Source organism: Henckelia pumila, chromosome 2, assembly GCF_033568475.1.
Source record: "Henckelia pumila isolate YLH828 chromosome 2, ASM3356847v2, whole genome shotgun sequence".
NCBI classification, from domain to species: domain Eukaryota; kingdom Viridiplantae; phylum Streptophyta; class Magnoliopsida; order Lamiales; family Gesneriaceae; genus Henckelia; species Henckelia pumila.
In genome coordinates, this window is record NC_133121.1 from 101,555,411 (window position 1) to 101,699,589 (window position 144,179).

General features: G+C 37.3%; 7 protein-coding genes across 12 annotated transcripts; 3 read left to right on the forward strand and 4 right to left on the reverse strand.

The window, feature by feature from the left end:
* Window positions 1–13,421: 13,421 nt before the first annotated feature.
* On the reverse strand, window positions 13,422–15,544 carry LOC140878033 (uncharacterized; the record flags this gene model as incomplete). Its single annotated transcript, XM_073281634.1, has 5 exons — window positions 13,422–13,859; window positions 14,465–14,588; window positions 15,168–15,216; window positions 15,332–15,404; window positions 15,482–15,544. Coding segments are annotated over 5 exons (402 nt in total), but the record flags the coding sequence as incomplete, so codon positions are not given.
* Window positions 15,545–23,424: 7,880 nt separating this feature from the next.
* Window positions 23,425–31,605, forward strand: LOC140881137 (uncharacterized). 2 transcript variants are annotated; one of them, XM_073286200.1, is made up of 10 exons: window positions 23,425–23,869; window positions 24,700–24,734; window positions 25,657–25,772; window positions 26,526–26,721; window positions 26,885–26,990; window positions 27,094–27,191; window positions 27,275–27,370; window positions 27,463–28,071; window positions 28,352–28,773; window positions 29,666–31,605. In XM_073286200.1, exons 1-10 carry the CDS (start codon window positions 23,581–23,583, stop codon window positions 31,212–31,214), a joined length of 3,516 nt encoding a protein of 1,171 aa, XP_073142301.1. In that variant the 5' UTR covers window positions 23,425–23,580; the 3' UTR covers window positions 31,215–31,605. The 2 variants fall into 2 exon arrangements, with proteins under 2 accessions (XP_073142301.1, XP_073142300.1); XM_073286199.1 differs by having other exon boundaries at window positions 24,700–24,746; window positions 29,666–31,604.
* A 450-nt stretch (window positions 31,606–32,055) lies between these two features.
* LOC140882152 (probable sodium/metabolite cotransporter BASS4, chloroplastic) lies at window positions 32,056–39,983 on the reverse strand. 2 transcript variants are annotated; one of them, XM_073287950.1, is made up of 14 exons: window positions 39,777–39,983; window positions 39,599–39,695; window positions 38,901–39,008; window positions 38,746–38,813; window positions 38,330–38,408; window positions 37,211–37,269; window positions 37,041–37,109; window positions 36,828–36,941; window positions 35,722–35,743; window positions 34,255–34,322; window positions 33,006–33,091; window positions 32,669–32,795; window positions 32,385–32,486; window positions 32,056–32,303 (listed from the first exon to the last, which is right to left on the reverse strand). In XM_073287950.1, the coding sequence occupies exons 1-14, from the start codon at window positions 39,969–39,971 to the stop codon at window positions 32,229–32,231; spliced, it is 1,269 nt and encodes a 422-aa protein (XP_073144051.1). In that variant the 5' UTR covers window positions 39,972–39,983; the 3' UTR covers window positions 32,056–32,228. The 2 variants fall into 2 exon arrangements, with proteins under 2 accessions (XP_073144051.1, XP_073144050.1); XM_073287949.1 differs by having other exon boundaries at window positions 39,599–39,983.
* A 616-nt stretch (window positions 39,984–40,599) lies between these two features.
* Window positions 40,600–42,328, forward strand: LOC140883744 (nifU-like protein 4, mitochondrial). 2 transcript variants are annotated; one of them, XM_073290326.1, is made up of 3 exons: window positions 40,600–40,902; window positions 41,230–41,391; window positions 41,560–42,325. In XM_073290326.1, the coding sequence occupies exons 1-3, from the start codon at window positions 40,698–40,700 to the stop codon at window positions 42,021–42,023; spliced, it is 831 nt and encodes a 276-aa protein (XP_073146427.1). In that variant the 5' UTR covers window positions 40,600–40,697; the 3' UTR covers window positions 42,024–42,325. The 2 variants fall into 2 exon arrangements, with proteins under 2 accessions (XP_073146427.1, XP_073146428.1); XM_073290327.1 differs by having other exon boundaries at window positions 40,609–40,902; window positions 41,235–41,391; window positions 41,560–42,328.
* A 3,361-nt stretch (window positions 42,329–45,689) lies between these two features.
* LOC140881852 (uncharacterized) lies at window positions 45,690–52,099 on the forward strand. 2 transcript variants are annotated; one of them, XM_073287480.1, is made up of 14 exons: window positions 45,690–45,917; window positions 46,974–47,085; window positions 47,314–47,426; window positions 47,505–47,627; window positions 47,710–47,882; window positions 48,076–48,151; window positions 48,525–48,611; window positions 49,300–49,380; window positions 49,475–49,507; window positions 50,146–50,199; window positions 50,325–50,366; window positions 51,296–51,374; window positions 51,449–51,519; window positions 51,610–52,099. In XM_073287480.1, the coding sequence occupies exons 1-14, from the start codon at window positions 45,729–45,731 to the stop codon at window positions 51,709–51,711; spliced, it is 1,335 nt and encodes a 444-aa protein (XP_073143581.1). In that variant the 5' UTR covers window positions 45,690–45,728; the 3' UTR covers window positions 51,712–52,099. The 2 variants fall into 2 exon arrangements, with proteins under 2 accessions (XP_073143581.1, XP_073143582.1); XM_073287481.1 differs by lacking the exon at window positions 45,690–45,917 and adding an exon at window positions 46,720–46,871.
* Window positions 52,100–52,754: 655 nt separating this feature from the next.
* LOC140882689 (uncharacterized) lies at window positions 52,755–58,250 on the reverse strand. 2 transcript variants are annotated; one of them, XM_073288838.1, is made up of 5 exons: window positions 58,127–58,250; window positions 57,077–57,197; window positions 56,336–56,763; window positions 55,648–55,768; window positions 52,755–54,011 (listed from the first exon to the last, which is right to left on the reverse strand). In XM_073288838.1, exons 1-5 carry the CDS (start codon window positions 58,159–58,161, stop codon window positions 52,980–52,982), a joined length of 1,737 nt encoding a protein of 578 aa, XP_073144939.1. In that variant the 5' UTR covers window positions 58,162–58,250; the 3' UTR covers window positions 52,755–52,979. The 2 variants fall into 2 exon arrangements, with proteins under 2 accessions (XP_073144939.1, XP_073144938.1); XM_073288837.1 differs by having other exon boundaries at window positions 55,648–55,903.
* Window positions 58,251–89,855: 31,605 nt separating this feature from the next.
* Window positions 89,856–90,602, reverse strand: LOC140878034 (secreted RxLR effector protein 161-like). Its single transcript, XM_073281635.1, has one exon. The coding sequence runs from the start codon at window positions 90,600–90,602 to the stop codon at window positions 89,856–89,858; it is 747 nt and encodes a 248-aa protein (XP_073137736.1).
* Window positions 90,603–144,179: the final 53,577 nt, after the last annotated feature.

Here is a 144,179-nt window from a genome sequence, read left to right on the forward strand (position 1 = left end):
AGTGGATTCTTAAAAGGAAATACAAAGAACATGGATCTATAGATAAATATAAAGCTCAACTAGTGGTTCAAGGTTTTTGACAAAAGGAGGGATATGATTTCTTCGATACTTACTCTCCGGTTTCTAGAATAACATCCATTCGTGTTCTCATAGCTATTGCAGCATTGCATGATCTTGAGATACACCAAATGGATGTTAAAACATCGTTTTTAAATGGAGAGTTGGAAGAAGAAATATATATAAAACAACCAGAAGGGTTTGTTGTACCCGGAAAAGAACAAAAGGTGTGTAAACTTGTCAAGTCATTGTATGGACTTAAACAAGCACCTAAACAGTGGCATCAATAGTTTGACACTGCAATGTTGTCAAATGGTTTCACAATAAATGAATGTGATAAATGTGTCTACATTAAAGGTACTACAAATGCATATGTAATTGTTTGTCTTTATGTAGATGACATGTTAATCATGGGAAGCAATCATGAATTGATTGTGAAAACCAAGAAAATGTTGAGACAACATTTTGACATGAAGAATTTGGGATTGTGTGATATTATTCTAGGGATTAAAATCTCTAGACTTCCTGCTGGAATTATGTTATCCCAAAATCATTATGTAGAAAAGGTTCTTGAACGAGTTAATGTCACAAATCATCCTCCGGCTAGAACACCTATGGAATTGGGTACACATTTAGCCAAAAATAGAGGAGAACCTATTTTACAAGTGGAATATGCAAGGGTGATAGGAAGTTTAATGTACTTAACTAACTGTATCCGTCATGATCTTGCATATACTGTAAAAAAACTTAGTCGGTTCACAAGTAATCCCAGGGAGGATCATTGGAAAGCACTAATGAGAGTGCTTGGATATTTGAAATACACTTCTAGTTATGGAATAGTGTATACAAAATATCATGCGGTCCTAGAAGGATATTGTGATGCAAATTGGATTTTTGACACGAAAGACTCCAAGTCTACGAGTGGATATGTGTTCACAATCGGTGGAGGAGCGGTGTCATGGAGATCCTCTAAACAAACGTGCATAGCTTGGTCGACTATGGAGTTTGAGTTCATTGCTTTAGATAAAGCTGGAGAAGAAGCCGAATGACTTCGAAACTTTCTCGAAGATATTCCATGTTGGAATAAACCGATGTCTTCCATTACGATTCATTGTGATAGTCAGTCAGCAATAGGAAGAGCACAAAGTAGTATGTACAATGGTAAATCTCGACATATTCGTCGGAGACACAATACCATAAGACAATTGATCTCGAATGTGGTTATTTCGGTTGACTATGTGAAGTCAAAGGAAAACCTTGCGGATCCGCTTACAAAAAGTATAAATAGAGATCAAATGTACAAACTACTAGGAGGAATGAGTTTAAAATCCACAAATTAAAATATTTATAGCGGTAACCCAACCTTGAGAATTGGAGATCCCAAAACCTTGGTTCAATGGGACAACTAAGTTATAAATATTAGTTTGAGTGCTTGAAATTATTACTTGCTCATTCCTGAAATATCCAAGTATAAATGACCTGTAAAATATGGTGAGGTTAATTTTTTTTTTAATGATTCATATACCTATGAGGTGGAGTAACGCATGATACTCTTGATAGGAGATCACCTATATAAGTGCAAAGTATTGGCCGCTTTGATTGCAACACTTATGAATCTAAGATACGGTCCAGGGCCGAAATAGGCACAACGTGATAACAAAATATGTTAGAGTATTGTTATGTAAATACTATTGACTTGGTTTACACAAACGGTTGACTAGTTCAAGACATCGCGTCACTATGCAACTAGTAAATCTAATAGTATTTTACTAAGGTAACCGTTCAAAGCCACAAGCTACCTATCCTAATGTGACAATAACTCAAAAAGACTTTCTAGTGAGAATGCTAATGTACGTGAAATTCATTCATGTGGGGGATTGTTGAAAAAGTTATTGAATGAATTATAATTGAAATGTGATTGAAAGGCTTATTTGAATTGTGTTGAAACAAATTTGAAATTTGGTGAATAAATTGGAGGGAAAACTTGTTTTGGTTTGTCCCACATTGAAACATGTTCAATGTATTGTTCACACCTTATATAATCCAACTTTGGATTATGGGATTGGGCCCTTAGGACACCAGATATTTTGTAAAGGGGCAAAACGCTAATCGATACAACAAACACGCGCGCGCGCAGCCGGCTGGCTCGGTGTGGCGTGGCGAGGTCTTATGATCAATTATCAGCCCTCGTCTACGAAACAGTAGGTTGGCCAAAAGTTGGGCGCTCGATCGGTGGAAATTTACCGACTGAGCGCAGCATTGTTTGAGCGAAACAGAAAGTTGGTAAAATATGGGACGCTCGATCGGTTAAAAATTACCGACCGAGCGCGCCCTCTGCAGTCCGGAAAATTGCATCTGTTTCTCGGCTTTTTGTAACACCCGGTATTTTTAAATACGTAAATCCGCATGCATAATTAGGATATTTAATTATTTAAATTTTAGATTTATGGGTTAAATAATTATGTGAATTATTTGTGCATGATTTAATTTATTTTTAAGCATTTAACCCATAATTAGTAATTTTTTTTATGATTTTTAGTATTTTAATTATTTGATCGCGTAGACGGGACCGTGGACGGACGAGATGACAACTTTCCACCCAAATTATTTTATGAGTCTTTTTAGAGCCCTAAAATATTATTTTGAGTTTTATTATCTCAAAATTTTAAGTATTTAATTTTATATAATTTTAGGAGTCCATTTTATTCAAAATTAGCCAAAATATTGACTTTTTAGTATTTTTAAAATTCCCTTAAATTGTAATTTCGAGATTTTAAATTTAGTTATCAGATTTTAACTTTTAATTAGGAGTTTAAGTTGTATATTTTATATTTAAAACCTTTTATCTATATTTAATTAACCTATATTTTTTTAATTGACACAAAAATCAAAACCTAATCTATCCCAAACCCTTAACCGATCCCTCACCCTCTTAGCCGCCTCCCTCCCTTCCATTCATCTTCTTCATCGAGCAACCCTAAGGAAGAACACCATAGCCACGTTTTTGAAGGTCCAAGGCAAGTCGTCGTCGTCCCGTCGTCCCGGAGTCGTCTCACGCCCGTTTTTCTCTCCATTTTCGGTGAAAGACATGATTTTCTTTCAATATTTTTGTACCTATCAGATATTATATTGTGTGGATTGTGTATGCATCAAATCCTTCGATTTTTTTCAGAAAATGTTTTGAGTGTTCGGACTTTTCACAAGTTCACTCGTTTTTCATGATTCATGTTCAAATTTTTAGGCCATGGGTGCGTGCTATCGGCTGGCTAGGGTCCCTAGGGTGTCCTAGGTATGACTGGACTCGAGTGGCTCGAATGGCTCGAGCCAAACGAGCCCAGGGAAGCATCTACAGCAGGTCGGCCGAAGGGGGTTGCAGGTTAGGGTTTTGGGGGAAAGGCCTTCGGGTTCAGTGCTTGGGGCTGCATGGGGCCGGGGCTAGGGTCAGGATCGGACCGCCCAAACGTGGGCTACGTCTGGGCGGCGGCGCTCCGGCCAGGGGCGGCCGGAGCTGGCCGGCAGCAGGCCAAGAAGGCCTGCTGCTCACGGCCGCAGCCGAGAGGAGGCAAGGGGGATCGGGTTAGGGTTTTAGGCGGGGTTCGGGTCGGGTCAGTGGTCCGGGTCGGGTCAGTAGGGTAGTGGGTCGGGTTAAGTGGGTTTGGGTCCGGGTTTGGTGGGCCGGGCTCGAGTCTTTTTATTTTTAAAACATTTTATTAATTAATGGGTTTTTGGGCCAATTAAATTGAAATAAAATTATTTGGACTCCCAAATAATTTTATTTGGATTTTTAAAATTTTAATTAAGTTAGTCCATTAATTTTATGGGCTTTTGAGCCCATAAAAGTTATTGGGTCAGTCTTGGGTTTTTGGACCCATTGGGCCAGTCTAAGTTGTTATGGGGCCTAGAATGCTTTATGGGCTTTAAATTATTTTATTGGGCTTAGAATAATTTTATTGGGCTTAAGTATGTTAATGGGCCAGATTTAAGTAATTGGGCTTGAGTGTTAGGGCCAGCAGTCCAGTACAACCCATGAAAAATTGCATGTGTCCTGAATATATATTTAATTATTTTTGTGCATGGAAGTTATTTTTATATTTAAATGATAGTATGAAATTAAATTAAATATATATGAAGGACACACATTTTATTTAAGTACATGCATTCATGAAATAATTTTATGCATAATTAAATGTTTAAGGTTGAGCAATAATAAAATATTTTTATGTTGGAAGTTGAAGTAGTGTGACAATTTAAGGGGGATTCGTCCCCATATGTGACCTATTGAAGGGCAGTTTACTGCCAATTTAAGAGGTGATTCGTCACCGCCACGTACGTTGGTTTTCACGCTGATCAGTATTTAATGTATGATTTAAGGTTACACTACGGATACAACCATGCGATGTTAGAAAATTAATTGCTCAACAATGTTATGTATTATGTTATATAAGTTTATTTAATTTAAGTTATGTTATGTTTATGATATTTTAAGCATGCTCATTCATGTATATGTATGTATTAGTATTTAATTGTTTTAAATTATTTTAAACCCTTGTTATGTTAGCATGTTGGGCCTCTAGGCTCACTACACTGGTATGGTGCAGGTGAGTACGTTGAGGATGAGATTGTACCCACCGGAGGCGAGGATGTATGAGCGGACATGCAGTGACCCCGTGACCGTGATAGATGTCTGAGTCACATGCATGTTTTGATTATGTCAGCACGTTACACATTTTATATTATTTTTCAGTAGTTGTGAGTTTTTGAATATTTTATTGAATATTGTCAGTGCATGCAAATTTTAATCATTTTATTCATGCAGTATTTTTAATTAAATGTTTGACTCAGATGTTTATTTTATTTTAAAGAATGCATTTTTATTTAAGTGTTTAATTGTTTATTTATTCATTTATCTATTTTAAATCTTTTTCTTTTGTGCATATATGTATGGGCATATATGTACATATTTTATTTAGTATGTATAAAAAAAAAAAAAATTCCGCATATTTATTTATTAATTATAGAGTTAGGGTCGTTTCAGTTGGTATCAGAGCACGGTCCTCGGAGGGGTCATTACTGCTATGCGAGCTCAGAAGTCCACGCTACCGGTCTGTAAGTTTTAAGTGTTTATAGTATGATTTAATTCTTTGAATTTAAGTTGGCATTAATTTTAAACAACTTAGTTATGCATGACGATTTACGTAAAGAAATATGTCGTGGTGCAGAATGCCTCCTAGACCAGTTAACAGACGTGGGGGACCTCCACCTCCACCTCCACCTCCACCTCCACCTCCACCTCCGCAGAACCCTATTGCAGCATTGGAGCAGGCCAATGCAAATATGATGGCAGGGATTAGTGCTTTGTTAGAGCAGCAGGCTACTCGTCCCAGGTTGTCCCATGAGAAGGACGTTGCTGAGAGGTTCCAGAAGAAGGGACCCAAGGAGTTTGTAGGTACCACCGATCCTTTGGTGGCGGAGGGATGGATTCGCTCTCTAGAGTCCATCTTTGCTTATATGGGGATCACGGACACCGACAGGGTGAACTGTGCTACGTACATGCTGAGGGGTGATGCAGCGCTCTGGTGGGAGGGTGCAGCCAGGGGAGTCGACCTTCCTACACTGACATGGGCAGAGTTTAGGCGTATCTTCTACGCCAAGTACTTCACTGAGGATATGCGCAGTCGCATGATCCGTGAGTTTATGAGTCTCCATCAGGGGGACAAGACAATGGTTGAGTATGTGAGGCAGTTCGAGAGGGGCTGTCACTTTGTGCCCTTGATTGCGGATAGTCCGCAGGAGAAGTTGAGACAGTTTGTGGAGGGCCTGAAGGCTGATATCAGGCATGATGTTCGTATGGCAGACGTCCTTACTTATGAGTCTACAGTCAGTAGAGCTTTGCGTTCCGAGGAGGGTCGGAGAGAGATCCAGAGGGAGCAGCAGGGGAAGAGGCAGTTTCAGGCTGGGTACCAGCGACCATCTTCGCAGCCTCCTGCGAAGAAGCAGTATACAGGGCCGGCTAAGGGCCCGAATCAGCAGCAGAGGCCACAGCAGCAGAGGCCGCAGCAGCAGAGGGGCGGGGCCCCTAATGCCATAGCTTATCCTACTTGCCCGAAGTGCCAGAAGATGCATTCGGGACCTTGTCTATTGGGAGCAGGAGTTTGCTACCACTGTAGGGAGCCAGGGCATCAGATAGCTAACTGCCCCAGGAAGAAGAACACCGCTGGTAGGGTGTTTGTGATGCAGGCTGAGGAGGTAGATCCAGACACCTCCTTGATCACCGGTATACCTTATCCCTAGCATTTTAATAATTTTCCTTTGGTTAAAAATTTAGTCTTTAATTTGGAATTATTGTTATTTGGGTTATTTAACTGCATGTTAGAATAGGAAGCATGTTTTACTTGTGATTAGAATTAAAAATTTGTAGTGACTCGTTGGGGAAAATTTAGTAGTGGTATGAAACTGTTGGGAATTTTCTGCGTGCAGGGAGAATTCTAGTTGGAGGCAACTCCACGTTTGCGTTGCTAGATTCAGGGGCTACGCATTCGTTTATCTCCCTGGAGTTTATCAGGAGGGTAGGCATCACACCTGAGAGTAGTGACAGTGGGTATGATGTTACTATGCCGTCAGGGCAGATTATTTCTACCTCGAAGGTTATTCGAGGACTGGAGTTGGAGCTGCAGGGACACTCCATTCGAGCAGATGTAGTAGTTTTGCCTTTGAGTGGATTCGATTTGATTTTGGGCATGGACTGGTTGACAATAAATGGAGCTTCGATTGATTTTCGTCGGAGATCAGTGTCAGTGAGACCTACAGTGGGAGACCCGTTCACTTTTCATGCAACTCAGAGCAGTGATATTCCTCAGGTGATATCTCTTATTCAGGCGAGGAAGTTGTTGAGACGTGGTTGCCAGGGGTTTCTAGCAAGTATTGTCACGACTTCAGAGCCATCTAGCAGATCATTATCAGAGATAGAGGTGGTTCGTCACTTTCCGGATGTCTTTTCGGAGGATGTTGCAGGAATTCCACCAGTGAGAGATGTGGAGTTCAGCATCGACTTAGTGCCAGACACCGTGCCTATCTCTAAGGCACCGTACAGACTTGCTCCTACCGAGATGAAAGAGTTGAAGGAGAAGATTCAGGAGTTGTTAGAGAAAGGCTTTGTTCGTCCTAGCTTTTCTCCGTAGGGGGCTCCGGTGTTATTTGTGAAGAAGAAGGATGACAGTATGAGACTGTGCATCGATTACCGAGAGCTCAACAGGGTCACAGTGAAGAACAAGTATCCACTGCCGAGGATAGAGGATTTATTTGACCAGTTGCAGGGAGCTTCAGTGTTCTCCAAGATCGATCTGCGATCTGGTTATCATCAGTTGCGTGTGAGAGATGCAGATGTGTCCAAGACTGCTTTCAGGACACGATATGGGCATTACGAGTTCTTAGTGATGCCATTTGGGATGACCAATGCTCCAGCGGTTTTCATGGATCTCATGAACCGAGTCTTTCAGCCGTATTTAGATCAGTTCATCATAGTCTTTATTGATGATATTTTGATCTATTCTAGGAGCATCGAGGAGCATAGACAGCATCTTCAGACGGCCTTGCAGACTTTGAGGGAGCATCGGTTGTATGCCAAGTTTAGCAAGTGCGAGTTTTGGCTTGAGCAGGTGGCATTTCTTGGCCAAATTATTTCGAGGGATGGGATTGCAGTTGATCAGTCTAAGGTTGAGGCAGTGCAGAATTGGGGTATTCCGAAGAATGCTTCAGAGATTCGCAGTTTCTTGGGTTTGGCAGGATATTATAGGAAGTTTATCAAGGGTTTTTCCTCTATTGCAGTACCCTTGACTTCCTTGACCAAGAAAAATGCGAAGTTTATCTGGAGTTCAGCCTGTCAGAGGAGCTTCGATCAGCTGAAGGAAGCACTCACTACTGCACCAGTATTAGCGATGACAGTACCACACGAGGAGTTAGTGGTGTACACCGATGCGTCTAAACTGGGTTTAGGCGTAGTGCTTATGCAGTGTGGTAAGGTTATTGCGTATGCGTCGAGGCAGCTGAAGATTCATGAGCAGAACTACCCGACGCATGACTTGGAGTTGGCAGCAGTGGTCTTCGCTTTGAAAATCTGGAGGCACTATCTGTATGGCGAGAAGTGCAAGATTTTCACAGACCACAAGAGTCTCAAGTACTTCTTCACACAGAAGGAGTTGAACATGAGACAGCGCAGATGGTTGGAGTTGGTGAAGGACTATGACTGTGACATTAGCTACCATCCGGGTAAAGCTAATATAGTGGCCGATGCTTTGAGTCGGAAGTCGTCAGTGGTATCATGTTTGACCGTACAGTTACCACTACGGAGCGAGATTCAGAGATTTGGCTTGGAGTGTTATCCGAGTGGTCGTGCACCGAGCTTGTCAGTGTTGACGGTGCAGCCAGTTCTGCGAGTTCGGATTAGAGAGGGACAGTCTACTGATGAGGAGTTGCAGCGATGGAGACAGAGAGATGAGGCTAGAGGTAATCTCTTGTATACAGTGGAGGATGGTATCGTTCAGTACCGTGGTAGGATGTGGGTACCGAACGTCGATCAGTTGAGAGCTGAGATTTTAGCAGAGGCTCACACATCTCCGTACTCCATTCACCCCGGAAGTACGAAGATGTACAAAGATTTGCAGCTATTGTATTGGTGGCCCGGGATAAAGAGTGACATCGGGAGAGTGGTGTCAGAGTGCTTGACTTGTCAGCAAGTCAAGGCAGAGCATCAGCGTCCAGCAGGACTTCTTAGACCTCTTCCTAATCCGGAATGGAATTGGGAGAATATTACGATGGACTTTGTGGTTGGCTTACCGAGGAGTGCCAGAGGTTGCACAACGATTTGGGTGATTGTGGATAGACTCACCAAGTCAGCTCATTTCTTGCCGGTGAGGACTACTTATACTTTGACACAGTATGCAGAGCTTTACATCAGAGAGATTGTTAGACTGCATGGCATACCAGTGTCTATTGTGTCAGACAGAGATCCGAGATTCACATCTGCGTTTTGGAAGAGACTGCACACAGCTTTGGGGACGAGGCTTTTGTTCAGTACCGCATTTCATCCCCAGACAGATGGTCAGTCTGAGAGGGTGATCCAGGTTCTCGAGGATCTTCTGAGAGCTTGTGTCATTGATTTTCGGGGTTATTGGGAGACTAGACTGCCATTAGTGGAGTTTACCTATAACAACAGCTTTCAGTCGTCTATAGGTATGGCTCCTTATGCAGCATTGTATGGGAGGAGATGCAGATCTCCTGTGCATTGGGATGAGGTTGGTGAGCGGATTTTACTGGGTCCTGAGATTGTGCAGCAGACAGCTGACATTGTGAATCAGATTCGAGATCGGATGAGGACTGCTCAGAGTTGGCAGAAGAGTTATGCAGATGCCAGATGACGAGATTTGGAGTTCGCTGTAGGTGATCACGTATTCCTGAAGGTGTCACCTATGAAGGGAGTAGTGCGTTTTGGCCGGAGAGGCAAGCTTAATCCGAGGTATATAGGGTCATTCGAGATTTTGGAGAGAGTTGGCACGTTGGCCTACCGGTTAGCTCTACCTCCAGGGCTAGCAGCAGTGCACAACGTTTTCCATGTATCCATGCTTCGGAGATATGTCTCCAACCCATCGCATGTGTTGGATTTCGAGCCCTTGCAGTTGCCACCAGATCTAGTGTATGAGGAGAGGCCAGTGCGGATCTTGGCTAGGGAGGAGCGGAGGCTTAGGACACGGGTCATACCGATGGTCAGAGTCCAGTGGCTGAATCACTCAGAGGAGGAAGCTACTTGGGAAACCGAGGCAGACATGAGGACTCGCTACCCGGAGTTGTTCGGGTAAGTACTTTAATTTCGAGGATGAAATTCAATTTAAGGGGGGGAGAATTGTAACACCCGGTATTTTTAAATACGTAAATTCGCATGCATAATTAGGATATTTAATTATTTAAATTTTAGATTTATGGGTTAAATAATTATGTGAATTATTTGTGCATGATTTAATTTATTTTTAAGCATTTAACCCATAATTAGTAATTTTTTTATGATTTTTAGTATTTTAATTATTTGATCGCGTAGACGGGACCGTGGACGGACGAGATGACAACTTTCCACCCAAATTATTTTATGAGTCTTTTTAGAGCCCTAAAATATTATTTTGAGTTTTATTATCTCAAAATTTTAAGTATTTAATTTTATATAATTTTAGGAGTCCATTTTATTCAAAATTAGCCAAAATATTGACTTTTTAGTATTTTTAAAATTCCCTTAAATTGTAATTTCGAGATTTTAAATTTAGTTATCAGATTTTAATTTTTAATTAGGAGTTTAAGTTGTATATTTTATATTTAAAACCTTTTATCTATATTTAATTAACCTATATTTTTTTAATTGACACAAAAATCAAAACCTAATCTATCCCAAACCCTTAACCGATCCCTCACCCTCTTAGCCGCCTCCCTCCCTTCCATTCATCTTCTTCATCGAGCAACCCTAAGGAAGAACACCATAGCCACGTTTTTGAAGGTCCAAGGCAAGTCGTCGTCGTCCCGTCGTCCCGGAGTCGTCTCACGCCCGTTTTTCTCTCCATTTTCGGTGAAAGGCATGATTTTCTTCCAATCTTTTTGTACCTATCAGATATTATATTGTGTGGATTGTGTATGCATCAAATCCTTCGATTTTTTTCAGAAAATGTTTTGAGTGTTCGGACTTTTCACAAGTTCACTCGTTTTTCATGATTCATGTTCAAATTTTTAGGCCATGGGTGCGTGCTATCGGCTGGCTAGGGTCCCTAGGGTGTCCTAGGTATGACTGGACTCGAGTGGCTCGAATGGCTCGAGCCAAACGAGCCCAGGGAAGCATCTACAGCAGGTCGGCCGAAGGGGGTTGCAGGTTAGGGTTTTGGGGGAAAGGCCTTCGGGTTCAGTGCTTGGGGCTGCATGGGGCCGGGGCTAGGGTCAGGATCGGACCGCCCAGACGTGGGCTACGTCTGGGCGGCGGCGCTCCGGCCAAGGGCGGCCGGAGCTGGCCGGCAGCAGGCCAAGAAGGCCTGCTGCTCACGGCCGCAGCCGAGAGGAGGCAAGGGGGATCGGGTTAGGGTTTTAGGCGGGGTCCGGGTCGGGTCAGTGGTCCGGGTCGGGTCAGTAGTGTAGTGGGTCGGGTTAAGTGGGTTCGGGTCTGGGTTTGGTGGGCCGGGCTCGAGTCTTTTTATTTTTAAAACATTTTATGAATTAATGGGTTTTTGGGCCAATTAAATTGAAATAAAATTATTTGGACTCCCAAATAATTTTATTTGGATTTTTAAAATTTTAATTAAGTTAGTCCATTAATTTTATGGGTTTTTGAGCCCATAAAAGTTATTGGGCCAGTCTTGGGTTTTTGGACCCATTGGGCCAGTCTAAGTTGTTATGAGGCCTAGAATGTTTATGGGCTTTAAATTATTTTATTGGGCTTAGAATAATTTTATTGGGCTTAAGTATGTTAATGGGCCAGATTTAAGTAATTGGGCTTGAGTGTTAGGGCCAGCAGTCCAGTACAACCCATGAAAAATTGCATGTGTCCTGAATATATATTTAATTATTTTTGTGCATGGAAGTTATTTTTATATTTAAATGATAGTATGAAATTAAATTAAATATATATGAAGGATACACATTTTATTTAAGTACATGCATTCATGAAATAATTTTATGCATAATTAAATGTTTAAGGTTGAGCAATAATAAAATATTTTTATGTTGGAAGTTGAAGTAGTGTGACAATTTAAGGGGGATTCGTCCCCATATGTGACCTATTGAAGGGCAGTTTACTGCCAATTTAAGAGGTGATTCGTCACCGCCACGTACGTTGGTTTCCACGCTGATCAGTATTTAATGTATGATTTAAGGTTACACTACGGATACAACCATGCGATGTTAGAAAATTAATTGCTCAACAATGTTATGTATTATGTTATATAAGTTTATTTAATTTAAGTTATGTTATGTTTATGATATTTTAAGCATGCTCATTCATGTATATGTATGTATTAGTATTTAATTGTTTTAAATTATTTTAAACCCTTGTTATGTTAGCATGTTGGGCTTCTAGGCTCACTACACTGGTATGGTGCAGGTGAGTACGTTGAGGATGAGATTGTACCCATTGGAGGCGAGGATGTATGAGCGGACATGCAGTGACCCCGTGACCGTGATAGATGTCTGAGTCACATGCATGTTTTGATTATGTCAGCACGTTACACATTTTATATTATTTTTCAGTAGTTGTGAGTTTTTGAATATTTTATTGAATATTGTCAGTGCATGCAAATTTTAATCATTTTATTCATGCAGTATTTTTAATTAAATGTTTGACTCAGATGTTTATTTTATTTTAAAGAATGCATTTTTATTTAAGTGTTTAATTGTTTATTTATTCATTTATCTATTTTAAATCTTTTTCTTTTGTGCATATATGTATGGGCATATATGTACATATTTTATTTAGTATGTATAAATAAAAAAAAAATTTCCGCATATTTATTTATTAATTATAGAGTTAGGGTCGTTTCACTTTTTCTGTCATGGGTTGCATCCTTAGGCCATGAGACATATTGTTTGAAGTCTTAGGCTATATATATGATCAATTATAACGTCTAACGAGATAAAATACATCTGAAACGCAGACAAAACATCTGAGAAAGGAAAACATCAGAGTTTTTGCTTTCGCTGCGATTTCCTCCCTCTCTCTCAAAATAAAGTTGTTTGCATATTTTAGTTCGCTGAAGTTCGAAAAATTTTATGTGCTGATATATCTCGTTCGCAAAGTCGTTGTATCTTAGAGACGATTGCCACCAACGTTGAGCACATTTAACGGACAATTTCGTCTTGCGGATAGAGAGACTCTCTCGCCTCGACTTATTCTTTGTTGTTGTTGTTGATTGTTAAGTTCTTCAAAATTCGGAATACTATCCTCACAACACTAACACATATTGGGCTTAAGAAACACACAAAGGTGATTTTTTAAAACCAAAATCTAACAATCACTTTTTTTTAGTGATTACAAACACTCCCTTAGAATTAACCCTCGGTCGTGTAATAAAAAAACTAGGGAAGGAAAAAAAAAAAAACCACATAAATTTGAAAAAAATTGATTAAACTTCGTCTATGACAAATTTCAATCATAAATCAAAGAACACAAATTATGTTTTCAACAATTTTCAGGAGCTGGTTCCTAAAACTCCCACCCCGATTATGGTTAATTCAATTTTGGCAACGAACCAAATATTCTATTACTAGGGTCGTTGGATCCGACGGATGGATAAGCCAGCCACGAATCGCCCCGGAGACATAATTTTCATAGTATGCATCTCATAAACTAGTACAAATATGAAATATTCATATATATGTAATGTAATCAAACTGTTATCTCCCAGCATAAAATCAGCATCGTGACAAACAAAGATCAATAATTAATTAGGACACAATTCACAAAAAAAAAATGCAACAACACGTAAAACAAACTATGTAAAGGACAATTTAATACTTTTGCATCCCATGACAACATATCAGAAGCTTTAAAATAGGGCAAATAGAGTTTTAAAAGCCATAACCGTGAAGTCTTGAACTAAACTTTCAGATGATATCACCCCATTAAATACTGGCACGTCTTGCCAAATCTTCCAATGGAATAATGCATCGAGAGTGCGTGAAATTAGTTTGTCTTAGCTGTCCTTCACAGTTAATTCAAAAGGAACTTCAGCCTCAGCAGCCTCATTGGAGGACGCATGCGTGTGTGTGTGTTTGAATCCCTCAAACTGCAACAAAAATACATGAGAATAAGCAGAGAAAGGCAACTAGCTTTTTATTGAGGAGCTGGACCCAAAGAGCCTTTTTCATTGACACGGCAACACAAAAATGTCATAGAGGAAATCTACTAGGCAAGAAAATGGGAGGTACTAGATAAAAAAAAAAACTTTATACGGGAAATTAGGTAAGTGCCCGCAGTTTGCTCCTCAACCATATCCTTGAATAATGAACGACTGCTAAGACAAAATAAACAAACCGAGGCCTCTGATCCAATTTTCAAATCTTGAGCGAAAATTAGAAAGTTCAGATTCCCCCTGTACAAAATAACAAAATCTCACAGACACCTAAGATCTATGAAAATGAAAGATGAGTGCGTATTTCATTTAAGAATATGCAATTCTTCAAGAAAATTGCAGCAAACAGAAGTTAATCTCGTTAATTTAGTAACATTTGTGTCTAAACTCTAAACTCTCCAGGACCATGGAGGATTTCGATTTTGTTACTGCGGAAAAGGTATTGACCTAAAAGCAAGGCAATTTAACTTATTTCAGGTAAAGACTATGCATACAAGCTAAAACATCGACAAAAGAACATTAATCGAGTAATGTCACACCTCTTGACAAACTTCTTGGTGAGTAGCAAAAAGCTCATCGTATCGTCTTTGTAAATCTGAAATTTCAGCCAGCAGCTTTTCATGTTCAGCCACCGTCGGACCACCTAACTTTTGTTGGATAAACCTGTTCAGTCACTCAGTCAGTTTATGCAGCCAAAGTAATTTAGGGCAGAAAGAAGAAAATAAGTACAGATTTATTTAATGCCCCTGTTGTATCAAAGAGTCAATGCCTTTACGCGATCCTAGTAAAGGAAATGGGTAAATTAGATTGACACCCAGGGGGTATGGCGTCAACATAGATGAATAATCCTCGGTTCGAATAACTACAACCATCCCCTAAAATTATGTAAATGTCAGCCTAACTTTAAGCGTAAATGATGTGTAAATGAAATCTTAAGTGGGTCATCACGGGTTTAACTGTATTACGGAGGCCTTGTTGAAGTTATTCAAGCTTTTGACTTTTGAGGGTGTCTCTTTGATTAAGGCAAACTCAAGGAGCGTTGATATGATATATACCAACAACATCGATAATAGTGATTTTGGGAATCTGAAGGCTTCAGACAGTCAACTCAAAGGCTCAGAATACATGTCAAGAAAGTTAATCTATTCTAATGCAAGGACTTCATACTTGAATTTTTTTTTGCCATAGAGCAACTAACATTTGAAGTTATGAACAGAACAATCTTAAGGTCCTTGTACTTACTCAACAGCCGAGGAAGGTTTGTCGTTTTGCTCGTATAGTGCGACAAGAACTATAAAAATGAAAAAGTTAACAAGGAGAAGGGCAGAAGGCATAAAAAAAACAGAAGTTTATAGAAAACCATCAATAAATTAGACGTAGGTTACAGACTTGAGATAGATCTTAACCTTTTGTTAGGGCATCAAGAACTCCACTGGACTCCAGGTACTTTCTAAAAGCTTCCTTCTTAGCTTCCTTTTCCTGTAGACAAGGTTAAATAATGAAAGGAACGTGAAAACAAGAAAATGCTTCATCAGATTAGAAGCACATATCGTTACCCCCGAAATGGATGTGGCATTCCAGGTCAGCTTGTTTTTTACATTTGTTATTCTAATTGACTTTCAGAATTTAGGCTGCATGATCAAAAGTAACCGACAACTGGATAGGAAGTTTTCTTAAGAAGTGATAGCACAGATAATATTTGGTCCGCAGATATTTCTAGCTTTCTGAATAAGGTTTAGATTTTGGCCATATTCTTTGGTGAGTGGTCTATTTTTCTTCTGACCAATTAAACCCTATTTCTAGGTATCACATCAAATGAGGGGGGATATTAATGTAAAATAGAGCAAATCCGCACTGGCAGCACTCCTCTTACTTCATCAATTCTACTATCTGACGCAAATTCTATCAGATTGCCATATACTGATCCAGAAACCGTGTAAAACAGAAACACAACCAAATATATATATATCAAACAGTTAGCAATCTCAATTCCAACTACTGTTTCGACGGCCTGTTCCATCTACTTCAATCAGTTAAAGTACTTAAATGGTTCCTTTAAATATAAGATTCTTCCAAGAACATGTAAACAAGATTAGGCAACACTAGGTTTACAGATCCGGGATCTTCAATTCTCAAGGATAAACGAACAAACGCAGCTGAATATAATATTTCCATTCTTCCATTCGCACAAGGCTGGAAATCCAGCAGTAAAACGAGTGAAACTGAATCAGCGGTGCTGAAAATTTACCATTTTCTTCGAAATGCATCAACCACAGAAGAAAATCTCAGCAATTCTTCAACGCGAATGAAACGATACTCGTCTAGCGTCGATTTCTCTGCAATGCCTCTGTGTGCAGGTAAAATGTGAAGGTCGGTGGAGGCGGTTGGCTGTACGATATAATGAATGTGGCGCTTTTGATTGCAGCGGAGGCCACCATGATCGAAGCTCGAGCTTCACATGAGGTTGAATTTTATTTTATTTTATTTTATTTAAAGGTTTTTTTTTTTTTTTTTTAACTACAGACGGTAAAGCAACCAAAATATCAAGTAAATTTATATAATTTTACTTAATTATGTACTGTATTATTGCACATAATACAAAGTAACGCATACGCATTGTGTTTGTAATATAATATATAAATATTATTTGTTGTGTGTATAACATTTATTTTTAAAGTGTTTGATTTTAATATGATATGATTTTTTTTTGTAATTTGACACTTTTATAAGGTTTTTTTTTCAATTTGAGGTTGTAGATACCAAGATATCAACTAAAGTGCTCTTACTTGATATATAGTATAGATAAACGTGTATTCGACTCGATTTTAAAAAAAAATATTGCATTTATTATGTCATCAAATTACAAACACATAATCATACAGACATAGACATAAAATATAAATCAAGACAATCATAAAAGACGTGTATGGTTTCAAGAATAACACACAAATTAACCATTAAAAATACTAATATTCTGAATCAGTGTACTCCTCCAACAAATGGTTACTAAGAGCATTCCGAAGTGCATAGTAAGCCGACATATCTTTTAAAGACTACAGTTAGGTAATAAAAGTTTTTAAAAAAATATGAATGGACCAAAAAATATAAAAAAATAATAAATAAAAAAAATCAAACGGACCATTGTGCAATTTTCGAGCATGACATTTTCATAATTTATGACATCTTCTAATTTGGTACTCTGTAGCTACATTTATCCTCCATGTTTGGAGGCCTTTGAGAACTTTTCAAAATGGAGAGTGCAAACGTAAATTGGTTGGAGCATGTTCCATGATCTATTCTAGAGAAATTATCCACTATAGATGATGATTGGAGATGTCATGAGAGTTGAAATCGGAACCTGAAAATAAAGAGTAGTTGTGATACATGTTTCTAACATTTAATTTCACGATTTCATTCGGTGATGAATCAAAAAAATTCATACGTTCATGTATTTCACGTGACTTAAAACTTTAGGAAAATTTTATATTATTTTTGCATCTCTATGGAATAGGGTCTCGTAAAAATATCTTTCACATTTTAAATGAACATCCTAAAATGTCTCTGTTTTTATTGATTAAATTTTTTAAGAAAACCAATACAAGAAGGGTAAAACAAATTAATGTTCCATTTCCACTCTTTTTTTTTCAACCTCCATCCCATATTTATCTCTACGATTATAACATTTGGTTTTACTTTTTCACCCACAAATTATTTATTTATCAGCTTCAAATTATTTTTTTTATCTCATAAAAAACATAAAACAACACATGTTATTTTATCTTTTTTCATTCAAAAATTTCCTTCAATGGTTGTATTTTAGGTGGTTTCCACACCTAGCGTGTTTTGTGTGTGTTTTTTGCTGGTAAGCAGTAATATATAAAATAATCAAAAATAATAATAACAAAGTTCAATTGCTGAACTTTTTCAATCACTATCTTCAAAAAGTGCACACACAGTTGAGTCGAGGTGTTATGAACTTATGATGATGATGAACTCTGTTTGGTCATAAAGTGTCCGACCTATCCTACTTAGTTTTAAACAGCAAGTGTACTCATTGGCTATGAAATATGCCGAAAATGTGCAAAATTGTTATAATTTTTTGGGTAAACTTGAATGATATCTTGATAGTTTGTATAAAACGTAGATGCTCGGTCCAGCTCGGATGATGTAAGTACTGTATTTATTTTACTTAAATTTGGATTTCTCTAACGAATGTTGTTCTCGTAGCTTCAAATAGTATTCGTGTTTGACACATGCATGCCCTCACCAAATCTTTGAGAACGGTTTTGTTCTACATTTCGGTAGAAGAACTTTTTGTGACACTTTTTGGGTGATGCGTCAGGTGTCGTTGCTAACCAAACACTTCGAACCAATGTTTTCGGAATTGGAGCGATGATCAACCGATATATCTTAAAAACGGTACAATCAATCGGACCAGAAAATCGATTATATAATATAATGTAATGAATAATATATTTTAATTTTAAAAAAACCTCAAAGATGTATATAAATAAACAAAAATGTATATTTACCAAAGTTTAAAAACCGAATAACTATACAAATATATTTAAAATATCAATTAGGTATCGTTTGGTAGGTATGATGAGATAAATAATACATAGATAAGTAATATAATGCATTAAAAAATAAATAAGAAATTATAGTTAAAATAGTATTGGATTTGATTAATTGATTATAGTATATTTGATTTGATTGATTAAATTTAATATTAAAATGATAAATTACTATTTTGTCCTTTTAACAATAAATAAAATATAAAATAATATTATTTATAAGGGGTAATATGATAATTTAAATTCAATGATTTGATTGATGTAAGATAAATTATTAATGATTTGATTGATGTAAAATTAATATTTAATAGATGGATAAATAATATGACGATAAAAACGCGTGATTGGATCAGATAAGTTATGCATAAATTAATAATAATGTCTACCAAACGGTGCCTTATAGTTATACATTTTTAAAAAATTTAAAAATTAATCAAATAAACTATAGTATTGTTGCAATAATATTTTAAACTAAATATATATTCCAAATAATCATATATATATATAATACATATTAAATTTAAGGTTTCAAAAAGTAAAAATTATTTGTTCAAAAAACAAAAAATAAAAACCGACTGAATCAGTTATCTGATTCTTGACCAGTTCTACCGCTAACTTGGTTTTTGAGCATGTGCTAGATTGGACCTGTGTTCAATTTTTGGTTGAACCGACTGATCCAGTTTTAAAACACAAGTTCAAACAATAACTTATTCACAAAACTCTGTGTAAAAACTAGTACTTTACATTTATCATTTCATGGAAAACTCTTTTTGTCCGCTTAGCTTCACCCCTTTTCTTACAAGTAAACAATTGAATAGAAACTGATGTAACAAAAAAATTGATATTACCCAATTACAGAAAATTTGGGTAACTTGTAGAGATCTGGATAGCCGGATTAATACTCGAACTGCTTCAAAGATCGAATTTCGTGGGTTGTTACCTGCATCACAAAGCAAAGTAAGTGGCACCGAGGGTTGTCCGGCAAAAACACTCCGACGCTCAAGTCAATATTTGCCCAATAAAAGTTCCAGGGAACTAGATCATGTGACTATAGAGAGCGTACCTTAAGAATGAGAGAATTTGAGCTATTTATAGAGAGTGAGAGAGTTTCATGAGTTTGAGCCTTTTATTGGCTTTTAAAAATTTATGAGTCTTGATAAAGTGTCCAAAAAAATAACTAAATAATATGGGACCCAAATGGATTGAGTCACTGGGTTTGAGTCTGAGAGAAAGCCAAATTGAGTAATAACCCGTCAGAAACTTTTGAATATTTACCGATTAATTACATTTATGAGAAACTCTACGCTATACCGGATGCTCTTTACTCAGTGGATCATGGTAATTGGTTCGATGTATGATGACTTATATATATATATATATATATATATATATATATATATATAGTTTTGTTATGTTGCCCACTTCCATGCCCACCTATGAGGTGACACTCATCCATTGGATGAACCATTTGTATATGATTCATCTCATCCATTGGATGATTGAAACCTCATAGGTGGGCATGAAGGTGGGCACCGGAGGTGGTCAGCATAGCAAAACTATATGTATATATATATATATATATATAAATATATATATATATATATATATATATATATATATATTGAGTGTCACCTCATGGTGGGCACATTAAGTGTATATATACAATTTTGCTATCCTGCCCACTCACCGTGCCCACTTAATGTGCCCACCATGAGGTGACACTCAATATATATATATATATATATATATATATATATATGCAGGAAAACTTGGGCGCCTGCTTATTGGCGCCCAACTGTGTATATTTTTTTTTAAATGTCACGTGGGCTGGCATTTTTTTATCTCCTAAAAGGCTTCTTCTCAGATCCCCAAACATCGCGATTCCATTTTCTCCTCGAGCTTCTTCAACAAATGGAATCCCCGATGACGCTCATCTCCGTCGTGGAACGACCACATCTCCGCTGTCGCTAAGGTTCTTCTTCCTCTAAGATAGGCGATTATATCGCAAGCCCTTTTTTTCTCTTCTCGCGTTTACAAAGTTTGCGATTTTCAGAACCCTCCAAGCTCCAACGCCCAACATTTCTCCCTTATGCCGCTCAATCACGCCGTGGAACAAGCGCAGATCAGCCGCCGCGCATCTCACATCTGAAAATCGGGTATTTGGTTTTAAGATTAGTTCATATTTCTGTTGTGTGGGGCTCTTTTGAGGGTTTCTTCTACTCATTCGATTGCGGTAGATGGTAAGGGGAAAATGTGCGTTCTGACTTGTTTGTAATGTCATTTCAATTGTGTATAGCTAATGGCGTACATTTCTTGTATTGAGTACTTCATTTTTTCTTTTTCTTTTTTTTTTTTGAAAAAACATTGCTCATCTTCGTTCTGCATTAGTGTTGTTTAAAAATTTCTAGGTGTGTTTGATTTGTTTGAATGCGATTCTGGAACATCCCTTTTGATGTTGTTTCCTCTTGAAATCAAGAGATTTTATTTCGAATTGTTTTCATTATGCGTTCCCTTCTGAGTAACATAAGCAATTTAATTCAGTTTCCTTATTTTCTTTGTTGTTGGGTATGGTAGAAGTGAATTTGGAAGCACTAAGAATTAGCAAAGATAATTATAAATATTATTCTAAGTTGTTTCCTAGTTTGAATTTTACTATATAACTTGTTATGTTGGCAAAATTGATGCATTTCCGAAAATTTTATGGCATTGTATGATTGAATTGTTCCCCTGTTCTACTATCTATTAATTAATCTGAGAGATGGTCTATCAGAAGGGAACGAAGAATGAAAACAATTCGAAATAAAATCTCTTGATTTCAAGAGGAAACAACATCAAAAGGGATGTTCCAGAATCGCATTCAAACAAATCAAACACACGCAGAAATTTTTAAACAACACTAATGCAGAACGAAGATGAGCAATGTTTTAAAAAAAAAAGAAAAAGGAAAAATGAAGTTCTCAGTGCAAGAAATGTAAAGCCGTTAGCTATACACAATTGAAATGACATTACAAACAAGTCAGAATGGACATTTCCCCCTTACCATCTACCGCAATTGAATGAGTAGAAGAAACCCTCAAAGGAGCCCCACACAACAGAAATATGAACTAATCTTAAAACCAAATACCCGATTTTCAGATGTGAGATGCGCGGCGGCTGATCTGCGCTTGTTCCACGGCGCGATTGGGCGGCATAAGGGATAAATGTTGGGCGTTGGAGGGTTCTGAAAATCGCAAAATTTGTAAACGTGAGAAGAGAAAAAAAGGCTTGCGATATAATCGCCTATCTTAGAGGAAGAAGAACCTTAGCGACGGCGGAGATGTGGCCGTTCCACGGCGGAGATGAGCGCCATCGGGGATTCCATTTGTTGAAGAAGCTCGAGGAGAAAATGGAATCGCGATGTTTGGGGATCTGAGAAGAAGCCTTTTAGGAGATAAAAAAAGGTCAGCCCACTTGACATTTTAAAAAAAAAATAATACACAATTGGGCGCCACATGGGAAGGCTCCCAAGTTTCCCTGCACAAGGGGTGCAGTGGAACGTAACTATATATATATATATATATATATATATATATATATATATACACACACACACACACACATAAATATGCGAGTTATCACACACCAAATAAATGATTAAAGTAATACTCATATGATATGTTGAACTATATCTCACTAGATATAACACATCCGGTGGATCATAAAATTTCACTACATTCACGTGCGTGTGTGTGTTTTTTTTTTTAAAAAAAAATAAAAATTTTGGAACAGACACTTGTTAGGGGTGGGCATCGGTCGGCTTGGTTCGGTTTTACTCTATTACGGTTCGGTTTTTTTGGTTTGCTTTTCAAAATCTTTGGTCCGAAACCGAACCATTTTGTTACGGTTCGGTTCGTTTTTTTTGTGATACGGTCCCATTTTTTGGTTGGTTTTATACGATTTATGTAATGAATTAAATTTATTTTGCACGACTGCAAATATTAGTTTAGGGACAAAGAAAATTATGCATTGTTTAAAATAATTTTGGATTTAAAAATAAAATAAAAGCCAAAATATAAAAAGGTTAATACTAAAAATCTTTTAAGAACTAAAATGATATCTCACTTGATGCATGTAATACATAATAGAGAACTAATAACAATAAAACATAAATTATTCCATTAGAATTAACAATATGAACTTCAATTAAAACAATAAAACCACTATTAAGTTCCATAAAAATCATATTTAATTAAAATAGGCTTACATCTTGTAAGAAAAAAAACATAGAAGTGATAAAAAAAGGCTCATTTGTAAGGCCCAATGGTCAATATCCATAATTTTTTCAAAATCAAAATTCGGCCGGTTCGATTCTTTCGAGGCATAAAACCGAAAACTAAACCGAAAAATTGATTTTCATATATTTTAAAACCGAAACCGACCGAAAAATCGAACCAAATAAACCGAATTTTTTGGTTCGGCTGGTTTTTTCGTTTTTAATCAAATTATACCCACCCCTAACACTTGTGGTGTTTTACAGTTCCCAAATTAGAAACCCAAACTTCACAAGTGACCCATGGATTTAACTTTGAAATTCCTATGCACGTTGTTTTTAATCAATGTAGGATTCTATCGGGACCAACATGATTTTCACACATGATTTTTGTCATTTTATATTATAAAAACATATTTAATCCTCTTAAGTTGGAGATGACAGTCTGTTTTTTTTATTCAAACATGACATGATGTGTTTATACAGTTGTTACAATTGAATAATCATCTATAAACGATAAAATTTTAATTTTCAAATCAAAATATTACCATATATTTTAATTAAAATAAAATACATACATATTTTTTTTTAAATTTAATAATATTAATTAATAATAATTTAATTACTTTGAATGCATTCCACTCCCAAAAGTTAGTTATTTGGAAAGAATCCCACTTTCAAAAATCAAAATTAGGGAGCGACCACCAGACCACCGCTCTTTCCCCAAATTTAAAACCCTAAAATCGGCCTTCAATTTCCCTCTCCCTCTTTCCTTTCCTTGCAACACTCTTTTCCTCTCTATTTCCTGCACTCCGCGTGCTTCAATAATCAAATGGCAACATCAGGCGAAGGCGAAGCCACAGCCGCCGCCACTTCCGGTGCCGGGGGTAAGTTTCGTAAAATTACTTTTCGTAGAGGGCACCGCCCAACTACGCCTTACGATCGGCCCCCCGCCCCTGTGCGAGGAATTGATAGTCATAACAAAGGTAGAAACGATAGTGGTAGCCTGTTCGCGAAGCTTGTGGTGGACCCTGCATCCAAGCTTATAAACTACGGTGCCCACCGCTTCTTAGCCTCAGTTTTTCGCAAGCGCCTCCCTCCGACGCCTCCGCAGCCTACAGGTTCTATGTCGATTGTGTGTTTGTTTAGCCGATGTTTATGTTTTCCTTTGTTTAGCTTGTTTCACTAGCCGAGGTTTGGTTTGTTGGGAATTGTTTGGTTTGGGGGGCTTTTGTTGTGTGTTTTCATCAGCGTCTTATGCAATTACCAAGTGTATTTGACTTATGAATGCCTGTATAGTTTTTTTTGTTAAAGAACATGCCATTGGAACGCACACACACACACACACACACATACACACACACACTCTCTCTCTCTCTCTCTCTCTCTCTCTCTCTCTCTCTCTCTCTCTCTCTCTCTCTCTCTTTATTCTTCTCATTGCCAGTTTAACACACGCATTTTCCATGGAGGTTGCCTTTGATCGGTGTATAATGGCATATTTTTTTTAGGTATCCTAAAGATTTATTCTTGTTGATTAATATAGTTTTTTAGTTCCTTCTTTTTTTTTTTTGTGTAATATTTGAAAGAGGAATCCAGTCTTAGTTTAAGTTGCCATATTACTCTGTTTCAGAGGAAAAAGAATTTGTATACCTTTTTCTGTGTTGTTTGTGGTCATTTAATGGTAGTATGGCAATTTCCATGAGGTTTGGGTCTTTACTCCAATCTCTTTAATGTGTTACATGATATACAGCCACTGTTAATATTTTATATTAATAGACACATAAATTGTATGACATTAAGGTATAAAAATCATAAATATAAAGTTGGCCTTCAAATCAAAAGTTTTTGAACTTCAAAAATAGATCACCGATTTGGTAATTTGCTATTGCCATCTGTTCAACATGATGCAGGATGCACTTGACTGATTTAATTTATTTTGTTATGTAAACAGAGGTAAATGGTGACTTGATCGCTGAGCCTCATGAGGTAGTTTCTAATGTAAGTTTTAAGTATTTTTATTTTAAGCTTTATTTTTTATGGCATCTTGTTTGTATTTTTCTGATTTGCATATTTGATGTGTACTTTAAACAATTAAACCATCTCTTTTAATTATATATTGGAGATTTTTGTCATATCGCTATCTTTTCCTTCACGTGAACGAATTTTCTAGGTTACTACTAATATATATTTATATGACGAGATGATAAATTTTGTAAAGACAGAGAATATGAATATAAAGAACAGTGTGTCTCTCAGGCCTCAGCTCCCCATCACTGTTTTTTTTAAGGGCCACCACTGATAGTTTTAAATATACCTTTTTGCTATTATAGGTTTATAGGATAAGTTCTGCTAGACAGGATGAGTATTAGGAAATTTTTGTTATTTATTTCTTTCGATGGAGTTTCTGCGCATTGCTGTGCTGACTAGATGACAATTATGGAAAATGTGAAGGGATTCTATGTCAGGGTCAGGAATTTATTGTAGAATAGTAAGACAGTTAATTATCCAGTTATACAAAATTCACGTGTCCAAAGCATCTAAGTTTACATTTCACGGAAATTGGCATTGAAATATCTGAAGCATCTAGTGCTTGGTGGCTTCTGACTTCCAATGATCCAGGTCTTCGACATATATTGTTCAGGGTATCTAGACCTACAAAGCTACATTTAAACATATGCATTTGATTCCATGCTAAAATGCAGCATAATTTAGTAGGAGAAGTAGTTCCTATTGCGCTCAACTATTATTAATACGTTCAAATGCACATGTATAATTGAATGTCAGTTGTCACCAGCAACTAACTATTTTCCAAGTACTTATTTAGTCCAATCTATTCTACATATGATGATTGTTTTCTTGGTATTTAAATCTGATGTTGGCTATAATAAATTTTGTCCGATTATTGAAGGATCAAAGTGGTGCACAAAAGCCTGAAGGCGGTGAATTCACCCAGCCTTTAAATAGTTCAAGTGGCAGTGGGATCTCTGAACTCGAGCAACTGCTGAACCAGAAGACCTTCAGCAGGTAAAGTTTTAATTTCTTCTCATTTATGAACATATATTTCTGTTCCATACGATTAAGGAATATTTACTTGCTAGTTCAAACTATTTGAAGCTGCATTCTAGGCTGTGAAAGTTGTTCATGGTGAAATGTGTACTGATTGCCGCAAGATTGCATTTGCATATGTTACTTTTTTCTCGCACCAGTTATTTATGTAAACACTTCTGTTTCTAGCAGTTTTCTTTATCTTATGCATTCCTTCATTTCTCCATTTTTTTTTTCTAAAAAATCCCAAACTTCTTCTATCGGTTGCAGATGCCGTGTCTGCTATACTGGCTAGTTTTGCTAGTTGTTTATTATTTTTGCAACATGACATTTTTTTTTGCGTATGTGGGATGGGGTTGTAATTTCTCAAATTTCCTAGTTTAGCTGAATTTTGCCTTGAAATTCAACAGTTATCGTATTACCGTGATCCCCTAACTTGGAAACTGTTGGTATATTAAAGTGAAATGGCAATCGTTGATGTTGCTTGTCATAATATATATGTCTGCAGTGTAGCTTAAATGTTCAATTTTCATAGTGGAGGAATCAGTCGATAGAATCGTCTTTGTTTGTGAATTGAATATTTAAATTTATATTATTTCAGGTGGGATCACCCTATGATTCAATTTTCTTCTGATATAGTATACTATAAAAGTGTTTAAGTCATCCTCCCTATTTAGTTTGAACTGTTTGAAGTTTTGCAAAATATCTTGGTGTATGACTTTGTTTTCGCAGGTCTGAGGTTGACCATTTGATAGAACTATTGCAATCAAGGGCTGTAGAATCTTCTATCAGATCCGAAGGTCAAAGAACCGAGAAGGTGGTATTAGATTCTGGAAGGCATCCGATTGCCAGTCGTCCATTGGAAGAAAACATAAATAAGGGAGATAGATCTCAAGGAGTTATGTCAACTCCGATTATTAATTCTAGAGTAAGATTAAGATGGACACTTCACTATTCATATTCTTATTTGGGCAAAGACGCACAGTGCACGATATCTTATATCTATGTTTTTTATCGATGAAGTTTGTAGCTTCTATCAATTATCTTCATGTTTTCAAGGTAGAAAAGTTTTATGATATGAATCCCTCTAGGTCATTGATGATGATCTGCCTTCTCCTGCTGAACTAGCCAAAGCTTACATGGGAAGTAGACCTTCCAAATTATCACCGTCAATGTTAGGAACGCGAAGTTTATCAGGTGGGTACTATACATGATTGGTTTGTAATGTTCAATTTTTTTTTTACCAAATCACTGAACATCTGATTGATGATGTTATCTCCTACTTGTTTTGGTGTTTCAGAGAATGGTTTTGTAACGCCGGAGTCTCGAGGAAGACTGGCTATTTACAGCATGGCCCGCACCCCATATTCTAGAAATCATCCACATTCTATCCAAAAGGTTCATATATTTTACTATTGTTATCTGCAAAAGTAGTATTTTGTTTTCTGGAGTTCATTTTCCCCGTGTTATGGTCATTTCAGGGAATTCGATTAACTAATATTGGTAATGCTGGGTCATCAGTGTCATCATATAATTCGCTAGTGGAGCAGAATGAAAAATTTGAGTCTAAACCCTTGGTATGCATGGACGTGTAATTATGTGAATTCGGGAGTTAAGACTGTTTGAGTTTAGTATTTATATTTATAAAGTTATCAATATTGTATATCAGGCCTTAAAGCGGAAGAATTCAGTATTAGATGATGATCTTGGATCTGTTGGTCTAATTCGGAGAATCAGACAGAAACCTAACCTATTAGCTTCTAAAACTTCTGTTACTGCCAGTGGAATGGAAAGCGGTTCTGGTTCTGTGCTTGTTTCTTCAAAACAGAAGCTACCTTTAATTGTTAAACGTAGTGTCTCACACACTGTTGGGGAGAATCAGGATGACAGCAACCCAAGTGCAAGTTATACTCATATTCCTTCCAGATCCAGTGAGGTGGCTGCTAGAATTTTGCAGCATCTTGAAAAGATGACTCCAAAGGAAAAGTCACCTGATTCCAAGTTAATTAAGTTGCGGGATAAATCTCCTCTTAGATTGACATCCAGTATGCTTGGCGGACAAGCTGTAAAGATCAAGGAGGATGTTGTGTCTCCGCAGTTGCTTCTGAATATTCAAGATGGACAAAAAATGGAGGATGCGTCCACTGCAGTGAAGAATGATGTTGTGGACTCCTTGAAAGCTCCTGGGCCTGATAGCGAAACTGCTCATTCTATTGTTAAAAAAGGGATTCCTCAACCTCCTCTTGAGGAGAGAGCTTTTAGGATGAATGCACAAGAGGTAGGTGTTTCTTTGACTTATGCATTAATTATTCTACTTCGTTTGGTTCATTCGATTTTGTATCATTTGAAGCAATCAGAGATGTTTATTTCACAGTTCAAATTAAGTGTACAATTTCTTTCTGATGCATATCCTGCCGTTCAGCATATTCATCCGCCTTAGTTAAAATCTGTCATGTTCCCCCTTCCGACAGCTTAAATCATAATTAAGTTTCATTCTCTTTTACATTCATTAAATCGAAATTATGATTCTTTATTTTATGGTTTTTTTAATGATTCAGGATGATCGTGCCAATTTTTATGAGATTGCATCTGGACGATTGGCTGAAGGAAAAATACCAAATGACATTCCTTTTGTTGACAATGATGCCTTAGTTACCAAAGAACCCATGCTTCTGAAAGCAAATAATCAGCCAAAAGCTGTAATTCCTTCAGGTCATAATTCAAACAAAACAACCAAAAGTGGCACTTTTGGTGGGCACATGATTGGACTAGGAAATGGTGGCACCATTTTTCCTCCTCTAAGTGCAGCAATCCAATCTGAAGTTAATCCTCATTCAGGTGATTTGTTTGGAAAACTAAAGGGAACCAAGGATTTGCCTCCCTCGTCTCAATTCAGCTCTAGGACTATTGATAAATTTTCCCCTTTGCCTTCTGGATCAAGCAACGGAATTACAGTCCTGAAATCAGAAAACTCCAGCAGGTTAGTCGGTGAAAGCAATATATTATCTTTTCTTCCTGTGCCCATGTCAGGCACTTTTTATAACTTGGAATTTGGATGTGCCCTGCTTATATATGTCTATTTTTATTTGCTTTTTTCCTTGACTTTTGAAATTACAATTATCGGGCTGAGAGTGGCTCAAATGATCTATAAGCATTCGTCGAGTTTTCCAACTTCAGTTTGAGATCTTTATCTCGTTTGTGTCCATTTTTGGGCATGACACTGGATGCGCTGTAGGAGAAGTAAGCCAACCTTGCTTGAAGCTTTGAATTAGCATCGCCTGGCTCTTATTTACTGGTAACCGTATTGAGGTATCATTCTATTGAATGATGATGCCATTCTCAACTTGGCACATAAACTGCAATACCCGTTTTGGTAAAGTGGTTAACTTTTAGGGCTATGGGGACTGATGCCGCGTTATAGACAACCTGGTTGGTACAGTATGGTTCTTTTAATTAGAAACTAGCGATCGAGGCACATGCGATGCATGTGTAACATAATAAATAAAAACTACGTAAATAGAAAAACTGACGAAAATAAGGAATAAAAAATATATGGAGTGGAAAGAAGTTGATAAATGTTTCATATAACTTTTAAATTGGAGATGAATATATGACAGTGGAGAGAATGTAATTTTGAATTCGACCCATTTGTCCTGTAACATTATAAATGAATGATGTTTCTATAGGCTGGATGTGTACTTTTGACGGTGGTGTCACATTGCTGGACAAAATCAGATAGTATAGGTGCCTCAAGTTTTATATATACTTTAGATATTTGAGCTAAAACTAGGATAAAGCGGCCTTTATTGTCCAGTTTAGCATTAGTACATGTCATATTATCATTGTTTTAATCTTGGTGACTGCATGTGCAGCTTGGTTAATGTTCTTCCTTCTGCAACTGGCTCGCAGTTGGTAATTCCGAAGTCGGATCAAAGTGGTCTTCTGCATCCACTGAAGGCTGGAGATGCAAATGGAAAATCTTCCACTGCATTGAATGGACCACTTGTTTTAAGTTCCCCTGCAATATCATTGGCTGCAATTTCGTCTTGTGATACCAATCAAATATCCACAGCTAGCTATGGTGTATTTAACCCTTCAACCAGCATTGCAAGCTTTGGCTCTAATGGGAATGGCACTAGTACTTCAGCCGCTATCAGTGGCAGTCTTTTTGGGTCAAATGTGTCACCTTCAGTTTTTGGTGAACCTGTGGCCACATTTGGTGCGTTTGTAGATCCAACCACTACAGTTTCAGCAGCATTAACTGACAATGATTCAGCATTAGTTGATTTGAAAACCAAAGCTGAGAAAGAACCAAATTTCGTCTCCTCAAGTGGAAAGCATTCTGCTTATGCCTCATTCACTGCTGCCAACTCTGGAAGTGGCGCTTCGGGACTTGATACTTCTGCCAGTTATTCAAGTGCGAATGATCTTCACCGTTCTCCTTTTGCTGGTGCCAATAAATTTTTGGTGTCTGGTGTTGAAACTGTCTCACAAAGCACATCAACACAATCTGTTTCATCTGTATTTCTACCATCCTCAAATATGAATTGCAGCATTTCTTTTGGCACTTCCTCATCCAATTCTCAGTTTGCTCAGCACCAAACTCTTGGCTTTAATTCTTCACCCTTTTCATCAGATTCCATTGCTGTTGCTTCCATTAGTGAGCCAGCAAAGAGTTTATTCGGATCAGCTGGGAGTTCTGTTATGACTTCAGTCCCTAACACTGCTAGCTCTTTCAGCAGTGGCGCTTCTGGGATATTTAAGTTTGATGCCAGCTCTTTGGTTCCCTCTTCATTCCCCAACACTGCTAGCTCTTTCAGCAGTGGTGCTTCTGATATATTTAAGCATGGTGCTAGTAACTTCTTAAGCTCCAATACCACCCCTTCTAATGTATTTGGTTCTACTTCTCCATTTATGGGATTTTCATTTGGGGCATCTTCAGCTACCTTCGCTCCTACAAGTGCTAATCCCGCAGTTTTTAATTCAACCACCAGTTCATCCAGTCCCTTTTTTCAATTTGGCGCTGCTTCTCCAGCCATGATTTCACCCACACCGTCTCCAAATATCACACAACCAATGTTTGGGAACGGACCTTGTAGTTCTGCAGTTTCTCCTGGAAATGGTGACCAAATGAATACAGACGATAGCATGGCTGAGGATCCGGTGCAGTATTCTGCCCCTTCTATTCCTGTATTTGGTCAACCAGCTGTCTCTCCATCTCCCTCAGGCTTCGTGTTTGGATCAACAGTTGCACCGCCAGCAAATCCCTTCGCGTTTGGCGGACAACAAAATCAAGTTACTCCACAGAACCCATCTCCATTTCAGGGATCTGGTGGCAGTTTCTCATTGGGCAGTGGTGGTGGTGACAAGTCAACACGAAAGTTTATAAAAGCAAATAGAAATAAGAACAGGAAGAAGTGAACACATCCATGGTATTTTTCAGAAAGGTTGCTACTTGCCACTAACAAATGAATATCCAAGCGAAGATATTAGCTGCTGGAGCTCAATGTGATCTTCTAGATCTTAATCTTGTTCTTGGAACAAAGGTACCATCCTTGTCGCAGTTTATTTTTTTTGCAAGTAGTGAAGTTTTGGAGGGACAAAGGTGTTGATGAAGAGCGAAGGTATCAGTCAGAGGGGAAGGCTTCAAATGTGAAGCCGGCGGCGTTGTGTGCTCGACGATGCTTTTATGTATTAATAATTAATTGCTACCGTGTGTAACATAAAAGGACACTTGCTAAGTGTTGATAAATAACACTTCTTGATTTTAGAGTAGCATTCTCTATTTTTGGTCATCTTTTGTTGGTTGTTGAGGTTTCACCGACTGCGTTGTTGCTATGCTTGTACGAAGTAAAATGCGGATCGGGAAGAAATAAACAACCAAGTTATTTAATCGAATCAGAAATTCTTGTGAAATAAATTATAGTTGACAGCGTGGTCAAATAGCTTTAAAAAAACAAAAATGCCGAATAACCTTCAATATTCATTGTTTTCGAATATAAATGGCAAATCAAAAGATACGTAAAATACCCCTGCACTTTCATATTAGTCATATAATTTTTAAGTAATTAAAAGTCATACGTAGTTATTACCAGCAAAAAAAAAAACTATATTCACAGAAAGTCACATAAAATGTAGTGAGTAACGTGATGATGATCGACAAACTAACTATACATTTAATAAGAAGAGGCATAGTTATAACCGCAGCGAGGTGTTCATAAGGAGTTGGGCAAGTACGATGGCCCCTCATGCTCGCCAAAAATGAAAAATAACATAAAATAAAATAAACAACCAAACAAGCCATCCCATTAAATTAAAGTCGCAAGCTCTCATATCCCTACCACTCTTCCACACGTCAATGAATGCAATGTTTGTTTCTAAAATAAGTACAAATTCGATTTGTATCAAACTTACACGAGGTTTAAGAAACAAATCTTATGCAACCTTGCTATTGCCAAGTGCATCCTCTTTTTCTTTCCAGAGACCCACTAAAAATGAATCAATGATAATCTACAAAACAATAACGGATTTATGCTTATGAAGCATCCATGAATGAGAGAAACATATTCAACGCGTAAGTAAATGGCTTACCTGGTTTAAATGAGCTGCAACACATGGAAGAACCAGCAAGCCAGATTCACCAAGAGAACCACCTAGCTGCTCAACAACCGCTACCATGACAGGCAATGTTTTCTACAATACACAGCACATAACGATGCATAGCCGTTCTAGTTAACATAATTACACAAAAGTCTATTATGAATCGACAAATCGTAAAGTTGAATGTAAATACTCTGCTTTGGCCATAGATTGTTAAAATGCCAAGGACGAAATATCTTTCGCATCAAAATATTAAGCACGAGGTAGTACGTCACCTGACTCGCAACTAGGAGAAGAGCACTGGCATTTTCTTTCTTCGCAAAACTTGATTTACCGTTAGAAACAAGTGAAAATGCTTGTATCACCAACGCGTTAAAAACAAATAGAATTCCATGTAGAAGCCTGCATGCATTAGGAAATTCTATTAGCTGATGCAGCTAGTTCAAAGCTGGCTGACGCAAGATAAGCCAATAAAACAAATTCTAAGGTCACAAAATGTGAAGTGCTCTAACACGACCTGGGAGAGGTCCAAATTGTAGAAAAATTATACCAAATTACTAGTATGTTAATAGGATTCAAAGAAAAATAAAAACAGCTGAAGAAGAAACATACACTCCAAGCACAACAGCAACAAGAAAAATTTCTGGTTTCACCACTAAAAGTAACGATCTTGACTTGCTGACTTGCATCCAAGGAACCTACACAAGAAAAAAATCAAACATGGGACCATTTTCCAAGCAGAAGTATATAAATTTTTTTTTTTTGATCAGAAACAAAAGTCATGTTATTAATAGGTAAAAAAGTTAAAAGTTACATACAAATGTGGACCAGAGGTCCACGAGTTAGTCTAGGGGTCTAAAATGAAGATTATGCTAATTCAAAACCAAACTCCAATCCCTATACAAATCTGAAATCGCAAAAGCTTGGAAATCATTTAAACTATGTAACCACACTGCTACTCTCAGTTTGATCTTATCCCAAATCTCTTCAATCGAGTCTTCTACGTCTTCGAAGATTCTTCGATTTCTTTCTAGCCATACGTTCCAACAAACACAATGTATTGTAATTTCCCATAGAGTTTTCCCTCTTTTGCCCAATGAACATCAAATCTGCTGCGTACAAATCCTTCGTTGTCTTTGGAGTCACCCACAACAAAACTATTGATCCTCCTTGAGGACTGATTAGCATTGTATATAGTTGATTAGGTTGGAACATAACATCTTTTCCACAACTCTTCTAAAGCCTGTTCATGAAAGAGTATAGTCTGGGTAAATATTTATTAATATTCTTGCCTCTTGGGGAGTTGATTTCTTTCTGTACAACCAATAACACAAGGTTGGTGCTCAAGGAGTAAGAACTGACGATTCCATATATGACTAAAGTCATTAACTCCATGAAGCGATTAACATTCAAATTCTTATATATTTCTCGTCTAATTTGAAGCATACAATACTCTAAGCATAAGTTTGAGGGATGCCGGAAAATATATTATTTTAATTAAGTTATAAGAAATAGTATTCTTTTTCTATTAAGATTTTCTGATTTAATGACAGAAAAAGGCATGTGAATTGTGAACATGATCATAAACTTCAAGTTAATGCCAATATCCCATGCATCCTAAAAGTTTAATGATTTTTAGGTCAGCCAGAGGAGGGTAGGAAAAAGGGGCGACAATCCTGCTCCTCCCTCTTAGGACTTTTTCAGACGTGGGCTCCCCTTGACAGGGCCAACACCTCAACCTCCCCAACTCCTAGCCTCTTTATCACAAAGCAGCCAACAAACAAACCTCTTGATAATTCTTTTACTAACAAATGATCAGACAAAAACAATAGATACTGATTAATCAGATGTTGACTCTTACCAAGCCCAAGAGGGTTGCACTAATCATTGCCAAAATCTGGCGATTTCTATCAGCAAAATCTGCCACTCCTGCAACAAATTTGTAATCCAATAACAAGTACATTAAGATGTTGTAACAACTGTCCAAAGCAACGGACTTTTATTCAACTTGCACCTCTTGATTGCATTGAAAGTTATAAGAGCAAGTTATCAGGTAGATCCAAATAATAAATTGGAAGAAATGGTTACGAGACTAGACTCGATGAACATTTAGTTCACGGTTCAGGTTTTAAGGAGTACTAACAGGGTCAGATAGCAACATTTTTCAGATTGCACATTCATCATTGCATAAAAGGCTACATTCTGTGTCCGAAAAAAAAAGGAAGGCTACATTCAAAACTTTTTCTATTTGATAGGTTAACTGCACAGAAACTCAAAGCCGTTCTTCAGAAAAGCAAAATAACACAGGAGGAATACCAGTCAATTAATCAGATTTGGGTTAATAAGTTCATGGAAGCTGAACACATCTGAGTTTATAATAAGGTAATATATATGAATAGCTTACCACATTTGTTAGTATGAAATTGAGAGTGGAAAGGAGATGGCTGAAGAATATCCAAACATATTTTTAGGTCAAGACAGAAGACCCATCAACCAAGTATACACAAGAACGCCCAAGGTTCATAAAAGAGAAGAGGAGAGTTAGTTACGAGAGTCACATGGGAAGGGGGCGTGAGGAATAAAAACATGTGGTGGGGGTGGGGGAGAGGGCATCCAGAAAGTAGATTCATTTTTTAGCAAGTTTGTATTGGGGAGTTTTCTCTCAGTGACAGAGTTAAGGGCAGGGGACAGAGTTCACTTCGTTCTTGTATATAGTTTTTCTGATCTTTAAGTTGTAATTTCGGGTCATATCCATCAATAAAAATTTAATTCAGTCATTTCTCTTTCTGTTTGTTGTTTTACTTTGACAAATATATTGTGGTCGCATCAGAAATCATGTCGTTGTAATTTATTACAGTCAATAACAAAATTTTATAGCTGTTAATATAGAGTATTTATCATTATTGTTAAGAAAGGTACTGCTTGGGGGGTCTGTCTATGCTAGCACATGGGCACTGCCCATGTGCTGCATCCAACGGCCCAATTTTTTTTTGCATTTGAGATGTTCGCGTGAACATCTCAAATGCAAAAAAAATTTGGGCCGTTGGATCCCCATTCGGGTACTACCCGAATGGGGTAGCATAGACAAGACCCCCAAGCACCCGAATGGGGTAGCATAGACAAGACCCTGCTTGGGATGAAGCTGAAAAAATCTGCACTCACTAACTTAATACATCAAATCGAGCAAACATTCCTTATATAAAAACACCAGAGTATTGACATAAATATGTGTTTTAAAGGAACCAACATAGATAAAATATAATGAGAAATTAAGGGAATGGGGCCATTCGATCATAACATTAATTGAAGACAGGTACTGGTATCTTACCTTTGGAGAAATCTCGAGTAATCTGTTGATTAAGAGAGAGATAAATAAGCGGATTCCAAAACAAATTTCTAAAGCCACATCATATTCGTATAATAATCCTTACGAGCAAAAAAAAGATGCAATGTAATTGAGCTGACTAAAAAGGCACAAAAATGGCAATTCTGTACATGTGTCCTTCACTAAGAAAGTCAACGTTGGATGTGCTTAAGTGAAACCTCAATTCAATTGGTTCATGGCATTTAACATACAAGAAATACTGAAATAAAAATAAAGAAAGAAAAAAGAACGAAAATGTTAAGGAACCTAGGGTAAATATCTACCAACACTCTTATTCACTAGCCACTTTTAACTACTCCTTGGACACTATCCACTCTCTAGAAGCAGTGGGAAAGAAATTTCTAGAAGCAGCACAGATTTTCTTCCATTTCCTCTTCCTCTCACTGTTCTTTGTATGTGGCGGTCACCAAATTGCTACCACTGTCCTACAGCTGTGACTCTCAGTTATAAATCAGTTATATACCATTCTTTCCTTTCAGAATATTGATGTGAAACTTGATCAATGAATAAAGACACATATTTGAGTCATATGACCAGTAGAGATAATGCATGCCTATGTCATAATCCTCAACACACTAAGCCAAAAACAAAAACACGGTCCCAATCCCTTCAGTGAACATGAAGCGAGCACATGCATTGACGCGGTAATAGAAACTAGCATAAGAACAACGAAGTTACCACAGCATAAAATATTAGGTTGTTTATTGATTGTATTTGATCAACTGGAATTTCTGAGAATCTTGGAAAACCAAAATGAACAAAAAATGAGCAACAACAGCAAGTAAAGACTCCTGATTGCATGACTCCAGAGCAACGTAAGTTTCTGTCTTCTCAGTTATCTGAGGCTCCACGTGATTTTATAAAGAAATATCTTTCTAACCTTTGCTATGCCAGAGACATATTGTGTCCTACATTCAGCGTTTCACCTACTATTAAATTAAATAATCTATTAAATAGGAAAACAATAATAATGTAAAATATTGATATAATTTCAACAAATAAGAGACATTAACAAATTCCTAGCACGCGTAAAGAAAATAAAGTTTGACCTTTCCCAATATGACAGGAAGGAGAAGTGTAAGAAGCAGGCCTCTCAACAATTGCCCGGAGGATATTGATACTCCAACTCCAGAAGCTATGAATTTCGTGATGGAAAAAGGAATCTGACAAACAACAATAAATATCATTTCTCATAGTATACAAGTAATTATGACTGCATGCGTTAAAAAACAACTAATTTTAATTATTTAGAGATGACTAACAATTAAAATTCCTAATAAATTGGATATCAGAGTCATTGCAAGGGCAAGAGCAGAGTTCCCTCCAGCTAGCTGTGTTTCACCAAATCAAACCAGCAGTAAATCCAACAGCAACTTTCTTCAGGTCTGAGAAATTGTGGAGATTATTTTGGAAATTGATGGAATCATTTTACCCGAGTCAGTGCCACTCCACTAGATAATGTTGTGGGCATACAGGTAAATATGGCAATTCCTGCAGAAGCCATAAGCCCCCATAGGTCATTAAAGAGGGGGAACTCAACTTCTCTTTTTAAGAATATTAACGAAAAAACATCATTAAACTCAAAAAAGAAAAGCAAGGTCAGAATTATCTTTTCATTTCCATTTAATTGCTTCTTTATGTTCATTTTATAATCTTTTTAGTTGATATCACTGGAGATAATTTTGTATTTCTCGTTCATTCGTGCCCTTCACATAGGATAAGATCAAAGATCAATTATTCCCCCTTAGGCCGTCGCAAAAATCCAACTTAAAACACAAAAGAAGTGATTGCCTAGCAATTTCACAAACATTTAAAACATTTATAAAATCCACTATTAATGGAAAAGATGTAATGCAATCTACATCAAAAAGAATATAACACAAAGATTGAAAAGAAGCAACATTTGGAAAGAGGTTGCAACTGAAGTTCAACTGTCATAACAGATCAAACCCCAGAATATGTACAAACACTATTGGACAAAGAGGATTAAGACGATTCTGCTTGCATTAGTAAGAAATCACGATGATGCGATAATGATAAGTTCATCACATAGAAAGCATCTAATTAAGCATATCTCCAAAGCACAGGAAAAGGGTAATGCAATAATTTGAGTATACTGACTACTGCATAATGGACAACAATATTTGTTGCACGAGAAGATGGACAATAGAGTGATAGACATTTATTAGATCTAATTTCTATTCCCTTTTTTAAGAACAAAGAAATAGAGCTTGGAACAAGAAACACAAATTTCAAATAGGAAGAAAAATTAATCGAAATAAATTCATCTGTATCTGGAAACTAACAAGAGCAACTCATAATCTGAGGTTTGGTGCACACTTTAAATGATTTAAAATTGTATGGATCGATATGGAGCAGAAAAATAGTAGGTTTTAAAATATTATAATCCATCTTCTACGACATGGCATGCAACCTCCCTTAAACTTCTTGTACTTCCAAGAAGAGAAAGCAAGGTCTAATCGCCATTAGGAATTTCCCACTTTGATCCAAAAAACACTTGGCAACATCAAAGCAAGTCTAATTTTCAAACCTGTGACAAATTCCTGAGGTTGGAGCTTGAGCTGCAGGATGATCTTTGAAAATAGTGGACTGAGAAATAAAATGAACACCTGTATAAGGGTGCAAAGTTAGTCTCTCATCGGGTTTCTGCGTGCAACCTTGTATATGACAATGAAACTCAAAACAACATATTCACATAGAAGTAACTTTTTCAGAAGGTGCAGGTCTAGAAGAACACAAACTTTGAGGCTGTGAAAAGTCGAAGGGTTTTCAACCGCACAACATTATTTGTAGATGCACGAGAAAGGAATTTTCAAAATTATACAGTTAATCGCCAACTTTCCGGGAGAATGAATAAAGGGATAGTTTCAAGTACACACGGTCGGGGCCAAATCAAGAAGGCTTTGAAAAGGAAAGAAAGACGTGAATAAGAATTTAAGGTCATACCACCCCAAAGAGTCCAACTTGCCATGCTTCAACAGCAGCACTGATTTCAGCATTGTGCAGTGTTAATCCTATAAAACAGAAACGATAGAAACACCTAACCAACCAAGTAATAGCAAATAATTATAAAATAACATGAATACATGGCAAAGCCTCACCTGATATAAGATATATTCCGAAAGTGCTAACTTTAGATAAATAGTACGTATCAGCAAGACAACCAAGGCTTGGATTTGCAAACCCCAACACTACTCCAGAGACAAGTGCTGCATGAGATATATAATTCACATATTGTATAAGTCTAATATTTTATATTGGAACATGGATCTTGCAAACCAAAGTCAGCCCCTCGATGAACTAAAGCCAAATAAGTAAAAATAAAGGAAACCGAAACAATATCATTTTCATGCAAAAATAAATAAATAAAGATTGAATTTTGTTTTATGGATAAAACTCAATAATCAAGCATGAGCACAGCGAGGAGGAAGGCAGATGCTGATCCACCGCTCCCAAAAATCCACTAATTGCATTAAAAGAAATCGTTAAGACTGTTTTAGATTTTCCACACACACGAGAACACGAACTTTCTTCCCAAAATAGTTGCAAGAATGACGCGTTTAAGTTAAATCCTTTTTTTTTTCCTCCTCAGAAACATAGTGGTTTCAAACCCCCAAACAGGAAAAAAGGAAAAGAAAAGAAAAAAAATAAAAAAAAAGAACTAAAAGGTGAGATATGGTAATGACTAGCAGCACTAGCACAACGCATTTATGTGCATGTATGTACGGTTCTGAATAGGAGAATCAAAAGAAGACGATGAAATAATCCATCTTGCAGTATCTATCCACGTCCAGCGTACCTAACGGCAGAAAATTATCGGTAACAAACTTCGCCAGCGGTTTACTCCGATTCGAACTCGATACTTGCGGCAATCCGTGTTCTCCATTGCCGTCTCCCTGAATTTCCCACAGTTCCAATTCGTATGCTACGCTATATGTAAAATCGATCAAATTGAAATAGATGAAGAGCCGGAAAACCTGACGGCATTTTACTGCAGCTCCAATACTCGGTGTTCTTGTAACTGAAATGCGCTTCCAAGTAAGAGGCGTGGCGCTCGACTTGCGGCCGGAGATTTGGGAATGTGCAACCGGATGAAGACGATTCCGGTGGCGGGAAGTCGAAGTTCCGGCGACGGGAGGGCGGATGGTTAAGCATTGGATTGCCCCCGGCATCGTGGATGCCAAAAACGGGTGACACAAATTTTTTGGAGTATTTATTTAATTAAATAACTTTCGTTTAACCATTTTTTTTGTTTTGTTTTTTCATTTTCTTTGTATTTGAAAGTCATTTTGTAAATTTTTTTTGAAAAAAAGGTCATAAATCAAAAAATTTGATTGACAAGGTCATTTTTTAAATTCTCCCAAAAATGGAAAAAATTTTACATTACAAACTTATATATTTGAAATTGAAATAGAAAATAGTTTAAAAAAAAAAATTGAAATAGAAATTAACTTATATAATTAAGATCTCGTTCAATACCTCAAGAATGGACTTGTAGTTAAAAGCTACTTTGACACTTTGATTTTGAAAGAGAACTATAAACTGACTCAATGATTTAAGATGTTCTATAATCCACAATGTTGAGACGAAAGTTAATTTATCGATCATTTATTGTTAGGATAACTTGGTTTTGATATTTCATTTCATATTTCTTAGTTTTGTGCAAATTTTTTTCAACAATCGAGAGAGTTGAACGTCCATTAATTTATGAGACGATGACGATATCAATTTTTGTAATAAAAAAAACACGAAATGTTTAATTCAAAAATATTAATTATTATTATTATCTTTATAAATATAAATAAATATAAATATGAATCAAACGGACGAATCCAATTCTGGCCGATGGCTTGAAGAAATGGATTCTTGTTTTCCGGCTTGACTAACATCAATCAAATATGAAAAATTTTGGGAGATTTGTGCGACGAGCGATCCTCTCCGGCAGTAACAATGGCGTGTTGCTGCCTAAACCCTACGATTCGAAATTCTCAGATTGGGGATTTTACATATTTCGTCGCCTGCGCTCGTCTTCTTCTTCTAGCTCATCCGATTTCAAATCGTTCAACTCTTCTATGCATCCATGCCAGCGGAATTATTTCCAAGGTTTGATTCCTGATTCCAATTCTTCTGTTCTTGTTACAGTAATGTTTAATTTAATTCTTGAACAGGAAGTGAGCAAGACTTGGCCTTTTAGGCTAGGGGTGGTTGTTTTATAGATAAATACTTATCCATTTAGGGCAAGAAAGCATGATTTTAGGCTTACAATAGTGCAAACTATTTCTTCTGAGGATATAATATAAAGCTCAGTGTTATGAACTAGGCATTTATATTTTGGTTTTGTCTGTGTAAAAGTAGTACCAGTTTTGTTACCAGTTTTGTTAGTGATTGGTATGGTGTTGGTGGCGTGAGTTTGACGATTGTTTTGGACAGGGCAGAGGAGGAGTATGTTCATCCAAACACAAACAACACCTAATCCTTCGTCCCTCATGTTCTATCCTGGGAAGCCGGTTATGGAGGCTGGCAGTGCAGACTTTCCCAATCCACGCACGGCTATGAGTTCGCCTCTCGCAAAGACCATATTTGGAATTGACGGTGAGCTTATGGCCTCGGTACCACGCATGTTTCGGTTTACAATGCAAGTTTTTTTTCATGTCAAACTATTGATTTGTATAAGAGTATAAGTATTATCATTTCCTTGCTGACTTTTTTAAGGTGGATAATTTTGGTAACAAGTAATGACCTAAATTTCCATGCATATAGGAATCACCAGGGTCTTCTTTGGATCAGATTTCGTGACAGTGACCAAATCAGAGGACAATTCATGGGATTTTCTTAAACCACAAATCTTTGCAGCTATCATGGATTTCTATTCCTCCGGGCAGCCGTTGATCCTTGATTCCAATACTGCAGCTTCCATGGACACGGCTATCCACGAAGACGATTCAGAGACGGTTGCTATGATCAAAGAATTATTGGAGACCCGTATCCGTCCAGCAGTACAAGATGATGGTGGGGATATCGAATATGTCGGGTTTGATACAGACACAGGAATAGTTAAGCTAAGAATGCAAGGAGCTTGCAGTGGATGTCCCAGCTCATCTGTTACACTCAAATCTGGCATTGAGAATATGCTCATGCACTACGTGCCTGAAGTCAAAGGTGTGGAACAGGAACTCGATGCCGAAGAAGAAGATGCAACGTTAACTGGAGCATTGCACGAATAGTTTGCATTCTCGTACATCTGCAGGTTTAAGTAGCTTCCCATGTACCCTTTTCTCTGTTTTTCTTCTGTTCTATATTTATCACGGATGCTATTATAATGTTTGGCATGCTTTTTCCTGGTAGCATGTTGAGGAAATAATTCTGGTTTTGATCTTACTTTGAAAGTAACATAGGAAGCATATGTTCATGTTGAATATGGATGGAAGACGCTGCTAGACATGTCACTTTCATAAGTTAAATCCAGTTTGTTGATTTCTTATTTTGTTTCTTATGTATTTTAATTTATTTCCATCTAAAACTTTCTTCCAAATGGCTCAGACAAGTAAATGAAGTTTTAGTATTTATCTGTTTGGCGTGTCTTTTTTTAGTGGTCGTAAATACTATCTAAGATTCCAGGGCTACAGTAGGGGTCCTAAATTGAAATTCTGTGTCCAATTTCGGTTTTAATTTTTGGGGGAAATTGCAAATTTTACCACTAACTTGCTTGTTTTATATTTTAATTATGTTGTTGGTCAGTTTATGGTTTAATGATTTAATCTATGGATTTGTCCTTTTTTCTATTTATGCCATTTTATAGGCGTGCTATCGTAGTACCGGAAAATACTGACATGACAATGAATATTATGATATGCATGTATAAGGTCAGTGCTTGGATAAAAAAAATGAATAAATTGAAATAAAAAAAATGTTAGTTAATGGGCTAAAATTGTGAATCCATGGATAAAAAATCTGCTGAGCTATATGATTTCGAAATTGTTTCCAAAATTTCATGTAGTGGTACAGTGACCGACTTTTTAAGCATTTAATATTAAAATGTAGTTAGGAAAAGTTTGCATGCGCACTTTAGAGAGCTAAAATACATCTACGAGTCATAGTCAATTAGTCATAGACATCGAAATGCAATGCGAATTTTAAATTCTATAAAAATCTATATATAACTGTTATATAATATATACTCTATACTATTATTTCACTGCACGCATCGTGCGTGTTTGTACGGTCCGGTTTTTTTAACGAAAAAATAAAAAAAAATTGTAAATTTTAAAAATATATATATATATATAGCGTTTTCGTAAATAAATAGTTACAAAAAGTAATAGATATATTAATTTTACACGATGAGTGATATTTACAAAAAATATGTTTTTAAAAAAACGATTAAATTTATGGATCAAGAAGAAGTACGAAAAAAATAATCAAAAGTGATTAATATTTGAAAATAAAAGTAAACAGCTGTAAATTTTTTAAGTTAGAGTTTGGTAAACAAGTTATAATCTAATGTTTTTATTAAATATCAAAATACTCTTACTAGACCTTTCAAAAAAAAAAAATCTGAGACCAATTTGGTATTAGGTTCGATTTTCGCGGATTGCGGGTAGTTTTTTTAATTTATTTAGGTAGATTTAAATAGTTTTTTTGTCCGAAATAAGCAAGTCTCAGGTCAATGATCAAGTCTCGTCGATTGTGTAGACAGTTTCATTACATTGTTGTAATTGATTACTTGTACTCTAAAAAAAACTCTTAGTAAATAACATATTTAACTCCTCAAAATTCTCGGGACAAGTGTGTCTAAAAAAATATTCATATATTTACTTTTGTAGGACCAAAATCAACGGATCTGTCGATGCTATCCCTCCCGGGTAGTGCCACTGCCCGGGTGGGGTATGGACGGTCCGGATCTCACTGCAGGTCAAATCAGTGATAATTCGGGTCGTCCGATCTGTCTTCAGGCCAGCATCGACGGATCCAAAATCACCATAAAATTAGTTCCAAGATTTGAATTAATATTATGCAGAAGTTAAAGTAAAATCTAAAGTTTAAAAACACACAAAACACATGTACCGTGTGTGTTGTTTATCAAAAAGAAAAAAAAACACACACAAAACAAAAAAAAAAAAAATCCAAATCACTCGGTTTTAAGATATCAAACACTTCGTAAAGTAAATAACCCGTGAATCACTGTTTATTCTATGTTAACGTTTTATCATACATAGCCCTCAAATCATATAAAGTATAAACCAAACCCCAAATCGTTACGTTGTATATTTCAATAAGGTTAATTCTAAATGTACACGAAAAATTATACGTTGGATTACATATTAAATTCAAAATTATATGATTATTTTATATGTATTTTTTAAAAAAAATTTCCAAATAAAATGCAAAAATAATCATGTGAGCACGAGTGTCCAATAAAACCCGAGATGCAGCATAAAACAACCCGTGGGGTTTTGTTCATGCCGCCCGCAGGATATTACCCTGTGGACGACGTGTAATCCCATGATTGATTTAAATTAATGGGTCTTATCACTAATTTTAACCAATCAAAATTTATCACGGCATCGACTTAACCGATGAATTATCTGTTGACCGGATATCTTTCGAATAAAGTTGGCGTAAAGTTTCCACACGCCCATCAATTGTGGGCACGTGCACGGAGTGTGCCATGGTGGAGAGCCTTGTGCTAAGCCTATCAATCGTACAATGGACGCAGCACAACGTACAACCCCTCACTGCATCACTTGCACATATTGCGTTAACTGGCTGGCCCATTGCTCAACGTCCATCAATGCTTTCAACCACCAGCTCACATCAAATTGTATCTATTTTATCAACAACATACCTACTAACGTACATTCTATCACCAAAAATTTATTCAATTATTGTTTTCAATCAATCATAAATTATATATATACTTAAAACCAATGAAATTAATTCAAAAATTTTGATCTACCCAATCTGTTGTTATTTTTAATGCGATCTCGTGTATACTGTGTGACACGATTTGCATCAAAAATCGATTAGTTTAGTAAATATTATTAGCTACCGTTTGGTACATTGGAGGAAAGTGAGATGATCCACAAATTTTTACTCATCTCATGTTTCTGTCATTTTTTTGTTAACTCGATGTTATCTCATGACCCGATATAACATTATATGTAGGCTTTGATGAAAAATCTGTTCTAACCCATGGTGTAAGTGGAGGATGAGTAGAAATTGAAAAGGATAATTAAGATATTTTATAGTAATAAGCACAATAATCATACAAAATTAAAATTAAAAAAAACATACAAAACAACATATTGTTCATATCTATGTATTGCTTATCCATATTTCATCATGTTTTTATGACATTTTTATTCATCTCTCATACATCTCATCTCATCCATGAAACCAAACGGTATCTTAAGATTTATTGGGAAGAGTAGGTCTCTTGTGATACAGTTTCGTCGATTTATATTTGTGAAATGGGTCAATCCGACTCATATCTACGATCAAAAGCAATATTTTTTAATGGATTGAGTTAAGTAAAGATCATATCTTACAAAATTTATCAACGAAACCATCTCATATGAATTTTCATGCATCGAGAGAGTTTCTAATTTCGTCAACATGTAATTAATCAAGAAAAAATATACTAGCAAAATTGGTTCGGTGACGAGTATGGCGGTAGTGGAGCGAATGAATGATCAGAAGTCAGGAGTTCGATTTACATCATGTAATAAAAAAATATATCTTTTGTTTTTGTGTCAATATAATTTATTTAATTTAAAACTAGAAGTGGGAGAAAAGATTAGTTAATTGTAAAGTTACTATCATTCTTCAACGTCAGAGCATGTATAAAACGACGGGCGTAGATAAAATACATACATTTTATAGTAAAGAAAAATATAAAGAAAAAAAAAAAGAGAAAGGATATTGGATGAATGATGGGATTGTGGTGGGAGAGAATGAGAGAGCTTCGGCCATTGATTCATCTTCTGTTGCCGCTGTGTGTCCATTGGGTGGCAGAAGAGATGACTGTGTCTGTGCTTGTTGATGTCACCACAAACGCCCTTTGCCCGGCCCGGAAAACTTGTCCTCAGGCCATTTATATCAATGGATTCCAGCAAACCGTCAGTACCCTTTACTTTTTTTTTTCCCCCACTTTTCTTCTCTTCTTTCGCGCAGACAAGTGAGTCAGGATTTGATTGTCGAGATAATATTTCTTGGAGAAAGACACAATTTTGGTTTGATCATTAGCTGGAATCATTTCGTGATTGGGTTTTTGTAAATTGGTTTGAGTTGCTCTTTTTGTATATTTTCTTTTTCCAGACCAACTGTTTGATAATTCAGATGGGCTGACGTGTTTAGGAGAGTATTGGAGGTGCTAGAGAGAGCTGTAAATGAACAGGAGTTGGACTGTTAAGAGTGAGTTTTGAAAAAATGTTTAGGCTCAAGCTTGTATAATTTATGATATAATTTTTTTTTCTTTAAAAATTAACTATTTATGATATAAGTTTTTGAGTTTGAGCTTTAAATTTTTTTAAATGAAAAAGACAAGTCCTCGCTCAAGTCCGTCTCTTGTGCTAGGCACCTACGGCCCATAACTTTCTGTTTTACGGGTAAACTCTGTGCAGTAGCCTAAACGCACTCTGGACAAATCTTTGTGTAGCTCATTCAAAAAGTGTTGTTAAAGGAATCGAACCCGGACCATTGGTCAAAATGTTCGCCTACTGCACCAACTCGGATATCTTTCGGAGGCTAATAATTCTAACTATTATTAATAGCTTATGAGCCAGTTTACAGTTAAAAGAATATTGCATAATTTCAACCTCATCAACATTTGAGCTACGGTTGAGTGGCCCACCAGAACTCCCTCATTGCCCTCTCTATATTTAATGCATCTGCTGGGGTTGGAAGGGGTGAATTGAATTCATGTCATAAATATAAATAATGTAGTGATATGGTTTTTCTATTTTTGCTCAAGTATAAGATTCTGTTGAGGGCTGGTAAACGATGTTAAGAATCGAACATTCCAATGACAAACAAATCAAAACCAAGCTACATGGTCCTTCTCAACCAGTCAAGTACAACACACTACTTTTGAGTTCAATTAATTAAGAACTCTACCAATGTTCATCACCCAGGATTTTTACCATTAAATATTTGCCCTTTCTTTGTGCTTGTAGGTTGTTGGAATATTCAAGACTATAGTTCTTCCACTCCTTGGTCAGCTGGCGGACGAGTATGGCCGTAAACCGATGCTTCTTCTCACTTTATCTACAACTATTGCCCCTTTCAGTATGTTTATCCATACATCTTAAATTTCAGCATCTGCTAATCTCTACTCGTGTAAATATGAAGAACCATAGCTGTAGATATATATATTTCGGTCGAGTATTTAGATCCCAATGACTTGTGGTTTCATAATTATACTATATCAAGGCATCATGACATTGCCACATCACTCTACTAAAACATAGATTTTCATTGTAATGCTTTTGTTTAATTACATTGCATTTTTTGCAGCTTTACTTGCCATCAACCAATCAAAAGAATCTGTATATGCATACTATGCTATCCGGACAGTTTCTTATATCATAAGCCAGGGAAGTATTTTTTGCATTGCTGTTGCATATGCGGTAAGTTCTTCTTTTCCATGTACATGACTTGCACCACCCACCAGAATGAAAGTTATATGTTTTTCTTTCTACTTTCAGGCAGATGTTGTGAATGAGGGACAAAGGGCTGCAGCTTTTAGTTGGATCACTGGTCTATTTTCTTTTTCACATGTCATTGGTAACATCCTTGCAAGGTTTTTACCTGAAGATTACATTTTCGAGGCATGCTCATGTTGGAACCTTAAAATTTGTTCTACTGGTGTCTATACTGTTCTTATTAATGTGATTGAACTTCTAATTCCAGGTATCCCTAGCTCTATTGATCTTTGTTCCCGTTTACATGATACTGTTTCTGACAGAAACAGTGCGACCAATAAAAAATTCAGACCAACATAGCCCTTGCTTAAATAAGATTCTTAAAGTTTTCAAGGAACGGTATCATTCAATGAGGAATGCTGCAAATGTAGTTATCAGCAGGTGAACTTTATAATGTTTCAAGTTCTACTGCAAGTGACTAAGTATTCGACTTTTATTGGACTCTAGCATGTGGAGCTGTTAGTTTTTGTTTTAAAGGGTACCAGAGCTTAACATTATGAGAAATTTAAAAGAAAAAACTTGTTATCGTTGTATAATGTATACTCACTATAACTCTTGTTAATTTTTTTTTCAGCTCAACTCTTAAACGCATTTCGCTTGTTTCCTTCTTCTATGAATTGGGAATGTCTGGCATCAGCAGTGTCTTATTGGTATGCCTCTTAACTCTTTGAGAAGAGGTTGATAGTGATACCGTACGATTAAGTTATTTATGCAAAATTCTTATTTCAGCGGATTTCTTTACATTTTAATTGCAATTATGTTTGTCTCAGATGATGTTTGCGAAAAGTATGAAATTATTTCTGCAAATTAACTAACTGGATATGCTATTTCAGACCTCTGTTACATGCATTGTGTTCATCAGGAGTACTTTTCACCTGAAGCGCTTTCCTTGTTCTGAACATCTTTTTCTCTGTATCTTCCAAAATTGTTCATCGAACTCAGCAACTGTTGCATGAGAAATACAGTTATTAATCACATGTGATAGCCTCTGATCGCAAATTTCTTTAACCTTGCGGCTTGCAGTACTATTTGAAGTCGGCTTTTGGTTTCGACAAAAATCAGCTCTCAGAAATCTTGATGTTGGTGGGAGTTGGCTCAATTTTTTCTCAGGTACCATTCATTTTTTTCTGTCATTCCACAATCATGGAATCTAATATATGTTGGATCGTAACAATTTGACCTTTGTCACAACCCTGGATTATCCCCAACAGGCATGCAAATAAGCATGCTACACGGTGGAGCAAATAAGGGTGGGGTAACTTGTATAGAACCCCATATGCTATTGTGGAAGAGGCTAAAATCCTATCTGTAAAATCAACGAGCTAAAACCTCATTTTATTTTATAAATTGATATCTATGTGCGCGCGCGCGCTGTGCGTATAAATATATATAATAAATAGTTTTAAATGAGATTTTGGACTATGAGAACTCTTGTTTCTGAATAATTTATGTATAAGCCGATGACAATCACTTGTACAGTTGTACCACAAAAAATTGCCGAAAGAGGTCTCAGCTATCAATTCAAAAATATTAGGGGATTTTGGGATTGATTTTTCATAGGGGATTTTAGCTTGTTTGAGATAATATATGTTGCGTATGTGCAACGTACCCATATGCATGAATAGTTAAAAAAAATTCTCGAGTCATTTCCAATGTGCAAGTCACTTCACTTGCCCATTTTGAAAATCAAATGCTTTGTATCACCTCCAACTAAAATCTTGGATCTATCCCAGCTCATGCCACTCTCTTAAATTTTCTTTCTCGTCTTACTTGTTTCCCTTACATTGCATGTATCAAGATATTGGTTCTTCCTTTGGTCAATCCGTTGGTTGGAGAGAAAGTGATACTCAGCGTAGGCGTGCTGGCATCAGTGGCCTATGTAAGTTGCTTTGTTGAATATAATTCATCACACTGTTGCCTGAATAAATTCAGCGATTGTTAATAGTATTTCACAAAATGAGTTGTTTGTGCAGGGACTGCTATATGGCTTGGCATGGGCATCTTGGGTATGCATACAATCAAAATATTGGAAATCATGCTCATTTTTTCCCTTTTCTTTCTGTCACTTGAAAGTGTCACTTATATTGACTCCTATGCTCCACATAAAAAATCTTAGCATATCCATTATACTTGTAAACTCAGGCATGTAAATTCAAATGCATTCAGGTTATTATACTCAAGTTTACGTGTAACATTCTCTAATATCTTCCATTTTTCTTTCGTGCATGCTAATGTGCACTTGTCACTTCAAAGTTCAAGGTACTCAAAAATCGGATTTCTAAATATGGAAACCATATCAACACTGATCTAACATAAATTTGAGGAGGTGTTTACTGAATCTGACCATATGTTTATGTACTTTACTTTGGAGGTGTTGCCTCATGTATAATTCTTAAGGGGGTGGAACTGTTGTATATTACCTGTATCAGGGGTAAAGTGGGACTAAAATGTGGTACCAACAAATTACTCTCGAAATTTGAGCACCCTTCTATCGGTGTGTTGCTGATAGCATGCATATTGGTAGTACTAATTCATGGGGTTGAAGAAATTTGAGATTCATCTGTCCTTTCGTAAATATGTCATATATGTGCTATCCCTTGTTATTTTGTCTTTTTTTTTTTGACTCGTCTGTTGCTGACCGTAGGTGCCATATTTGAGTGCCGCTTTTGGAGTTATTTACGTCCTTGTGAAACCTTCTGTGAGTACTTACCATTGCATAAGCTTCGTCCCACCATTATTTGTGCAAAGTTATGCTACTAAGGTGTCTTTTGCCATTCAATTCATTTTAATTCCAGTTTTACTCATTATTTGCGTATTTTGCAGACTTACGCTGTGATATCCAAGGCATCAAACTCGGTAAATCAGGTTGGTCTACACTCTGCCGCAAATACTTTATGTTAAGGACGAAGAAGCAACTTATACATTTTTTACTGTTTAGTTCTTATTGAAATCAACAGCATTAAACTGATGTCATATGAGATGTAACAGACGGAGATATAATTCGTTCCCCTGAAAATATTGGAACTCAAACCTTGGATAACGTGACTGCTTGATTTACACTAATATTTCAAATTCCTTTGCTAGAAGAATTTTCTGTTCGATCTTCCATTAAGCTGACGGGCCTTTTTACTTCATTGAGATCTGATATCTAGTGAATCAGGCATGGCTCACCCTGATACACAGAAGTGATAGTCACACTGGTCTCATTTTGTGTATAAAAACCAAAGCTTGCATGAACCAGAAATCCTGGGCTGTTGTGAGTGTTGGGCCTTCTTTGAAATTCCTTGGAGAGTCACACGAGTTTCATTTCATGTGGAAAGGCATACCTTGCATGACCAAAAATTCCATGTTCTTGCAAGTCCGAGGGCTTCTTTTCATATTCTTATGTCACCAAACATCTTTAAGCATTTGTGAGTATTCGACTATTCATGGAAGTATTTTGCAATATTCTTGTTCAAATCTGTGTTAGATTCTGAAAATAGAGAATGAAAGAAACATAATGATTGGTCGGGTTTGACCTTTTTTCTCATGCTCCACGCTCAAGGGTCCAGTTAATACACATTTTATGCAGTGAAATATATACTGTTGTCCTACTTTATGCAGTGAACTACTACACTAATAATTCCTTCAAATCTATTCTTGTCCTATGAAAATGGCTAACTTGGTGAAGAGAGAGATATAATAAACTCACCACAAACCAACGTGGGATAAAAGCATCACATGTTTCGTCCTCTTTCATTAAACTACTTTGAACCAAACCGCTAATTTTCTTCTACATGGCAATCTTGAATCAGGGAAAAGCGCAAGGATTCATAGCTGGCGTGCAATCCATCGCGAGCTTGCTTTCACCAGTTGTAATGAGTCCCCTAACCAGTAAGTCAGCTGTTCCATTTCCATGAAGGACCCATCATTAGCAATTTTTTAACCCTTGTTTGGCCTTATTGCAGCATGGTTTCTGTCAAAAGATGCACCTTTCAACTGCAAAGGTTTCAGTATTGTGTTTGCATCGTTAAGCATGGTAACTAAACTAATATGAACATTTAAAAACAGTCCTTGTGATTAGTACTCCGGGCAGTCTTGAAACAAATCTACGTAATATTCCATTCAGGTTATTTCTTTGTACTTGGCTTGGACATTGAAACTAGATACCCCACCAGGCAAGAATTTAGAAGATGGAGTTGAAAACATTGAAGCACCTCTGTTATCTTAAACGTTGAATGGCGTTGGCAAGGCAAACACATGGACATTTCGATTTTATAGAAAGCTGGCTAATGGTTCGCTGTTTGCTTAGGGAGTGTTTGCAATCTCTAAACATAAGTGTTTATAGATTTTTTTTTTACAAATTTGTTAAAAGAAAATCTATAATAACTTATTTTTAGAGTTTCCAAACAGTACCTTAGTCTCGTCCTCCTCCCAACAAGATTTGTATATATACCCAAGGAAACATGAACTAATCATTGTACCACTAATTAGTAATTATATAGTATTATAGAGGAGCATTTGCACTGAAAGTTTAATGTATTACCGGAGTTGTACGTATTGTGTTTGATGGTAAACGTTTTATGAGCAAAAATTCTCTCTCCACTTTTTTGTGTGAATGTCTTGAGTAATAATAGAGTTTTTCTTCAATATATAATATTATTACATAAAACAGAGGGACTAATTTTGATTTTAGCTTTCTAACTAGTGAAATAATATTTCTTTGAATCCGATCACAGTAACGCAGGGTAAAGGCTCTGGAGGCAAAAAAATAAAAACAAAAACTTTTATAATGAAATATCAGATGAAATCTGACCAATTAGATAACTAAAATCATGATTAGGGGATGACCATTTTTTCCCTTAATAACATGGTATTGATTAAGTGCATGCAATCTTATTAATTAAATTATTTAAATGCATCAAATATAGACCTACAAAAACTCTTAAAAATTACCCATAACTTATAACTCCCACAGTGTGATGTTGGTTTTTAAATCAAATGTGACATCAAGAGTTTCACATTCAAATGGGCTGAAGTTTAGAAATGAATCAACAACTATGAATGCGTCATTTCGGGTACCGTTTAAATCATAAAATTATAGTGCTTCTCGGTTTCGTGCAATATGCAAGGGATAATAAATCAAACCATCTTTCAATAGACTTACAAAATAGGAAACGCAACAACTCCCATCTTCAAGAAGGCTAAAAATATTATTTTGGATATCGCTAACAAATGTGAATATCAAGATAAAACGAGCCAAAGAATCATCCAAAGTATAAAAAGATTAATCCTGAAAATTCAACACTTTGCTTCTACGACTACAAGGACTACACCAAACAGATTACATATGAAAGCTGATAGAACATAATTATCCACATACAAGTCGACAGTACAAGAGCTTTTTTTAAATAAAAAAGATCGAATGAGAGAAATATATATAATATAGTCCAGGATGCTGTAAAGTATCAGCAAGAAGCAGCTTGCTACAGAGAGCAGCTACCTATTCATGTATGACTGATAATGTTCATTGTAGGATCGCAAGTGTGTGACTGGAGGTAGTCCAGTTTCTGAACTTGAAGAGGTTCTCACCGTCCCCTCTTTCAAGGGTAATCGAGGGGTAAAATTAGGAAGAAATGGGTAGGAATCGTTAACAGATGGGAGAACCATATTTGTGTAAGGATCAATGTGGTTAGTTTGATTGTAAGATGGTGGAACTGTGACTGGTCTTGGCTGACTGAGGGATCTCTGAGGGGGAAGTCTGTACCTGGTTTCAGTTAAAGTGCTAGAAGGAACTGTGAAAAATACTTCATTAGACAAAGCCATTCTAGGATCAACATAAGGCCCAGTAAAGAATTTACCACCAGAAACTTCATGTGGGATACTCGAAAAAATCGATGGTACCCCAATGTCAGGATGGTTGGCTATGGTATTTGCTTTACATTGATCTTCAGTTGGTAACCGCAGAAGCGCATGAGAGCCAGTGGGAATTTTGAAAGTATCATGTGTGTTCAAAGTTCCTCTGTCCACCAGTGATGAGCTATTGAGTTTCTCTTGTAGTGACGATTTGGCTTGCTGAAGTGCCTCCAGTACCGATCCTAAATTGGTTGAAGTTTCCTGTGGCCCAACTGTGAGATTGAGGGATGAAGAGCTGCTCGGTGTGCTTGTCTCTGCATGAGAAGAAACCTTTGATGAGGGGGATGCAATATTACTTGACATCGGCATATATTGGTGGCACATATGCACGGACGTGTCGTAATGCAACCCTGAAATTTCTGGATCATTGTCACCATTTGTTACCAGAATTGGAATTTCAGATTCTGGAGATTTTGACAAATCCTGTAAGAATCCCTTTTTCGCATCGGTGAGTGATGACAAACATTTGGGAGCCTGGGGGTCTTTACTGAAAAGGCTACCGAGGGTTTCTTGAGTATTTGTACATAATGTTCCAGTAGCATCTGATACTTTAGTTAGCTTAATATCATCTCGTTCTTCAGTCACATCTGAATGGTTCCCAGGATCTCTTGAATCCTGACAAATCATGTACAAGAAAGTATGAAAATGATGATGGGAGATCAAATATATGTATCTGGTGCATCAAAGGTCTAAGATCAGCAATTACAAGAAGACGTTTGTTCTAATCAAGGAAGTCCTTGTCTCTGTGAAATACTGATACGTAGATTGTCCCGATTCCCACATTGCTAGAATTACTTCATCAGCCTCAACTGAACGTAAAATACATCAACCTTTCGATTTTCTTTTTTGAGAGTATAAAGCCAATTCAGGTGGTTATATCTTCATTTTTATCTTACATATCGAAAATTATTCAGAGTCAAAAAAGGCAGACATGCATCAAGAATTATATCTGGACAAAAATAAAACCATCAATGACAAGTATCAAGAAAAGAGTGAGGACAAAATAATATGCATGCCAACAGCATACAAGACAATACGCTGAGAAACGTTTTTTCACTAAAGCTGTGATTGTGTTTCATATCCTGGATCTGTAGACCTCAGACTTAAATGAGAATAACCAAATATATTCTTAATGATATGGTACATAATGGAGCTTATTCTCTAATTTTCAACCCAAAACCATCCTTTTTATACATAGAAGATTGGTATGTTCACTTGAGCCTCATAAATCAATGTGCTAAATACGTCAATGTTGCAATATTTGTTGTCGTGTCCCCAAAATATTTTCATTCTCCTAAAATGCAAACAAACATGCTGCACTATGTTCTCCCATATAATTTTCACAAAATTCTTTTTCATCTCATTTTATATCTTCGAGCATAATATTTTCTTTTAATTCAACCTTATATCATTTCCCAAAAACATCATTAATAAATGTACTAATACTTTTTAAAAACTATTATGTATCATTGTCCTAGATGAGATAAAATGAAAAATTAAAATAGTTTACAAGAGTTGCAATGAACTCTTAGAAACTTGAGTTACCCATTTTCGTACAACGAGGGTAGACAAGAAGTAGTTGCTAGTTGCTACAGGATTCCATTGTACAACGGGGCTTATGCGGCCTAGGCCCAAGGTGTAACAGAATAGTATCAGAACCAGGTCAGCAGAAACATTAAGAAATACATGCTATACATGGCAACTATGTGTGTAAGAGCCCCCTTTTGAACCCGTGAAACAAAGTCCTACATATACAAAAACCATCTCTCTAAGATGTATAAGCCACCTCCAAATTCCTAGCGCTAGTGGATCGTGGGATTAGGCTGAGCCGAGGATGTCGTGTTCTGAGGGAAAGCTGATTGTGATACCTTGTCCAACATGAGTTAAAATGAAAATTTTAAATGGTTTATAACGGATTAAAATGAACTTCTATAAAAACTTGGATAAACCAGTTTTGTTTGTAGAGTGATGACAGATGTGAAGTGGTACAGCCGCACTTACGCGGGCCTAGAAAACTTTCGAGATGTCACAGTGTTAGCTATGTGAAAAATGGACTAGTACGCATCCCAATTATAGACATGAGAAAAATGCAGATATTAATCATTGTTAAGCAACATTAGAAAAACTAATCACTAGCATAGACTTTAAATGTGCCAAATATAAACCCAGACCACAGAGGTATTTGAAAAATAATGTTGCACTTTTTATGGATTACTTTAATGACTAAACAGTAGAAACTGATAACACTGACCTGTTCGAAAGTGTTACTTTCTCTAAATTTCTCCTCCCATTCTCTTTGGGCCTTTTCCTCCTCTTCATATTGGCCAATGAGCTGTGCCTGATGTTGCAATGCACTTTCCATGTCTTTATCTCTGTCATGTACAGTAATGCAACGACCGTTAGTTTTTTGGCTTCCACTCTCTGATTCTATCATGGGTTTATCCACTGGTATTCTCCCACTATCAAGATTGTTGCTGTCCATTAATGCATCAGCCTCACCATCAAACCTGTTGGAAACATCTCTCGAAAATGAGGCTTTCACAGGGCCATCATTCTGAAACTCTTCTATGGCTCTGATAACAAATAATGAACTGGTTCATTGTGAAACTGGCTTTACAGTTCAGGTATTAACTTAATTTAACTGCAATTAGTTGAGCATGTTATATATTCACACAATTAGATAAGATGTGATGAATTGGTCGAGCAAAAGACAGAACACAAGATTACATAAACAGAAGTATCCACTTGTCCTTTTTTCCCTTTAAAATAAGCAACTATTGTGAGGTTTCATCAAGTCAAACTTTCTAGGCCATTTGCGCTCCAACATTTTTCCAGCATAATCGTGAAGAGTTTCTTAGTTGCTGAGTAAGTTCATGTGTTATCTGTCCAAAGGGAAAGGTTACTGGACCAGAATTCAAAGTCTGCATCAGAAAACACACCTAGGCTCCCTGCGCTTTATCCTGCGACATGATTTAAAGGCCCGTCGCGCTGAAGAACCATTTAGTGCAAAACTAGTTCTTCTTCTAATTGAGTCCATGTGTTTCTTCTTTTCAAGAGAATACTGGGAATCTTTAGCACTTTTCCAGGTCAAGCTTCTACCAGTTGATGGTGAAGATTCAATTTCAGAGCTATAATAAGCCTCCATTTCACTTTTTCTTGCTGCATTCTTGGTTGAAGTTTCTCTTAACATCAATGGATCAGCCTTGAAATCATGTAGGGTTCCATCCTGATCAGAATTTGAATCAAATCCCTCTGGCATGTCACTTATTCCATGGTTCTCAAGAATTGCAAGAACATCTGCCATTGCCTTTTCAGCTTTTTTTCTTTGAATAGACGTAAACTTCAGTTGCTCTTCAAGTTCCATGACCTGCATATAATTAAGTTTTAGAAAATATAGCTGCCAAATAGGACTGGACAAGGATGGGGAGGGGCCGACAGGTTAGAAGCACTTGCATATCTCTACGCTTATGCTAACCCCTTATCCTGCACCTGTTTGATCCCCGTTGCATACACCACATGTTGAAGATATTAATTCTTCAGTCACTTGGTTTTTGGATTTTTTTTAAAAAAAAAATAAAAATTGGACAGTTGTTTCCTGAATTTAAAAATAAATTATCATAAAAGACACCAGACTGGAAATGCAAGACAAGACAGTGAAAATCAAATACTGCCCCACTCACTCTCTTGGACAGTTCCTCAGCTCTTTGCAGTGCTGTTTTGGAGACAGATCTTTCCGATAACAACCTTGCTCGAAGAAATTTAACCGTCATTGCCCTCGAATCTTCCATGCTCGTGTTTTCCCTGTGATAATAGCACATCAAAGGATCACACATGTACCGAAATAAGATCCATATAAATTAAAATGGCATGTCCTGTCACTGAAGAGTAGAAAAGCATTGCTTTTAGAAAACAATCCATGCCAGTTCCGTTTCCTTTTCATAATGAAAATAAAATAATCCATCATGATGTGAATAAACCTGAATATACCATACAAAAATCAAGTCAAGATTTCCGAAAATTAAAGTCTTGAATCGTACAAGAAAACATACAAACTTGTATGGGTTGAACACCACTACAAGAATTACAATATCCTTATCCTTATATCTGAAATACGATAATCTGAATGGGTTCCCTTCATCAACATTTGTTCGACATCAATCAAGATCTCTCTGTGTTATAAATAAGACACTTCAATAAGCAATATCTAACACTATTTTTCAAGATTTTAAAAGAACCATAGAAAATTCTCCACAAATACACTAGAAAAACCTATGATTAAAGGAAATTTGACAAATTTAGATGGAAAACAGTATGCATATATCATGCAACTAGAGTATTAACATGTTTAAGCTCCTATTACAATTTACAGCAGAGAAGCTCCAAGTTCAATTGCCACTAAATTGGCGTGAATCAAGTTGTCTTCTTTGATCTAAACATCATCATAACAAAATCAAAACTATCCATCAGCGTATTCAGCTACTTGTTTTTTTTTTTTAATAAATAAATAAAATAAAATAACACAAAAAAATTGAGAAAAATATATTAAGAAATTCCCCACTCCCGAAATCACAAGCTAAAACCCAGCAATTCCGAAGAGAGAATCTCAACAAAAGATAAGGGCTCGCAAAGATGAAAACCCAGAAAAGAAAAAAACTTGCATCATAATTCAGCGCAAAAAGCTTGAAAATTAAGAACTAAGACATGCAAAATGGGAAAGAGGATCCCAATACCTCAGTTCTTGATCTTCATTCATAGAACCAGACATTTTTTTTTAGCTGCTCCAGCTCCTGTAAGAAGCAAATGTCAAAACTTTGAAACTTGATCACTGATTTAAAGAGAGGAGATGGATTGAACCATTGGATTCGACGTCAGAAAATTAAAATGAATTGCAATTTTGACCTCACGAAATACTCTGACTTCTGGTCAACGGTACTTTTTTTTTTTTTAATAATTTGATAATTTTGTGAGTTTTTTTTTTTTTTTTTAAAAATATTAGAAATGAACATATTAAAAAAACACTGTCATCTTCTTATCTTACTTTATAAATAATATAGATATAATTCTAAAAAACAATAATAATATAGATATACATATTAGCATCATAGTACACACGTTACATTACATATATAACTTAATATACATGTTGTGTGGATATAATATAATATCTATTTTTAAAATTATATAATTTTAATATGATATGTCTTTTTTTATTAGTTGATAATTTAATAGTTTTTTTTATAATTTAAAACCGAAAATATGAATCGTACTCTTTATTGTTTTATTATGTCTCTCTTATATATATATATATACATACTATTATAAATTTTTTATATACAAAAAAATATATCGTTTTTCTAAACAGATGGCCACAGGCCCACAAAAACGCAATTGCATCCTTTTTAAACGCTCAAATGAAAACGATGGCTATATAAATTAAAAAAGGATGCGTAGATTGGGCAAAATTAAGTTTTTTTAGTATATAATTTACGTATGTCATCATATTTTTGCATGATTTTTATGCATATTTTATTATTTATTTAAGAAATGGTAATAATTTAAATGGAATCAATACATGTAAGTTGATGAGGAATGGAACTCATTATTTTAAGGTTGAAATATTCAAAGTCAAATTCAAGACTCCAAACTTGACTTTGTACAAATGGTCAAGTGGGGTAACCATATATACCTTTTGTTAATTAATAATTTAAAGTGACTGTTTTAAAATAATATATTATATATATAAATAATATATTTCTTATTTTTTATTAATTAGTTTAAATATGATAATTTAATTATGATTTTTTTTAATTTTATAAAGTAATGTATAAATAAATTTAAAAGTTATTTATCTTATCTATAATTGTTCGTTGAGAAAATATGAAAAACATGAACAAATAGAGTCAAATTTACATATTTAGTATGAGGAAAATTTTGAAAAAAAAATGTTGTCATCTCTAGAGCTTAACTATTATATATTAGTATAGATAATAAAATATTTGATAGAGTTTTTATAAGTTCAATTGTGCAAAGTCTTATTTTTTTAAATTTATTTTTTATTCTTTAAATATTTATTTAAAAAAATAAAAGGCCGGTCCGGACACGGAACTGACTGTTAACCGGACCCGAACCGTCGGTTCCATGAACCGAATCGTAACCAACCACGGGTGAGCCGGTTAAGGTTTGATCTTTTGTCAAACCGGACCTGACAGGTCCAACCCGGACTCGAACCGTGGCAAGGGTCCAGAGGTATATGACATTTAGAGATTTTAATTGTAGCTCATAAACTCTTCCAATTTGTTTAGCAATAATTTGGTTAAACAACTTAAAAGTCACGTGCGCGATGCACGTGGGAACACCTTTTATTATCGATAAGTGTTGTTAAATAAATGAGATGAGAAAAAAAGCGAAGAGATCAACGTGTGGATAATAATGATTTTCATGGTATTTTAGTCAATAGTAAAATTTAATGTAATATAATATGTACAATATATGCGAACAATATTTGTTCAACCATTGTCATCTCTTATTGAATTGTTGTTGTTCTTAGATAAAATATATTTTATTAATAATTGATAATAATATATAATATTTGAAAGAAAAAGCTGTGACATGTCTTAGTGATTGAATCAATATGATATTCAGCATTGCAACTAATAAAAATATTTGCTACATTTTCAAACAATGTAACCCTTGCAATTTCAATATTTTTATCATTTACGGTCATCATTATCACACATATACAAATAGTTTAGAATAAAACATTATATATTGTTGAATCCGACATTTTGGTGATAACAAACAACAACTCATTGTATAGGAATGTGCTGCCAATCTTTTGTATTTCAGGAATCTACTACAACTCCTACCGCAACCGTCTAAACCCTTCAAGTTATCTACCGGAAGCTTGTCAACCGCCTTTGTCTCTCGACCGGTTGCAGTCACAAGCCTATCGACTGGTTATTCAAACCAGCAGAGGATAAATCTATCTACCGGTAGAATGCCAACTGCTTATCAAGATATCTCAAGACAAATACTTGAGACAAGACGTTCATTGCAAGATCTTTTATCAAAAGCAGAACCGGCGTATCAGAAGATCTGTTGACTCTTGCATCGAGAGATAAACCGGCGTATCAGAAGATCTGTTGACTCTTGCATCGAGACAACAGGTTGCACTAAAATGGCAAAAATGCAGAATGGCTACAGATAAAACATTCGACCGTTTATACCAGTTTTGGACCCTGGAAGTTGTCTGCATTTAAAGAAGTGTACGATCTTCATACAGAATCATCAATGCATTTATGAAGCATTAAATGTGCATTCAATGCAGCATCAGAACGTTCAAAATAAAGACGTTGATGATTGACCTATATAAAGGGAAGATTGCTCAAGAAGTGACAAGAAGACAAGCAACACGAAAAATCTCAATCAACTCAATCACTTGAATACTATCAGAAGTCCTCATCTGATATACTGAAGCAATACTTGAGCACACTTAAAAGATCATTCACTTGCTACTCAAATAAACCCTCGCCTACAGTTTACATATCTGATCTTCAAGGATCATCCTAGGGTTTCCAAGCCTCTCGACAGCTCTGCAGTTTGAGAAGCTCAACCGGACTATATTCATTATTGAAGAGACTTGAAGCTACTCTGAAAGCTTCCACCAGTCTGATCAGAACTGAGAATCTTATCTGTGTAAATCTAGGAGTTTCAGATTAGGCATTGGATAAGTCCTAAGTCTGAAGTGGGTGTATTGCAAGACGTTGTAATAACCAAAGTCTTCTAGTGAATTCCTTCCTAAGTGGAAGAAGGGGAGACGTAGAAGGATTAAGCCTTCGAACTTCCATAAATCGTGCCTTAGTCTTTACTGCATATTTATCTTATATATTGCTCATACATCGTGTTATAACTTGCCTTTGCATCACTAAAACCTCTGAACTATTTTCGCACTATTTAAGTTGTTCAAACCGTTTTAGAAGTTGAGAAAACAGATTAAGTGAACTAAACTTCACTTGATCATTTTGAAAAGAAAGAAAATAAGTTTCAGAGTGTATTCACCCCCCCTCTACCCTCTGAACCGATCCCAACAAGTGGTATCAGAGCGGGTTCCTTTTTCAACTGCTGATCTAAAGTTTTAAAATCATGACTTCTTTCAACAAAATTCCTATGTTTTCTAAAGAAGATTATGATGACTGGAAAATTCGCATGCAGGCACATCTTGCAGCACAGGACGATGACATGCTATATGTCATAACAGACGGTCCTATCAAAATCATGAAGGTCAACCCAGCTCTAACCGATGGTGCAGGACAAATGATTGAGAAACCAAGAGCTGAGTGGACTACTGAGGACAAAAAGAAGGCCAATCTTGACAATGTGGCCCGGGACATCCTATACAAAACACTGGACAAGAACATGTTCAGCAAAATCAAGTCATGCTCCACAGCAAAGGAGATTTGGGAGAAGCTCACTCAGCTGTGTGAAGGAAATGACCAGACCAAGGAAAACAAGCTCACCATGGCCATTCAAAAATATGACAATACCAAAATGAAGCCAGGGGAAACCATGGCTGAATTTGATGAACGGTTCAGTAGTATCATTTGTGATCTTATTGCTTTAGGAAAAACTTATACTAACCGTGAAATTGCTGTGAAGGTTATGAGAGCTTTGCCCAAAGAATGGGAGATCAAGACAGTGGCCATGAGGGAGTCAAAAGACTTAAGCAAGGTTGAACTGCATGATCTCTTTGCAGATCTCAAAGCCTACGAGTTCGAGCTCAACATGAGGACAGAAGATGAACCATCTACCTCTCAACCAACCAAGGCCTTAACCTCAACGGTGATGCGTCCACCGGTCGAGGAAGCTCCAAAGAGATCAGCTGAGCAAATCAGCAACGAAGCCATGACACTCTTTGTCAAGAAATTTGGTAGATTTATGCGTAAAAACAATTCTAAATTTAAAAATTATCATAAATCGGACCATACAGACGATGGTCCTACTTGTTTTAACTGTGGCAAGCCAGGCCACTTCATTGCAGATTGCACCAAGCCTAAGAGCAATGATCAGAAGCAATTCTTCGAAAGAAGAAGGGGCAAGGAGGACAAGAGGACGTTTAGAAAAGGAAGAGACCAAAGGGTTCTAGTAGCAGACGAAAGCAAAAGCAAGTGGGCTGAGTCTGACTCTGACAACCCCAATACCGGAAGCTCTTCAGATGACAGCGATGATGAAAAGGTGGAATGCCTTATGGCTGACATCGAAGAAGAAGCTGAGGAGGTATTTGACTTTGGTTCACCTCAATTTACTCACAGTGATCTAGTTATTGCTTTACACGAAATGGCTAATGAATACAAAGCATTATCCAAGGAATTCGAGGAGGTAAAGGCAGAAAGAGCTGACCTAAAAGATAAGTCAAGCGAATCAAGCTGCATGCAGCGAAAAGAGCTTGATGGTCTTAAGGTCAAGCTAAGTCTGCTGGCTACTGAGAATGACACCTTGAAAAGAGTGTTCCAAGCAACCTTGACTGAGAACAAAAAACTACTTGAAACAATTAAGGCTTGGAATAAATCTTCTGTAACCATTGACAAGATTCAAGAAATCCAAAGACCGGCACATGACAAAACCGGTCTAGGGTTTGGAACAAATGAACAGTCTGTGGAATCTTGTATTCAGTCAAGCCTGGACAAAGGAAATCTTAACAAAATAAGATTTGTCAGGTCTAGCACGATATATGAACATGATGAGTGCAGCTTTGACAAAAATCAGAAAGTATCTAACGAACGAAACTCTAAGCATAGAGGGCTGGGATATGTGGATCCCCAGATCTCTAATCAAAGAGAAACTTGGATTAAACCAAAACCTAATGAAAGAAGAAAGGGAAACCAATCTAATTTCAAAAGGCCATGGAATGAGTCTAACTACTCTAAGAGAAGATGGTCAAAGAAGAAGCCTTACCAGTACTTTAATTGCAGGCCAGTTCAAAAGAGGTACAGGCTAACTGATAAAGATAAAAAAGGCAAGCAGCACACAGCAACCTCACAAGCACACACATTTACTGCTTATCGACCGCACAGATTTCTGGACACACACGGGCAAACCTGTAAGGGTGTTCCAGGTGTGGGTCCCGAAAGGGCTAATCCGACCTGGACCCTACTAGATATGGGTACCAAAAGTTCTTCACTTTTTGCAGGTACTAAAAGTCCAAACGGGCGAGAAGACCACTTCTATCAAGGACACTACCTGGTACTTAGATAGTGGTTGCTCACGGCACATGACAGGGAATCCAGAACTTCTAACAGAAGTTGTGCTGTGCAAAGGACCAAAGATCAGCTTTGGAGACAACTCCAAAGGTAAAACCGTGGGTAAGAGTAAGATTATCCATGGTAACATCATTATTAAAGATGTGTTGCTTGTTGACAAACTATGCTATAATTTGATAAGTATTAGTCAACTATGTGACAATGATCATTCGGTCGAGTTTCACAAACACACTTGCATCATCAAAAATGACAAAGGTGAGACTCTTATGACCGGTGTAAGAGACCTAAACACCTACAAGGTAAACTGGTCTTGCTCACATATTTCTTCACCTACTTGTCTTACTGCTCATCATGATAAACATTGGTTGTGGCATAAGCGGTTAAATCATCTAAATTTTAAGTCCATCTCTAACTTGAGGAAGCATGATTTGGTTTCTGGTCTGCCTGAAGGAGATTTTATAAAAGACAAAGTTTGTCCTGCTTGTCAACTAGGAAAGCAGGTGAGAGCAACCTTTAAAAATAAAGGGTGTATGTCTTCTTTCAAATGCTTAGATTTACTTCACATGGACCTATTTGGTCCTATACCAGTAAGAAGCATAGGGGGAATGAGATATGCTCTTGTTGTTATAGATGACTTTTCTCGATTTACTTGGGTCATCTTTCTCTCTTCAAAAGATCAAACTGCACCTCACCTGATTAAGCTTTTTAAACTCTTGCAAAATGAACAATCTACTGTGATAGATAGAATCAGGAGTGATAGAGGGACTGAATTTTTAAACACCACTCTTATGACTTATCTAGATGATCAGGGAATCAAGCATGAGTTGTCAGCTGCTAGATCCCCACAGCAAAATGGGGTGGCTGAAAGAAGGAACCGTACTTTAAAAGAAGCAGCCAGAACTATGATTGTTGATTCAAATGTTTCTCAAAGGCTTTGGGCAGAAGCAGTTAACACAACTTGCTATACTCAAAACAGATCTATGATTAATAAACGATTTAACAAAACTCCATATGAGATCTGGAATGGCACAAAACCTGATATTTCATACTTCAAAATTTTTGGGTGCAAATGCTTTATCCACAACAATGGCAAAAATCATTTGACAGCCTTCGATGCCAAAGCAGACGAAGGAACTTTTATTGGTTACTCAGCCGTTAGCAAAGCTTATCGAGTGTTCAATCAAAGATCACTAACGGTCGAGGAAACCATTCATGTTGTTTTTGATAAATCTACTCTTTGTACAGAACAAACTCAAGGGAGCATAAATGATCTGAGTCATAGATTGGAAAACACAAATATACAGGAAGAGAGTGACAGTGATCCATATCCTCCAAAGAAGGATGATCCAGTTCCCTCTACCGTGTGTGATCAAACAAGGCCAGAAGAGGATCCACCGGTTGATAACGATCCTCCTGCCAATGATGATCCAGTAAACGAGGACGTTCGTCAACCAATTGATGACAACCCTTTAGGGAATTATTTTAGGTGGAACAAAGATCATCCACCTGGGTTGGTCATAGGTGACCCTTCTGCTCCTCAAAAAATATGTGGTCAAATGATTAATGAATTCTTGCATGCAGCTTTCATATCTCAGGTAGAGCCCAAGAAGATAGATGAAGCTCTATCAGATGCCAGCTGGATTGAAGCTATGCAAGAAGAGTTGAATCAATTCACCCGCAACAATGTTTGGCATCTAGTTCCTCGACCGGAAAATCAAAATGTGATTGGAACTAGATGGGTGTTTCGTAACAAGCTCGATGAACATGGAACTATTGTGCGTAACAAAGCTCAGCTTGTTGCACAAGGATTCAGACAAGAAGAAGGCATAGACTTTGAGGAATCCTTCGCGCCAGTTGCAAGACTAGAAGCAATCCGCATCTTTCTTGCCTATGCAGCTTTCAAGGACTTTAAAGTTTATCAAATGGATGTCAAGTCTGCATTCCTCAATGGTCTACTTCAAGAAGAGGTGTACGTTGAACAACCACCAGGTTTTGTCAATCCTACTCATCCTCAATATATCTATAAACTTGACAAAGCCCTCTATGGATTAAAACAAGCACCGCGTGCATGGTATGATACATTACTAAAATTTTTACTGGAACATGATTTCCAAATTGGAACGGTCGATAAGACCTTGTTTAAATTTGTAAAAGGTGATCATGTGTTACTAGTACAAATTTATGTTGATGACATTATATTTGGGTCAACTAACCCCAAGTTGTGCTCAAAGTTCTCTAAGATGATGCAGGAGAAATTTGAAATGAGCATGATGGGCGAGCTAAATTTCTTTCTTGGATTGCAAGTGAAGCAACTTGAAACTGGAATATTTATCAATCAATCCAAGTATGCCAAGGAATTGGTAAAGAAGTTTGGAATGGAACAGTGCTCAACTGTATCTACCCCCATGAGTGCATCAATCAAGCTTGATAAAGATGAAGGGGGAATCCCGGTCGAAGTAACAATGTATCGAGGCCTTATTGGCTCATTGCTTTATTTGACTGCCAGTCGACCGGATATCATGTATTCAGTTTGTTTATGTGCTAGATTTCAAGCAGCACCTAAGCAATCTCATTTCATTGCCGCCAAACGAATAATTAAATATATTAAAGGAACTACTAATGTGGGTCTTTGGTATCCCAAAGATTCAAATCTTAATCTTATTGGCTATTCAGATGTAGATTATGCAGGTTGTAGAATTGATCGCAAAAGTACAAGTGGCACATGTCAATTCCTTGGAGATAGACTAATTTCGTGGTCAAGTAAGAAGCAGACATCAATTGCTACCTCGACCGCCGAAGCAGAATACCTTGCTGCTGGCAGCTGTTGTGCTCAAATACTCTGGATTCAACAGCAGCTTAATGATTATGGAATCCGGTCGAGTGAAACTCCAATCTACTGTGACAATACAAGTGTCATAGCCATCACTCACAATCCAGTGATGCACTCTAGGACAAAGCACATTGATGTCAGGCATCACTTTATCCGAGATCATGTCTTAAAGAAGGAAATCAGGCTGGAATACATCTCTACCGATCAGCAAGCAGCAGACATATTCACCAAGCCTTTACCGGACGCTAAGTTTTCATATTTTCGAAATATTCTTGGCTTAGTAGATCTAAGTTAGTATGCATGTTTTTAGGGGGAATGATTGCTAGTATGACTTTAATAGCTTAGCTGTTACATTGCCATAAATGTTGGCATATCATCCGCCTTTAGCTAGTCTCTGACAGGCTCCATACTAGCAGCTTTGTGCTCTGAACCAAATGACATTAATTAGGCGCGGTGATTATACTCTTCAAAACTTTTTGAATTTCAAAAATACTTTTCATGACATCACCATATGGCCCATAGGTTCCTATATATACTTCTTTACACTCGTATATCAACCTTTCACCGTTGCTAAAGCTTTCATATTGCATTAAAAGTTCTATCGTATTACTATCAAGCTTTTGCTTACTCTCTGCTCGAGTTCTTATCTACAGCTATCATGTCGATCCAGAAGACTTGCCTTGCAATCAACTTTGATTCCGTTATTGAGGCAAACAATGTAGGAATCACTGAGGTCTTCACCATGCTTGAAGCCTCTGGATTGAAGAAGTTTTTGGGAAGCAGCGCCATCTGTGATCTGCCTGTCTTGAAGGAGTTCTTTGCAACCGCTCAAATCGAGCATGGGACTGTCAAATGCTTGATCCGGACAGAGTCCTACTCCTTCAATCAAAAGTTCTTCGCCAGCACATTTGATCTGCCCTCCAGGGGTTTGACAAAATGCGCGGATCTTCCCGATGGTAACTACTCATACTGGTTGAAGGAATTCTCAACCACTGATGCTCCGATCAAACTGCCGGCTCAGAAAACATCTCTTAAAGCTCCATTCAGGCTATTGACCAACATCGTGGCCAAGAATCTTCTTGCCAAGGCTGGATCGTACGACAAGGTGACGATGGAGAAATTCCAATACATGGCTTGTATCGCCTCCAAAATCAACATCAACTGGTCAGACATATTGTTCACTACTTTATGTGAAATGATCAAGGGAAAAGGGCAATCCGAGGGATTTGCTCTGCAAATTTGCCACACCTTGAGCGTCCTTGGAGTAGATTTCTCCAAGACTGAGCCTCTGCACCCCACCAAATGGCTCAACAAGTCTACAATCTTCAAGTTTCTGAACAAGAAAGAGGTTGCGGTCGACACTCTGCCTTCAACCGCAAGTGTTGTTGTTGTCCCTCAACCGCTTTCAACAGTCCCGGTAGCGGCCAAACCAGCCCATACCAAGAAATCTGCCAAGCGTCAACTTATCATAGAGTCTGACTCTGAAGAAGAATCATGTGAGAACGTTCCACTGATTCAAGCCTTCAGCAAGTCATCTCCTTCTGTCTCCAAAGAAGCTGTGCCATCCACGCCTGCAGGCGAGAAGAAGAGGCAGCACAAGAAGTTAAAGTCCCTTTCTGGACTTGCTCCTACCGTTCCAACACCAATTCTTCCAACGGTCGAGACTACTACCACTACTGCTACTACTGCTCCACGTCCTACCATGGGTGTGATAATCATGGAAGGTGCCTCATCAACTCCAAAGGTCACTCTCGATCCCAAGGACAAAGGGAAAAGTTTGATGATCTACTCACCTAAGGCTCAACCAGCAGCTACTGTAGAGCTCAACTTGATCATCTCTCACGTTCTCCGCACTGTCAAGCGTCACCTACAACGCTTTGACAGATGGCATCATTCCCGTACTCACCTGACGCTTGCTCAAATATTTCCTAAGTGGAAAGCTCTGAACGTTATTGAGCAGAAGATGCTTCTTTTTGCTGACACTGAAGACATCGTGGAGGCTCTGGGAAGAAGACAGCTCATCGACTTGAAGCTTCAAGGAAGCCTGATATCTCTGTTGATTACTGAGCGTCTCAAGAACTTCAAATCCAAGAGTCCTACCGCCACCGATGACTTTGTGATTTTGACTGGACTACAGAATAGTCTACGTCAAATCACTCAACTACTTCAACACTTCCAAGCTCTTAACAACGTAAAGACGACAGCTTCAGCAGCTTGTATACAGGCTTATGGACTGGAAGCACAGGTGATGATGAAGACTTTTCTTACTCAAGATCAGGGTGAAGAAGACGTCTCTGCTATTACTCTTTCAGATGGGATTCTGACCGGTCTCATCACTGCTGACCTGTTTCAGTCATCTGCTCTAGGATCGATTGTGGCAGCATCTTCATCGGTCGACCCCGCCTCAACCGTAGTCCAAGCAGTAATTCAACCGAAAGCAGCTGTGACTGCTCACTCATCTCCAGCGGCGACCGCTCACACCTCTCCCAGTCGTCTACAAGATTTTTTAGAAGTGATTGAACAAGAAATTCCTGTCATCTCTGTGACAGAGGCTCCTTGCAGCAGTGAAGCAGTAGTGCCCCCAACAGAGATACCAAACACTATTGTATCACTTGCACCTCCAGAACAGCCAGTGAATGAACCGAGTGCTGATCCTGCTACTCCACCAACCATCTTGGCTGCAGTCGAGACCCCTACATCTCCAACTGTACCACTATTGGAAGGTCCATCAGCTAGCTCACCAGCCAGATCACCAGCATCACATCATCTTGAGTCTGGCCCGGCTTCACTAAGGAATGACACACAAAGTCAAATGCTTCAGACTGATGACTCATATATTGAAGCCATGGCAGCAGCTCTGGATCACACATTGATGAATAGGCTTCATGAGCTCCTGCAAACAGTTCGATCCTTTTCACAAGCCATCACAAACACATCCTCATGGGTTGACAATTCACGCACGACGATGATTCTGTAAGAGTGGGTGCCCAGTGAGCCAACTGTGTGGCTATGGGCTTTGTTGACTCTTTGTATAAACAATCTTTTGTTTAATATTATTTACACTTTTATGGCAATGACTTTATATTACTTCATATTGTTATATTGTGATATACTATTGTTGTTTTGATAAAGACCTTGAATATACTATAGTGTATGTAAGATGTGGTAGAACATGGAGATGTCTATCATGAAATACATCTTATAGTCACTGTATATTCTAAAACCGTTCCTAGTCGATTGAGCCGTCCGATAATAAGGATAAGGATCGCTCGAGTTTGAGACTAGCATTTGCGATGCTAAGTACCACGTTTCATTGGTAGGGAACATGGAGATGTTCGAAGCATGCAAATGGATATTCATAGGATGAATAGTCGAACTACCCTATCCGGACTTTCCAAGTGGTTATCACTTATCGAGTGGATAAAGTCCGCGGTTTTGGTTGTACACCATTAGTCCTTACGACTTGAAACATCATGGAGACTCTATATGCTAGTACTGTGCTTTGACTCGTTTACCGACTCTGAGGGGGTCATCAGGTGTCGAGATTGGGTACAGTTACGACACATATAGGAGTCAATGCATTGTTGTCAAGGATTCACCACATACTTGCGAGTGTGGATATCCTATGCGATCTGAGGAGATATTAGTGTGACAAATCTCTGGCCAGAGTACTTGATGTGATTTAAGAAATGGTTTCTTAGTAGCACATGCGATGTCACTAATTTGATCTTCAAGATGCATTGCATAGTTATCGAATCTTGAGCGACTCTCGATATACCAATGGTTGTTGATTCGATCGGGATATATGGATGAAGGGACCGTACTGTACGCTAACCAAAATCTACTGGTTCTTGTAGGCACTATCAGTGATACCTAGGGAATCATGGGGCGATGTTGCTAGGCGCTTTACCATGATTCGTTGGGCAAGTCGAAAAGTGTTGTTCCGAGTCACAAGGAGTTGTGAGCCCACGGCTAGCTGTATCCCTGAACCATTGAGGGTCACACAGTGTAATGGAGTTTTAATCCCCGTTGAGATAGTTAAATTTAAAGAGTTAAATTTAATGAACTAAGGAGTTGGACTTCTTAAATAAGAGTAAGGGAGTAGGATTTCCTAAAATGACATAGGGATGGACATTTTTGGAAACCACTGAATTCGGATTCAGGAAAATTTATTTTGACTTTAAAACGTGCAGAAATGGTTTCTGTGCACATTGGTGAAATCGTTTCATCAATCGGAGTCACGATGAATTTTATATTAATTTCTGAACGAGCGGGCTTTGCTTGTCGGGCCCCAGCTTATGACTAATGGGCCCTAAGGTGTTAGTGGCCTGCATTATAAATAAGTTATTTCAGTACAGAAATTACACACAACAGGTCATTATTTTGAGAGCAATTTTTTCGAAAACCCTAGCCTCTCAAAACGTTTTTGGCCGCCCCCTCCCTACTCTGTCAGAGAAAATTCCGGTCTGTGATTTTGAATCGCAGTAAGGAATAACGAATCAAATTCGTGTATTCTCTTCGCAGAAAACTTCTGATAGATTTTCTAGTGCAATCTATCAGAGGGATTAAACCTCTGTTCGTGGACCTGATTGAAGGCGTTCATCGGTTCCAGGGAGAGACAACAAGAGCAGAATTGTTCTGTTGGTGTCCATTAATCTCGTTGCGAGATTTGAGGTAAAATTTATTTAATTGTTATTTAAATTTTACACACACGTAATTCAATCGATGAACGGTTGATACCCATATCATGGAAACGTTCCATGAAAAATTTTTAAACTTCCGCTGCACCGGGTATCAATCGTAATTGGTCTGGGAACTCGCCAGTTTTCCAACAGTGGTATCAGAGCCAGGTTGCTCAGATCAATCGATTGAATAATCAATTGTACAAAATTTTTGAGTCTCGGTTTATGAAACAAAATAAATATTTTTAATAAAAAAAATTTTTCGGGGCAAAACCCGGCAGCGATTGGATCGCTGCCCGGTGGGGCAGCAATTGTTGCTGCCCCGGGCGGCGCACGGCGCCGCCCAAAGGGGGCCCACAGCGCCGCCCAAGGCGGCGACCGTCGCCGCCCAGGGCGGCGCACGGCGCCGCCCAGGGCAGCGCTGTGCGCTGCCCAGCGCAGCGCTGGGCGCTGCGCAGGGCAGCGCTCGGCGCTGCCCAGGGGCGGCGCTCGGCGCCGCCCAGCGCAGCGCTGGGCGCTGCGCAGGGCGGCGCTCGGCGCCGCCCAGGGCAGCGCACGGCGCCGCCCAGGGGCGGCGCCAGGCGCTGCCCTAAGGGGGCAGCCGGGCTGCCCCCGGCCCGCGCCCCGGGTGCGGGCCAACCCGGGAGTGTCCCGGGTGGCCCGCGGAAAATTATATTTTAATTTTAATATTTAAAATTTTATTTTTGGTCCGGTCAAAAATTGTTTTTGATTGGTTCACGAGATTTCGGATCGAATTGTTCGAGTCCGTAAATTTTAAAATTGATTTTGGATAAATTTGAATTTTTGGAAAATTTTAATATTTTATCCGTAAATTGAATTTTGAAATCAATTATTTTGGTACAATTGATGATAAGATATGATCTTATGATATATTAGATAAAATATGATTTTATTTGTAAAATTGGATTTTATAGATAAAATATGATTTTATTTGATATGGAGATAAAAATATGATTTTATATGTGAAATGTGATTTTATATAAAATATGATTTTATCTTGTTTAAATTTGAATTGCCACAGCATGTTATCCAATAAATTAATTTTGAATTAAATGTTATTGGATAAGGATGATCGATTGCCATGACCAATTTTGTAGGTGTATGTTAGGAATTTACATTTTGTCTTTATTGTTGTTGGTTTTATTAATGGGCCTGGTTTATGGCCCGATATGAATGTCATATGTAATAAAAGTGGGCTTGGTTTATAGCCCGTTCCCACCCCTAAAAATGTATCCCCTACTTGTCATTGTTATTTATTGTAAATACATTAGATTTAGTGGGAGATCAAGATTTGAAGATGGTGGGCCCAGCAGACAATGAAGACTAAAGAAATGTAAATTGGAAGCATATGTAATAGGATTGCATTTGCATACTGCATATTACCTAGGATTGGACTAAGACCCGTGATTGGCAACCACGGGTCAATTAGAAATGGAATCGATCATCCTATATAATATGTGATATTATGATTGTATGCATGTTTAGACATAAATTGCGTGAATCCGGCAATGCATGCAATAAATTAAATATGATGAGACAAATATTTTTATAAATAAAATCCCTCATTTTAAATATGATTTAAAATTTATATCAAGATAAATAAAGGAAATTTAAATATTGTTTAAATGTTCCTACCTTCCATCAACGGTCAATGTATGTGATGCTACCCGCGGATACGGTCCGGCTCATATTATTGGGGGGGCCCGTCCGTCGGAAAGCTGTACATTGGATCGACAAATGTTGTAAGTTGGGTGGAACTCCCATGGGATCGGCTCATATTATTGGGGGATCCACATGGCGACCGTCCATCACAACTTAATATTGATGGGTCATCTTGACATGTCACTTTAAACGGCGTCATATTATTGGGCCCTTATTGGACATGAGGTAAATACATGGGGGTTGCTTTGGAAGCAATTGGGCTCTACCTTTTGAGAATTATGGTTGGCTGATATTATTCGGGACCATAAGTTTGTCAATTGGACTCCATGTTCTCACTAAGGAAAAAGTTTCCCGTTTTCACTAGAGGGTGGTGAAATCGTTAAAATAGTGGGAGTGAGATTCATAAAATTAAATTCGCCTATTTTATGTCTTAGTAAATTGTTAAACAATCATTGATATATGTCTGTTTTTCCTTTTCAGTATTTCATACAATGAATTCGCGAAATCCTTTATTCTCGATCCTCGAACAAAACAAGCTGACTGGCGCCAACTATACGGAATGGTTCCGGAAGTTGAAGATTGTCTTAACTTCGGAGAAAATGCTCTACGTGTTAGAGAAAGCACCTCCGAAGGAAGCACCAGCTGACATAAGTCCGGAGGAATTGGCCAAACTTGATGCATGGTGTGACCATGACATCAAGACCAAATGCTATATGCAAGCCTCGATGTCTGATGAACTCCAGAGGCGATTTGAGGACACGGTGAATGCTGCTGACATTCACACGCAACTCAAGGAACTTTTTGGGGCTCAGTCGAGGGCTGAAAGGTTCTCTACTGTTAAGGAGTTGATGACGTGCCGCATGCGTGAAGGGACTTCGGTCCGTGATCATGGGGTACGAGTGATTTGGCTCATACAGAAGTTAGCGACCCTTGATTTGGTGTTGGAGCATGAACTCAATGTGGACTTGCTGCTTCTATCTCTTCCTTCTTCATTTGATGGATTCGTGATAAATTTTAATATGAACAAGATAGAGGCCACCCTTGAAGAGATGGTCAATATGCTCGTTACATATGAATCCACACTTAAGAAGGATAAGCCAGCTTTCTTGGTGGGCTCCTCATCTTCTGCTAAGAAGGGGCCAAGTATGAAGGGCAAGAAACGTTCTGCCCCACCCAAGAAAGTGGAACCCGAGAAGAAGCAAAAGACAAAGGCTTCAAACGATGGAAAATCCAAGGATGTTTGCCATTACTGCAAGAAGCCGGGTCATTGGAAGCGCAACTGCAAGGAGTATCTTGAGCAGTTGGGAACTGCAAAGGGTATGTTTCTATATCGAAATAAACATGTCACTTAATACAACTTCTTGGGTATTGGATACCGGATGTGGATCTCACATTTGCAATGATTTGCAGGTGATGACAAGAAGTCGCAGGCTTAGAATGGGTGAGACCCAGCTGAGGCTCGGGAATGGTTCCAGAGTTGAAGCTACGGCCATTGGAGATGTTTGTTTGATTTTGCAGAACGGTTTTAAATTATTGTTGAGAGATGTTTTATTTGTGCCAGATTTAATTAAAAACATTATTTCTATTTCTATGCTTGATAGAGATGGTTATTCTTGTAATTTTGTGAATGGGATTTGCAGTATTTACAAGAATGAATGTTTAATTGGAAATGGACAACTTGAAAACGATCTATATAATTTAAAACTAAAAGACGTTCCAGTGAATTGTATTGACAAACCGGCGACAACAAACAAAAGGAAAATCGATAGTCAAAACCCGGCAAACCTTTGGCACGCTAGACTAGGTCATATTTCCTCAAGGAGGATGAACAAGCTAGTGGGAGAGGGCATGTTTGATATGTCTCATATTAACTCTCTACCTACTTGTGAATCCTGCCTAAAAGGGAAAATGACTAAATCTCCTTTTAAGGGGAAGCCTGAGCGTAGTCAAAATCTGTTGGATTTGATCCATACAGATGTTTGTGGTCCATTTAGAGTAGGGACTCAACATGGCCACACCTACTTCATTACCTTTACTGATGATTATTCAAGGTATGGGTATTTATATTTAATGAAATATAAGTCTGAAGCATTTGAAAAGTTCAAAGAATTCAGGGCTGAAGTAGAAAACAAGCTAGGTAAAAGTATTAAAGCACTTCGATCGGATCGAGGTGGAGAATACTTGAGTACCGAGTTTTTGGACTATCTGAAAGAGAATGGGATTCTCTCTCAGTGGACTCCTCCTATGACACCACAGCTTAATGGTGTATCGGAGCGTCGTAATCGAACTTTGTTGGACATGGTTCGATCCATGATGAGCTTCACTGAACTTCCACCTTCGTTTTGGGGCTATGCGCTTGAAACGGCGGTATTGTTGTTGAATAACGTCCACACTAAAGCAGTGGACAAAACACCATACGAGTTATGGAATGGCAAAGCTCCTAAGTATTCGTACTTGAGGATTTGGGGATGTCCTGCTTACGTGAAGCGGACAGTGGGAGATAAGTTGGATAGTCGATCCAGTTTGTGTTATTTTGTGGGGTATCCGAAGAATTCAATCGGATATTATTTCTATTATCCTGCTGAAACAAAGGTGTTTGTTTCTAGGAATGCCACCTTCTTGGAGAAGGAATTCTTATTGGATAAGAAAGGCGAGATGATGGAACTCGAAGAAGTTCGAGAAGAACCCGAAATACAAAATAACGATCCCACACCTCAGGAACCATTGCTGGACACGCCTGCACCTAGAAGATCCGAGAGGACTTCTAGACCTCCAGTTCGATATGGTCTTCTTCTTGAAGAGGGTCAAGATGAACCCGACATTGGATGTGATCCAAGAAGCTTCAAGGAAGCAATTTCTGATGCGGAATTTTATGGCTTGAAGCTATGCAATCAGAATTGGATTCGATGCATACTAACCAAGTCTGGTCTTTAGTGGATCCTCCCGATGGAATTGTTCCAATAGGGTGTAAATGGATCTACAAAAGAAAGCTTGGGCCTGATGGTAAGGTATTGACCTACAAGGCGCGATTGGTGGCGAAAGGTTATACTCAAAGGCAAGGAGTTGACTATGACGAAACCTTTTCACCAGTTGCAATGTTCAAGTCCATAAGAATCCTGATTGCCATAGCTGCATGGTATGACTATGAGATATGGCAAATGGATGTGAAGACTGCTTTTCTTAATGGAGACATTAAGGAAGAAATCTATATGAAGCAGCCTGAGGGGTTCACATCCATGGGAAGCGAGCATAAGGTATGCAAGCTTCAGAGATCAATTTATGGTCTAAAACAAGCATCAAGAAGTTGGAACCAGAAATTTGATGAAACAATAAAAGATTTTGGTTTCATCAAGAACCCGGAGGAACCTTGCGTGTACAAGAAAGTAGTTAAGGATGCGGTGACATTCTTAGTACTTTATGTTGATGACATCCTACTCATTGGGAATGATGTAGGGATGTTGCAGTCAACAAAGATATGGTTATCAGGTAGATTTTCGATGAAGGATTTGGGTGAGGCATCCTACATTCTTGGGATACAGATCTATAGGGATAGATCTAAGAGAATGATAGGACTCACTCAATCAACCTACATCGATACCATATTGAAACGGTTTTCAATGGATGGGTCCAAGAGAGGACATCTACCCATGTGTCATGGAGTTTCTCTATCCAAGTCTATGTGTCCCAAGACTGATGCAGAGATAGAGAATATGACACATGTACCATATGCGTCAGCTATAGGTAGTATCATGTATGGGATGATATCTACCAGACCGGATGTAGCATTTGCTCTGAGTGTCACGAGCAGATATCAGTCTAATCCTGGTCAGATGCATTGGAAAGCCGTGAAGGACATTCTTAAGTACTTGCGAAGGACTAAGAATATATTCATGGTTTATGGAGGACGAGAACTCAAACTGGAAGGCTATACCGACTCTAGCTTCCAAAGTGATGTGGATGACTCGAAGTCAACCTCTGGATTTGTGTTCATGCTCAATGGCGGTGCTGTCTCTTGGAAGAGTTCCAAGCAGGACACCACAGCGGATTCCACCACTGAGGCTGAATACATTGCAGCATCAGCTGCTGCTAAAGAGGCCGTTTGGATGAGGAATTTCGTCCAAGAGTTGGGCGTCATTCCTGAATTTGTTGGTCCAGTCCCGGTGTACTGCGACAACACGGGTGCCGTTGCTCAAGCAAAGGAACCAAGGTCTCATCAAAGATCCAAACACGTACTGAGGAAATACCACATAATCCGGGAGATTGTGGAAAGAGGAGACATCAGTGTCGAACGAGTGGCCTCTGCAGACAATATCGCTGATCCACTTACTAAGCCTTTGCCAGGACCATTGTTTGACAAACATCGCGAAGCAATGGGTCTACGTAGTATGACTAGTTGGCTATAGGGCAAGTGGGAGATTGTAAGAGTGGGTGCCCAGTGAGCCAACTGTGTGGCTATGGGCTTTGTTGACTCTTTGTATAAACAATCTTTTGTTTAATATTATTTACACTTTTATGGCAATGACTTTATATTACTTCATATTGTTATATTGTGATATACTATTGTTGTTTTGATAAAGACCTTGAATATACTATAGTGTATGTAAGATGTGGTAGAACATGGAGATGTCTATCATGAAATACATCTTATAGTCACTGTATATTCTAAAACCGTTCCTAGTCGATTGAGCCGTCCGATAATAAGGATAAGGATCGCTCGAGTTTGAGACTAGCATTTGCGATGCTAAGTACCACGTTTCATTGGTAGGGAACATGGAGATGTTCGAAGCATGCAAATGGATATTCATAGGATGAATAGTCGAACTACCCTATCCGGACTTTCCAAGTGGTTATCACTTATCGAGTGGATAAAGTCCGCGGTTTTGGTTGTACACCATTAGTCCTTACGACTTGAAACATCATGGAGACTCTATATGCTAGTACTGTGCTTTGACTCGTTTACCGACTCTGAGGGGGTCATCAGGTGTCGAGATTGGGTACAGTTACGACACATATAGGAGTCAATGCATTGTTGTCAAGGATTCACCACATACTTGCGAGTGTGGATATCCTATGCGATCTGAGGAGATATTAGTGTGACAAATCTCTGGCCAGAGTACTTGATGTGATTTAAGAAATGGTTTCTTAGTAGCACATGCGATGTCACTAATTTGATCTTCAAGATGCATTGCATAGTTATCGAATCTTGAGCGACTCTCGATATACCAATGGTTGTTGATTCGATCGGGATATATGGATGAAGGGACCGTACTGTACGCTAACCAAAATCTACTGGTTCTTGTAGGCACTATCAGTGATACCTAGGGAATCATGGGGCGATGTTGCTAGGCGCTTTACCATGATTCGTTGGGCAAGTCGGAAAGTGTTGTTCCGAGTCACAAGGAGTTGTGAGCCCACGGCTAGCTGTATCCCTGAACCATTGAGGGTCACACAGTGTAATGGAGTTTTAATCCCCGTTGAGATAGTTAAATTTAAAGAGTTAAATTTAATGAACTAAGGAGTTGGACTTCTTAAATAAGAGTAAGGGAGTAGGATTTCCTAAAATGACATAGGGATGGACATTTTTGGAAACCACTGAATTCGGATTCAGGAAAATTTATTTTGACTTTAAAACGTGCAGAAATGGTTTCTGTGCACATTGGTGAAATCGTTTCATCAATCGGAGTCACGATGAATTTTATATTAATTTCTGAACGAGCGGGCTTTGCTTGTCGGGCCCCAGCTTATGACTAATGGGCCCTAAGGTGTTAGTGGCCTGCATTATAAATAAGTTATTTCAGTACAGAAATTACACACAACAGGTCATTATTTTGAGAGCAATTTTTTCGAAAACCCTAGCCTCTCAAAACGTTTTTGGCCGCCCCCTCCCTACTCTGTCAGAGAAAATTCCGGTCTGTGATTTTGAATCGCAGTAAGGAATAACGAATCAAATTCGTGTATTCTCTTCGCAGAAAACTTCTGATAGATTTTCTAGTGCAATCTATCAGAGGGATTAAACCTCTGTTCGTGGACCTGATTGAAGGCGTTCATCGGTTCCAGGGAGAGACAACAAGAGCAGAATTGTTCTGTTGGTGTCCATTAATCTCGTTGCGAGATTTGAGGTAAAATTTATTTAATTGTTATTTAAATTTTACACACACGTAATTCAATCGATGAACGGTTGATACCCATATCATGGAAACGTTCCATGAAAAATTTTTAAACTTCCGCTGCACCGGGTATCAATCGTAATTGGTCTGGGAACTCGCCAGTTTTCCAACAGATTCGGCATTTTGAGACCGTGTCTAGAGACCTTGCTCATCTGTCCAAAGAGATCACTGCCCATCATCGCACTCAAATCCAAACGCTCTCTACCGTCTCCGAACAAGTTGTCAGATCCGAAAACCGCCTTCATAGGCAGTTGAATGATCGGATGGACACTATGCAAGCTACTCTAATTGCTCAACTAGATGCAAAAATTGATACTATGCAAGCCTGCCTTGGCACTCAACTCACTGAGATCATCCTTCGACTCAACCAAGGTGATGCCAAAAAGGGGGAAGAAGAGCAACGAAGAGCAGCAGAGGCAAGAAGACGTGAAGAAGAATCCAGAAGAAAGGAAGAAGCCGACAGAATAAGAAGAGAAGGCGATAGGTCAGGAGGAGCCAGTTGGTTCAAAAAATGAACAACTTGTCTCTTCTTTACTTATCGCAGCTGTATCTCATTTTGTTTTTCTTCAGTAGGTGTAATAAGAATGCTTATTGTAATTAATGAAATTCATTCTCTCAATGAAGTTCATTTTAATGCTTTCATATTGTTTTCGGAGCACTTAAGTTTTGTCATCACCAAAAAGGGGGAAATTGTTGAATCCGACATTTTGGTGATAACAAACAACAACTCATTGTATAGGAATGTGCTGCCAATCTTTTGTATTTCAGGAATCTACTACAACTCCTACCGCAACCGTCTAAACCCTTCAAGTTATCTACCGGAATCTTGTCAACCGCCTTTGTCTCTCGACCGGTTGCAGTCACAAGCCTATCGACTGGTTATTCAAACCAGCAGAGGATAAATCTATCTACCGGTAGAATGCCAACTGCTTATCAAGATATCTCAAGACAAATACTTGAGACAAGACGTTCATTGCAAGATCTTTTATCAAAAGCAGAACCGGCATATCAGAAGATCTGTTGACTCTTGCATCGAGAGATAAACCGGCGTATCAGAAGATCTGTTGACTCTTGCATCGAGACAACAGGTTGCACTAAAATGGCAAAAACGCAGAATGGCTACAGATAAAGCATTCGACCGTTTATACCAGTTTTGGACCCTGGAAGTTGTCTGCATTTAAAGAAGTGTACGATCTTCATGCAGAATCATCAATGCATTTATGAAGCATTAAATGTGCATTCAATGCAGCATCAGAACGTTCAAAATAAAGACGTTGATGATTGACCTATATAAAGGGAAGATTGCTCAAGAAGTGACAAGAAGACAAGCAACACGAAAAATCTCAATCAACTCAATCACTTGAATACTATCAGAAGTCCTCATCTGATATACTGAAGCAATACTTGAGTACACTTACAAGATCATTCACTTGCTACTCAAATAAACCCTCGCCTACAGTTTACATATCTGATCTTCAAGGATCATCCTAGGGTTTCCAAGCCTCTCGACCGCTCTGCAGTTTGAGAAGCTCAACCGGACTGTATTCATTATTGAAGAGACTTGAAGCTACTCTGAAAGCTTCCACCAGTCTGATAAGAACTGAGAATCTTATCTGTGTAAATCTAGGAGTTTCGGATTAGGCATTGGATAAGTCCTAAGTCTGAAGTGGGTGTATTGCAAGACGTTGTAATAACCAAAGTCTTCTAGTGAATTCCTTCCTAAGTGGAAGAAGGGGAGACGTAGAAGGATTAAGCCTTCGAACTTCCATAAATCGTGCCTTAGTCTTTACTGCATATTTATCTTATATATTGCTCATACATCGTGTTATAACTTGCCTTTGCATCACTAAAACCTCTGAACTATTTCCGCACTATTTAAGTTGTTCAAATCGTTTTAGAAGTTGAGAAAACAGATTAAGTGAACTAAACTTCACTTGATCATTTTGAAAAGAAAGAAAATAAGTTTCAGAGTGTATTCACCCCCCCTCTACCCTCTGAACCGATCCCAACATATATTAATAACTCATGTAAGCTTATTAATATAGTGTTTAATGTATTTTTAACTTAATACAATATCTATATCGAAACTTATACAATTATTACAGCTCGGGTTTTTATTATTTTTTTGATTAATCGTGAGTGATTATGACATGTTTCGTACCATGAATTCGTCATATTTTCGATCTCATGTATATATGTATTGAAACAATATGATTTATTTTATATTTGTTAATAAGTAAGATACGTTAATCAAATTAAAATAAATATTGATTTTTAATTTTCTATCTTATGTGTTGATTATTTATTTTGTGACTATTGATTTACAAAAAAAAGTAATATATATAATGCATTCTAAATTTTAATTTAAATTATTACATCAAATATATTTTTCCTTATCTTTTGGACATTTATCTCTTTCACGATTTTTTTCATTTACCATCCGTTTTTTATTCTCTATGAAAGAATCAATATTCTCATCAATATTAATGAAAATTTTTGTGATGTTGTTTTCATCAATCATTTGAATTTTTCTGTCATTATTATTTTATTTTTTTGTTGGACGATCTCTTTTTTATTCTAAATATATTTATTGCAAGAATAAAATTAGTTTCATCATTTCCAACTGCAATATAGTATGTTATCATCTTCTGTTACTTGATGTTAATATCGTTAGCGATTGATGTATTTGTTGGACATCTTCTTTTATTTTAAATTTTTTGTTTTTCAAAATCTACTGATCTTTTTTTTTTTGCTTACAATGATTTTATTGCTGAAATTATTTATTGAATTTTGAATGTATTTGATTACAAACGTTGACATTCCATTTTTATTTCAACCGTTTTGTCTGAGATTAAATGCATATTCATATTTATTTGGTGTATCTAAATACTTGTGGTATATTGAAGTGTTGTCGTCTTATATATAAAAAAGATTTTATTAATAATTTCTAATCATTATATAATATTTGTAAGAAAAAATATTATTTATATACCTTGATGATAGATCGAATCAATATAATATTCAACACTATAACCAATAAAAATATTTACAATATTTTCGAACAATGTAAGTGTTGTAGTTTCATTGTCATCATTTATGATCATCGTTTTTCTATATTTACATTAATTATTTAAGATAAGACATTTCAATAACTCAAGTAAGCTTATAAATATAATGTTTAAATGTAGTTTTACCTTGACACGATATTAATATCGAAGCTCATCCAATTATTACAGCTCGGGTTTTCTATTGTTTTGCCGATTGATCTTGATCAATTACTACATGTTTCGTGTCATAGATTGACTTTTTTTTTAAAAATCTAATGTATGTATGTCTTGAAACAATATAATTTTTTTTATTTTTTAATAAGTAATATACGTTAAATCAAATAAATCTTGATATTTTAATTTCCTATCTCATGTTCTATAAATGTATTTATAAAATATTTGCTTCAATAATAAAATATTCAAAATTTTGCTCGTGAAATGATAAAAATAAATTTAAATAATAAATAATATTGTACCTTTTGTAAATTATTCATCAGATTAAGAATTTGCATCAAAATGATTTTTTCATGATCTTTAATTTGATGTGAGACGTTTCTTCATAATTCTTCTAAACTTCTTTTTTCAAAATTGTTATATAGTCCGTAGTATATTGATTAACATAGATATATGTACATATTTCAATAATTAAAATAAATAATATCAATCTTATAGTTTTGTTAAAAACAATTGAGAAGATATTTATGTCATATATTTGTTGTTTTTTTTCTATGCAAGCTAAGACATATATGTGAACGTCGTTGTTTTGAGCTCAACGTTTCCTACTATTAGTCATCAGAAGAAGTAGTGAGTAATGTTAGTAACTAACTTTTGTAAAGATTTATTTGCAAAAATTTAAAAAATGTACCTTCAAAACATGTACTTTTAAGTTACAGAAAGTCAAAATCAGTTTGTCCATCTCCATCTCTTATAAAATTATTAATTCGTTAATTTCAAGATCATCCCATGAATAATTGTTATAGTTTTTAGCCTTTATGATGAGAACAAAATAGTTAATTTTTAAATTTCAATGTTAGCATATATGATATGAGTTTGTTTGTGTGTTCTTTATTTGTTATTTTGGATTCTTGACACCATTTGAATTGATTTATCTCAACACTGATGTGTAATTTAATTCAAATATATATATATATATATATACTTAATAACGTTTAAAAATATGATATTTTTAATATATAATTATGAACTCATGATTTAATTATTTAGTCTAATATAGGTCCTTACACAAATTTTGCTAACGTCGTTGTTTTGAGCCGAACTTTTTCTATTATTAGTCATAAGGATAAGTAGTGAGTATACATGTTAATGAATAATTTTTGTAAAGCTAATTTATAAAAAATTAAAAAATTTACCTTCAAAACATGAGTTACATAAAGTTATAACCTGTTTATCCATCTCCAGATCTTGTAAGTATTCATTCGTTAATTGCAAGATCACCTCATAAAATAATTGTTATAGTTTTTAGTTTTTATGAGGAGGAAAAATAGTTAAATTTTTTAATTTCAAATTTTACATATATGATATATATGTGTGTGTTGTTGTATTTTTTATGTATTATTTTGGATTAAAACTTGACTCCACTTTAACTGATTTATTTCAACACCGATGTGTAATTGTATACATATGTATATATATTTAATAACGTTTACAAATCTGATATTTTTATATATTTATGAACTCATGATAATTATTTAGCTCAATAGGTTTTTACATAAATTAAAATAAATAATATTTTTTTGAAAATATCTGTTCATTCATCTACAAACAAATAAAAACTAAATTATTTCAGTGTTTCAATATTTTAAGAAATTGGATGAGTATTTAATTGAGATTTTTGTGGAAAATATTTTTTAAATTTTTTTGAAAAAATATTGGTTCACTTTATCTACGAAAAATAAAAACCAAAATATTTTGGTATTTTTTTTTGGAAACTGAATTCTTATTTAATATGCACACACTTTGTCAATTTTGACCTTATCATAATAACTGTTTTTACAAAAATATCCTCATAAAATTTATCAAGTGTGTACAATCCAAGGACAAAGTTGAAAATACACAATGAAAAATTTTGACATTGGTTCACACTTTTATAATTGGTATAGAATATATATATATATATATATATATATATATATATATAATAACGTTTAAAAATATGATATTTCTAATGTATTATTATGAACTCATAATTTAATTATTTAGTCTAATATAGGTCCTTACACAAATTTTGCTAACGTCGTTGTTTTGAGCCGAACTTTTTCTATTATTAGTCATAAGGATAAGTAGTGAGTATACATGTTACTGAATAATTTTTGTAAAGCTAATTTATAAAAAAATTAAAAAAATTACCTTCAAAACATGAGTTACATAAAGTTATAACCTGTTTATCCATCTCCAGCTCTTGTAAGTATTCATTCATTAATTGCAAGATCATCTCATAAAATAATTGTTATGGTTTTTAGCTTTTATGAGGAGGAAAGATAGTTAATTTTTTTAATTTCAACTTTTACATATATGATATGCGTGTTTTTGTTGTTTTTTTTTATTTATTATTTTGGATTAAAACTTGACTTCACTTGAACTGATTTATTTTAACACCGATGTGTAATTGTATACATATGTATATATATTTAATAATGTTTACAAATTTGATATATATATATATATATATATATATATATATATATATATATGAACTTATGATAATTATTTAGCTCAATATGTCTTTACATAAATTAAAATAATATTTTTTTTGAAATTATATGTTCATTTCAAACAAATAAAAACTAAATTATTTCAGTGTTTCAGTATTTTAGGAAACTAGATGAGTATTTAATTAAGATTTTTGTGGAAAATATTGTTCACTTTATTTACGAAAAATAAAAACCAAAATATTTTGGTATTTTAATTTTTTTAGAAACTGAATTCTTATCTAATATGCACACACTCTGTCAATTTTGATCTTATCATAATAACTAATTTTACAAAAATATCCTCACAAAATTTATCAAGTGTGTACAAACCAAGGACAAAGTTGAAAATACACAATGAAAAACTTTGACTTTGGTTCACACTTTTATAATTGATATAGATGTAGATATAGATTAATTAATAGATAGAAATATATAATTTTAGATTTATAGATTTATCAGAACTCTTTTTTTCTGTTTTATTGAAACATTTTTTTAAAATTTGAACATTAAATATACGATTGACCCCATTAGAATCTCTTAAACATATCTATATGAAGTTGACATGTGTTCTAACTCCTACATCTCAATACAAATCTAATTAAGTTTTGTGTAGGTTTTATTTGAGATAGTCTCACAAATATTTTGGATGAGCCGACTCTCAATTCATATAAGAATTTTATTTTAATCTTCTAGGCAACTTAAAAATATGAGTTATATTATATTATATTTAATTAATATTTTTATTGAAAAAAATATGTTCACGAAAGCAAATAAAAACTAAGTATTATGGAGCAAATAAAAACTAAGTATTTTGGTGTTTCAATCTCCTAGGAAACTGGATCTGTATTTAATTAAAATTTTTGTGAAAAATATATGTTCACTATATCTACAAACAACACAAGTATTTTGGTGTTTCAATATTCTAAAAAATTGGATTCTTATATAGAATACATGTAGTTTGTCAGCTTTGACTTTATCATAATAATTGATTTTACAAAAAACATCCTTATTAAATTTATCAAATGTGTACAAACAAAGGACAAAGTTCACAATACATAATGGAAAACTTTGACCTTGGTTCACGCTTTTATATTGGTATATAAATATAATATATATATACACACACACACACACACACACACACACACACACATATATATATATATATATATATATATATATATATATATATAGATAATCTTATTTTAAAATTGCACTTCTTAAAAATAACCTTGTATATTTCTATAAATCTTCATCATATATTCCACCCATTAAATATTTATTTAAGGGAAAAAAAAGAAATTTCCAGTATCAATGTTTCTAAATTAAAATTATAAAATATGTTTTTTTAAATATAGATTTAACATTTATGATAAAATTTTAAAACTATCTTTTAATAACCTTCACAGTGTTATACTTTTTTTATATATATAATTTTAACAATAAAAATATCTTATAATGCCGAACACATTAACATCTTTAATTTGTTTAAAATAAGTTTATCTAAACACTTTAACAACTTATTTTTAAAATAACTAAACCGTTTTAGTTGAAAACCAAACTGAACCGAAGAAAAACTGTTCGAATATTGGATTATATATTTCTAAAATTGAAACTAAAAAAACGGAAATAAAAAATTGAAAATCGATCTGAACCGACCAATGAACACCCCTAGTCTATACCAATTTTAAAAGTGTGAACCAATGTCAAAGTTTTTCATTGTGTATTTTCAACTTTGTCTTTGGTTAGTACACACTTGATAAATTCTATGAGTATACTTTTGTAAAATCAATTATTATGATAATGTTAAAATTGACAATGTGTGCATATTAGATAACGTTCCAGTTTCCAAAAAGATTGAAATACCAAAATACTTTAGTTTTTATTTTCTTGTAGATAAAGTGAACATATTTTTCTCACAAAAAAATTAATTAAATTAAATATTTATCCAGTTTCCTAAAAGATTGAAACACCAAAATACTTTAGTTTTTATTTGTTCGTAGATGGAATGACATATTTTTTCAACAAAAAATCTCATGTATTTTAATTTGCGTAAAGACCTATTGAACTAAATAATCATATATTGAGTTCATAAATATAAAAAAATATCAGTTTTTAAAAATTAGACACACACACACACACACACATAAATTACACATCGGTGTTGAAATAAATCAATTTGTGTGGAGTCTAGTTTTAATCCAAAATAATAAATAAAAAACAAATCAACACACAAATATCATATATATATATATATATATAGATATGTAAAAGTTAAAATTTAAAAAATTAACTATTTTTCTCCTCAAAAAATCTAAAAACTATAACAATTATTTTATGTGATGATGTTACAATTAACGAAAAAATATTTTTACAAGAGTTGGAGATGAATATCTTCAATTGTTTTTAGCAAAACTATAAGATTGATATTATTTAAATATTATTGAAGTCTGTAAATATATATATATATATATATGCAAATCAATCTACTACGGGTTAGTTAATAAATCAAAAAAAGAAGTCTAGAAAAATTATGGATGACACGTATCACATTAAATTAAATATCCTGTAAAAATTACATTGATGTAAATTTTCAATCAGATGAATAAATAAAGAAAAATATGCAATAAAACAGTTGATATAAAATATGGAATGTTAAAATTTGTAATTAAAGACATTCAAAATTCAATCAAAAATTTCAGCAATGAGAGCATTGTAAGCAAAAAAAAAAAAAACAGTAGATTTCGAAAAACGAGAAATCAAAAAGAAAAGAGGATGTCGAACAAATACATTGATCATTAACGATACTGACATATCAGTAATGAAATACGATAACATACCAAAATACAGATGATAATGATGAAATTATTGTTATTCTTTGCAAGTAAATATTTTTAGCATAAAAAAAGACCATCTGATTAAATAATAACGATAGAAAAATGTAAATGATTGATGAAGATAGTATCACAAGAATTGTTATTAAAGATGATGATAATAATGATTCTTTCATGGAGAATAAAAAACACATGATATGAAAAATCGTTAAAGAGAGAAAAATTTCAAATAAAAAATAAAAAAAATTTGACGCATAATTTAAATTAAGGTTTAGAATGCATTATTTATATCAATTGTTTTTTTTCATAAATCAATAGTGATCAACACATAACATAGAAAATTACAAAATCATATTTAATATAATTTGATTAACATATCTCACTTATTAACAAATAAAGAATAAATCATACATACATGAGATAGAAAATAAGATGAATTCTTGGTACGAAGCATACCATAATTTCTCAAGATTAATAAAAAAATAAAAAATCGATCTGAACCGACCAATGAATACCCCTAATTTCTCATCCGTTCACTCCTATATATATCTTTCGAGGGTAGTTAGCAAAGTAACTTCAGTTAAATATATTTTTTTAGAAAAAAAATCCTCTCAAGTGTATTTTAAATCACTTAAATACACCGTGGGAGAATTATTTTTCAAAATTAAACAAAGTTTGACCGAGTTCATTATCCCAAATCTATCTTATTTTCGATAATTAATTAATTGCTAATGTACGCTCAACAAAGTTCTTGATTCGCATATATATCCAAAGATTTAAAACCAAATGTCCCACAAGATATTATTAAAAATCAGCGAAAGTATTGTAGAGCAAAATTATTACGTGAACTTTTTTTCAAATCAAAATAGCATAACCGAGGCCTGTAAAATTACAGTTTTCTTAAAACAGATTCGTTCACTCCCGGATGTGCTCGGAATATTGCAACGGACGCCTATTTCCCAGAATACAACGGTAGAACCCTGTAGTCATCTGGCACGAAGGTACTACACCGACGAACTGAATTCGTAAATGAACAGTATCAGGTAGAAACCCGACTTGAACAATGAGGAACAAAGAAAAATCCCAAGGATCTGAGCAGTAAAATAATAGCTCGAGCTGTGATGAACAAACCAATAGTTCATGCACTTTTCCACAAGAATGATGTAGCAGAAAGTTTTTCACGTGAGGAGGAATTGATTTGCTTCTGTGTGTTCTTCTAAATCATGCACATTTGCTATTAAATGCACATGCACTTGGGCAGCACACCATCTCAGGCAGCAGACTTGTTGGGCATCTCGGGTAGCAGCCATGTATTCAATTATGGAGTCCAAGTAGCCCATGTTGAAAATAAAATTTTGACAAAACATGGCCAACCATCATTAAATGAAAACATGGCCAACCATCATTGAATTTCATTTCCAATTATTCCAACATTCCCCCACATGAATGGAAATGGAAAAATCAACAAAGATAATCGTGATAACGTTCAACAGTTGAATTCTGCATAGGATAGGTAGACATTACCCTTTGAACCTTACCTTGTGAAAGCATAATAATTCACTGGTTGATAGTAGATGCTATGTTTTTTTAACTATACAACCGTTTTAGTAAATTAAGATATACTTCACACAGAACTCTCCCTGATACAATTCAGTTCTCACGATCGTGTTCGTTTTGGCCATGAACACTTGCCTGGTTCTGTGAGAGGGTCTAGAATTGTGCCTTGCAATTCCTTCAAAGCGGTCTCACTTCTCTCTCACATAGGTGATTCTATGTTTAATTTCATCAGAATCATTAAAAGATGTTTGCTTATCCTCTACACTCACTGCTTTGAAATAGTAATAGACTAGGGATTAACCCCCACAGTGATCTACCAAATTAGTGCGATTAGGTTGTCCCATTGAACCAAGTTCTTGGGATCTCCAGTCAACATAGGTTGGGTTTTCCTTCACACCAATTTATATTATAGGCTTCAGTCCCATTCCTTTTGATGATTTTGCAACTAACTCTCTGTTTAACCCTTTGGTTAACGGATCCGCTACATTATCCTTTGACTTTACATAGCCAATAGAGATAACTCCAGTTGAGAGTAGTTGTCGAATGGTATTGTGTCTACGACATATATTTCTAGACTTACCATTATACATATTGCTCTGTGCTCTTCCGATTGCAAATTGGCTATCACAATGAACACAAATAGCCGGTACAGGTTTTACCCATCCTGAAACATCTTCTAAGAATAGACGCAATCATTCAGTCTCTTCAGCACACTTATCAAGTGCTATAAACTCAGATTCCATCGTGGATCTGGCTATTACAGTTTGTTTAGAAGATTTCCATAAAATTGCTGCCCCTCCTAAAGTGAATACAAATCCACATGTAGATTTTGAATCTTTCATATCAGATATCCAGTTTGCATCACTGTAGCCTTCAATTACAACAGGATATCTTGTATAGTGCAGCCCATGGTCACGAGTGTATCTTAAATACCTTAGCAATCTGATAATTGCTTTCCAGTGGTCAGCTCCTGGATTACTCGTGAATCTGCTCAATTTGCTTACTGCATAGGCTATGTCTGGTCGTGTACAACTCATTAAGTATATCAGACTTCCAATTACTCGAGAGTATTCTAATTGGGAGATACTTTCACCCCGATTTTTCGATAAATGTTGACTTGTATATATCGGGGTTTTAGCCAATGCAGAGTCATCCTTATTGAATTTCTCAAATATTTTGTGCCCATAATGTGACTGACTTAGAACTACCCCTTCCGATGTTCTATGTATTTTAATTCTAAGGATGACTTCGGCTAATCCCAAATCTTTCATGTCGAATTTTGAGTTCAACAATTTCTGAGTGGATTGAATCATCTTATCATTACTTTCGATGATAAGCATATCATCTACGTAAAGACATAAAATGACATATCCATTTTCAGTGTCTTTAACGTATACACATTTGTCACACTCATTGATATTAAATCCACTTCCTAGCATGACTTTATCAAATTTTTCATGTCATTGTTTTGATTCTTGCTTTAAGTCATATAGAGACTTCACCAATTTAAAAACCTTATTTTCTTGCCCACGTGCAGAAAATCCCTCAGGTTGTTCCATGTAAATTTTTTCTTCTAAATCTCCATTTAAAAAGCAGTTTTTACATCCATTTGGTGTACTTCAAGATTCCGCAAAGCGACAATTGCAAGTATCACTCGGATTGAAGTTATTCTCGTTACTGGAGAATAAGTGTCAAAGTAATCAAGCCCTTCACGTTGACGGTAACCCTTGATTACCAATCTGGCTTTATACTTATCTATTGTTCCATCCGATTTCATTTTTCGTTTAAAAATCCATTTATTACCTAATGGTTTGCTTCCTGGAGGAAGGTACACTAGTTCCCAGGTATGATTTTGCAAAATAAATTCTATTTTAGAATTTATAGCCTCTTTCCATTGAGGTCCTTCAGATGAATTCATAGCTTCCTTAAAGCTTTGAGGTTCACTTTCCAACATGAAAGATGAAATCTGGACCAAATGATTTCTCAGTCCTAGCTCTCTTGCTTCGTCTAGGTTCAACCTCGTGGTTAACCTCTTGTTTCATTGCCTCGTGTGATCTTTTGGATGAACTTGGTTCTTCCTTAGATTTACAAGGGAACACATGTTCAAAAAATGAAGCATTCCTCGATTCCATTATCGTATTCTTATGAATATCAGGTATTTGAGATTCATATACAAGGAAACGATAAGCACTACTGTTGTGTGCATATCCAATGAAAATGCAATCAACAGTTTTAGGTCCAATCTTGACCTTTTTTGGAGTAGGTACAACTACTTTAGCAAGACACCCCCACACTCGCAAATATTGATATGAAGATGTTCTTCCTTTCCATAGTTCATATGGACTTTTATCTTGCTTCTTTCGGGGTACCTTATTTAAAAGATAATTAGATGTTAGTACAACTTCCCCCACATGTTCTGTGATAAACCAGAACTCAATAACAGTGCATTCATCATTTCTTTCAAAGTGCGATTTTTCCTCTCTGCAACACCATTTTATTGAGGAGAATAAGGTGCAGTTCTTTCGTGTCTAATAACACGTTGAGAACAAAACTCAGCAAAAGGTGATTCATACTCACCTCCACGATCACTTCTTAGTACCTTAATTTTCTTATCAAGTTGGTTTCCAACTTCACTTTTATAGTGAACAAATTTTTCAATAGCTTCATCTTTACTTTTAAGAAGATACACATAACAATATTTTGTGTTATTATCAATAAAAGTAATGAAATATTTATTTCCACCACGTGTTTGCATTCCTTTTAAATCACATATATCAGTGTGAATTAAATCAAGGGGTCCATTATTTCTTTCAATGGGTTTGAAAGATGATCTTGTTAGTTTTTCCTCAACACAAATTTCACATTTGTGGTTTTTATCAATATGAAATGTGGGTATGGTTTTCAAGTTAATTAATCTACGAATTTTATCATAATTAGCATGTCCTAGTGTAGTAACCGGTCTCCAAAATAAGATTAATCAAGTGCATTAATGATGATTAATTGGCCTAAATACAATTAAAGGATTTCATATCAAGTCTAAAGAGTTCAAAAATGGATCCAGGACACTCAAAATGGTCGGGAAGGTTCCGAGGGTCCGGATGGTTAGGAGGCTCCGAACTTGCATGGCCAGCTGTCCAGAATATTATGTCATTGATGACATCATTGATGGGATTTCGGAGAATCCGAAGTCAGGATCGGAGGCCCCGAACTCCGTCTATAAATAGAGGTGTCGAGCTTCATTTTCCAGCGCACCGAGTCCCTTTCTCCTCTCTTTTTCTTGGCCTTCTAGCTTAGATATAGGGAGTTCTAGGCGTCCTTTTGGAAATCCGGAAGCGGCAGTGCGATCTAGGCGTCGTAGCGGAGCTGTGGCCTAGTTGTGAGGCTATCAACAACAAAGGGCTGACGACAGACGCAGGTATAGCTTTTGCTTCCTAAAAATATTTAGGAGTATGCAATAGCTTAGTTAAGGCTTTTAGGATGTTTTTAAGTGATATAGTGATTATTGCTTATAGGCTTGGACTGCTAGATTGCTAGAGTGCTCAGGGGTTGTCTTCCTAGAGTTATGGACGTATTATCCGAGATACCCTGGTATAGTATTGACCGTCTAAATCGGTATGATTAAAAATCAACTGGCAAGCGTACCAGGTCAAGTTATAATATAGTGGACAAATGTCCAGATGTCGAACCCACAGGGACTGTATAAATATGATTACCAAAATATATTTATTCCTACTTAATCTAGACTAATAAAAAAGAGAGATTTCAGATTTTAAACTAATAATTAAAAAATGCAATTAAAATAAAATTAATTAAAACGCAGCAGAAATTTGGTTTAATTCAAATATGGGAAAAGTTCGATCAAGAACTCACATAGGTACCAGAAAATTCATGTAACGAGCAGTCGATCTAAGACATCAGACTTAATCTTAATTCACAAAAATTTTTCTAATTTGTTCGAATGACTATTTCTAGAATAATCAAATCTATTCAAATTTGACGGATTAATCTTTTGTAATTCTAATCAAATTTGAATGCATTAATAACTGTGAAAATTCAGTTTACACCCAAACCGCATAATGAAACCGAATTCTATTTCTAGTCAGTTTTACACTATGTTGACTATCAAAGTGAACGAATTCGAAACCTCCTCTGTCGACTTGAAATCGAATAACAAGCAAACAAATAACTGGCCAAGAAATTTGCAAGACAAATATAAATTCGATAACCAATAAAATCAAATCAAGTCTGAAAATCTCAAATAAACAAAACAAGTTTTATACATAAATTGTCTGACCCAATCACGTGGCCTTGATCGAAGAAAAAAAACTACTCAATAAATAAATTCATGATTTAAACAAGGTTTTTAATCATGAAAAATAAAAAAAATAAGAAAAAAAGAAGAATTCTTCTCCCAAGCAGTAGCCGCCTCCCACGTTCTCTGCGTCTGAAATTCTGGAACCCTTGAAAAATATAAAAATCTCCTATTTATAGTGCCCGGATCCCATAATAATTAATTTTCTTACGAAATATAATTCTCAAAATATTTCTGACTTTGCGACACGCGCGCGTGCCTGGGATGTATCTCGCGCGCGCACAGTGCAATAAAACAGAGTCTTTGGCCTTCTCTCGCGTGCGCGCGAGGTAGAAGCTCGCCCGCGCGCGTTCTTTAATTTCCTTCATGCGCGATAGCGCATCATCTTTTGCGCCAACCACCACCAACAGTGCATGATCTTCATTCTTCTTCATGCCATCAACCGATCAACTTGTTTCTTTTTTACCAAAAAATATCGAGTTACCTCATACTTTCTGTAATTAACCCAAGGAAATGCTGTGAAGATAAAATGCATAAAACGACACAGAAACAAATATAAAATAATTCGAACTAATGTAAAAACGCCATAAAAACATCACAAGATAATGCATACAAAATGCACTTATCAACACCCACATACTTAACTCTTGCTCGCCCTCGAGCAAGACATGCAAAAACAATATGCAACAAAAACATGGTAAGGACGATTCATGAGAGTGCACAGCCTCCGAGAAGTTCAATCACAAAAACAAAATCACCGACATGCTCTCAACTTTTCATAATACACCTTCAGTTTAACATGAACATGTGTGTGTGAAATGTCATTCCAGTTTCATACAACTCAGACCGAATCTGTTTCAAAACTGCTTAGCGACCTATGACAAATTAGTGCAAGTTTCACTCATCAAGTGCACATTCCTTCCAACGACCTATAGACAAAACCCACCTCCCTTGAGATAATGAATTACACACCTCCGGATTTTGCACCCGGTATTCCTTTAGCCCCAAAAATTACCTGCAAACTTAGCTATAACTAAGATAGGATTCAAAAATCTATTTTTTTTAATCCTCTCGTATATAGCCCCCGGATGGAGCTTCAACCCCATTTTACCCGCAAACTTAGGTATGGAGCAATGATTAGGATTTCAATCATTGTTCAAGCCCGAACGAAGTTGTAAAATTTTTTTTTCTAGGTGCGCTCAAGATCATAAGTGTAAACTAGAGCCTCATCAAAATTCATAGAACACAATCAAGATCCACAAACCACCTATTATCGTGCAATGGTCAACTTCATGAAATCTTTCGTTACACTCCACTGGTCTAACATAAGTGCTTATAAATATTCACGGTTTAACCTACAGTTTCTCATGTCCAGTCAAGAGCAATTTTTTTTTCTTTCAAAAATCCAATTTTTTTCCAATAAACTTCATCATCATTGGCTATTATGACTCATCCTACTCATGCAAGACAAAACAAACAACAACAAAATGATATGCATGATTACAAACCAAACACAAAAACTAAACCAAATGAATGCAAACATAATGAACACAAAACATAATAAATAAAAAAAAACACAAGAACCAATGCAATAAACTAGTCTACCCCCCCCCCCCCCCCCATAATTATCCAAAGCATTGCCCTCAATGCTTCAGAAAAATGAACAAAATGCATACCAACACACAAATGCAAAGACGAACAAAAACACAATGAAAACAACAATAAGACTCCCCTGGTTTTCGATTCATCCTCATCCTTCTTGACGGTATCCGCTGGGTAAGGTATCATCAGTCTACATATATTGGCAGGCATGAACAACTGGCATAGGAAAGAAATAAAAATAAAATAAAAATAAAGATAAAAACCAAAAACAAAATAAAAGGCAAAAGCAAAAACACTGGGTTGCCTCCCAGTCAGCGCTAAATTTATAGTCTATAGCCCGACTATACTCCTCTCTTGAGTGACAAAATTCAAGGTGGTTTATCCACCATCTGTGAAAAACTCAGGTTAGTCCTGCACTTGCATGCCACACCATTAAAGAAATTGTGCAATGGACTAATTCCTGCGGAAAGCTGAACCTGAAGACATTCATCACCATAGTCATGAATCACATCGATAAATTTGACAACAGAGCAAGATTTTAAAGTTGGGATCTCAGTAGCCGACTTAGGCATATTAAATACAACTTGTTCATCATTCACTCTCAACACTAACTCTCCCTTCTCAACATCAACTAACGCTCTACTAGCAGCCAGAAACGGACGCCCTAAAATCATAGGCACCTCACAATCCTCATCCATGTCAAGAATAACAAAATCTACAGGATAAATTAACTTGTCTATCTTGACTAGGACATTCTCTACTACTCCTCTCGGATATCTAATAGATCCATCAGCAAATTTGAGAGATATAGCAGCAGGTTTAATATTTTCTATACCTAATTGTCTAGCAATAGAATAAGGCATTAAATTTATGCTCGAACCTAGATCACACAAAATATTTTCAAAAAATAGACTTCCAATTTGACAGGGTATAGAAAAACTCCCTGGATCTTGAGATTTTCGTGGAAATTTATCTTTCAGCACCGCCGAGCATTCCTCATTCATTGTAAACTGTGCCAGATCATTCAATTTCTTCTTGTTCCTCAATAAATCCTTCAGAAATTTTGCATAATTAGGCATCTGAGCTAATGCATCTGCAAAATGTATGTTAATATGCAGTTTCTTGAAAATTTCAAGAAACTTTTTAAATTGAGAATCAAATAACAGTTGCTTAGCTCTAAGGGGGAAAGGTAAGGTAGAAATATCAACATTATCATTAACTTCAAATTTTGAAGTCTTACCTTCCTTGCCTGCCGTGGAGGAATTTTCAGCACGCACATCCTCCTTAACTTCTGCAATTTTTGGCCCCTCGACAGTAGATGTTTCGTCCCTCTGCTCCTCAGATTTTTCAGATTGTGATCTAGTCATTACCATGATAGCATTCATGCCTCTTGGATTTGGTTCAGTGTTGCTAGGCAACGCTCCAGTAGGACGAGTAGAGAGTTGGGTTGCTATCTGAGCCCTCCGAGTCTCCAAATTATGTAGCATAGCTTCTTGATTTTGTAGCCGAGCTTCTATACCAACCACATACTTCATCATGATTTCCTCAAAACTTGGTTTCTTCTCCTCTTGCTTGGGCTGCCAGTTCTGATTATAATTGTTGTAGGAGTTGTACGGCTGTCGTCCTTGACTTCCTGCAAAATTAGTCGCTTCAACTTCAAACAACTGATGCTCTTCTTGCAGATTTCCTTGTGCATGATTTACTGGAGCTGCTTTCATAAGCGCTACTTGATGTGTTAGAGCGTCGATCTTAGCATTCATGGCCATTAAAGCATCGACCTCTAGAACTTCAGCCTTCTTCTCTCTCTTCACATCCGGCCATCCAATGTTACTCTCTGCCATGTTGCCAATGATCTCCCAGGCTTCAGCTGGCGTTTTCCTGAACAAGCATCCATTAGCAGCAGCATCCATCATAGATCGAACCGACTGATCGGTTCCATTGTAGAACGTCTGAGTCTGCTGGCTTTGAGATAAATTATGCCGAGGACACATCCTCAACATATTCTTGAATCTGGTCCATGCTGCATGTAAAGATTCACCCTCTTGTTTGAATGAAATAATATCTGAAAATAATTTTGCCATCTTCGTAGGAGGGAAATACTTGTTCAGAAAAGTTTGAACAAGTTGGTTCCATGTAGTGATGGAACCAGCAGGCAGATCATCTAACCACTCCGTTGCTTTGCCTTGTAGAGAAAATGGGAATAACCGCAATCGCACTGCATCAGATGTTACCCCATTAACCTTGAAAGTGTCGCAGATCGACAGAAAACTCCAGATGAGCGTAGGGGTCTTCCACAGATGTGCCCCCAAATCTTGCTTGCAGTTGGATCAGCTGAATAGTAGAGGGCTTTAGCTCAAAATTGTTCGCCTCAACAGCGGGGCGAATGATGCTAGATCCATAGCCTTCAGTTGGCGGACGGATTAAATCAAGAACAGTACGATTGTCTGCCATCTCTCCTAGCACATGAAAGTTACAAAGAAGAGAGAGGAATTCAGAATTTAATAAAATAAATTAAAGTAAAGTCTAATCTCAAGAGAAACAAGAATTCTGATATCACAAACAGTCCCCGACAACGGCGCCAAAAACTTGACCGTCTAAATCGGTATGATTAAAAAAAAACTGGCAAGCGTACCAGGTCAAATTATAATATAGTGGAAAAAGGTCCAGATGTCGAACCCACAGAGACTGTATAAATATGATTACCAAAATATATTTATTCTTACTTAATCTAGACTAATCAAAAAGAGGGATTTCAGATTTTAAAATAATAATTAAAAAATGCAATTAAAATAAAATTAATTAAAACACAACAAAAATTTGGTTTAATTCAAATATGGGAAAAGTTCGATCAAGGACTCACGTAGGTACCAGAAAATTCATGTAACGAGCAGTCGATCTAAGACATCAGACTTAATCTTAATTCACGGGAATTTTCCTAATTTGTTCGAATGACTATTTCTAGAACAATCAAACCTATTCAAATTTGACGGATTAATATTTCGTAATTCTAATCAAATTTGAATGCATTAATAACTGTGAAAATTCAGTTTACACCCAAACCGCATAATGAAACCGAATTCTATTTCTAGTCAGTTTTACACTATGTTGACTATCAAAGTGAACGAATTAAAAACCTCCTCTGTCGACTTGGAATCGAATAACAAGCAAACAAATAAATACCCAAGAAATTTGCAAGACAAATATAAATTCAATAACCAATAAAATCAAATCAAGTCTGAAAATCTCAAATAAACAAATTAAGTTTTATACATAAATTGTCTGGCCAAATCACGTGGCCTTGATCGAAGAAAAAAAACTACTCAATAATTAAATTCATGATTTAAACAAGGTTTTTAATCATGAAAAATCAAAAGAAAATAAGAAAAAAAGAAGAATTCTTCTCCCAAGCAGTAGCCGCCTCCCACGTTCTCTACGTCTGAAATTCTGGAACCCTTGAAAAATATAAAAATCTTCTATTTATAGTGCCCGGATCCCATAATAATTAATTTCCTTACGAAATATAATTCTCAAAATATTTCTGACTCGGAGACACGCGCGCGCGCCTGGGATGTATCTCGCGCGCGCGCAGTGCAATAAAACAGAGTCTTTGGCCTTCTCTCGCGCCCGCGCGAGGTAGAAGCTTGCCCGCGCACGTTCTTTAATTTCCTCCATGTGCGATAGCGCATCATCTTTTGCTCCAACCACCACCAACAGCGCATGATCTTCATTCTTCTTCATGCCATCAACCGAGCAACTCGTTTCTTTTTCACCAAAAAATATCGAGTTACCTCCTACTTTCTGTAATTAACCCAAGGAAATTCTGTGAAGATAAAATGCATAAAACGACACAGAAACAAATATAAAATAATTCGAACTAATGTAAGAACGCCATAAAAACATCACAAGATAATGCATACAAAATGCACTTATCAAGTATACATGTTCTTTGACTGCATTTATATGACTATGTGTCATTTATATATTGTTGCATGCATGATAATATTGAGTCTTGTGCCTTGATGTGAATAGCCAGTAGTATGGGGTCGCTCAGCCCCAGTTATTATAGTGAACGGTAGATCCACAGTTTTTGGATCAGGTTCCCATTTCACGTTTGATTGGTATGGAAGCCACCTCCTGATGCGACGGTGCAGTGTGCTACATACCATGGCACCCGTGACTGAGCAGTATTCTATCTTGGATAGGTTTCCGGTACCCATTCATATGCATTTGTATTTGCATCCATAACATGTGTGTACTCGTACTTTCATACTGAGCGTCAGGCTCACGTCGAAGTGTTTTTGTATTGGACACCCTATTTCATGGGGCAGGACTAAGGTTGGACGGATCCGGTGGCAGTGGTCATTGAACTGCAGTGGATGCGTGGCGAGTCTTCCTGACAGGTGTTTTTAGGGAGAACTCTTTAGTACTATTGTTTCTATGGGGTTGTATTATATTTTATTTGGCCAGGTTGTTCTGCCGGTGTATGTTGTATTTGAATTTAACTGTTTAGTTGGATTTTTTTTTATTTTTGCTATTAAGATTTAATTGCATGCTTAACTCTGAGTATTTAGTGATTACGGGTTGGATCATTATACTTTTGGTATCAGAGCATGCATTAATTGGGATTTAGAAATTTTTTTGGGGTTAACCTTTGTTGCCTTCTGACAGATGGCTGACTATGATGAGAGTCATGGTAGCGGGGGCGGATGCTGGGGCGACCCAGACGATCGCGGGCATCATCGGGACCGTCACCACCATCGTCGTGAGGACCACAGGCGTTTCAGCATGCAACATTTTACGAAAATGGGTCCGAAGTCATTAGTGGGAGGCGAAACCCCAGAGGAGGCAAAAATTTGGATACGTCGGATGGAGGTCCGTTTTCAAGAGTTTCAATGCACGAAAGAACAGAAGATGGAGACACTGGATTTTCTCATTGAGGGGGGCACTGAAGTGGTGGAATTCCACATCCGCGCCGATGATTGCTGCTCGAGGTGTCGTCACTTGGGCGGACTTTCACGCATCCTTCCAGAAGCTTTACTTCCCTCCTGCACTCCGACAGGCGAAAGCCAGTGAGTTGCTGAGTTTGCGTTAGGGCACCATGTGACGAGTATCAGCAGAAATTCTTTGATCTTCTATCTTATTGTCCAGAAATTTCTTCCAGTACAGACATAAAGTACAACCTATTTCTCCAAGGTCTCAATCCGAAGATCCATGACCGGGTTGCAGTCGATGATGACATGACCTACGAGGGTTTGGTGAGCCGATGCCATCAAGCGGAGGATAGCCTGAAGTGCAATCGATCTTTTTCTCTTCTTCCAGGCCAGCCAGTTCTTTGGGTCCAAAGACTCAATCTTTCAAGAAGCAAGGTGTGTCTTCTTCCTCTTTCTGGTGGCGTGCACCACTTTGGGAAGTAGAAGGGCCAAGGGAAATGTGCATCTTGTGTGGGCAGGCATCCTACTGAGAAGTGTCGCAGGTCAAGAGCTTGTTATCGTTGCGGAGAGATGGGTCACATGAAGAGGGATTGTTTACAAATTATCGGAGGGTCAGCATCTGGATCTGGTTCTCAACCTTCCATTCCGCAGAGATCTCAGGGACAGTCAGTTGGGAGTACCAATCAGAGACCTCGTGTTTCTGGACAGGTGTTTGCGCTGAGTCAGGATCAGATTCAGCAGGAGAACGAGGATGTCATAGCAGGTATTTTTATTTTATGCGGTATTCCTGCATTCATTCTCATAGGCACTGGTGCATCACATTCGTTCATTTCGGCACGTTTTGTTAAGCGTCATAGATTGTCGTATGTGTCTCTAGACGTAGAAGTTTCGGTGTCTACCCCGACGGGTCATTCAGCTTTGGCTAAGAGATTAGTATTTGGTTGTCCTTTAGTATTTGAGGGTTCTGAGATTTTAGCGAACCTTATGGTCTTGGCGATGGAGGATTTCGATTGCATCTTGGGTATAGATCTTCTGACTGCATATAGGGCTACGGTGGATTGCTATCAAAAGATAGTACAGTTTCGCCCGGCTGAGGGTGATAGCTGGTTTTTCTATGGAGAGGGAGCGTGACCCCTTATGCCTCTGATCTCAGCTTTGATGGCCGGTCAGACTTTAGAGGTGGGTGGGGAAGGCTACCTCATCCATGTAATTGATACGTCCATAGGTAGCAGACATATAGAGGAGTTACCCATAGTTTGTGAGTATCCGGATGTCTTTCCAGACGAGATTCCAGGATTTACTCCTATCCAAGAGGTCGAGTTCGGGATTGAACTTGTACCAGGGACGACTGTAGTGACCCGCACCATGATCACGTACTAATTAGAACTTAAGCATGCAATTAATTAATAAAATAATCTTAATCAGAGAAACTGTGGAATTAAAGTAAGTCAAATACCAGGTAAGCAAAACCTAGTGGTCAACCCCGCTATCTAGCCTTGGTCACCACCTAACCTCCCTGTCTCCGGGAGAACTACCTGCATCTGCTCCATGGAATAGGGCATCCAGCCAACAGAAAATAACCGGAAGTGAGCCTAACATGCTCAGTACGAGAGTATGAGTATACGGTGTTATGTGTGCATTTATGCAAGTGAACTGAGTACCAAGACTCTCAGGTCAAGAAACAAAATCATAGACCGGGCCCAGAGTATATAGCATGCTGCGCCGTCACATCAGGAGGTGGCTCATATACCCAGTGGATAATGGTGACCTGATACTAGTACATGTGTCCAACCATAAAGGTGACCTGACACAAGACTTACGTATCCAACCATCCACAAACTCGTAGGGTGAGCGCCTTACTACAGGATACTTCTAAGGTAAAAACTCAATATGCTCATGTATGCAACATACAGTCATGACATGCTGTATATATAAAGACATATAAAACATGCAATCACATAATCCATGCAAACACATAATACATGCATACTCAATCTGGATATCTCGAATAATACTTTCGTACCTTACTAAGGCATATCCTAGAAGCTCCCCCTCTAGGTCCAAGCCTACCATGCAACACTACAGCATAAATAACCATGCATTACCTAGCATGCCAAACATCACCTACTAGGCTCTAAAAGCCTTAATTAAACTATAGCCTACTCCCTATTTACTATAGGGAACCAAAGCCATACCTTCGTCCGTCGTCAGCCCGCTGATGTCGCATGCCCCAGAGCCTGGGCATAGCCTAGCTACGACTCCTAGACGCCTCGCCAGAGCTCCGCCGCCTGGCTGCTACTGCGGACACTGTCCGCTATAAAATAAACTATTTCCTATTCCAACTCTTAAAGAAAGAGTCCCGAAGCCCTTAAATATAGCGATTACCGGGAGAGGAGAGGGAAAATTGCACTTAAAAATGAGGGATTCGGACCCCTATTTATAGGCCACGATCGAAAGCTCCGATCGGTGCATGTTTGCCACGTTTTGGACGGCCGAGATCGGAAGCTCCGATCGCAGGATCGGAAGCTCCGATCTCCTGCATCTGGCCACGTGTTTCAATCTCCTTGACACCTGTTTTTGGTTGAGATCGGAAGCTCCGTTCTCGGATCGGAAGCTCCTATCTCCGATCGGAAGCTCCGATCTGCCCGGTAGCTCCGAACTGTTTCTCATGCTTCCGAACTGGTTTTGGTCCTCCGGGACCCCCGGGACCTACACCACCATTTTCGGACGTTGCGAATCTGATTTTTCACTTATTTTTACCAAATAAGTACTCCTTAAACATGTTTTGATACTTTTAAAATTATATGTCATTTTCTAACATGTTTAAAATTACTTAATCTTGTAAAATGGAACCGGGCTAATACATTCTCCTCCTACTTAAGATATTTCATCCTCGAACAATCTTAAGTACTGAATGCAGTAAAACACTGAATAAACATATTTTATTCAAACTGATTCATTTTACAAGTTACAATCTGAAAATACAACAATTCAAAATAACTCTGGATAATCTGTACGCATACGACTCTCAAGTTCCCAAGTGACCTCCTCAGTGCCTCGACGCTGCCACTGAACTAGAACAAGAGGAATGGTCTTGTTGCGTAACACCTTATCCTTATGACCTATGATACGCAAAGGTCTCTCCACGTATGTCAAATCCGAGTCCAACTGTACCTCAGACGGCTGTAAGATATGAGACTCATCCGCCACATGCCGTCGTAATAGTGAAACATGGAACACGTCATGGATTTTGACAAATACGGTGGTAACGCCAACCTGTAAGCCAGATCTCCAACACTTTCCAGAATTTCAAATGGACCAATGAACTTAATTAGGAGATAGCTTACCTTTATGACCGAATCTAAAAATCTTGTGAAATGGTGAGACTTTCAGGAATACTTTCTCACCCACCTCAAACTGTAAAGGTCTGCGCTTGACATTCGCATAACTAGCTTGTCGATCCTGCGCAACCTTAATTCTCTTCTTGATCTGTCCAACAATATCAACAGCCTGCTGGACTAACTCTGGTCCCTCAACCTGTCGCTCCCCCACTTCCTCCCAGAACAGTGGAGTACGACATCATCGCCCGTACAACGCCTCAAATGGAGCCATCCCAATACTGCGATGATAACTGTTGTTGTACGCGAACTCAATCAATGACAACTGATCTTGCCATGCTTGACCAAAATCCATAGAACATGCTCGCAACATGTCTTCAAGAGTACGAATCGTGCGCTCTAACTGCCCGTCAGTCTACGGGTGATATGCTGTACTCAAACTAAGAGTAGTACCCATAGCGCGCTGAAGACTCCCCCAAAACTTGGAAGTAAACCTGGGATCTCGATCGCTGACGATGCTCACAGGCACTCCGTGCAATCGAACAATATCCTGGATGTACAATCGTGCCATCCTATCAAAACTAAAGTCTCGGTTATAAGGAATGAAATGTGCTGACTTGGTGAGTCGGTCCACCACAACCCAGATAGCATCACAATTCCTCGAGCTTACCGATAAATGGGTCACGAAGTCCATCATGATCAACTCCCATTTCCACTCAGGAATGGATAAACTGTGAAGCAATCCTCCAAGTTGTCAGTGTTCTGCCTTGACCTACTGATACACCAAACATATAGAAGCATACTAATACACATTTTTCTTCATTCCTTTCCACCAGAAAGAACCTCAGATGCAAATTTTTCTACGCCGAAAGGATTCGCATACTTTATGACTAACTGTAAGGCCCGAGATTAATTAGAAATTAATCCGAATTTAATTTTATTTTAATCTGAGTATATTTAATTTGGGAATATTTAGAGTTTTGATTTAAATTCTAATATTCTTAAATTATTTAGGATTGGAATTGAATTAAAATAAGGGCTGAGGACCAAATTGCAATTATTGAAGAGTTGAGGGACTAAATTGCAATTTGTATATAACTTATCAGATTTTTATTAGCTTACTCAGCATGAAACGTGTATCTTCTTTCCGAAATCAGAATTTTGAAGCAGAGAGCCAAGTTCTTCTTCATTTCTTTTGAAAGTTTGATATTCAAATTGTCGTAACTTTTGTTTCGGTTATCCGATTTCGATTTCGTAAATTGTTCTGGAATCCTTACGACGAGGGCTTCGATCTCGTGTAAGTTTTATGATGTTTTATATGGGTTTCAGAATCAGTTATTGAGTAGAGATCAGATTTTATGTGTTTGTTATGTTCTTAACATTCTATCGATTGTATATGCGCTACCGGATCGAAGTTGGATGATTGAATGGATTGGTTATGACTTATAGCATGTATATCGATGAGTTTAGCTGCTGATATGATGTTATGTGACTGAGTCTTATAAGATATATGCTGATATATGAATTTGAGTTACAAGTTTCGAAGTCGCGATTACGTCGGTTACCGATTTTGAGTCGTTACGTCGTTTAATCGAGTTTTGGAACTGTTTTGATAGCCGATTTCTGAGTTGAAGGTGTTGTTGAGATGTTATGAATGTTATAGTATTTTTCTTATTCAGTTTCAGTTGAGTTTGAAGGCTAAACGACACAAGACGCCAACTTGAACTAACGAAGAAAGAGTTTAGGTTTGAAATGCGATTGATTGATGAATTCTTGATGGTTTTGACTCATTTCTGAAACGATAGATTGATATGGAGTTTGATATATGTATTTTGATTATATCTTACAGATTTGAAGAGTTCAAAACCTCAATAAAAGAAGGTATAATGACGACATCGCGAAGTAGGGACTTTGAAACTCAAAAACAACTATTTTGAGTTGGCTCGCAAAAACCACATACTTGTTTATGTTTTTGATTTGATTGTGATGTTGTCGATCCATCTCAGATAGTGGATCTTTATATTCGAGTTGATATGATGCTATATTGAATCGATTCTATGCCAAGGTTGCGGTTAACCTTATTTGCGAGTCGTTTACGAACTCGTTAGATGGATATCCATGTCAAGATCATTTACGAATCTTGATGGCACGAAGTTATATGAATCAATTCTTATTCGAAGCGTTAATTTACTCTATTTGTTGAGTCGAGTTTTAAATAGAGTCGATATGATTTATTTAACGCCTTTTATATGTTGGTTATACTGAGAATGTTTTTCACCGGAGTTTATCCGGCTGTTGTCTTGTTTTGTATGTGTGCATGACAACATATGGGGCAGGAGCTGGTCATCGACGTCATTGACAGCTGGGAGAGAGTCTAGCACGTGAGGACTCGGGTTGTAGATGATGTCTTGAACTTTAGAAGCACTAAACCTTAGTTATGTTGGTTTTGGATTACATGTATGACACTTGAGATAATTTGTGTCGTTTATCAATCTTTAGCGACTTTTTTGATGTAATAAATGCATGTATTGATGTTCAAGATTTCAATTATGTATGTATGCATATTTCCAGATTTTATAGCATGTGTAGAATCCATGTTGTTGAAGATTTATGCTTTGAACCAAGCCTTGACAACAAAAACTCTTCCGACAGAGAATCGGGCAATTTGGCTCGCTCGATCGGAGGAAGTTACCCGATCGAGAGAGGCCAAAATGTTTACAGACCGAGAGCAGGGTGTTGAAGCCCGCTCGATCGGGTGTTTTTCCCCAATCGAGCGAGGCATTGTTTTTATAAATTTTTTTTTTTTTTACTTTGCTCTTGGTTTATTTAATTGATGATTAATGAATGTTTAATTGTTCATTAATTGCCCTAAGATGAGATTAGCAACCCGAGGTCCCCACAACAGGTGGTATCAGAGCGTTAGGTTTCTCGGACTGAGAATAAATGAGTGGGGTAGATCTAGTCTTCTATTCTGATTTATTTAATCTTGAAGCCTGTTTATTATTTGAAATGATTTACAGCTTTAAGAATTGCATGTTATCTATTTATTTGATGTGATTGGAAGCATGCCTTGACTGCAACTGAATCAGAACTCGATCTTTTGAGAAGTCATTGTGTGCTTATCAGAGGAGGGACTGAAACAGAATTGTTTTATGATGTAATGATGACTTGTACACTAATCTGTTTGATTATCAGATATGCCTCCCCGACCAGCACCGAGGGTTAGACAGACATTGGTTATGAATGAGCCTGAACAGACAAATGCTGCACAGGTCCCAGTGACAGCAACTGAACATGGATAGGGTAGTACTTCTACTAATGAGTTTAGTGATGCTAATCCGATGGAGAAACTTCTGAAGCGATTTCAGTCGTTCAAACCACCGAAGTTGCAAGGAACTGAGAATGATATAGAGTGCGAGAACTGGTTGGAAGATATTGAGCAGTTATTCGAGTCTATTGATTATACAGATGATCGTTGTGTGGGACTGGTAATTCATCAACTGCATGGTCTTGCCAAGAGTTGGTGGATAGCGATGAAGAGAGCATTGGAAAACCAAGGTACTTTTATTACCTGGTCTGTATTTAAAACTGCTTTCTATCAGCGTTTCTTTCCAGTGTCTTATCGGAAGGACAAGGGAGCGGAATTCGCAAGTTTGCAACAGGGCCAAATGAATATCGAATATTATGTTGCAAAATTTACGAGTTTAATGAAGTTTGCTCCACATGTTGCTGCCAGTGACGAAGCTCAAGCCGATCAATTTATAAATGGCTTGAATCCTGACGTGTTTACACTCGTGAATTCGGGAAGACCGAATACTTTTGCCGATGCTCTGAATCGTTTAAAGGGTGCAGAAGCTGGAATACTGAAACAAAGAGGAGCTCAGTTTGTTCCCCAACCTATGAGGCAACCACAAGAACAACCACAGATGCCACAACCACCTCGATTTGAAGCTGGAGGTAGCAGTAGTGGAAAGAAAAGTTTCTTCAAGGGTAAGAGTAAACAGTTCAAGAGATCTGGTGGTAGTAACTCTTCGAGTTCAGGTAGTTCCCGATAGTCTAGGGCTGGACAGAAGATTGTGAAGTTCAGACCTGATATGACTGATGAATGGAAGTTCTATGGTAAGGGATCACGAGCCAGAATTCCTTTGATATCTGTTATTGCTATGACTGATTTGTTACAGAAGGGAGCAGAGGGATTTTTGATCTATGCAGTTGATATACTGAAGTCTAGTCCAAAATTGACTGATATACCGGTGGTGAGTGAGTTTGCAGATGTATTCCCTGATGAGATTCCAGGATTGCCACCATACAGAGAAGTAGATTTTGGTATTGAATTGATGCCAGGTACACAGCCGATATCGAAAGCACTTTACCGAATGGCACCGATTGAACTGAAAGAATTAAAAGACCAACTCGAAGATTTGTTGGCTAAGGGATATATCAGACCGAGTGTTTCCCATGGGGTGCTCCGGTATTATTTGTTAGAAAGAAAGACGGATCAATGAGATTATGTATAGACTACCGGCAATTGAACAAAGCAACGGTAAAGAATCGTTATCCTTTACCTCGTATCGATGATTTATTTGATCAATTGCAGGGTTCGTCGGTATATTAGAAGATTGATCTCCGATCCGGATATCATCAGTTGAGAGTTAGAGACGAGGATATTGTTAAAACTGCATTTAGAACCAGGTATGACCATTATGAATTCATAGTCATGCCTTTTGGTCTAACGAATGCACTGGCAGTTTTTATGGGATTGATGAATAGAGTATTTCAAAGATATTTAGATGATTTTGTGATTATCTTTATCGATGATATTTTGATATACTCTAAGAATTTGTGTGAACATGCTGATCATCTCCGAACTGTATTGAGAATATTAAGAGAAGAGAAATTGTATGCCAAGTTATCCAAATGTGAGTTTTGGTTGCAGCGAGTTGTTTTTCTTGGTCATGTAATTTCAGGAGATGGTATTTCAGTGGATCCAAGTAAGGTTGAAGCTGTGATCAGTTGGCAGAGACCGACATCTGTGCCAGAAATTCGAAGTTTTATGGGCTTGGCAGGTTATTACCGTCGATTCATTCGAGATTTTTCCTCGATAGCGAAGCCTATTACACAGCTTACACAGAAGAATGCACCATTTCTTTGGTCTGAGGCGTGTGAAAGAAGTTTTATCGAACTTAAGAAGAGATTGATGACAGCGCCAATTTTAATAATCCCTACAGGTACTGGTGATTTTGTTGTTTATTGTGATGCTTCTCACCAGGGTTTGGGATGTATTTTAATGCAGAAAGGACATGTTGTCGCTTATGCTTCTCGACAACTGAAACCACATGAAGTCAAGTATCCGATTCATGATCTTGAATTGGCTGCAATCGTCTTTGCATTGAAGATCTGGAGACATTACTTATACGGCGAGAAGTTTGAAATCTTTTCTGATCACAAAAGTCTGAAGTATCTGTTCTCACAATCTGAATTGAATATGAGACAACGACGATGGATTGATTTATTGAAGGATTTTGATTGTGAAATCAAATACTATCCGGGAAAATCTAATGCAGCAGCAGATGCCCTGAGTAGAAAGGTATGTGCTTTATCCTTGTCTACGGTAGGTGTATCTAATTTGATTGAAGATTGTTGTAGTTCTGGATATGTATTTGAGACAGATAGAAGGCCGATGAGAGTGTATGCAATCAGTGTTGAGCCAGAGTTATTGATTCGTATCAAAGAAGCACAGAAAACCGATCAAAATGTGCATAAATCGATTGAAATGATCCGATCAGAACATCAGTCTGAGTACAAGGTTAGTGACGATGATATCTTGTATGTGAATAATCAAATAGTTATTCCTGATATTGCAGACTTGAGACAGAATATTTTGAAAGAAGCCCATTGCAGTCGCTATAGTGTTCACCCTGGAGGCAGAAAGATGTACAATGACTTGAAGAGTCAGTACTGGTGGAAACAAATGAAGTCTGATGTGACTGAATTTGTATCTAAATGTTTGAATTGCCAACAGGTGAAGGCTGAAAGAAAGAAACCAGGTGGCTTATTACAGAGTTTATCGATTCCTAAATGGAAATGGGATCACATTTCCATGGACTTTGTAACGAAGTTGCCACGATCATCTCGAGGATGCGATGCTATTTGGGTGATCATCGATAGATTGACGAAATCTGCATGCTTTATTCCTTACCGAATGACTTATCGTCATGATCAAATGGCGGATCTCTATATTCAAGAAGTGGTAAGACTACACGGTGTGCCAAAGTCGATTGTATCTGACCGAGATCCGAGGTTTACTTCGCACTTTTGGCATAGCCTACAGGAAGCTCTATTGGCATAGCCTACAGGAAGCTCTAGGTACGCGCTTACATTTGAGTACCGCTTATCATCCTCAAACTGACGGTCAATCCGAACGAACTATTCAGACGCTTGAGGATATGCTTAGAGCTGTAGTACTTGATTTTGGAGTTACATGGCAAAATTTTATACCACTCGTGGAATTTTCTTATAACAACAGTTATCAGACGAGTATAGAGATGACACCATTTGAAGCATTATATGGGAAGAAGTGTCGATCGCCTTTGTATTGGGATGATGTTTCTGAGGTACCTGAGTTAGGGCCAGATATGATCAGACAGATGACTGAGAAAGTGAAATTGATATAGCAGAGAATGAGAACAGCGCAGCATAGACAGACGAGATATGCAAATGTACGACGACGGCCGTTATCTTTTGATCAGGGAGATAGAGTGTTTCTGGAGATTTCACCATTCAGGGGCACAGCTCGATTTGGCAAACGAGGAAAATTATCTCCGAGGTATATTGGGTCGTATGAGATTCTCGAGAAGATAGGCAATCTAGCTTATCGACTTGCTCTTCCTATGTCTTTATCTGGAATACATGATGTCTTTCATGTATCGATGTTGAGGAAGTATATATCTGATGCATCTCATGTGATTCGATCTGATAAAGCTGAGTTGGATGATACTCTTTGCTATTTCGAACGACCTATTCAGATTCTTGATAGGAAGACAAAACAACTCCGAACAAAGACCATTCCATTGGCGAAGATTCAATGGAATCGACACGGAGTTAAAGAAGCGACGTGGAAAGTCGAAGATGATATGAAGCAACGATTTTCTTATCTATTCCACTGATGTGAGTTCTTATTCAGTTTTTAGTTATTCTTTATTCTTATGAGCATGCAGTCAGTATATCTATACTGTTTATGAATTCGAGGACGAACTCATGTCTTAGTGGGGGAGAAATGTAAGGCCCGAGATTAATTAGAAATTAATTCGAATTTAATTTGATTTTAATCCGAGTATATTTAATTTGGGAATATTTAGAGTTTTGATTTAAATTCTAATATTCTTAAATTATTTAGGATTGGAATTTAATTAAAATAAGGGCTGAGGACCAAATTGCAATTATTGAAGAGTTGAGGGACTAAATTGCAATTTGTATATAACTTATCAGATTTTTATTAGCTTACTCAGCATGAAACGTGTATCTTATTTCCGAAATCAGAATTTTGAAGCAGAGAGCCGAGTTCTTCTTCATTTCTTTTGAAAGTTTGATATTCAAATTGTCGTAACTTTTGTTCCGGTTATCCGATTTTAATTCCGTAAATTGTTCTGGAATCCTTACGATGAGGGCTTCGATCTCGTGTAAGTTTTATGATGTTTTATATGGGTTTCAGAATCAGTTATCGAGCAGAGATCAGATTTTATGTGTTTGTTATGTTCTTAACATTCTATCGATTGTATATGCGCTACCGGATCGAAGTTGGATGATTGAATGGATTGGTTATGACTTATAGCATGTATATCGATGAGTTTAGCTGCTGATATGATGTTATGTGACTGAGTTTTATAAGATATATGCTGATATATGAATTTGAGTTACAAGTTTCGAAGTCGGAATTACGTCGGTTACCGATTTTGAGTCGTTACGTCGTTTAATCGAGTTTTGGAACTGTTTTGATAGCCAATTTTTGAGTTGAAGGTGTTTTTGAGATGTTATGAATGTTATAGTATTTTTCTTATTCAGTTTCAGTTGAGTTTGAAGGCTAAACGACACAAGACGCCGACTTAAACTAACGAAGAAAGAGTTGAGGTTTGAAATGCGATTGATTGATGAATTCTTGATGGTTTTGACTCATTTCTGAAATGATAGATTGATATGGAGTTTGATATATGTATTTTGATTATATCTTACAGATTTTAAGAGTTCAGAACCTCAATAAAAGAAGGTATAATGACGACATCGCGAAGTAGGGACTTTGAAACTCAAAAGCGACTATTTTGAGTTGGCCCACAAAAACCACATACTTGTTTATGTTTTTGATTTTATTGTGATGTTGTCGATCCATCTTAGGTAGTGGATCTTTATATTCGAGTTGGTATGATGCTATATTGAATCGATTCTATGCCAAGGTTGCGGTTAACCTTATTTGTGAGTCGTTTACGAACTCGTTAGATGGATATCCATGTCAAGATCGTTTACGAATCTTGATGGCATGAAGTTATATGAATCAATTCTTATTCGAAGCGTTAATTTACTCTATTTGTTGAGTCGAGTTTTAAATAGAGTCGATATGATTTATTTAACACCTTTTATATGTTGGTTATACTGAGAATGTTTCTCAACGGAGTTTATCTGTCTGTTGTCTTGTTTTGTATGTGTGCATGACAACAGATGGGGCAGGAGCTGGTCATCGACGCCATTGACAGCTGGGAGAGAGTCTAGCACGTGAGGACTCAGGTTGTAGATGATGTCTTGAACTTTAGAAGCACTAAACCTTAGTTATGTTGGTTTTGGATTACATGTATGACACTTAAGATAATTTGTGTTGTTTATCGATCTTTAGCGACTTGTTTGATGTAATAAATGCATGTATTGATGTTCAAGATTTCAATTATGTATGTATGCATATTTCTAGATTTTATAGCATGTGTAGAATCCAAGTTGATGAAGATTTATGCTTTGAACCAAGCCTTGACAGCAAAAACTCTTCTGCAGAATTTCTGGAATTTGGAGGCAGCTCGATCCGCAGAATTTGACGGATCGAGCGAGCCTTGTAATTTGCAAACAGAGAATCGGGAAATTTGGCTCGCTCGATCGGAGGAAGTTACCCGATCGAGCAAGGCCAAAATGTTTCCAGACCGAGAGCAGGGTGTTGAAGCCCGCTCGATCGGGTGTTTTTCCCCGATCGAGCGAGGCACTGTTTTTATAAAATAAATTTTTTTTTTACTTTGCTCTTGGTTTATTTAATTGATGATTAATGAATGTTTAATTATTCATTAATTGCCCTAAGATGAGATTAGCAACCCGAGGTCCCCACACTAACACTTGTCATAACAACTGTGACAACGTCGTTGTCCACAATTCTTGATTTCTTGAACATCTCAGGTTTTCTTCTTGGAAACACCAATACAATTATTCTGTTGATTAACAAATCGATTAGTGCAATCTCTAGTGCCAATTTATATTGACACCCATCTCATAACTTCAGATAACACCTGAAAATGAGAATATTGCTTATCCTCTCACGGATAATCATTTCTTGTTGAATCATGACTTGCACTACTGGATGAACAAAACCGTTTCATCCCTCTTAGGCAAAGTCCTAAAACCAATACAACCTAGCAAAAACCCCTGAACCGATCTCATCGAATCAAACTTATCAATGCAACCATTAGACATCCTGAAAAATCAGTGACAACAATCTCGCTGGATCTGATAACCTTAGATCTCAGCTGCTGTTTTTTTTTCCATGTCTAAACACTTGATGTTATCCTGTTAGTATTCATTAAAATTCAAATGCTTGCTAGATCAATTTCTGTCACTGAAGTCCGAGAATTACTTCAAATTATTCATGAGAACTGAATATCTGAGTACTATACTCATCTTATCAGTCTACCAAAAATTGAATAATTCCAATCGTTCTTTATGCAAAATAATATTTAGCTCCTCCATCACGGGGTTATAACATCTGTATCTACCTCAGATAAATAGTTTCAAATAGTCATTGTCACCAAACTTGCACCAATTTAACTGACCATTTCGAAACATACATGAACACCTAAGTGCCCAGATTTCACTAACCAAGTGAATTCTCATACTGATGAATCCATGCTGTAACTTAGCAGGCTCATGACATCTATCAATAGAATCGAGTATCTTTTCAAGGTTATCAAACTGACACCAAACTATATTTTTAACGTAACTGTTGCAATGATCTCTAGACTGAGTAAACTTTCCATCCTTTCCTGAAGTACAAAAGACTTCCAGAATATCAATGGAAATATACTCTCCCATGTCTATCGTTGATCACAGTTCACGTCTCCTAGTATAAGTCATCACAGTGCCCTGATAAAATTCTTCTTTGCTTGACAATCCATCGATCGAATTCCAATTCTTACAGGAAAATTTACCTAAGTAAACTCACCACTTAGAATTTCCTGTTCATCTCGTAATCAAGATCCTGATCACTAAAATACCTCTGATAGAATCAGACAATACTGGTAAAACCTCCTGGTTCTCCCCCAGTATCACATTCGAGAACTATCCGTCCAGAATATTCACTTGTCAAGGAATCCTTTCCAAGACTATTCTGTCCACGAAAACAAAAGTCTGTATCTCTGATGAAGTCAGACGATAACTCAAATCCCTTGGAACTAATCCAGTACCAAGTATAACTCCAGAAGACTCAAATAAATCCTGAATATTCTCCTGATAGTTATACCCATTGCTATGACTATACAAACAACGAGACTGAGGTAAGTCTTCCTATAATGCCAAATTGGGACAAAAGAATCCTTCCAGAGTACACCGGCATAAGGTCACACTTACTATACCATCTCGGAACCCGACAGTCAAGAGCACCCTGGCATAACTCATCCCTGAGTCTCTGATATTATGCAATCATTCCTTTCTGGACCAAAATCATTGGCCAAGGAAAATTCTCTGTAGAGGCACAACTCAAATCCCGAGTCTGCAAGCATCTGATAATTAAATCCTGTTGAATATCAATTCAACTAATCTCCTGGATTAAATCCCGATATCACAAATGAAAATCAAAAACTTATCTACTCAGAACAATTACTTGTCAAGGAAAAATCCATTCCAAGACTGTTCTGACAACGGAACATCTTTATCTCAAATAAACGATAACTAAACCTTGATACCACACCTGGTATCTGTCCTATCCAAAGTCATACCCTGTTGTGACTGTTGCCAAATTTCTAAATTGAGTAGCCTTCCCTATATAGTCACTGGAGAACCAAGTCCTCCAAACAATCTCCGAAGTATAGAAACTTCCAGAGGAATAACCGACTAAGGGTGGCGCCCCCTCATGTCTAGTACTGGTCACAATCCACAACTCTTGGTATTAGTTAATCTGTCATCCTGATGAAAATCCATCATCACTAGGTAACAACCTAAAAGGATCAAAGCAGCCAACTGTTCTAAGAAAATACGTCTAGAACAAACATTCATGCGTCTTGATGAGTCACATCATCCCTGGCAAACACTTGGCTTAATAGAATATTCTAGGTAAAACATCTAGAACTATTCATTGAAAACATGCAAAATTCCCAAGTACTCATTTAAAACAATGATCAGTCTTTTATTCAAAATAACCAAGTTAATCTCAAAGATTACAACACTTGAACCACAAATCCAGGTTCTAATACAATCTTTATTACAATCCCATGTAATATATAACTTAATCAAAAGATTACACTGAAAGATGTACAATACAACAATAACTGAGTACATCAAATACTGAAATTTTTAATACATCTGATTACAACTGAAATACTGTTTACAACCAAATATAGTATTTAAATTCATGCGAAAGTCTTTCATTCCGTCTACTGATCTTGAACGTGAAGTTTCCCGTCTGCTACTCATGTCAGCAGAACTTCTACCTCACAAGATCTCAAAGAATAAAATCTTGCTAATCTACCGGATCCTTCCAATATTGTTGGGTTCCTTATCTGGTAGATGAGACAAGATTTTCCCGTCAATCTCTCCAACTACTAGTGAAGAGTCTTCCAGGGTGGCTTCCTTGGTCGACTTAGAATGGATGACTACATGTCACACATTCCGTCAACCTCGAGAAGTGCCTGGCGTTGAAAACTGGATCTTCTCTTCCAGCTCCATCCTGCTGGGATCCACATAATACGATCCTCCACTGGCAATCTTGGCAATAACGATCTTGGAAAAGCCTAGACATCCTGCTATTCCAATTCCTGATACTGCTATCGTTATTGAATCCAACTTGTAATCCTACAAAGGATAACCCAAAATCAATACTATGTCCCAAAGAATCTTATTGCATGCTCTGATACCATAAATGTAGTGACCCGCACTGTGATCACCTACTAATCAGAACTTAAGCATGCAATTAATTAATAAAATAATCTTAATCAGAGAAACTGTGGAATTAAAGTAAGTCAAATACCAGGTAAGCAAAACCTAGTGGTCAACCCCGCTATCCAACCTTGGTCACCACCTAACCTCCCTGTCTCCGGGAGAACTACCTGCATCTGTCCCATGGAATAGGGCATGCAGCCAACAGAAAATAACCGGAAGTGAGCCTAACATGCTCAGTACGAGAGTATGAGTATAAGGTGTTATGTGTGCATGTATGCAAGTGAACTGGGTACCAAGACTCTCAGGTCAAGAAACAAACTCATAGACCGGGCCCAGGGTATATAGCACGCTGCGCTGTCGCATCAGGAGGTGGCTCATATACCCAGTGGATAATGGTGACCTGATACTAGTACATGTGTCCAACCATAAAGGTGACCTGACACAAGACTTACGTATCCAACCATCCACAAACTTGTAGGGTGAGCGCCCTACTACAGGATACCTCTAAGGTAAAAGCTCAATATGCTCATGTATGCAACATACAGTCATGACATGCTATATATATAAAGGCATATAAAACATGCAATCACATAATCCATGCAAACACATAATACATGCATACTCAATCTGGATATCTCGAATAATACTTCCGTACCTTACTAAGGCAGATCCTAGAAGCTCCCCTTCTAGGTCCAAGCCTACCATGCAGCACTACAGCATAAATAACCATGCATTACCTAGCATACCAAACATCACCTACTAGGCTCTAAAAGCCTTAATTAAACTATAGCCTACTCCCTATTTACTATATGGAACCAAAGCCATACCTTCGTCCGTCGTCAGCCCGCTGATGTCGCATGCCCCAGAGCCTGGGCATAGCCTAGCTACAACTCCTAGACGCCTCGCCAGAGCTCCGCCGCCTGGCTGCTACTGCGGACACTGTCCGTTATAAAATAAACTATTTCCTACTCCAACTCTTAAAGAAAGAGTCCCGAAGCCATTAAATAGAGCGATTACCGAGAGAGGAAAGGGAAAATTTCACTTAAAAATGAGGGATTCGGACCCCTATTTATAGGCCACAATCGGAAGCTCCGATCGGTGCATGTTTTCCACGTTTTGGACGGCCGAGATCTAACGCTCCGATCGCAGGATCGGAAGCTCCGATCTCCTGCATCTGGCCACGTGTTTCAATCTCCTTGACACCTATTTCTGGTTGAGATCGGAAGCTCCGTTCTCGGATCGGAAGCTCCTATCTCGGATCGGAAGCTCCGAACTGTTTCTCATGCTTTCGAACTGGTTTTGGTCCTCCGGGACCCCCGGGACCTATCCCACCATTTTCGAACGTTCCGGATCTGATTTTCCACTTATTTTTACCAAATAAGGAATTCTTAAACATGTTTTGACACTTTTAAAATTATATGTCATTTTTTAACATGTTTAAAATCACTTAATCTTGTAAAATGGAACTGGGCTACTACAACGACTTCAATTTATCGAGAACTTTACCGACTGGAACCAGCAGAGATGAAAGAGTTGCAACAACAGTTGTAAGATTTGTTGGATAAGGGATATATCCGACCGAGCGTGTCACCTCGGGGAGCACCAGTTTTTTTCGTCAAAAAAAGGATGGTTCTATGCGTCTCTGTATCGACTACAGACAATTGAACCGTGCAACAGTTAAGAACAAATATCCTCTACTGCGAATTGATGATTTGTTCGACCAGCTTCAGGGTACTGCCGTGTACTCCAAGATTGATTTACGGTCTGGGTATCATCAGTTGCGTGTTCGAGATGTGGATATTTCGAATACAGCATTTCGTACCCGATATGGTCACTATGAGTTTTTAGTGATGCCTTTTGGGTTAACGAATGCTCCTGCGGTGTTCATGGACTTAATGAACAGGGTTTTTTGTGATTTCCTAAACAAGTTTGTCGTTGTCTTCATCGACGACATTTTGGTCTATTCGGGTAGTGTTGATGAACATGCTCAGCACTTGAGAATTGTATTACAGATTCTCTGAGAGAAGCAGTTGTATGTCAAGTTTAGCAAATGCGAGTTTTGGATTGACCGAGTAGTATTTCTTGGTCATGTGATATCTCGAGAAGGAGTGTCAGTCGATCTGAGTAAGACTGAAGCTATCTTGAATTGGTCGCGTCAAACTACAGCTTCAGATATTCGTAGATTTTTGAGATTGGCAGGATATTACCGGCGGTTTATCAAGAATTTCTCACAAATTTCTAGGCCTCTGATACAGTTGACAAGAAATGATGTTTCTTTTGTTTGGACAAGCGAATGTGAGCAGAGCTTCAACGAGTTTAAGGGACGACTGACTACTGCACATGTTCTCGCATTGGCCTCAGGATCCGGGGGATATGTGGTTTTCACTGATGCATCTATTCAAGGTCTAGGCTTTGTGTTGACACAGAATGGGCATGTGATTTCCTATGCATCCAGACAATTGAAGACTCGCGAAGGGAAATACCCAGTGCACAATTTGGAGCTTGCAACAATCGTGTTTGCACTGAAGATTTGGCGTCATTACTTGTATGGCGAGAAGTTTAAGATCTTTTCGGACCACAAAAGTTTGAAATAATTGTTCACTCAGGCAGAGCTGAACATGAGACATCGTCGATGGTTAGACCTTCTCAAGAATTCCTATTGCGAGATCAAGTACCATCCCGATACTTCTAACCCAGTGGCTGATGCACTTAGCCGAAAGGTGAGTGTTAGTGCTCTCAACATCTGTGCAAGAGCTAGCACCATTCGAGAATGTTGCTCTTCGGGGTTTATGTTTCGGCATAAGAAGGGACAACAGGGAATCTGGGTTTTCTCAATACTAGCCGAGCCATATTTGTTTGCTCGAATTCGAGAAGCGCACTTTTCTGATTCAAAGACGCAAAAATTGGCAAGACTTGCTCAGAGAGAAAACACATCTGGTTTTTATTTCCAGGCGGATGGACTTTTGTGCTTGTCTGGCAGAGTTGTGGTACCTGATGACTCAACATTGAGGGATGAATGTTTGTCTCAAGCACATCGTAGTAGATTTGCCGTACACCTAGGCAGTACCAAGATGTATAAAGATCTACGCATTAGATTTTGGTGGAAAGGTATGAAACGCAGTGTGTACCAGTTTGTATCTCGTTGTCTTGTTTGCCAATAGGTTAAGGCAGAGCATCGACGACTGGGCGGTCTGATGCATAGTTTGGAAATTCCAGAATGGAAGTGGGAGTATGTGACGATGGATTTTGTCACCCACTTGCCAATGACGTCCAGCCAGTGTGATGTTATATGGGTGGTTGTGGACAGGTTGTCCAAATCTGCTCATTTCATCCCGTACAACCGCAAATACAGTTTTGATCGCATGTCAAGGTTGTACATTCGGGAAGTAGTTTGATTGCATGGAGTGCCGTTGAGCATTGTCAGTGATAGAGATCCAAGGTTCACCTCAAGATTTTGGGGTAGTTTTCAGCGAACTTTGGGTACTACTTTGAGTCTCAGCACAACGTATCATCTAGAGACTGATGGACAATCCGAGAGGACCATTCGGACATTAGAAGATATGTTGAGATCTTCCGTGATGGATTTGGGATTATCATGGCAGGATCACTTGCCGATGATAGAGTTTGCGTATAATAATATCTACCACCGTAGTATTTGTATGGCACCGTTTGAGGCTCTTTACGGTCGTCGTTGTCGTACACTCTTATTCTGGGATGAAGTAGGGGAGAGACAAGTAGAAGGACCAGAGTTGGTTCAACAAATGGTGGATAAAGTTGAACTGATCAAGAGAAGAATCAAGACTGCACAAGATAGATAGGTCAATTACGCCAACACCAAACGCGGACCTTTGCATTTCTAGGCCGGGGAGCATGTTTTCTTGAGAGTTTTGCCTTTTCGTAAGGTAATGAGGTTCGTTCTCAAGGGAAAGCTAGCTCCAAGATTCATTGGTTCGTTCGAGATTTTGGAAAAGTCGAGGACGTGGCTTATCGTTTGGCGCTACCGCCGTATCTATCTAGCATCCATAATGTATTCCATGTATCGCTACTTCGTCAATATGTGGCAGATGAGTCGCATATTCTAAATCCGACGGAGGTTCAATTGGAGCCTGATTTGTCCTATGTGGAAAAGCCACTCAGAATTATTGACAGAAAGGACAAAGTACTTCGGAATAAGCGCATCCCTCTGGTCATGGTTCAGTGGCAGCGACGAGGCATCGAGGAAGCTACTTGGGAGCTCGAGAGTCGTATGCGTTTAGAACATCCAGAGTTGTTTTGATTGTAAATTATTTTGCAGTTAAGTTTTAATTGTAACTGAGGTATTGCAATATTATTTCATACTGTTCCGATAATCCTAGTCTCGATTTCGAGGACGAAATCTCTTAAGTGGGGGAGAATGTAGTAACTCGTCTCCAAAATAAGATTAATAAAGTGCATTAATGATGATTAATTGGCCTAAATATGATTAAAGGATTTCTTATCAAGTCTAAGGAGTTCAAAAATGGATCCAGGACACTCAAAATGGTCGGGAAGGTTCCGAGGGTCCGGAGGGTTAGGAGGCTCCGAACCTGAGATCGGAGGCTCCGAACTTGCATGGCTAGTTGTCCAAAATATTACGTCATTGATGACATCACTGATGGAACTTCAGAGGATCCGAAGTCAGGATCTTAGGCTCCGAACTGGATCGGAGGCTCCGAAGTCGGGTTCGGAGGCTCCGAACTCCGTCTATAAATAGAGGTGCCGAGCTTTATTTTCCAGCGCACCGAGTCCCTTTATCCTCTCTTTTCCTTGTAAATCTGGAAGCGGCAGTGTGATCTAGGCGTCGTAGCGGAGCTGTGGTCTAGTTGTGGGGCTATCGACAACAAAGGGCTGGCGACGAACGCAGGTATAGCTTTTGTTTCCTAAAAATATTTAGGAGTATGCAATAGCTTAGTTAAGTCTTTTAGGATGTTTTAAGTGATATAATGATTATTTCTTATAGGCTTGGACTGCTAGATTGCTAGAGTGCTCAGGGGTTGTCTTCCTAGAGGTATGGGCGTATTATCCGAGATACCTTGGTAGAGTATACATGTTCTATGACTGCATTTATATGAATATGTGCCATTTATATATTGTTGCATGCATGATCATGTTGAGCCTTGTGCCTTGATGTGCATAGCTAGTAGTATGGGGTCGCTCAACCCCAGTTATTATAGTGAATGATGGATCCACAATTTTTGTATCAGGTTCCCGTTTCACCTTTGATTGGTATGGGAGCCACATCTTGATGCGACGGCGCAGCGTGCAACATACCATGGCGCCCGTGACTGAGCAGTATTCTATCTTGGATAGGTTTTCAGTACCCATTCATATGCATTTATATTTGCATCCATAACATGTGTATACTCGTACTTTCATACTGAGCATCAGACTTACGTCCAAGTGTTTTTGTATTGGACAACCTATTCCATGGGGGCAGGACTAAGTTTGGACGGATCCGGGGGCAGTGGTCGTTGAGCTGCAGTGGGATGCGTGGCGAGTCTTCCTAACAGGTGTTTTAGGGAGAACTCTTTATTACTACTATTTCGATGGGATTGTTAATATTTTATTTGGCCCGGTTGTTCTGCCGGTGTATGTTGTATTTTAATTTAACTGTTTAGTTGGATTTATTTTATTTCCGCTATTAATATTTAATTGCATGCTTAACTCTGAGTATTTAGTAATTCCGTGTTGGGTAACTACACCTAGTCTACCATGCTACAAATTGGAAGACTCGAGCTAATAAATAGAAGCATTCACTTTATTTATTTTCGGCTTAATAGTCATTACATTGAGCTTAAACAAGCCATTAAAAACATAACCCTTTTCGAAAAACATTCCATTTTTTGTCAAAACAACTTTGTCTGACTCGAAGACAATGCAAAAACCATGCTTGCTTAAAAGCAAACCGAATACTAGATTTTTTTGAATCTCCGGCACATACAACACATTGTTGAGAGTCAGCTCTTTCCCAGACATCATCTTTAAGATCACTTTCCCTTTGATATCAGAGGTAGTAGAATTGCCCATAAAAAATATTTCACCATTCTCTGATTCATCAAGAGTAGCAAATATGTCCTTGTCATAACAAACATGACGGGTGGCACCTGTGTCGGTCCACCATTCCCTTGGATTTGATCCAACCATATTCACTTCAGAAATGAGAGCACAGAGGTCCATGTTTGAAACCTCTTTAGATATGTCCTCCATGAGATTTTCCTCACGGTTTCTTCTCGGTTTCTTGTATTCAGAAGACTTGTGGCCCGGAGCGCCACAATTATAGCACTTACCAAGAAACTTCTTTTTTAACATATCTTTATTTGGGCCCAACTTGGAGCCTTCACCAGCAAATCTTTTTGCCTTTGAGCTTTTCTTCTGCTTAACAATATTAGCTTTAGCAGCATTTGGAGAATACAATCGTTTTTCAGAACTCTTGTTGTCTTCCTCGATACGAAGTCGAACAATAAGTTCTTCAACATTCATCTCCTTTCGTTTGTGCTTCAAATAATTTTTAAAATCATTCCAAGCCGGAGGAAACTCTCAATAATAGCTGCCACTTGGAAGGTTTCACTTAGCACCATGCCCTCTGCGTGTATATCATGCAAGAGCACTTGGAGTTCTTGAACTTGACTGGTCACTGATTTAGAGTCGATCATCTTGTAGTCCAAGAATCTACCAACAATAAACTTTTTAGCCCCGACATCTTTGGTTTTATATTTCCGATCCAAAGATTCCCATAATTCCCGAGCCGTATTTTTCTCACTATACACGTTGTACAGTGAATCAACCTAACCATTCATTATATAATTTCTACACAAGAAATCTGAATGGTTTCATGCATCAACAACACTAGTAGTCTATGCATCTCCCTCAACAAGTTTGGGAGCATCCTCAGATAAGAACTTTGATAGATTCAAGGTGGTAAGATAGAACAACTTCTTTTGTTGCCACCTTTTGAAATTCAAGCCTTCGAATTTCTCCGGCCTGTCAGCATGGCTTAGAGTCATCATAGCAGCAGGAGCAGCGGCACCAGGAAGAGTTACCTTTGGAACATTGAGTGAGTCGAATAGGCGTCCATATATGAACTTGATTCACGTAACCGAATGACGAAGAAAATTTGTTTTAAGTTTGTAGAGCAAAATTATTACGTGAACTTTTCTTCAAATCAAAATAACATAACCGAGCCTGTAAAATTACAGTTTCCTTAAAACAGATTCGTCCACTCCCAGATGTGCTCGGAGTATTGCAACGGACGTCTGTTTCCCAGGATACAACGGTAGAACCCTGTAGTCACCTGGCACGATGGTACTACACCGGCGAACTGAATACGTAAATGAACGGTATCACGTAGATGCCCGACTTGAACAGTGAGGAACAAAGCAAAATCCCAAGGATCTGAGCAGTAGAATAATATCTCGAGCAGTGATGAACAAACCAGTAGTTCATGTACTTTTCCACAAGAATGATGAAGAAGAAAGTTTTTCACGTGAGGAGGAATTGATTTGCTTTTGTGTGTTCTTCTCAATCATGAACATTTTTTATTAAATGCACATGCACTTGGGCAGCACACCATCTCGGGCAGCAAACTTGTTGGGCATCTCGGGCAGCAGCCATGTATTCAATTATGGAGTCCAAGCAGTCCATGTTGAAAATACAATTTTGACAAAACATGGCCAACCATCATTAAATGAAAACATGGCCAACCATCATTGAATTTCATTTTCAATTATTCCAACAAGTATAACCATCAACTAACATAAAGAATGAGTTAGTGCAAAAATTTGTCCAGATTTATAAATAGAATTTTATAATTTGATGAGATATATTATTTTAAAAACACATAAAATACAAATAAAAAAGTGATTAAATTCACGAAGATCATGCCAATAGGCAGTTGCGAAAATGTATTTTAAAATATATATTTTGTTATATTTGAGTGTCTCCTCTTTGACTCCTCGTAGATCAACGTTGCAAGATGCTAACGTGAATATCGTGACAATATTAAATATATCTCGATGCCGGAAAAGTTGTGTGAGGTAACTGCTGGGCTGATGTGTCAAATTTGGTCGGGTATGGGTCTGCCTCATAACAATGGGCCAATCAAAGTAATTAGCATTCATATAATTCGGCAAAGGGACCCGGGATTTCTTATATTTCTCTGCCAGCTCTATCCATGCCTCCCCTTGCAACTGCTGGAATACGTCCATTTTCTAACTTCCCTCTTCAAGAACTAGATAAGCATAATGTCATAAACTGGTACCTTTACGCGCATTTCGAAAGATTTTAAAGCATGGTGTATGGTAAAGGTTGCATGATTCTAGAAGTCTCCACAATATTCATGATATAGGTGTATGTAGAACTCTCTAGAATACACTTGTATATAAATGACTTGTATAGAAACTTGTAGAAAGAAGACTCTAGACTTGTGTAGATGGAAGAATCTAAAATCGTGTAGATTATAGGATGCTCAACTATAAAAAGGTGCAAGCCTCATTTGTAAATCACCAAGTTGTAAATCAATACAAAACATTCTCCAAGCTCTCTTGTGTTCTTACTCAAACACTTACACACACTTGCGTTGCGGCTGCAATGTGGAGATTCTTTTCGTACCATTGTGCGGCTGCAATGTTCGCAAAATCGGTATCGGAACGGCCGGAACGGCCGAGTCATAACGGGAACGAAACTCGCCGGGACGAAGTTACAAGTTGTAAAGGAATGTGTTTTCAGTTGGCATTCTGTGGGAAAAAACGCCGTTACAGTGGAGGATCGACCGTTTTTATGAGATCGGATCGGTTTTCTGCAGAAATGGGAGAGAAACGGCCACATAATATTGCCCTAATTTTTTCCCAACGCTCCTCTGTGTACGCTTTGAGGAAAGAGAAGAGTTATGGGATGAAAGAGATTGACGGGTTGGGTTATAGAATAATGGATTGGGTCAATATTTTTATCGAATGGGCCACTAAACGAGTCAAAATGGGGTGGGTCAATTTATTTTAATCAAATGGGTCACTCGATATTTTTATTTTTTCTGTTATTTTATTTTATGATTTATATTAAAGTTTATCATAAAATATGAGTTGATTTATTTTAATCAAATGGGTCATTATATGTTGATTTATTAATTTTTAATAATTCATGTATTTTATACTTTTATTTATTAAATCATTATTATTAATATAATCTATATATTTTTTCAAAAGGTTACTAATTTTTTATATATTAATTTTTTTATAAAAAAAATCCACACCGCGATCGTTCCGTGAAATAACATTGTAACTTGAACGATGACCTCCGCGACCAACTCCGCGACCGTTACTGCGAACCATTTGTGCCACCATTCTGCAGCTCAGCGGATGGTGTGCTTGTGGTATAGTCACAACAGAACTTGTGACCACAGTCACATTTCACGTCATCAGATAAGTCGGATAAGCCAATTTTACAATCTAATGCATTTTCACAACCAGGCGTCGGACACCATTTTTTGTTCTTACTCCCCTCTATACTCTGTCGTCTTGAGATCCTAAATGGAGAATCATGCAGTCAGATCCTACAAGGCAGGAGAGTTCTGGGCATTTCAATTTCAAGCACCCGATGCCATTATCATTGATATACGTAGAAATGTAAGTTTTCCAGCACGTGATACAAAAGGGATGCCCACATGAGAGACTCCGCATCTGTTCAAGTTCTTGGTTCTCACAGTAAATAGCACAAAAATATAATTTCACGGACAAACTTTATGAAAAATCCATTATACCCACACGTTGTCGAACCCTCTCTTCATTGACAACCCCATTCTTGACAAATCTTGTTGAGATTCCAGTTGTAATAACACAGCGGCTTCAAATCTTGAAACGTGGATAATATTGATGATAGAAGATATACCGTCGAGTTGCTGTCGAGATATATCTTCCAATTTCAAGATTTGAAAGTTATTAATGGGGTCCAACTCTTCATCCCTGATCAATCAACCCCTCTTCCATTTCTTTGCTGGTTGTATTGTTAGAACCCTATATCAAATTCAAGATGACGATCCAGGCAGGAGCGAAGTCGAACAGGGTCGCTTCTTTTTTTTTTTCTTTTTTGAAATAACATAGTGGCTTCTTGTTTGTGTTCTTTCTCTTCTTTTTGGAGGGAGACCGGATGAATAAATGAGATGGGCTAATAGTTGTATGAGTTTAGCTATTGGCTTTCATTGCAAAGGTCCATAATATTTTTTTTAAAAAAATTAATAAATACTTCGGGTACCTGAAATCCGATCGGGTAACAAAAATTTACTCACATCAACCCGACATTCAAAATATCGGGCTCAGTTTCTACCCGAACCCGGATTTTTTAATGCTTGGGTACCCGAAGCTCGACCACAAACGCCCACCCCTTCTGTCTATGGGTCTACCTCAAAACAAATGGGCCAATCAAAGTAATTAAGATGCATATAATTTTTGTTTGGGCCAACACAAAATATAAGTAATAATTGTGGCTTACAAGCATTATAATAATAATTGTGTTAAAACTTATTCTAAGCCAGAACTGGACTACCTGCATTAATAATCTTTTTTTTAATATATAAAAATCAATAAATAATTCAGAAAATACATTTATATTGAAATGTTCACTAATCATACGACCCTCTCCGATCCGAATTTTGGTTCATTAATCATTTTTTAATCGATTCATTAACTAAGGTTTATATATATTTAAGAAATGATTAAATTGATATTTAATTAAAAAAATAAATATATTAGATATTACCGTAAATTAACGTGCAATGCATTATGGATAGGATAATTATGTGATATGGTTGAAATGGTGAGGAAGATTAATCAATACTTCTTATTTATTTAATATTGATGCTACTCACGCACTCCTACAAAAGTAACAAAACAATGCAATATGATTTGATGATTAACTATGCTTTTTTATGTAAATATATAGTCTATAGAATAATATTTTGTTGGGGTGTCACCATGAAATTTGTCAAAATTAGTTGGTGGCACATGGATAAATACTATAGCTTTAATTTCCAATGAATTAAGGAAATATATTTCCATTTAAAGTTGTTTTGAGTGTCTTTAAAAAAAAAGGTTGTTTTGAGTGGGTGGAAGTGGAACAAGCTAGAGTGTTGGGATCGGTTCAGAGGGTAGAGGGGGGGGGGGTGAATACACTCTGAAACTTATTTTCTTTCTTTTCAAAATGATCAAGTGAAGTTTAGTTCACTTAATCTGTTTTCTCAACTTCTAAAACGGTTTGAACAACTAAAATAGTGCGGAAATAGTTCAGAGGTTTTAGTGATGCAAAGGTAAGTTATAACACGATGTATGAGCAATATATAAGATAAATATGCAGTAAAGACTAAGGCACGATTTATGGAAGTTCGAAGGCTTAATCCTTCTACGTCTCCCCTTCTTCCACTTAGGAAGGAATTCACTAGAAGACTTTGGTTATTACAACGTCTTGCAATATACCCACTTCAGACTTAGGACTTATCCAATGCCTAATCCGAAACTCCTAGATTTACACAGATAAGATTCTCAGTTCTCATCAGACTGGTGGAAGCTTTCAGAGTAGCTTCAAGTCTCTTCAATAATGAATACAGTCCAGTTGAGCTTCTCAAACTGCAGAGCGGTCGAGAGGCTTGGAAACCCTAGGATGATCCTTGAAGATCAGATATGTAAACTGTAGGCGAGGGTTTATTTGAGCAGCAAGTGAATGATCTTGTAAGTGTGCTCAAGTATTGCTTCAGTATATCAGATGAGGACTTCTGATAGTATTCAAGTGATTGAGTTGATTGAGATTTTTCGTGTTGCTTGTCTTCCTCTTGTCACTTCTTGAACAATCTTCCCTTTATATAGGTCAATCATCAACGTCTTTATTTTGAACGTTCTGATGCTGCATTGAATGCACATTTAATGCTTCATAAATGCATTGATGATTCTGCATGAAGATCGTACACTTCTTTAAATGCAGACAACTTCCAGGGTCCAAAACTGGTATAAACGGTCGAATGATTTATCTGTAGCCATTCTGCGTTTTTGCCATTTTAGTGCAACCTGTTGTCTCGATGCAAGAGTCAACAGAACTTCTGATACGCCGGTTCTGCTTTTGATAAAAGATCTTGCAGTGAACGTCTTGTCTCAAGTATTTGTCTTGAGATATCTTGATAAGCAGTTGGCATTCTACCGATAGATAGATTTATCCTCTGCTGGTTTGAATAACCAGTCGATAGGCTTGTGACTGCAACCGGTCGAGAGACAAAGGCGGTTGACAAGCTTCCGGTAGATAACTTGAAGGGTTTAGATGGTTGCGGTAGGAGTTGTAGTAGATTCCTGAAATACAAAAGATTGGCAGCACATTCCTATACAATGAGTTGTTGTTTGTTATCACCAAAATGTCGGATTCAACAATTTCCCCTTTTTTGGTGATGACAAAACTTAAGTGCTCCGAAAACAATATGAAAGCATTAAAATGAACTTCATTGAGAGAATGAATTTCATTAATTACAATAAGCATTCTTATTACACCTACTGAAGAAAAACAAAATGAGATACAGCTGCGATAAGTAAAGAAGAGACAAGTTGTTCATCTTTTGAACCAACTGGCTCCTCCTGACCTATCGCCTTCTCTTCTTCTTCTGTCGGCTTCTTCCTTTCTTCTGGATTCTTCTTCACGTCTTCTTGCCTCTGCTGCTCTTCGTTTCTCTTCTTCCCCCTTTTTGGCATCACCTTGGTTGAGTCGAAGGATGATCTCAGTGAGTTGAGTGCCAAGGCAGGCTTGCATAGTATCAATTTTTGCATCTAGTTGAGCAAGTAGAGTAGCTTGCATAGTGTCCATCCGATCATTCAACTGCCTATGAAGGCGGTTTTCGGATCTGACAACTTGTTCGGAGACGGTAGAGAGCGTTTGGATTTGAGTGCGATGATGGGCAGTGATCTCTTTAGACAGATGAGCAAGGTCTCTAGACACGGTCTCAAAATGCCGAATCATCGTCGTGCGTGAATTGTCAACCCATGAGGATGTGGTTGTGATGGCTTGTGAAAAGGATCGAACTGTTTGCATGAGCTCATGAAGCCTATTTATCAATGTGTGATCCAGAGCTGCTGCCATGGCTTCAATATATGAGTCATCAGTCTGAAGCATTTGACTCTGTGTGTCATTCCTTGGTGAAGCCGGGCCAGACTCAAGATGATGTGATGCTGGTGATCTGGCTGGTGAGCTAGCTGATGGACCTTCCAATAGTGGTACAGTTGGAGATGTAGGGGTCTCGACTGCAGCCAAGATGGTTGGTGGAGTAGCAGGATCAGCACTCGGTTCATCCATTAGGAGATCTTCCACAAACTTTTCAGTAGATGGAGACGGTTGAAGTGCTGGGTCAGCATCAGTCACTGGCTGTTCTGGAGGTGCAAGTGATACAATAGTGCTTGGTATCTCTGTTTGGGGCACTACTGCTTCACTGCTGCAAGGAGCCTCTGTCATAGAGGTGACAGGAATTTTTTGTTCAATCACTTCTAAAAAATCTTGTGGATGACTGGGAGAGGTGTGAGCGGTCGCCGCTGGAGAGGAGTGAGCAGTCACAGCTGCTTCCGGTTGAATTACTGCTTGTACTACGGTTGAGGCGGGGTCGACCGATGAAGATGCTGCCACACTCGATCTTAGAGCGGATGATTGAAACAGGTCAGCAGTGATGAGACCGGTCAGAATCCCATCTGAAAGATTAATAGCAGAGACGTCTTCTTCACCCTGATCTTGGGTAAGAAAAGTCTTCATCATCACCTGTTCTTCCAGTCCATAAGCCTGTATACAAGCTGCTGAAGCTGTCGTCTTTACGTTGTTAAGAGCTTGGAAGTGCTGAAGTAGTTGAGTGATTTGACGTAGACTATTCTGTAGTCCAGTCAAAATCACAAAGTCATCGGTGGCGGTAGGACTCTTGGATTTGAAATTCTTGACACGCTCAGAAATCAACAGAGATATCAGGCTTCCTCGAAGCTTCAAGTCGATGAGCTGTCTTCTTCCCAGAGCCTCCACGATGTCTTCAGTGTCAGCAAAAAGAAGCATCTTCTGCTCAATAACGTTCAGAGCTTTCCACTTAGGAAATATTTGAGCAAGCGTCAGGTGAGTACGGGAATGATGCCATCTGTCAAAGCGCTGTAGGTGACGCTTGACAGTGCGGAGAACGTGAGAGATGATCAAGTTGAGCTCTACAGTAGCTGCTGGTTGAGCCTTAGGTGAGTAGATCATCACACCTTTCCCTTTGTCCTTGGGATCAGCGAGAGTGACCTTTGGAGTTGATGAGGCACCTTCCCTGATTATCACACCCTTGGTAGGACGTGGAGCAGTAGTAGCAGTAGTGGTAGTAGTCTCGACCGTTGGCAGAATTGGTGTTGGAACGGTAGGAGCAAGTCCAGAAAGGGACTTTAACTTCTTGTGCTGCCTCTTCTTCTCGCCTGCAGGCGTGGATGGCACAGCTGCTTTGGAGACAGAAAAAGATGACTTGCTGAAGGCTTGAATCAGTGGAACGTTCTCACGTGATTCTTCTTCAGAGTCAGACTCTATGATAAGTTGACGCTTGGCAGATTTCTTGGTATGGGCTGGTTTGGCCGCTACCGGGACTGTTGAAAGCGGTTGAGTGACAGCAACAACACTTGCGGTTGAAGGCAGAGTGTCGACCGCAACCTCTTTCTTGTTTAGAAACTTGAAGATTGTAGACTTGTTGAGCCATTTGGTGGGATGCAGAGGCTCAGTCTTGGAGAAGTCTACTCCGAGGACGCTCAAGGTGTGGCAAATTTGCAGAGCAAATCCCTCGGATTGCCCTTTGCCCCTGATCATTTCACATAAAGTAGTGAACAATATGTCTGACCAATTGATGTTGATTTTGGAGGCGATACAAGCCATGTATTGGAATTTCTCCATCGTCACCTTGTCGTACGATCCAGCCTTGGCAAGAAGATTCTTGGCCACGATGTTGGTCAATAGCCTGAATGGAGCTTTAAGAGATGTCTTCTGAGCCGGCAGTTTGATCGGAGCATTAGTGGTTGAGAATTCCTTCAACCAGTATGAGCAGTTACCATCGGGAAAATCCGCGCATTTTGTCAAACCCCTGGAGGGCAGATCAAATGTGATGGCGAAGAACTTTTGATTGAAGGAGTAGGACTCTGTCCGGATCAAGCATTTGACAGTCCCATGCTCGATTTGAGCGGTTGCAAAGAACTCCTTCAAGACAGGCAGATCGCAGATGGCGCTGCTTCCCAAAAACTTCTTCAGTCCAGAGGCTTCAAGCATGGTGAAGACCTCAGTGATTCCTGCATTGTTTGCCTCAATAACGGAATCAAAGTTGATTGCAAGGCAAGTCTTCTGGATCGACATGATAGCTGTAGATAAGAACTCGAGCAGAGAGTAAGCAAAAGCTTGATAGTAATACGATAGAACTTTTAATGTAATATGAAAGCTTTAGCAACGGTGAAAGGTTGATATACGAGTGTAAAGAAGTATATATAGGAACCTATGGGCCATAAGTGATGTCATGAAAAGTATTTTTGAAATTCAAAAAGTTTTGAAGAGTATAATCACCGCGCCCAATCAATGTCATTTGGTTCAAAGCACAAAGCTGCTAGTACGGAGCCTGTCAGAGACTAGCTAAAGGCGGATGATATGCCAATATTTATGGCAATGTAACAGCTAAGCTATTAACGTCATACTAGCAATCATTCCCCCTAAAAACATGTATACTAACTTAGTTCTACTAAGCCAAGAATATTTCGAAAATATGAAAACTTAGCGTCCGGTAAAGGCTTGGTGAATATATCTGCTGCTTGCTGATCGGTAGAGATGTATTCCAGCCTGATTTCCTTCTTTAAGACATTATCTCGGATAAAGTGATGCCTGACATCAATGTGCTTTGTCCTAGAGTGCATCACTGGATTTTGAGTGATGGCTATGGCACTTGTATTGTCACAGTAGATTGGAGCTTCACTCGACCGGATTCCATAATCATTAAGCTGCTGTTGAATCCAGAGTATTTGAGCACAACAGCTGCCAGCAGCAAGGTATTCTGCTTCGGCGGTCGAGGTAGCAATTGATGTCTGCTTCTTACTTGACCACGAAATTAGTCTATCTCCAAGGAATTGACATGTGCCACTTGTACTTTTGCGATCAATTCTACAACCTGCATAATCTGCATCTGAATAGCCAATAAGATTAAGATTTGAATCTTTGGGATACCAAAGACCCACATTAGTAGTTCCTTTAATATATTTAATTATTCGTTTGGCGGCAATGAAATGAGATTGCTTAGGTGCTGCTTGAAATCTAGCACATAAACAAACTGAATACATGATATCCGGTCGACTGGCAGTCAAATAAAGCAATGAGCCAATAAGGCCTCGATACATTGTTACCTCGACCGGGATTCCCCCTTCATCTTTATCAAGCTTGATTGATGCACTCATGGGGGTAGATACAGTTGAGCACTGTTCCATTCCAAACTTCTTTACCAATTCCTTGGCATACTTGGATTGATTGATAAATATTCCAGTTTCAAGTTGCTTCACTTGCAATCCAAGAAAGAAATTTAGTTCGCCCATCATGCTCATTTCAAATTTCTCCTGCATCATCTTAGAGAACTTTGAGCAGAACTTGGGGTTAGTTGACCCAAATATAATGTCATCAACATAAATTTGTACTAGTAACACATGATCACCTTTTACAAATTTAAACAATGTCTTATCGACCGTTCCAATTTGGAAATCATGTTCCCGTAAAAATTTTAGTAATGTATCATACCATGCACGCGGTGCTTTTTTTAATCCATAGAGGGCTTTGTCAAGTTTATAGATATATTGAGGATGAGTAGGATTGACAAAACCTGGTGGTTGTTCAACGTACACCTCTTCTTGAAGTAGACCATTGAGGAATGCAGACTTGACATCCATTTGATAAACTTTAAAGTCCTTGAAAGCTGCATAGGCAAGAAAGATGCGGATTGCTTCTAGTCTTGCAACTGGCGCGAAGGATTCCTCAAAATCTATGCCTTCTTCTTGTCTGAATCCTTGTGCAACAAGCCGAGCTTTGTTACGCACAACAGTGTCATGTTCATCGAGCTTGTTACGAAACACCCATCTAGTTCCAATCACATTTTGATTTTCCGATCGAGGAACTAGATGCCAAACATTGTTGCGGGTGAATTGATTCAACTCTTCTTGCATAGCTTCAATCCAGCTGGCATCTGATAGAGCTTCATCTAACTTCTTGGGCTCTTCCTGAGATATGAAAGCTGCATGCAAGAATTCATTAATCATTTGACCACGTGTTTTTCGAGGAGCAGAAGGATCACCTATAACCAACCCAGGTGGATGATCTTTGTTCCACCTAAAATAATTCCCTAAAGGGTTGTCATCAATTGGTTGACGAACGTCCTCGTTTACTGGATCATCATTGGCAGGAGGATCGTTATCAACCGGTGGATCCTCTTCTGGCCTTGTTTGATCACACACGGTAGAGGGAACTGGATCATCCTTCTTTGGAGGATATGGATCACTGTCACTCTCTTCCTGTAGATTTGTGTTTTCCAGTCTATGACTCAGATCATTTATGCTCCCTTGAGTTTGTTCTGTACAGAGAGTAGATTCATCAAAAACAACATGAATGGTTTCCTCGACCGTTAGTGATCTTTGATTGAACACTCGATAAGCTCTGCTAACGGCTGAGTAACCAATAAAAGTTCCTTCGTCTGCTTTGGCATCGAAGGCTGTCAAATGATTTTTGCCATTGTTGTGGATAAAGCATTTGCACCCAAAAATTTTGAAGTATGAAATATCAGGTTTTGTGCCATTCCAGATCTCATATGGAGTTTTGTTAAATCGTTTATTAATCATAGATCTGTTTTGAGTATAGCAAGCTGTGTTAACTGCTTCTGCCCAAAGCCTTTGAGAAACATTTGAATCAGCAATCATAGTTCTGGCTGCTTCTTTTAAAGTACGGTTCCTTCTTTCAGCCACCCCATTTTGCTGTGGGGATCTAGCAGCTGACAACTCATGCTTGATTCCCTGATCATCTAGATAAGTCATAAGAGTGGTGTTTAAAAATTCAGTCCCTCTATCACTCCTGATTCTATCTATCACAGTAGATTGTTCATTTTGCAAGCGTTTAAAAAGCTTAATCAGGTGAGGTGCAGTTTGATCTTTTGAAGAGAGAAAAATGACCCAAGTAAATCGAGAAAAGTCATCTATAACAACAAGAGCATATCTCATTCCCCCTATGCTTCTTACTGGTATAGGACCAAATAGGTCCATGTGAAGTAAATCTAAGCATTTGGAAGAAGACATACACCCTTTATTTTTAAAGGTTGCTCTCACCTGCTTTCCTAGTTGACAAGCAGGACAAACTTTGTCTTTTATAAAATCTCCTTCAGGCAGACCAGAAACCAAATCATGCTTCCTCAAGTTAGAAATGGACTTAAAATTTAGATGATTTAACCGCTTATGCCACAACCAATGTTTATCATGATGAGCAGTAAGACAAGTAGGTGAAGAAATATGTGAGCAAGACCAGTTTACCTTGTAGGTGTTTAGGTCTCTTACACCGGTCATAAGAGTCTCACCTTTGTCATTTTTGATGATGCAAGTGTGTTTGTGAAACTCGACCGAATGATCATTGTCACATAGTTGACTAATACTTATCAAATTATAGCACAGTTTGTCAACAAGCAACACATCTTTAATAATGATGTTACCATGGATAATCTTACCCTTACCCACGGTTTTACCTTTGGAGTTGTCTCCAAAGCTGATCTTTGGTCCTTTGCACAGCACAACTTCTGTTAGAAGTTCTGGATTCCCTGTCATGTGCCGTGAGCAACCACTATCTAAGTACCAGGTAGTGTCCTTGATAGAAGTGGTCTTCTCGCCCGTTTGGACTTTTAATACCTGCAAAAAAAAATGAAGAACTTTTGGTACCCATATCTAGTAGGGTCCAGGTCGGATTAGCCCTTTCGGGACCCACACCTGGAACACCCTTACAGGTTTGCCCGTGTGTGTCCAGAAATCTGTGCGGTCGATAAGCAGTAAATGTGTGTGCTTGTGAGGTTGCTGTGTGCTGCTTGCCTTTTTGATCTTTATCAGTTAGCCTGTACCTCTTTTGAACTGGCCTGCAATTAAAGTACTGGTAAGGCTTCTTCTTTGACCATCTTCTCTTAGAGTAGTTAGACTCATTCCATGGCCTTTTGAAATTAGATTGGTTTCCCTTTCTTCTTTCATTAGGTTTTGGTTTAATCCATGTTCCTCTTTGATTAGAGATCTGGGGATCCACATATCCCAGCCCTCTATGCTTAGAGCTTCGTTCGTTAGATACTTTCTGATTTTTGTCAAAGCTGCACTCATCATGTTCATATATCGTGCTGGACCTGACAAATCTTATTTTGTTAAGATTGCATTTGTCCAGGCTTGACTGAATACAAGATTCCATAGACTGTTCATTTGTTTCAAACCCTAGACCGGTTTTTTCATGTGCCGGTCTTTGGATTTCTTGAATCTTGTCAATGGTTACAGAAGATTTATTCCAAGCCTTAATTGTTTCAAGTAGTTTTTTGTTCTCAGTCAAGGTTGCTTGGAACACTCTTTTCAAGGTGTCATTCTCAGTAGCCAGCAGACTTAGCTTGACCTTAAGACCATCAAGCTCTTTTCGCTGCATGCAGCTTGATTCGCTTGACTTATCTTTTAGGTCATCTCTTTCTGCCTTTACCTCCTCGAATTCCTTGGATAATGCTTTGTATTCATTAGCCATTTCGTGTAAAGCAGTAACTAGATCACTGTGAGTAAATTCAGGTGAACCAAAGTCAAATACCTCCTCAGCTTCTTCTTCGATGTCAGCCATAAGGCATTCCACCTTTTCATCATCGCTGTCATCTGAAGAGCTTCCGGTATTGGGGTTGTCAGAGTCAGACTCAGCCCACTTGCTTTTGCTTTCATCTGCTACTAGAACCCTTTGGTCTCTTCATTTTCTAAACGTCCTCTTGTCCTCCTTGCCCCTTCTTCTTTCGAAGAATTGCTTCTGATCATTGCTCTTAGGCTTGGTGCAATCTGCAATGAAGTGGCCTGGCTTGCCACAGTTAAAACAAGTAGGACCATCGTCTGTATGGTCCTATTTATGATAATTTTTAAATTTAGAATTGTTTTTACGCATAAATCTACCAAATTTCTTGACAAAGAGTGTCATGGCTTCGTTGCTGATTTGCTCAGCTGATCTTTGTAGAGCTTCCTCGACCGGTGGACGCATCACCGTTGAGGTTAAGGCCTTGGTTGGTTGAGAGGTAGATGGTTCATCTTCTGTCCTCATGTTGAGCTCGAACTCGTAGGCTTTGAGATCTGCAAAGAGATCATGCAGTTCAACCTTGCTTAAGTCTTTTGACTCTCTCATGGCCACTGTCTTGATCTCTCATTCTTTGGGCAAAGCTCTCATAACCTTCACAGCAATTTCACGGTTAGTATAAGTTTTTCCTAAAGCAATAAGATCACAAATGATACTACTGAACCGTTCATCAAATTCAGCCATGGTTTCCCCTGGCTTCATTTTGGCATTGTCATATTTTTGAATGGCCATGGTGAGCTTGTTTTCCTTGGTCTGGTCATTTCCTTCACACAGCTGAGTGAGCTTCTCCCAAATCTCCTTTGCTGTGGAGCATGACTTGATTTTGCTGAACATGTTCTTGTCCAGTGTTTTGTATAGGATGTCCCGGGCCACATTGTCAAGATTGGCCTTCTTTTTGTCCTCAGTAGTCCACTCAGCTCTTGGTTTCTCAATCATTTGTCCTGCACCATCGGTTAGAGCTGGGTTGACCTTCATGATTTTGATAGGACCGTCTGTTATGACATATAGCATGTCATCGTCCTGTGCTGCAAGATGTGCCTGCATGCGAATTTTCCAGTCATCATAATCTTCTTTATAAAACATAGGAATTTTGTTGAAAGAAGTCATGATTTTAAAACTTTAGATCAGCAGTTGAGAAAGGAACCCGCTTTGATACCACTTGTTGGGATCGGTTCAGAGGGTAGAGGGGGGGTGAATACACTCTGAAACTTATTTTCTTTCTTTTCAAAATGATCAAGTGAAGTTTAGTTCACTTAACCTGTTTTCTCAACTTCTAAAACGGTTTGAACAACTTAAATAGTGCGGAAATAGTTCAGAGGTTTTAGTGATGCAAAGGCAAGTTATAATACAATGTATGAGCAATATATAAGATAAATATGCAGTAAAGACTAAGGCACGATTTATGAAAGTTCGAAGGCTTAATCCTTCTACGTCTCCCCTTCTTCCACTTAGGAAGGAATTCACTAGAAGACTTTGGTTATTACAACGTCTTGCAATACACCCACTTCAGACTTAGGACTTATCCAATGCCTAATCCGAAACTCCTAGATTTACACAGATAAGATTCTCAGTTCTTATCAGACTGGTGGAAGCTTTCAGAGTAGCTTCAAGTCTCTTCAATAATGAATACAGTCCGGTTGAGCTTCTCAAACTGCAGAGCGGTCGAGAGGCTTGGAAACCCTAGGATGATCCTTGAAGATCAGATATGTAAACTGTAGGCGAGGGTTTATTTGAGCAGCAAGTGAATGATCTTGTAAGTGTGCTCAAGTATTGCTTCAGTATATCAGATGAGGACTTCTGATAGTATTCAAGTGATTGAGTTGATTGAGATTTTTCGTGTTGCTTGTCTTCTCTTCACTTCTTGAGCAATCTTCCCTTTATATAGGCCAATCATCAACGTCTTTATATTGAACGTTCTGATATTGCATTGAATGCACATTTAATGCTTCATAAATGCATTGATGATTCTGCATGAAGATCGTACACTTCTTTAAATGCACACACCTTCCAGGGTCCAAAACTGTATAAACGGTCGAATGCTTTATCTGTAGCCATTCTGCGTTTTTGCCATTTTAGTGCAACCTGTTGTCTCGATGCAAGAGTCAACAGATCTTCTGATACACCGGTTCTGCTTTTGATAAAAGATCTTGCAATGAACGTCTTGTCTCAAGTATTTGTCTTGAGATATCTTGATAAGCAGTTGGCATTCTACCGGTAGATGGATTTATCCTCTGCTGGTTTAAATAACCAGTCGATAGGCTTATGACTGCAACCGGTCGAGAGACAAAGGCGGTTGACAAGCTTCCGGTAGATAACTTGAAGGGTTTAGACGGTTGCGGTAGGAGTTGTAGTAGATTCCTGAAATACAAAAGATTGGCAGCACATTCCTATACAATGAGTTGTTGTTTGTTATCACCAAAATGTCGGATTCAACAGTCCTTAAGTATATATAGATCATTTTGGCGACCAAATTATGGTATCTTCAATATAATTTCGGATTTTCTATTTCTCTCTAGTATTATTATATACTACAACTCTTTATGATTTTAAAACGTAATGTCCCACAAAATCTTATAATTCTAAAAAATATTGTTTCATACTTTAATTAACCCATTTTTAACAATGTATAAAAGGAAATTATTTAAATTTATTTTTTAATAGACCAAAATAACAATATATAAATCATATTTAAAATTTTTATTATTTTAATTTAATATAGTGGGTAAAATTTTCATATAGATAAATTTATTTAATTTGGTAAGATTATAAAAATTGTTAAGTGTATATACACAAAAACCAAATATAAAATTTTTTTAACAATAACCTTTTTGCAAAAAAAAAAAAAAAATTTCAATTTGTTCGGAGTTTAAAAATTATAAATGGTTTAAAATTATAAATTTTAACTAATAAGATAGAATATTATACTTTTCTTCAAATTTAAAGACCAAAAATATGTTCATTAATAAATTATCTTTGTTTAATCTATCATATTTTTCTTTTATATGTGTTTTTAATTGCAAATATTTTTTATTATATTTGTTTTTAGTTTTCTTAAAGAGCGAAATTAGATAATTGATAGGAAAAAATTTTATAATGAATATTAAAATTAAATAAAATAATTATCTTGTTAAAAAAATCTATGGCAAAAAATTATGGTCTATATTTTATTATTGTTTTTTTTAGTGTTTTGTGTAGTTATCTTTCAAAAGTATATACTCTCATAAAACCAGATAAATATTATTTCTATTATAATAAAAAATAATGTAAATTTATTTTTAAGTTTTCTTCTTCTATTATTTTTATTTTCAATGCAGACAAAATTAAAAATATTTTATTTTACCATAAAAAAAAACTAATAAGAAAAAAAATGTATTTTATGTGTGTTATATAAATATTTTTAATTTAATAAATTATTTGATGAAATATTTTTTAAAAGCTAAATTACAACATGCGACTTCTGTTGTTGAAAAAAGCTAAATTACAATATATGATCTACATCGTATATTTTTATGTGTATATAAATATTTTTAAATTTATGTGATTGATCACCAATTATTTTCAATACAGGATCATCACCAATTGTAATAAAAAATATCATCATTTTATCCATGAAATTTCCCCACAAAGTGCATGCTAACTTGTGGTGCCTAAAAAATTATAAATATATATGGAATATATAAGAATTCAAATTCATAATCACCATAAAAATAAGATATTAAAATAACAATATTTACCCCAATCACATCTAGAAAAATAAAGTGATAAATTAACACAAATTAAAATATAATAATAAATGCATGCTAAGATCATTTAATTACACGACACTTCAAGATTAAACATGACAAAAAATTTTGATTCGTCGATGACTTCTCCTTTCGTCAAATATTTAAATTTCTTGAATTCAAATATATTTGACGGAAAATTATGATTTTTTTTATTTCGAAAACATTTGTTTTATAAAATATTACATTTTCAGAATTTTTAAAATAGCGTCGTCTAGAATATTTGGTATATTGACTTTCCATAAATCTATATTGCGTATCTTAATTAGAACCTTGATATAAATTTATTTAACATATTCTAAAAAATAATTATCATTTTTAATCTAATTTATTAATCGACAAAAAATTTGAATTTTTTGAAAAATATTTATTTTTAAAAATTCTGATAGAAAAATAATATATGATTTTTTATAATATCTTTTTATATTCTTTTTATTAATAAGAGTTATATCAACCAAGATAAAGAATTTAATGTAATCACACAAAATTAGTATGTCCATTTAAAGATTATCTCAAATGATATAAGTATTTCTCATAAATATGGTAAATATTTTAAAACGAATCAAATTTTTCTGTGAATAATATTATCTTCTGTATTCTAACATAAACTTTTTTTTAAAGAAAAATGAACCTCCTTAATTCTGTAAAATTTCTAAATTTTAATTCTAAATTAGGTAAATTGTATTATTTATGGAACATTTTATATGTAATTGAGAAATATTCTAAATTCGTTGTATTATTATAGAAATTTAGAATTTATTAAAATTTCACATATATGCGGTAATTTGTTTCAAAATTTGATTTGGTAACTTGTTTCAAAATTTGATTTGAAGCAAATTTTTAGACGAATTTTGACCCATATAAATTTTAATTCTAAATTAAAAAAATTTTATCATTTATTGAAAATTTTATATATAATTGGGAATTCTGCAAAATTTTGTTGTATTATTATTATTATTATTATTATTATTATTATTATTATTATTATTATTATTATTATTATTATTATTATTATTATTATTATTATTATTGTTGTTGTTGTTGTTGTTGTTGTTGTTGTTGTTATTGTTATTATTATATAATATATATATAGCATTTATTGAATATTTCACATATATATGATAATTGTTTGAAAAGTTTGTTCGTTGGCATTGGAAGCATGTTTTCAGATGAATTTAGTTCCGTATAAAATTTTTTATGAAGCAAATTCGAAATACTAAATGAAATAAATTGTTATATAATACATTTGTACATTATTATTTATAGTATTGTAAGATATTTTGAAATATATATGGACTCAAATAATTAATTATTTTTTATAAAGTGATTAAGCAAATTTTAAATTGAAAATTGATTTATTATTATATTTATAGTATTAATTAATATCTACCAATTTAAGCGTAAGTTTTTGGCAAATAAAATTATTATAAAGTAAGTTAATTTGAATCAATTATATTTGTGCATTATATATATAGATATATATGAAAATGACAACTATTTCTAAGTAATATTTAAAATAAATTACGGTGCATAAAACATATAAATAGAATTAAATAAAGTTTGTTTCCTATTTTAGCTTAAAGTTTTTGGCGGAATTTTACTATATTTGGCAAAAACTCAGTTATTGTATATATATATATATATATATATATATTATCATGGTTTACATACTCTAAATTATATTATAAAGAATAATATAAATCATATTATTATCTACAAATTCATTAACGGCGTAAATCTATTCATTTTGTTGTATTGTTAAAATTATAGATAAACAAAGTTGGTAACTATTTATAGAGTAGGTCGGGTTCGGTCTAGTAGAATGGATCCTCCAATTCCTTTATAGAGTAGGTCGGGTCGGGTATGACGGAACTGCACAAGCAACAGCTAGGTCAAAGAGACGCCGAAGGTGTTTTCGGCGTGACCCCTCCGATGCCTAAGTCAGTATCTTGAAGGCAGAGGGTATGATTAATGCGAAAACTGAGAGATATGAGTGTGTGAATGTAAAAGTGAGTAGTGAATAAAACCATAGCAGCACCTGTATTTATAGGAGAAAATAGAATAAGTTACCTAGTAGAATTATAACACATCCTGGACCAGGACTCTTCATCTATTGGACCCTTCATAAGTTTATCTCTATCTTGTGAATATTTGAAAAGATCCAGACTTATCCCACATGTATCAGAGTCTCACTCAAATTATAAAAGAGATGCGTACAGCATACCGGGCCCAGCACTGGTCGGCCCATTGAAACATAACCTAGCTCGGCCCCTTATGACCAGCCCAGGTCATGACGAAGCCCAACATAGCTTTGGACTGGACTGGACCCTACCACCTTGGGCTATGCTAGATAAACCCGTTATAAACGGGCTCAGGTAGAAATATTTTATCGGGGTAACAATAGTACCTCCCTAACTGGTCTAAAAGAAGAATGAGTTTAGACCAATTACTCAGTCATGACCCCGTGCTATACAGGCTTTGTAAAGACAGCCCGGAATTGAATCCACGAGATGTGTTTCTTTGAACGGTCCAGATCAAGATCCGCGTGATGTGCTTTTAATGGACGACTCAGATGTCGTAGGATGGTTCATCTCCCGAAGCCTTAGTGGCTCTGACCTGTCCCGTCCCGAACCGTAGATCAAGAAACTAATCGACGGCTTAGATCATCTCACCTCCTCTATAAATAGGTCAGTAAAAATTTTGCTTTTTACTTTTCACTTTTGTACTGTCACGCTGCCAAAATTTCAAGAGCTTCCCCGACCCGGACTACTTGCTCCCGACCTGCTTATTTTCTTACCGAGCTTCAACTTTTCCACCTGTAAGTCTTCCTTTCACTAGGTTGGTTAACATGTCTTCCCCAGATGAGACCTCTATTAGAGAAATAGTAGAATTTGTTGACGCACCCAGTTCTCCCCTTAACAACCCCGAGTCCTCCGACTCGGATAATCCAAGCTCAGACCTGGATCTGTCGGAGACTCGTATAGAAAAATTAAAATGATTACACAAACTCAGGTCGGATGAGGCCCGATTATCTGCCAAAGGGAAACAATGGTATGAAGTCCTGGCCTCCCATCTAAGTCCAGACCTAGGTCCCCTCATTAGAAAGAGATCGGGCATGCCCGATACCTACGATCTTATAATCCCGGGCCGTAAAGACCGGGCTCACAGACCCCCTCCTAATTTCTTGAGCTTCAGCCTAGATCAAATCAAGATGGGTTTAAGATTTCCAGTCCCGACCTGCATTTCCTACTTATGTCAATATTTTTGTGTGTGCCCGAGTCAATTATCCCCGAACTCGTTTAGTTCAATTCTATCATTAGGTGTACTTTTCTGCTTCTTCCGAATTCCCTTAGACATAGGAAATTTCACTAACTTCTTGCAAATTAAGAAAACCGCCCCGGGCCGCTTCTATATTTCCATGCGACCCAAATACCCCTTTTTGAAGGGTAAGCCGAGCTCCCACAAAGGCTGGACAAACAGATACTTTTTTGTCAACCCCAACCAACCATGGGAATGCCGGTCTAACTGGGCTATGAACTTTACCAGTCCTGAACTGCCAGCTTTACCTACTCATAACTTTACCAATTTTATCAATACCATGTCTGCGCAAACCTTTGATATTGAGAGCCTGATTGAAGAGGATCTGCTCTGTCATTATGGCTTCAGTGGGAAGGGGGTAGAGATCCAAGGGGATATAGGTAGTACCCCTGTACCCGTGCTATCCTTATCTTAGACTGATTCCCCCTATTCCTTTGATTTACAGTATTTTTATCTATGTATACATTTTTCATTTTCAGACGACAGGATCAAATCTGCCGCTATGCCTGCCAACTTCACAGCTGCACTGAAGAACTTGAAGAGGAAGAAAACAGAGGACAGTGAGGCCAGAACTCATCCCGAACCTCCTCCCCCTGAACAGTCAAAAAAGAAAGCTTCCAAAACCAAGGAAAAGCCCAGCGCCAATCTTCCCGAGCTTGAGCATCCGTCCATTGTTTCCTCGTCCAGAGCCCGTGGCAAAGAACCCATAGTCGAGTTCGGGTCCTTACCTGACGCTGAACCTCAAGGAATGCCAGATCAGCCCGGGGTCCCAGAGATGTCATTTTTCTCAAAGCCCGACCCCCAAGGGTGCCTCGAAATTATGCAGAACCTGATTTCTCGTTCTGATTTAAAAATCCTTCAAGGAGTGCCTACCTTGGAGGCTGAACAGAACTTCGCCCTTGCATCCCTGCAGGTATATTGCATTTTTTGATCTTACCTTATATTCGAGCTATCATGTACCGAGCTGGGTTTTAACCTTCATGTTTTCACAGGCTCTAGCTTGGGGAGGGGAGATCACCAGCCGAGCTTTCAAAGACCGGGAGGAACACAACCTGAACCAGGAAGCCTTCGTTGCTCGGATTTCTGAGCTCACACGAAAAACCCGGGAAATGAAGGCTGATCATGATGAAAAGGTGACCGAGATGAGGGTGGAGACTGAATCCATACGGGATGCTCTGGAGGCTGCTCATAAAAAGACTGCCGAGCTGGAAGTGGACAAGATTGAATTAAAAAACCAAGTACGGGCCCTGACTCGGGAACTTGAGGCTGCGAAGGAGGTCGGGAAAAGAGAATTCTTGAATTCCGTTGATTTTGCGAACGCCGTAGCTGAGAAGGCAGCTACTTTTTTTTGACGAGGGTTTTAAGGGGTGCTTAGCCCAGTTCAGGGCTAACGGGTATTCAGAGACCGAGCACCCCGCTCTTTTCCTGGACTGTTCCAAGGCCCTAGATGACATGCCCGATGAGGATTCTG

Coding starts and splice junctions, on each gene's coding strand:
- LOC140881137 (XM_073286199.1), top strand. CDS start 23,581: ATGGCAACATCAGGCGAAGGCGAAGCCACAGCCGCCGCCACTTCCGGT. Junction 26,722..26,884: donor CTCCGATTATTAATTCTAGA/GTAAGATTAAGA, acceptor GAATCCCTCTAG/GTCATTGATGATGATCTGCC. Junction 27,371..27,462: donor AATTTGAGTCTAAACCCTTG/GTATGCATGGAC, acceptor ATTGTATATCAG/GCCTTAAAGCGGAAGAATTC.
- LOC140882152 (XM_073287949.1), bottom strand. CDS start 39,971: ATGCCGGGGGCAATCCAATGCTTAACCATCCGCCCTCCCGTCGCCGGA. Junction 35,744..36,827: donor TTCCTGTCATATTGGGAAAG/GTCAAACTTTAT, acceptor CTTAATCAACAG/ATTACTCGAGATTTCTCCAA. Junction 33,092..34,254: donor GTGCAACCCTCTTGGGCTTG/GTAAGAGTCAAC, acceptor TTTCTTGTGTAG/GTTCCTTGGATGCAAGTCAG.
- LOC140883744 (XM_073290326.1), top strand. CDS start 40,698: ATGAAAAATTTTGGGAGATTTGTGCGACGAGCGATCCTCTCCGGCAGT. Junction 40,903..41,229: donor CCAGCGGAATTATTTCCAAG/GTTTGATTCCTG, acceptor TGTTTTGGACAG/GGCAGAGGAGGAGTATGTTC. Junction 41,392..41,559: donor GACCATATTTGGAATTGACG/GTGAGCTTATGG, acceptor CCATGCATATAG/GAATCACCAGGGTCTTCTTT.
- LOC140881852 (XM_073287480.1), top strand. CDS start 45,729: ATGATGGGATTGTGGTGGGAGAGAATGAGAGAGCTTCGGCCATTGATT. Junction 49,508..50,145: donor GCTTGGCATGGGCATCTTGG/GTATGCATACAA, acceptor TGCTGACCGTAG/GTGCCATATTTGAGTGCCGC. Junction 50,200..50,324: donor ACGTCCTTGTGAAACCTTCT/GTGAGTACTTAC, acceptor CGTATTTTGCAG/ACTTACGCTGTGATATCCAA.
- LOC140882689 (XM_073288837.1), bottom strand. CDS start 58,161: ATGTCTGGTTCTATGAATGAAGATCAAGAACTGAG. Junction 57,198..58,126: donor AATGAAGATCAAGAACTGAG/GTATTGGGATCC, acceptor CTATTATCACAG/GGAAAACACGAGCATGGAAG. Junction 56,764..57,076: donor CTGAGGAACTGTCCAAGAGA/GTGAGTGGGGCA, acceptor AATTATATGCAG/GTCATGGAACTTGAAGAGCA.
- LOC140878034 (XM_073281635.1), bottom strand. CDS start 90,602: ATGCTAGGAAGTGGATTTAATATCAATGAGTGTGACAAATGTGTATAC.